General features: G+C 42.8%; 3 protein-coding genes across 4 annotated transcripts in view; 2 read left to right on the top strand and 1 right to left on the bottom strand.

Moving 5' to 3' along the window:
- The window catches only part of LOC147640384 (uncharacterized), a 16,038-nt gene extending 4,004 nt beyond the window's left edge, over positions 1 to 12,034 (bottom strand). Inside the window, exons 1-2 of one of the 2 annotated variants that reach the window (XM_086779971.1) lie at positions 11,888 to 11,960; positions 8,141 to 8,209 (exon numbers count right to left, since the gene is read on the bottom strand). The gene's annotated coding sequence lies outside the window, so the exon portion shown is untranslated. Of the gene's footprint in view, positions 1 to 8,140; positions 8,210 to 11,887 lie in introns of both variants that reach the window. The other variant, XM_086779968.1, reaches the window with a different exon arrangement.
- A 35,560-nt stretch (positions 12,035 to 47,594) lies between these two features.
- Positions 47,595 to 48,768, top strand: LOC147640385 (uncharacterized). The gene is made up of 4 exons (XM_086825241.1): positions 47,595 to 47,725; positions 47,816 to 48,160; positions 48,245 to 48,636; positions 48,744 to 48,768. Exons 2-4 carry the CDS (start codon positions 48,065 to 48,067, stop codon positions 48,766 to 48,768), a joined length of 513 nt encoding a protein of 170 aa, XP_086681367.1. The 5' UTR covers positions 47,595 to 47,725; positions 47,816 to 48,064.
- Positions 48,769 to 55,358: 6,590 nt separating this feature from the next.
- On the top strand, positions 55,359 to 110,676 carry LOC147640386 (uncharacterized). Its single transcript, XM_086779979.1, has 3 exons — positions 55,359 to 55,528; positions 110,000 to 110,133; positions 110,254 to 110,676. The coding sequence occupies exons 1-3, from the start codon at positions 55,453 to 55,455 to the stop codon at positions 110,515 to 110,517; spliced, it is 474 nt and encodes a 157-aa protein (XP_086636105.1). The 5' UTR covers positions 55,359 to 55,452; the 3' UTR covers positions 110,518 to 110,676.
- Positions 110,677 to 144,179: the final 33,503 nt, after the last annotated feature.

Raw genomic sequence — 144,179 nt, forward strand, 5'->3', positions numbered from 1 at the left:
CAATAAGGCAAAAATAAATAAAAACACACACCAAGATTATTCAATCGGATTTTGGGGGACTTCCTGGGCAAAGAACCCACGACAAATGTCACCATTTGGCTGCCCAACCGGACTTTCCCTATTTCGTACCAAGGAACGAGAGGCCAGGGAGCTTCGGGTCACCCATATTGAGGTCAGGATTCGTGTCACATACGGGAGGCCAAGCATCATGTGGCCAAGGCGTGGAACCCAATCTCGATTCTCAAGGATCCTAGTTTAGGCTTCCCACTAAGCCAGTTTCGTGCTCGAGAAGACCTGCTATTTATAGGTTCTAGGATCAAGAGTTATCATACCTAGGCCATCCTAAACGACACTCATTCATCTAGCATTGGTTGGACTCCTTATGAGGCATCATTTGGCTGCTGTTTCTCATCGCTTCTTGCGAGAATGGTGTCACCTTCCAAAGAGGCCAACAAGACCACCAAAACTTTTTCAACGATTTTTGAGTTTGTTAAGGAGCGCCTTGTGTGCATACACCAAGCAAGCCAACAAGTCAAGACGAGATGTCAACTTCAAAGAAGGGGATTGGGTATATCTCCACATAATGAAGCAGAGATTGAAGCAAGTGGGCAAATATGCCGTCACTTCCATCAAGCTGCCGCCTGAGCCGAGTTGAAGGCTACCGCCATCTTGAGAACGCCGACGCCGCTTCATCATACTTGTGCCACCCTTGAGGAGGAAAACCTTGACCTACTATTGCATCATTTCCTCTTGTCCTACCAGCATCTATACCACGGTGTTTTGCTTATCAAGACTCCTTTCAGATTCGGGTACAGAGTTTCTTGTGGGATTTTGTGAGCATCAAGTATTTGATTTATACCTTGGTACTAGCCCGGAGTAAGACTCATGTGGACATCCTCGTAGTGAGCTCTTCATGAGAGATCTAGTGCCTCAACATCGACTCCAGCACCAACCTCGTCATCAAGGATAGCCCAGATGGCTGTATTGGATTTCGCAGTCGGGCGGTCATTACGACCAGATGGCCCAGATGGCTGTATTGGATTTCGCAGTTAGGCGGTCAATGCGCCCAGATGGCCCAGATGACTATGGAAGAATGCTCGCGCGTTCCTAGTGACCAGATGGCCTTGAGGATAGTTTGAGCGAATTCCCTTGGGAATTGGATGGCTCAACACGGTTTCGATGAAACCACACAGGACAATCCATGAACAAAAGAATCATTACTTGTGCACTCCATACTGATGTATGTTTAAATTTCTTTGACTTTGCGTGCTGTTTTTGATGTGTGGACAATGCTTGGATTTATGGCATGTGATAGTCCACTGGGCTCCAGACTACTTGGCCAGTACCTAGAATACCCGGTAGACGCGAATGATGCATACTTGTTTGTTGACTAGCTTGTGTCTAGTTTTTGCAGAAGTGGGTGCATTTATTATATCTAACACATGTGACAGGTTATGAAGAACATGTACCATCAAAAACAAGGACATCGATCAAAGAAAAGGCATAAAGATGTTGCCATATGAACAGAAGGCACCACATATATGAGGAAAGACCAGATGCACAAGAGCACCAGATGAGGCTAGTGCCATGATCATATGGAATATTTGTACCCCACAGTTGAGGACAACTGTGATATAAGAGGAAGGAAATGTAACTATTTGGCCCTCCAAACTCTTTTCACATGATGGAACTCATGCCCGGACACTTGGGCAAGTTGTTGGATACATAGGAACAGGGTTCCTAAAGCTGGCATTGGACAAAGCACCAGTCTTGGTCAAAAAGCAAGAAAAAGCAAAAACTCAAACTATGTTGACCAAAAGCAGAGGACATCATTGGAAAGAGGACATCGAACTGAATCAAAAAGCTAAAAGCAGCTCTCAAGCCAAAAAGCAAGGCCCTGACGCTATAAAAGCACAAATCAAGAACTTTGGCTATTATTAATAATATTTAAAAGAGAAAAAGCAAAAGCAAGAAGATAAAGCAAAAGCAAAGCATGGCCAAAGTAGACACCCCCATCAAGTATATAAGAAGCTTGCACCCTTTGGAGATTCATAGAAGAATTTGTGGAGAACCACCTTGGAGGATCATCTTGTGTGAGCAAGGATCTTCATCATCATCATCTACCTCTACTTCCTTGCACCACCCTGCTCAACCCCTGCAGAGCCAACTTTCGCCGAGTGCCGCCTCTGCAACGCCCATCTCTACCGGCTGAGCCGCTTGTCGCCGCCGCCCGAGAGCCGCCTCCGCAGTGCACGCTCCCGTCGGGCTTACAATATATAGTTTGCTTGTCAGCTTGATTTATATACCTAGATGAATCCAAGAACATGCCCAAATTCACCTTGTAGGAACGGGCATGTTATATACTCATAGTAGTCAACCCACAAGACTATATAACTATCAACTCCACTATGCATAGTATGGACTAGATACTATGACATCCCCACTAACATCATCAGTGCCCAATAGTGGATGTAGAACTTGTGTATCAAGATATGCTCTCACACACGCACTCCACACACACACATAAGAGCATATATTCACACAAAGCCCTTCGTACTGAGTTTCTATCAAACCTCCGAATGAAGCCTAGCACTAAGGGAAGTAGCAAATAGAAAGAATTAGTACAACAAATAATCCACCATAATCCATATGGAAAGAGTGCTGAATACAGGCACATAAAACCAAGTCCATACTTCGAGGATATAATCTATGAATCCATGAGTCCTTAGACCAAGCTATCTACTGCTCATGCTCTTGACACATGACTACTTCCATAAGCTCAATAGCAAAACTGTTGGTCAGTGTAGTCCCCGCTTCTAATCTTTTCTCTTTCTCATTGTTGGAAGAAAGTCTCTTGCTCTCGAGAAAGCCTTTGCTCTGATAAAGATGTCGCGAGTCTTAGAAGCCCGAAACAATAATAGGCCAACCTAGCGAATGAACCACAATTAATACATTAACACCGCTCTGAGCCGGAACGACCGCCCCCCGTAGGAACTTCTTTGATCACATAGAAGCTTTTACAAGATACCAAGGTGTAGGTGCATACAGCAACGGATTTTCCACAAAGCATCAGCACAAATCTTGCCCACATAACTATCCAGTGCCAAGATACTGTTAGAAGTCATCTCCTGTCTTTCTGTAGACACCAAGGCCTTTGTTGTGGGTGTGCCCGCCCTTGTAGGTGTTTTCTCATTTTTCCCCACTCTCCGTATTTTTTCCCCCATTTTTTCCATTTTTCTATGGCTTGGATGGCAATCCTGAGCTGGCAGGAGGCTCTATCTTCTGGCCGACTGTACCTGCAAGTACCTGACTTCAGTTGTGTGCTGGCCGACTCAGGACAGCTTGCCGACTGGTATATGTGGCTGGTCGTGGAGATTCAAAGCCTGTCGGCTGCCTTTGCTGCAGGCCGACTGCTGTATGGGGGTCATATAAAATGGCCCCACAGCCCTTGCCACATCTTGTATCACTTCGGGATCTTCTTTGTGTATATAGAGCAGAGTTACACGCCTCGATCTCTCTCCCTCTCTTGTGCTGTTTTTCTGCATTGCGTTTGCTCTTGTGTTCCCAGATTTGGTCATCATCTCCGCTGCGTATTCTGACATGGTATCAGAGCCCTAGGCTCGTGATAATTCTTGGGATTTGTGTGAACAAGAGGGGGACTGTTGTGTTGCTGATTGGTGGACTATTCGAGACTGTTCGGGAAGAGGAGAAGCAAGAGGACGGCGGGCTGATTTGCTGGACAGCCACTTGCAAGTGTAAGTTCTTCTTTCTTCCCGCCCACCCACCCTTTTTCAGAGTACATCCCCGCAATGGCAAATCTGTTAGAGATGGCCAAGAGGCATGTGAAGATCCCTACACTCCCCACGTTCCCGGTGGACCGTCAGTTGGACGGGAACAACTACGGCATATGGAAGGTTATGAAGAAATCTGTTTTGGAGTCTTACGACCTTGCTGATTTCATCGTTGTTGGGGTTCCACGGCCGGAAGTAGAGGAAGGGGAGTTACCGTAGATCCGAAAGGACCGGGAGGCACAGGCACAGAAGTGGGATCGTGTCAACGCCAGGGTCCGTTCGTTTATCTTCCTCAACTGCACACCGCAAGTAATCAATCATGTAAAGCATATGACGCTGGCCAGAGGTATATGGCAACATTTGGCTTCTCTTTACAACAAGGTATCGCCCATGAAGAGGATTTCCTTGGAAGTACAGATGTGGGTTATGAGCCCTGCAAAGTCGTTGACGATGCGGGAGCATATTATGGAGCAGTAAGAGGCAGTCATCTTTTGCCTTGTCTTCGACAAAGGCAGAGTACCGGGCTGCTTGTGAGGTGGTAAGGTCGCAGAGGTCGCATGGCAGGACTGGGCTTCCACTGGAGGAACCCACGATCATCCAGAGGCACTTTGTTCGTGCTGACGACATCTTGCTAGAGTTTTGTTCGACAGAGGACAGTACGATGGACCTCTTTCACGAAGTCGCTATCTCAGGATTTGCTCACGCAGCACCCCAGCTCCCTGTGGTTGGTTTCACAGCCAAGAGCTGAGAGGGGGTGTTAGAAGTCATCTCCTATCTTTCTGTAGACACCAGGGCCTTTGTTGTGGGTGTGCCCGCCCTTGTAGGTGTTTTCTCATTTTTTCCCACTCTCCGTATTTTTTTTCCCATTTTTTCCATTTTTATGTGGCTTGGATGGCAATCCTTAGCTGGTAGGAGGCTCTATCTTTTGGTCAACTGTACCTGCAAGTACCCGACTTCAGTTGTGTGTTGGCCGACTCAGGACAGCCGGCCGATTGGTATATGTGGGGCTGGTCGCGGAGATTCAGAGCCTGTCGGCTACCTTTGCTGCAGGCCGACTGCTGTATGGGGGCCATATAAAATGGCCCCACAGCCCTCGCCACATCTTGTATCACTTCGGGATGTTCTTTGTGTATATAGAGCAGAGTTACACGCCTCTCTCTCTCCCTCTTGTGCTGTTTTTCTGCATTGCGTTTGCTCGTGTTCCCAGATTTGGTCATCATCTCCACTGCGTATTCTGATAGATACAAACACAGCACCAAAAGCCAACCGAAAAAACTGTCTCAAAATAGTTCCATAATCAACTTTTAAACAATCCATCAATCAGCCCGGTACGGAGCCAAAAACAGTCCCAAATTTCGTGCCAAAACAGCCCCAAAAACTAAGCCTCAAACCAGCCCCAAACGAGCTCTCAAATCAGCCCCAAAAGCAGTCCCATATCTGCCCAAAAATGAGTCGACCAAACCTATCAGGCTCTGGGAGAAAGCGACCAACCATGTGGCTGCCCTGGAAGAAGTCAACCAGCTCTATGGGGGTTCTAGAACAAGCCGACTAACTCTATGGGAGCTCGACCAACTCTATGGGAGCTATGGAAGGAGTCGACCTGCTGAAAACAGCCCAGAAAGTGTTGTACAGCCATCGCAAGAGAGAAGAGAGAGAAAAATTGCAGACGGCCAATAGAGGAGAGAGAGAGAAGGCTCCAAAGAGATGCGCATGCCAAAAAAGAGAAGCCCAACCTCTTTTTTATGAAGTCGACTAGCTATATTTGCAGCACTTTTTCCTTTTTGCCCAAAAATATCAACTTCATGCTTTTTCTTGGCTTATACTCCAAGTTTGCGCCCAAAATATCAACTTTACGCTTTTCTTGGCTTGTACTCCAAGTTTTGCCCAAAATATCAACTTCAGTGCTTTTCCCAAGCTTGTTGGCCAAGTTTCAAGTAGGCGCCTCCTTTTGTCCACCTGTAGATGCCCTAGATGCCCAAAATAATAATGTCCAGCCCGTCTTTAATGATATGTGAACACACCGACTTATAAACATTATAAGTCACTTTGATGAATAAAATCCCATGCTACCCATGCTGTGTGGCCATCTTTCAGGCCAAACTTTGCCGATAGATGCTTCAGCTTTCTTCTGTGAAAAATTTCCGTTCACACCTTGGTGAAACACTGGTCAAGACTAGTTAAGGGACCAAATGGTGACAGAAGACCAGGCCTACGGTTTAGGGTTAGGCAAAAGCTGTTGCTATGGAGGATCAAACTCCATCGTGGGTGAGAGAGAGAGAGAGAGAGAGAGAAATTGCACGACTCAAATCAGCATAGATTAAATTGTAAAACTTGGTTCAAGTACATGCTTTTTGTAGGTTTACAACCTTATGTTTTTTGACTCACACAAACCATAAGTCGGTGACACATGTCACCTGCAGTGACATCTCGGCTTAGGTCACACACACACACACACACACACACACACTTATCTACTCATAAGAGTAGGTTCACACACATATAAGCACACTTACACAAGGGGTGTTCACACCTATACACTAAACACATTGGTGGACACAAGAGATGGACACGCACACATCTAACTCCAAATCCCAACAAACCTCCCTTCAGAGCGAACGTGGAGTGACCTGAGATAACCTTCATCATGCTCTATGATGGCCTCCAGACTACACCATGTCCAATACTAAAAATGTTCTCTATGCCAACTCATAGGCTTAAGTTTGAGCATGATTCAGAGGCTTATCCAAGCACACGAGTGCGTATAAGCATGATCAAAGGCTCCAAGTCTAAGCATGGATGCACAAAAACTCAAAGGTCGAGAGAACCAAGGCATTAACATCCTAGAAATGCCCTTCCAGACACCTGATTTATGGGAGCTCCACCCCTAGACATAGAAGTGACAAACAACGAGCCTTTTATAACATTAAGGCAGAAAAAACTCACATAGAGATTATTACATCTCGTTTTGGGAGAGACCTCGGGCAGGCAAAGATCCCATGACGCACAAATAAACAGAAAATAATAAAGGCGAGAACATACGCGGGAAAGTACAACACAAAAAATTACAAGTTATTTTTGGAAGTTTGGACGCTTTTCGGGTGTGTCCCTGAAGCGGGGTTGCTTCCAGCTACCTCCCCTTCCATGCTGTTATGGAGTCTTCAATGTGTTAACAGCAAGTCCAATTTTGGCCAATTTGTCAAAAAACCCCAAAGTTATGGGTAGTGCAAGGCTTCAATTTGTTGCTTTTCCTGATTTGATATAGATTACTGATTTTGCAAAAAGTCCCAATGAATGTTGGCACCTTTAATTAGGGATTATCACCTCATTAAAGAAAAGCCCCAATTTGGTTTTTGTATTTTTATTTCTGCAGATATAATACTGTTGCTGAAGATGTTGATGATGTTGCAGAGGGTGCAGTCAATTGGGAGCAGACAGAAGAGTTCTGAAGATAAGGCTGCTTGCCTACCAAAGCAAGAGATGTCGAACGGAGCACGATGGCACAGAGGCAAAGGGCAGCAAAGAGGATAAGGCCAGCAGCGATGACTTTAATAAGCCTTAATAACAAGGCTTAAATTTCAAAGGCTTAAGCCTTTAATCCTTAATAAGGTCATGCAAGCCAGCTATATAATTATTTTTTTAAGCGATGACGGGTTCACAAGCGGCAATGATGGCCGTGACGTCAATTGTGCAGAGGTGCAGTGAGCAAAGCTGGCAGGTATAGCATGGGCGAAGATGCATGAAGTTGGTGGAGCTACATAGGTGTGAGCTGGTGAGGTTGATGGAGAGCCTCTCCAGTAGCTAGGCAAATGGTGGGCAGTTGCAAGAGTGATGGCGGGCAGGTACTAAAATGAACAAAAGCAGCTTTGATACCAATTGAAGACCAGGCCTAGGGTTAGGCAACAGTTGTTGCTATGGAGGATGAAACTCCATCGTGAGAGAGAGAGAGAGAGAGCATGAGCGAGAGAGACACACACGCGCGCGCACACACACACACACAGAAATTGCACAACTCAAATCAGCATAGATTAAAATTGTAAAACTTGAATCCAAGTACATGTTTTTTGTAGGTTTAGAACCTTATCTTTTGACTCACACACATCACTGCTTAGGTCACACACACACACACACACTTATCTTATCTACTCATAAGAGTAGGTTCACACACATATAAGCACACTTACACATATAAGAGGTGTTCACACCTATACACTTACACATTGGTGGACTCAAGAGATGGACATGCACACATACGACTTTGAATCCCAACAAATACATCATTCGAGAAGGTTACATCAGTGTGCGGGACAAGCACGATGGGCAAGTGCAAGACCTGCTGAACTGACCCTAACCTTCTTGTGGTGGCACAATTGCTGACACGTCCATGTCCACGACATCCAAGTGCGGGATGCATGTGACACCTAGTCATAGTTACTAGTTAGGTGTTTCAAAAAACATGTTTAAAACATTTATGACGCATTTCATAAAATTTGGGAGGTTTCAAAAACGTTTCATAAAGGGGGGGCACATGTCTTTAAAAATGCCAGATATGCTACTTATATGCATGGATAAACTTGGCAACTATGGTTCAGTGTTTGTATTATACAAATCTGCCAGGTTTCAAATACGTTTTAAACAAGTGGAGTTACATGTCAACGGTCATCCTTGCTCCTGACTCATGATCGTGGCAATAAACTCATATAAAAAGAAAGGCAAAGTTCAAACACATCAAAAATATGTAGATAAATTGACAACATGCTGCAAGGGTGCTCTCAAAATAGCACTGAGAGTCTCAGTCCAATAGACTGAAGTACAAACGTCGTGAGAAAAAAGCTGTCCTAGAAATACGGAAAAAACTAATACAAAAGCTCTGAATCCTGATCTCACCATGTGTACACTTAAATAGGATGCAATGGCATGTGGGGCAAGGAACAAAGGGAATGGAGAAAACAAAGACCAGCGAAGTGGAGAAAAAGCATGCAACCAAGGCCTGCATCTAATGGCGTCCAGTTTTCAACAAATTTGGGCAGGCCAAAAAGGCCCTAACTGGCACCCAACACTGGCCCTAGACTAGGTGGCCAGGCTAGACATTAGCCATTAGGAGGAGAAACTCCCTCTAAAAAGGCATGTCCAGTTACCATTTTATTGTCCCCTCTTCCAAACTCTAAGCTTGTCATGTGCATCAGCAATGCCATGGACCTTCTCAAGGCTAGATCCAGAAGAGGCAGACAGATAAAAGACTAGGAACCAGATAGAGTCAGACTGTGGAGCACAAGATGCAGTAGTGGACAGGTTGGACTTGGAGAAGCACCAGGGAGCAGTCGGCTGAGGACAGAAGCTGTCGGCTGAACCAGGAAGAAGGCGCATGAAGTCGGCTGATTTAATAAGCATTTAATGCTTTTAGAACTGGCCGACCAGCAGTCGGCCAGTTTCCAGCAGTTCCCACATTGTCCAAGACACATATAAAAGGGGCTCAAGTGCTCATGAATTATTCATTCCACCCACTAGGGGTGTGGGTCACTTAGAGGTCCCATAGGGGACAGATTTAGGAGTTAACAACCTTTTTATGAAGGCAGCCCATGGCTGTACAGATTTGTACCTTTTTTGTACATAGTATATACTGAAATTCCAGCACCTCTCACTCTCTCTCTCTACTCTCTCTCTACCTGCGTTTTTGCATCATGGTGCGTTTTTGCATCAGAAGGTCTTCAAGAGTGTTTAGGGCTGAAAGATGACTACCCAGAGCATCCGCGTGTTACATTGGTATCAGAGCATCAGGCTCAGCAAAGCTAAACGCTGATTCAGTCCCAGATGATGGTGTACAGGTCCAAGGTACAGGAAAGTACACGGATTCGAAGCCCAAGGCGAGGAGCACAGAAGCGGGAAGAACTCCCAGGAGGTTTGTTGGTGGTGTTCCACAGTGCCAGATGGGGATGGCAGTTCCGTGAGCCAGATGGGTTCTAAGGGAACGGTCCCAAGGGAGGTTGATCCTCCAAGGGTGATGCGAGAGTGCCAGACTCAGTTCCAGGAACGAAGACCAAGACGGTGTTCAGAGCCAGGGCAGGAATGGATTGTGGACTAGAGGAAGACCAGATGCACAGATCTTCATCAGAGACAGAGTGGTTTGGAGAACAGAACGGATTTTCAAAGAAAAAGGTTTGCCAGGGATGGATGATGACAGAGGGACTTCGGGACAGGATTGGGATGATGACAGTCATCCAAGAGCAGGTTGGATTCCCGTCATCAAGTTTAGCAGAGGGGGATGTCATGTGCATCAGCAATGCCATGGACCTTCTCAAGGCTAGATCCAGAAGAGGCAGACAGATAAAAGACTAGGAACCAGATAGAGTCAGACTGTGGAGCACAAGATGCAGTAGTGGACAGGTTGGACTTGGAGAAGCACCAGGGAGCAGTCGGCTGAGGACAGAAGCTGTCGGCTGAACCAGGAAGAAGGCGCATGAAGTCGGCTGATTTAATAAGCATTTAATGCTTTTAGAACTGGCCGACCAGCAGTCGGCCAGTTTCCAGCAGTTCCCACATTGTCCAAGACACATATAAAAGGGGCTCAAGTGCTCATGAATTATTCATTCCACCCACTAGGGGTGTGGGTCACTTAGAGGTCCCATAGGGGACAGATTTAGGAGTTAACAACCTTTTTATGAAGGCAGCCCATGGCTGTACAGATTTGTACCTTTTTTGTACATAGTATATACTGAAATTCCAGCACCTCTCACTCTCTCTCTCTACTCTCTCTCTACCTGCGTTTTTGCATCATGGTGCGTTTTTGCATCAGAAGGTCTTCAAGAGTGTTTAGGGCTGAAAGATGACTACCCAGAGCATCCGCGCGTTACAAAGCTACACAGCTTACCTACATATAAAACTTCAGAAACGCCTGAACTCAGCAAACCAGGAGACTTTTTCAAATCTCCACAGTTGGAGCAGATTCCAGTATCTTACCAAAGGATTTGCTCCGCTCCCAGCTTCATTTCTAAGAGCACACAACTCTCATGGTGTCTGGCTTATTCCTTGACAGCATAGCATCTATTTCTACACCCACTGGACCCAGCGGCCAAGTTGGAAAGCTGCAAGCCATGGTCCACCTAGTGGGCACTTTGTATACACAGGTGTCGTTCAAATCCCCACCAATGCCTGAAGACACGTCTAGTAAGAAAGACCAGTAACCACACCCATGTGCATGGGCAAAGCTGTAGCTTTACCACAGTCCTAAGAGTGGTGGATTCCCTTGTTCATGTGCATAGCAAACCAACCTCATACCAAGCTCCTTTAGCTGGGTTCAGAAAAAGGCACTGAACACTTCAGTAAACTGACGCAGTGCCTTGATCCATGGAAAAGAGCTTCAGGACATCCGATGCCATTCATATGGAAGCCACCATGCTGCCTCACTGGCACCTTTTGCAGAGGATAGCTTCCAGCTTGGACGGTCCTGGAAGCCCCAGCTGACAAAACTGCTCCTACCAGGTATTGAGCCCGCACAAGCCCACTGAAGTTCAAACCAGAAGACTTACCAGCAATTTGTGAATGCAAGTAGAAAACTTCATAAATATGATTCAGTAGTCTGAACAAAGCAACAGACACTCCCTTGTCAACCCCGCTCACTCCCTCTACAGCAGGCGGTGGCCTTGTTTGGCCCAGCCTTCAGTGTGGTGGCTGAGCAAGAGTATAAAGACTTCTTGCCTTCTTGCCAGCATGGGTGAAACAGAAATATGTGCAAAATGGCAAGGACCAGCTGCTCATTTCACCTTTGACAAAAAATAATAATAATAATAACCCCGTGCCCTCTCAGCAAGGTAAAACCAGGGTCTTATGTATACCTTCTTTTCTTCTTTATTTGAGGACTTTAAAAATAATAGATTGTTTTCACTGCGTTCGGTTTGAGAGGGTTAGGGTTTGGGCTTCATTTACTCACTAAAATCCATATTTTTCCGAATATCTGAACGCAAATAATGGGGGAAAAAGAGCAGAATATTTGGCCTAATTCGATAAAAATCCATGAAATATAGAATCAAAACCAAGCAAAGCCTGCATCGCCTGAAGACAGCATGAGAAGGGGAAGGGGGGGAATGGGGGGGGGGGGTTACCTGCAGATCCGCCATAGCTACCACCTCCGTTGCTTTCCTTGGAAAATAAGCAAACACACATTTCTTCAGTAGAGCTACCTACCCCCCCAAAATTTGATGGTACTTTTCCTTTAACATACATCCATAAAATTTTCAATAATCGTAAAAGATAGCTGAAAAAGAAGGGCATGTACACACACCTTTAGGACTCCTCCCGTTAGAGAGAGAGAGAAGGGGGAGAGCTTTTGTGTGTGCGTGTGTGTGTGAGGGGCATGTGTAATGGTTCCCCCCACTTGGGATGCAATGGATTTTGGATAGGGGAAATGGACATGGTAAATGGGTGAAATTCGCAAGAAATGACTCGTTGATATTTTTTCCTTTTTTTATTCCATTATGTGTGTTAAGATTGTAAGAACTGACTCAGACTTTGTGCCTTTTGTATAGGCACAATAATTCAACGATGAGATTCTCTATATACACCCAAAGAAGATTGCCCAAATTGTGTTGCATGCCCTACTCCACAAAATTTCCACTAGTATCCATTTTGGCTTTTTTTTTTTACAAATGGTGAGCTTTTTCTCTCTCTAGATGTCAAAAGAAAAATCCCATGTCACAAACGCATCTACATACATGCCCATATATGTATTTATTATATAATGTGATAACTTGAGAATTACTAACGCATCTCAATAAATGTACATATATGCATTATTGTATAATGTGATAACTTGAGAATTACTAACGCAAGTACTAAGGTGCAAGGAATGGGGCTTGGACTCTGGATCTCTCACTTAGGAGCTTGATGTGTAAACCATGCACCTCCTCAAGGATGAGGATGATGAGTTGGAAGAACCAACATGTTGCCACTATAGCAGGTTCGAGGACCTTGGTGTAGTAGAGGTCATTAAAGCTCTTCATTAGAAGCCACATCTATGTGGTGGTGAGTAGTGTGAGTGTTTCAATATATGGGAAGTTAGAGATAGGCTCTTTTCCTTCCATGAGCAAGAGCTTGCACCAAGACTACCATCTTTTGATTGGCATGAACCTAGGGTTAAAGAGAACTTCTTTGGGTGGTGCAGCCATGTACTCTCCCCACATTTGGTGATCATTTAGGAGATAGGATGTGCAGCGCCACTCAAGTTGTGGTGGACTCCTATGTGATCTATGGTGAACTGTGTAATTCCTTGGATCGCCTCCTCTAATGTGCCGTGGGGATATTGCATAGAGCCATAAGATCATCTTGAGTGGATTGTGGAATGGGGATCGTGGCTTTTGGAGGCAAATGGTGTGGTTGCTCTTACACCATCGTGTCTTAGCATCTTGGACGCCTGTGTGACTTCCCTAAGACCAACTTACTATTTATGAAGACTCCTATAGTTGACATTTAGGGTTGTCACACAAGAGATGCTACTTCATAAGTTGGGACGAGGCTGGGTGAGACACAAGGGGTGGAAGCTCCTTGTCAATGGCATGACAAAGGATCTTTGTAATCATGTGGATAAAGTGTACTTTGCTTGCTGCATTCTTGCACGAGCATTGAGTTCAATGGTAAAGGTTTTAGCTCAATTTGCCATTTGGCATGAAAGCAGATTGGCTAGGATGGTGAGTGACATGATGTCGTGTCAATCCCAAGGCTTTAGGTGAGTGAGGAAAGTGTGCGCACAAGCCAAGGGCACCGGGCACCAATTCAAAGACTATAATGTCTTCAAAGTTGGCCTTATTAGAATTGAGATCTTCTTTGGTGGCCATGTGCCAAACCTCAACCATGGTTCCTTTCCCAACCGCTGTGGAATTTTGATGAGACAGCTGGGCGGGTTGTTTATTGGTTTTCAAGGTGTTTACTGTATTCTTGGCACCATCAATTTGTCTGCTTCTTCTTCTCAGTTTCTGCCTTTCTACTTATGTGGGCTTCTTCTTGGCTTCACCTTTGTGTATGTCTTTTTTGTTGGGAGCACGTGCTCGTAAATGGTTTGATTTTGCTAGGTTTCCATACTTCTTATTACTTGGCCATGGATGTTCACTTGTTTGTTCAATGCAACCGTTTCCTTATGCTCCTTTTTCCCTGTTGTGTACTCCTTTCAGCGCCATTGTGTATTTTCTTCATCCACGAGTAGATGGGTTGTGTTGCCGATTGTGGTTCCGACCTTCTTTCTTCTCACTTGGCTTACTTGATGGCTTCACCACTTTCTTTCTGGGTGTGTATGTGGGTTTCTTTTTGGCTTCACCTTTGTGTGGGATTTTATCAATAGGGTCTCTCTCTCTCTCTCTCTCTCTCTCTCTCTCTCTCTCTCTCTCTCTCTCTCTCTCTCTCTCACACACACACACACACATTGGTAGCTGGCAGGCAGTTTCATCTTCGAAGTGCGGCTTGTGGATCGAAGGCGAGAGAAGCACCGTACATAATTCTTCACTTTAGACACACGCACACTTGTATGATGATGTCCAAAGATAGTATGTGATCAGTATGTAAGAAGTAGTGGATGCGGGCTATGTAGACAATGGTGGGCGGGGCATGGATTGAAGGTGAGAGGAGCATAACGCACGTGGTGATTGACTTGTTATGGGGTACATCAGGCGCCAAGGCAATTGGGGTGGCTAAAGCTCAATCTACAATAATCTATATGCCACTAGCTCTTCTGTGATAGCAGCGAAGCTTTCCCATGCAAGATATGCTTCAACCGTTTAGGAAATGGTCCCTTTATGTGGCGTTGTAGGCTTCTATTCTTCGTCATCTGATGAATCCACCTCTTATGGAGCTAGTATTGTCATTGGTGGTTGTATCTATTGGGTTGTTTCTTCGTTGAAGGATAGTGTGGACGGAGCCTTCTCCTGCGCCTTATGTGGCCATTCCCAAACACCAAATCATGGATGACAATTTTCTTCTTTGCCTCCGGGTCATATAGTCGGTACTCCTATACCCTAAGAAGATACACTTCCTACACTTGGAATCCCACTTGGTTATAGATGAGTCTCAAACATGCAGAAACAGTCACAACCAAATGTGGTTTCTTACTAGAATAAACCTCTTGAGGTGTCGTGCCCTTGACTATCTTTGTGTAACTCAAGTTAAGGTTATGCACTACAATGTTAATTACCTCGACCCAAAAAGATTTTTTTTATTCCTTTGCCTTTGAGCATACTCCGTGCCATTGCCACAACTGTGCGATTCTTGCGCTCTTTGTAACACCATTTTTTTTTAATGGAGTATGAGCAACTGTCAAATTCTCATGCTTTTGTAGTAGGCATTGAATTCACTTATTAATGTGAATTCTCCTGCTCGATCTGTTCCAAACTTCTTCAGCCTCTTTCATGTCTCATTCTCTACCAAGCTATGCCATATTTTATATTTTCTAAAAGCCTTAGCCTTATCCCCCATATCTTCCTACTAAAGTCATCGATCAGTAATAACAAGAAGTAGGACGAACCGCCCAATATAGTGGTTGGCATTTTACTATAAAAAAGATATGCATATGTACAAGCCTTAAAGGAGTCTTTATATGATTCTTGCTTTCTTATGGAAATGCCTATTGATGTGCTTGGCCATCATACAAGCTTCACACATATCTAACATCTCTGAAAATACTAGTGAATGTGCCACAATCCCAATCCTTTACATCTCTTTTAAGGCTACAAATCTTAGGTACCTAAATCTCTCTTGCTATGCATAGCTTATCCTGACATTGGCTCCAACTATTAAGGCCAACAACTCATACAAGTTATTATGCCAAATTTCTCTCCAACAACATTGACGATGTTGTGAAATGCTATGCCTTTACATAGATTTCTTCTATTGCCATAAATAGCTCCAACTCTGCTTCAACATTATTCTCGGACTCTGTCTTTAAAGGCTTCATATTGCCATTGTTCTCATCTTCTTTCGTTAATCAACATGATTTGACCAGACAACTAGGCTTGTTATAGTAGTAGAAACACTTTGCTTGTGATTTCTTCTTCTTCTTAGAAGCATTGGGGTTACCAGAGCTCTTTCCCTTGCCTTTCTTTGTATTTCCAAAGAATGTAGCACGAGTGCCATCTCTGGCTTTAAAATGCACCTCTTTCTCCACTAACATTGTGCCAAACTCCTCAAAAGTAAGAGGTAGGTTTCACACCTAGTGAGGTCACCAAATTGTCATATTTTAGGGGGAACACTCTGATGCATCTTCATGCTAATTCTTCGTGATCCCCACTGCCGCCATCGAATCTTGTAGATTCTTTATTTGTGATATGAACTATTTTGTTGCTTCTCCATTAGAATGCCTTCATGCTAAAGTTGTTTCTCTTTGAATCCTTGTCTCATACTGATTTTTAATAATTGGCCATGCTTCAAAAGCTATGGTAGTAGGGTTATCATGAAATCAATGATGCTAGTAATGATGGCACATAGCGTATTCGAATTCCTTTACCTCCACACCAAAGCGAGAGCATGATCTAGTGGTATGGAGTGTAGTGGATCCAGAGCAAGACTCAGCTTTGCATCAACCCCTATTGTGGTTTCCCATAACTCATATGAGTCAAGAATAGACCTGACCTTGAACTTCTAAATAGTGTAATTTGTCCCATCCACCTTTCCATCACCTAATAATGGAGGACGGGCATGAGTGGTTGCATTACTTATAGGTTAGGCCATCTCTCTAAATCTACCTTTAAATAGCAAACTACCAAAACAAGCTTTGCCTAGAGCCTATGCTCTGATACCATGTAATAATACACAATAGTGAAAGTAGGATCAGCACAATATAAAGCACTGCATTGTAGAAAGAAGTGGAAAGTAAATAATGTTTTTGTTTGTAACTTTTTTTCTATCACTCGTATGCTCTAGGTAAGGAGCTCTGATAGTGATCTAGACAGACTCTGGATGGAGAATGACTTGCTTACAAGAGTGCTTGAACATAATGAACTTGATGATTAACTAAGGCTACCAAACTAGTCTATATATAGTACCCAAGGTCAACGTGGATGTGGGTCAGCCATGTTGGCCAACTTACAACTTGGTAGACTACAACAAAGTCAGCGTAGAGATTAGGTGTAGCTGTCATGGCCATCTGAGACCGTTTAGGCCCTCAAATTGGTCTCGCAAAACTTGGGAACAATATGTCTAGTTCACTATCCAGCACTCAATAATGCAGTCATATAGCTTGCACAAGCAGGCATCCTACATTACAGAGTGCCAAGTCTACATAAACCGTCTCCTAACCATCTGTTTACACTTGGTCACCAATTAGTTCTAAACTGGGAATTGCCGGGAGCCCAGGTGCTCACTCACCACAATGGCTACTTCTCCTATAAGGGGTCTTACAAAATAGAGCACATCCATCACCCACATTAACAACACAAGGGTGGAGCATTGAGAAAATGTTTTTTCAACACACTGCTTTCCATTCTTGCTTAATCTTTGGGGGTGGCATTGGGCCATGGATTTTGGGTCTTCACACCCACTTAGATTTGATGTTTGAGGGTGTGTTTGTAGAGGATCATGGAACAATTTTATTTGCCCTTAGAACCCAAATGTAGGGGTTCCCTTCATGGAAGCCTTAAGCTTCCAACAAATTCATTGGGATCGATTAAAGTGTTGCATGTTGGGGTGGCATTGGGTATTGTAGCCATTTATATGGTATTGATATATGGACATAGGCTAATAATGGGCCGTAGTACTTTTTTTCTCCTTAGGAGGTTTTTTTCCCCGAGTGTGTGTACACATATGAGTGTGTGTAAGTAACATTATCATATCACTTCACTTGTACTTAACTCATTCTCATCAATCTACTTTGACTTGTACTTAACTCATTCTCATCAATCTACTTTGACTATTATGGTTCTCTCTATCTCTCCTTGCTTGCTATATCATCTCTGTATGTGTTGCTACCTTCGTCCACTCCAACAATTGGTATCAGAGCAGGTTGTCTTGGCTCTTATCATCTTCTCCTCAAGCTCCTCTTTTGATTGTCTCCTCAGATTGAGCTATCCTTTTAGGTTGAGAAGATATACCTTATAGTGTGTACATATGTTAAGAAAGTTTTTGCATGTTTGGAAGCATTTTGAGGCTCTTTTGCATGTTTGTAAGATTTTTGCAGACATCTTGGAGGAGTGTCAATTCAAACTATCTTTGTTTGGTTTTGGATTTTCTACACTACATCAGTTTTGGTGTGTAGACATGGCTGTCGCATCTTCGAGCTCATCACAATACAATAACACCTTCAACAGTATCATCATATTGTCATCAATTTTTTATTCCTATTAGTAACATTTCTACACTCTGCCATTTTTCAGTTCCTTTGTCATCACTGATGTACTAGGTAGCTATCTTTGGTTGCATTCAGTGGTGGGCAGCATTGATGTGTAGGTAGCGGGGATATTTGCATTTTGCGTCATTCATTATTTGTAGGCTAAAATGGCAGGCAGTGATGTATTTGGGATACTTTCTACACTGAGCATAAGCTTGATGGGACCTATCTATTGTGGTCCTATATATGATGTGTCATGTATTCATAGCCAAAGGGCTTTGGAATGTTGTTATAGGCATTTTAAGGCATGCCTTGCTCGCCAACACAGGATAGTACATGTATTTTAAATGGTAACACTAGTTCAGATGTAACTATAGTATCTCCCTCTACACCTCCCACAGTGGAACCAGCCATGTGGGATGACAGGGATGCAAAAGCACATGCATTGGTTGCACTTTCTGTAAAAAGGAGCATTATTCCTCATATTTGCTCATGTAAAACTGCAAAGCAATCTTGGGATACGCTTGTTGCACTTTACCAAGTGTGTAATGAGGCACAAGTTACACAAGCAATTAGAGTCCAAGCATATGAAGATTTAATGATGAGTTCACAAGAATTAAAGATCTCAGGGAGAAGATTGTATGTATTGATGGTGTCTGTTCTCACAACTTTATCATATTCATACTAGGGTATTGTATCCATACTTCGGCTCACGATGATGAAGGGCAATCCCAATGCCCATACGGTTGATGAGTTGGTTACAGTGCTCTTGCAAGAAGAGTAATCTTGACAAAACCAAACTAGTAAGATCAGGCATTCGCTGCCAGTCAAAGAGGTAAATCAAAGCCTTTTCTCAAGGCGACTATAAACCAAAGGCTGAATTAGCCCAATCTTTTGATAAGGATACTGAGAAGGGGGGCGATAAGGCTAAGAATAAAGGTAAATGCAACTATCATCAGAAACTAGACCATTATATTAATGAATGTAGAAAAGTCAAAGAGGTAAATCAAAGCCTTTTCTCAAGGCGACTATAAACCAAAGGCTGAATTAGCCCAATCTTTTGATAAGATACTGAGAAGGGGGGTGATAAGGCTATGAATAAAGGTAAATGCAACTATCATCAGAAACTAGACCATTATATTAATGAATGTAGAAAAAGGTAGGAGAAGGAGAAGAAGAAAGAGTCATGCATGGCTGTGGTGGTTATGCATTAGTGCTGAATGGAGGAGTTAGCAAACTATGCACTAAGCGCCAAGGTAGGATAAAAAACGTGTCCTAAATGATGTAGGATGTTTTGAACTCTCGGACGTTTAAGTATGGTTTTTATTATAAAAAACTATTAGGTTGCAAGTTTTTTTCCAACTAGCATGGTTCAAAACCTTCCAATTATGTTGTTTTTTTTTCAATGTTCCAATCATGGTGTGAACTTCCTAGCCCTAATAGATCAAACATAATAAAAATAGAATGGTCACGTTGGCCCAATTTAGGCCAGATTGTTCATGGTCATATTGGCCCAACTTAGCCTAGAATGAGCACACTAGCCCAAAACAAGCAAGCACAATGAACTAGAATATTCACAATCTCCCATAAAGGATAAAATGCACACTAACCCTAATAAATCAAACACAATGAAACTAGAATGTTCATACTAACCCAGTTTAAACCAGAATGTTTATACTAACCCAGTTTAAACCAGAATGTTTATACTAACCCAGTTTAAACCAGAATGTTCATACTAGCCCAGTTTAGACTAGAATGTTCACATTGGCTTAACTTAGACTAAAATGTGCACACTAGCTCAAAACAAACAGATTAGTGTGAGCAATTAACTGATAGCTTCATGTAGGCATGGATACTCAAAAACTAGCAAATACTCATTAGGCCAATGCCTCAATTTATAGTGTTTACATCCATGATCTACTCCTTGATTTGTGCCACCTCCCCTGCATCTAGGGGGACACCTCATCCTTGATTCACTCCACCTATTTTGCCTGATTCTCTCCACCTCTTCACTTTTCCTAGAATATCTCCACACATCCTAGATCTTCTCATGCTACCCTTTATTCTCTCCCAGTAGATTCCACTCATCTTTTCACTGCTGCTACCCACTCATTTATTACAGACTCTCTTTTACAGCCTCTTGCTAAGGGCTTGTTCCTGCACACACACCCATTCACTTGTATATTTCAACAGGAGTAACTAGAAATGTTCTCGTTTAATTCAATGAGCCCATTTCTAATTCTAGATTCTTAATTTATTTAGTGGAATTGTACTTAGTTCCTTGAAATGCAGCTTTCACTTTATAACTAGAATATGATGCATCTAAGTAAAGTTCTTTCAACGCTTTTTCGGAAATGAAATCATGAGAACTACCATCATCATACAAAATAGAATTTTGTTTTCCTTCAATTATCAACAAAGCATGAATAGGAATCTTTCCTTTATCCAAACAGTCAAGAGTGAAATTACCCTCGTACTTGAATGAATAGGAATCTTTCCTTTATCCAAACAGTCAAGAGTGAAATTACCCTCGTACTTGAATGAATCGTTGTTATCCTCTTCAAGAAACCATGCTAACACGAGTGACAAATGCGGAGTTCTTTTTATTCTCTAGATAGTCTGGTACAAGGTGACCCTTCTTGTGACATTTGAAACACCTGATGGTATGATTCTTCATTTGGCCATTTGGAACACCTGATGGTATGATTCTTCAGCTAGCCATTTGAGGGTTTGTTGTTATTATCTTTACACGAACATCTCCTTTGGCTACATCTTTGCTCTTATACATCCTGGATTTATCAAAATTGCTTGAAAGAAAAGATAGTTTAGAAGACTTTCCATAAGACTTTTCCTACATTCTAGAATCCCAAGGAATAGAAGTTTTGTGTTCAAAATTTAGAGCAAGATCCATAGCAGAACTAAGATTACGAGAATGAAACATATTAACATTGGCCCTAATAGTAGGGTTGAGACCAGTAATAATTTTTTTTTCTTTACTCTCTTTCTTTGATCTTCTCAATCACTTGAACCTACAAATAGAATATCCTAGAATTTATCAATGTAAGCTTGGACACTCTCTTTCTCTACCCGACGTACAGTTGAATGAGCTTTAGTCTCGTATTGCTTTAAAAGTTTATGGAATTCCTTCTATGTCATAGGTCGATGTTTGCCCCATTTGAACAAATTCCACCACAAAGTAGCACTTTCAATCAAATGATTACAAGCACATTTGATTTTGTCCTTGTTTGTGAAATTTTCGCCTAAAAATTTATCATCTAGCTGACTAAGTCATGCAATAAGCACTTGTGCGTCTTTCTTGCCATCATAGTTCAGGAAAGTGAACGCCTTTCGGCTAATCCGTGCATTTTTTCAAAAATTGTGGACATGCAATGTAGCCTTGAAAGCGCACCTAACATAATCACTTGCCTCCTTATTAGAGTTGGAAGAGTCACGCTTCACTTAAAACGCTTCATATGTCTCTTTAGCTCACATTCAGAGCTCATGCTCACTTGCAATTTGATCTTGAAGTGTAAAAATTAGTTCTTGTATAAGAGATTTTTTTATTTTTAAGAATTATTATTTTATAGTTAAACAGAGATATTTCATGTAATGATATTTTATTTATTTTTTAGAGTTATTATTTTTAAAAATTTAAAAATATATTATATCAAAATCCTCTATTTTGGTGCATATTAGCTACTATCGTCATGCAAATGATACACTTAGATGGAGTTACCAGCACCCTCGAGGCTCATATCATTATCAGGGGGAGTACCATTTTTACATTAGTGAGATGATCACTTGCATGATGCACATTTTGTATAGCATTGTTTCTCCCTTCATGATGCATTTATGATGGATCGTAGAGTCACATACCATGAGTAGTGGATTTGGTCTAACGGATGTGGTGGTCACTTTAAGTCTTCAAGGTACTTTTATTAGCTTGACAAGTGACACTCGAAGACTGGAAGACATGTCATTTAGAGCTTTTTTAAGACTGGCCATGGAAAGGGGGAGCATGATGGTGCTCGTGTGTGTGCGTGAATTGTGCTTTACATCATCACTAGCCTCGGCACCATGCAAAGATGTTTAGAGATATAGAGTAGGTGGTGAAATGGTATACAAGACACTTGAGTGGTAGCACAACCTCTTCTTATCCCTCATGTGATGCGAGGATGGTTAGGAGATTTTTTTTGGTGTGTGGATGGTAGCACTGTCGATCGCTTGGTAGCATTCAACTGCTAGATAATTCCAAAGGGTGACTGGGGTGAGTGTGTCATGTCCGCATGGGCACATCCTTGGAGTGATCGAGTGATAACACTTAAGCATTGGCTAGATGCATGTTGTACCTAGTACGACACATGATGCTAGTGCCATGTTTATAGTTGACTATGACAAGCTTACATATTTATTAACCATGGATGATGTCTTTGTTGTCATTGCCCTTGATACATGTTGTACCTAGTATGACACATGATGTTAGTGCCATGTTTATAGTTGACTATGATGAGCTTACATATTTATTGACCATGGATGATGTCGTTGTTGTCATTGTTACCCCTTATGGTAATGACTATGATGAGTTTACAGATTTATTAATCATGGATGATGTCTTTGTTGTCATTGCCCCTAGTACGACACATGATGCTAGATCCATGTTTATAGTTGACTATGACGAGCTTACAGATTTATTGACCATGGATGATGTCTTTGTTGTCATTTCCCCTTATGGCAATGACTACTATTTGTTGAAATGCTCTATGTCAAAGAGCAATCAAAAAATGAGCATACTATGGATGGGTATGTTAGGCTACTATTTATCAACACGTTCTCTAAACTAACCTCGCTATCGAGGAGCCTCTATGACTTGCTAGGTAATAGTAGAATCCTAGCATGGAGACTCCACCCTGGATGTATGTGGTAGTATGCTTGTCCACCCTGCCTCAAGAGCCCTTTAGGTCTCAGTGTCTTGTGATGCCCACAGTCTTGCCTGTCTCTCTAGGCAAAAAAGATTGAAGTCGACATGCACATGTGTCTCCCACTTAACACGTGTAACCTTCTCACAACAGTCATGACTCTATGTCGATAAGTCTCGACTGATGTGCCACTAGGACTAGCACTGCCAACACTCTCAAGTGTCGTGGATCTGCTCTCCTCTAAAAAAGCTTGTAGTTGCTTGAACTCTATCTTGGTCCACTATAACTTTGTTGGCTCCTCAAAGCCTTCTGGCAGGGTCTCAATGTTTGACGCACGAGAAATAGCCAGCAAGTCCTCTCACGTCATGTGAGAGACTAGCCACCCTATTTGTGGATTGATCTTCATTGTCCATGGGAGAAGATTGTCAATACCCAAAACTCGATAGGTAGCTAGGTCGATGTCATATCTACAGACAAGGCATCTAGCTTGTTGCACCATGAGGGAGATGCAAAAGAGGTGGAAGAAGTGACCTCATCCTAACGTGTATGCCCCTATCACATTAAGGGGCTGAAAATAAACCAAGCACTCTTCCTTGTGTAGAATCTACGGGCTTGTGCAACAAATGGTCATTGTGCTAGGATCTCCAATGGAGGCCAAGGATATAGGGCAAGATAAGAGTCACTACACACTCCTCGATTGCAAGATAAGAGGCACTACACACTCCTCGACGATTGCAAGCAATCTATCGAGACTGCTGAAAGTGCTTGGCTATGTGGGCCCTCATGACCTCGTCAATAGAGCCTCTGTCTTTGCTCCCCCATCTGTACTCTCATCTGCTCCATCTCCAACCTCATATTCTCAACCTTTACAGAGTCAGTCTCTACACTACCTCTAATAATGATGGCTCCATAGAAGAATGTGTAGGTGGTGTCTACATGAAAGAGCAAACACGAATAAGATACATAGCAAAAATACACGAGACATTAACATACATGTAAGTAAATAAATCAAAGATAAGTACCAACCTCAGTCTCACTATATTCATTGTGTGTGAAAATAAATGCACATGCTGGATGCTCTCTGTTTGCAAGCTGTACACATCAACCCTAATCTGTGATCCAAGAGCCTCAACACTCAAAAGTCGCACATAGGTCAAGTCTGCCTTAATAACTTGAAGTGCCGAGGGTCATGGCCTACCGTATTTGCCTAAGCAACCCTTGCCCACACCATCGCCAAGATGAGCGGTACTGTAGTGCGCCTCGAGCCCAATGCAAACTCTACATATAATTTCTTTGCAAAGTATAAGGGAATATGGCAATGATGGAGCATCCTCCCATAAGCAGCTACACCATAGCCAGGTGGGAGCACCTAGAGATAAGAAGCACAGGGACGGACTCCTTAGCCATCTCTAAATAGATCTAAAATCGAATCCCTAATGCTAGGGAGCTTGTCCACATTGTGGTAGGTTGATCCATGTGAAACCAACGGCACGTTACATTTGTAGCCATTCATCTAGAGACACGATGCTACCTAGGTTGCATAAGGAGGACAACATCGCCTCTACCCCACGACGTGCAAGGTAGAAGGTGTGTCACCCACACTTGCATGGCCGTTGATAGCTCATGGTGTGAATCACAGCCGACAATGAGGTCCTCAATGGACTCACATGAGTCAATGATGCTAAAGAGGATGATGTGAGGCCACCCTAATAAAAACTCTAACCTAGGTGTGTAAGTGATCAAAATGTCTAATGGAGATTAGGGAAGACCTAATGAAGATTAGGGAGAGGGTGATGTCAGTCCATGAATGCTAAAGAGGATGATGTGAGGCCACCCTAATGAAAACCCTAACTTAGGTATGGAAGTGATCAAAATGTCTAATGGAGGCTAGGTGAATGATTCTGTAAAAGCTAATGTAGATTAGGGAGAGTGGGAGCACTAATCTTGATCGAGTTAGGGGTTCGAGACAAGAAACACATGGCACCCCACAATTGGTTACCGTATAACTCAATCGAGCTTCACAAAATTCGTGAAAAAAATAAAACCTAATTGGACATGTGTCATCAAATGGTTGCCTACATAACTCGGTCAAATTCCGTTAAAAATTTGAATAATTTAAATTCAATCAAGTTCTATTAACAATTTAAATAATTTAAATTCGACAACATTGCACACATGGCAACTATTCAATGGGTATTTACATAACTTGTTCGATTTACGTGAAAAATATTTATTTTTTAAAATACCTACTACGAATTTCAAAAATACATGTCCATCATGGGTTGGGTATCCACATAACTTGGTCGAGTTACGTGGAAAAGTGGTTTTTTATTTTTTTTTCTTTCATTTGCAATGTCATCTCAAGCTGCGCACACGTGTCCATCATCGGTTGGGTATCCACATAACTTGGTCGTCAAGTTATGTGAAAAATTAAAATTTTACTTTTTAAAAGATTTTTTTCTTTCCTTTGCAATGTCATCGAGTTGCACACATGTCCACATCCTTAAGTCGGTCGAGTTACATGTGGAAATTGTTTTAAATTCCTTTACATCATCATTGAGGTTCATGCTTGATGTATATGAATGCCAGGGGTTATGTAAGCAACTCGATCCAGATATACAGTTGACATCCACGTAGGCAGCTTGTATATCAATCAATTTCCATTGTTGATGTCCACCATTCCACCATGTAACTTGATCGATTATGTGGTACCTATGTGGATGTCCACCATGTAACTCGTTCGAGTTACATGGATGTCCACCTCCTACCTCGATTGAACATACGTGGATGTCCACAATGTAACTCGATCAAGGTACATGGTGCCTTGTGAATGTCAACCATGTAACTCGATCAAGTTACGTGGTCATTGGGAGTATCCCAGGTGGCATGTTCAGTAACTTGCGTCCAGTTACATCCCTGAGCATCTAGTTGACTGCCACTTAAGATGATGTGATTGGAAGTATAACTTGATTGAGCTACCTCAAGGGTGTCCCATTCACATGACATGATCCAAAAGCGAGGACCCTTACTGTACAACCACCCTCCATGTAGTTTTATAGCACAAGGAGGTAATTCCCTTTGATAGCGGGGTAAACATGGAATTCTCCCATGAAAATAATTGTGAGTGACCCTCATATGCAAAATAATATTTAAAAAAATGTGGAACCAATTTAGAAATAAGTGAGCCTTATTGATATATGCATAATGAACTATACACATATGACTAGGCAAATGTCTAAACTTTAACATCAAGCTCATGCTAAGAACCATGATGATCACAACGATGAGGATGATGATAATACAATCAGAAAGGAGGCATGTGGTCCTCCAACTTGTGGGATTCTTATATGGTTCATTGATTTGAAGGTTTGTATGCATATGGTGAATTGCAAAATGGGTGAAGAAGATTCTAAAAAAGGTAGATTCTTGGTGGATAAAAGATTCTTTGTGATTGAAATAATTTACGAAAAATGATTAGAGAAATTGGAGGGATCTCAAGTGGGCCTTATTTGAATGTCTTGATATATGCATAATGAACTATACACATATGACTAGGCAAATGTCCAAACTTTAACATCAAGATCATGCTAAGCACCATGATGAGGATGATGAGCATACAATTAAAATGTTGGGTTTTGCATGCTGATGATAGGCATGTGGTTCACTTATGTGTATTTAAGAGAAGGTAGATTGTTTTATGGTTCATTGATTGAAGGTTTGTATGCATATGGTGAATTGCAAAAGGCAAATTGTTCTCCTAGTTTTATTGATTGAGAGGAGGCCTATGGTCCTCCAACTTGTGGGATTCTTATATGGCTCATTGATTGAAGGTTTGTATACATATGGTGAACTGAAGAAGATTCTAAAAAAGGTAGATTCTTGGTGGATAAAATATTCTATATACGATTGAAATAATTTAGAAAATTTGATTAGAGAAATTGGATGAATTTGAAGCAGAGGATTAGTTGATCTAGATGATGTTGAGAGTCCTGCATTCTTTGCTCAATTTTTAGAGTGGATTTTGTTATCAATTTGAGTTTTATTTTTACTATAATTAAGTCCTCTTAAGTACAATAAATGTATTGTTATCTCTCTTAATTAGTAATGAGTTTATTGCTATGTTTTAATCCTCCTTTAATCCTCATTTTCAAGTTTGCTGTTAGAACTTCATTATAAGGAATAATACTCTTGTTAGTGTTACGATTAGGATAGGATGTGATTCATGCTCCATCTTGTTTTATTAGAACTATTGGTATGGCTAAGTTTGTAAAATTACCTAGGTTAATAAGGATTGAGGTATAATGGTATGATGATGATGATGATGATGATGATGATGATGCATGTTTGTGTGTGTGTGTGTGTGTGTGTGTGTGAGAGAGAGAGAGAGAGAGAGAGAGAGAGAGAGAGAGAGAGGAGCATTGCTAGTTAAATCAATCCATATCCACTAATAACTCTCTAGTTTTTGTGAGTAAGCAACATTAGAGAAGGGAAGCATAGCTAGCTTGTCATTAGCTTCAAGAGTAGAAGAGCAACACAACATCCCTAAAGTGACTAGCAAAATGCAAACAACCTCAACACGAAAATTTCAAAAATCCCTCTCCACCTACAACAATAGTTGAGGATAAGTGGTGGGCATCCCCACTTATAGCCTAGTGCATCCCCACAATTGTAATAATTTATTTCTGAGTAGCTCACATCTTTATCTCAACTAAGCTTCAACTTGGTGTATATACAAGTTCAAGTAGAGTACCAACAAGACCATAAGGTGGTGTTGTATTCTGTAATGGATCATGGTGTAGCACCTAACCGAGAGCTTCTTTCTACAAAAGTCACTAAATTGTGCCCTTCATATAACTTAAATAGCATCTTATTGAAAACCCAAATCCACAGCAACAACATATCCTCTACTTTAGCTGTTGTGAAATACAAGCAGCCCCTAGATGCAATAGCCTTCATCATTCCCAATGGGGTGGTGCACGCTCTTTTAATTCAATGTGTGTAGTAGTGGATAGTCTTTACATGATCTCGTTTTGCTAGTGGCATTCTATACTCAACAACAAAGCATATGATCCATTCTTTGGGGTTGTTATTGCCTTGTTTTTTTATTAGCCCAAATCCCTTGAATATCTTGCTTGGGCACATGTGCCAGGAGCTAAAGATATGGCTAGGGTCTTACCAAAACTCGATCTTGAATAGTAATGCATTAATCCAAGGTCTAGCATCTTAAACTCTTGCATCAAACAATTCTTACATTCATGGTATCTTCTCCACATGATTCACCATCACGACTATTCTGGGCTACCACACCTCCAAGAAGGAACTCTATGCATTCACCTTTGGAAGAAGCAATAGAACACAACTGTCGTAGGGAACCTACCAATACTTCGAGCTCATGTCCCTTAAGGTCTCCAAGCTCACTTGAGAAGCTCCAATCCTCCAAGCTTCACCGCCACACTGTCACCATAGAGTTGCTCACACCACCACACAAGGCAATCGCTCTCTCTCACTTCTCCACACAAGCATATAAGCATACAAGAATACGAGTATAGAAGGCACATGTGTTAGAGTACTCTCTCTCACTCTATCTCTCAAGACAAAAGCAAGAACTCTCATAGCACAAAGGGGGATTGTGTCCATGCATTATGAGAAAATACCTTATATACAATTGGCACTTATTCACACTTAGGGTACTCTCTCTCACTCTATCTCTCAAGAACTCTTATAGCACAAAGGTGGATTGTGTCCATGCATTATGAGAAAATACCTTATATACAATTGGCACTTATTCACACTTGGGCGCCCAAAACTTACTAACTAAGCTTAGCCTTGGGTGGCCAATATCTCATAATGTTACAACTTTTATAGTGCCTTTGCATGACGCTTATTAATGTCCTCAATTACAGGAGCATAATTGTTAATCCTAACTGGGATTAACATACCCCCTACCTGATGTAGGTTTTGTCCTCAGAACCTATCACCGAGGTCTAAAGACCTGGTTGCCAAACTCTTGAACGATAGAAGTTCCAGTGTGATTAAAGCTTTTTCAAGGTTCTTTTGAATGCAAAGTGTGATTTCTAGAACCCGGTGTCAACCATATCTTCAAATGTTACATGCATGTATGCGGGTAGACACCTTAGGTGATGATAATATAACATCATGCCTCTATCATCAGTAGGGCCTTGATTCATGTCGAATTGTAGTTGATCAGCATCATATCCATCATATCTCTCTTTAGGTTGATCAATGAGGACCACAATCAATTTCAAAAATCGGACACTGGCAACAATGGCAGGGTCCAGGATATGCGATGCTATGCGTGTATCCAAGTCAGCAATTGCTTCCACTGCTATCCTATATCAGTAATTGTTGTTGGCAAGAATAAAGGAAAGTTATAGCAAACATGTGAATCCCTTTGCTTAGCCTCATGGAATTCCAATGGTGTCCATCTTCTTTTCATTAGCATATACAAAGGGTCCACTTTGTGTTGGCGGGCACACATAACGATGACTATATTCTGGAATAGGCAGATACTCCTTCCTCCATGCTGGTTGTATACCAAAATCTTCTAGTTTGGGGTTGGCATCATCTATGACCATGGTTGTATATCCCCCTCATGTATGGACTGTCTTTGCCTTTCTCCACATGTAGAAGCAGTAACTGGTCATGAATGTAACAATTTTGATGTCAAGTAAATTTGCCAAGTGAGGGTTTGCCAGCTTTGTCTGTCATGCCACATTTGACCATAATGTGCCCTCTCCAGCCAAGGGCAATAATTCTTCTAATTCCAGCTTTGGTGCTTGGAGAGGGTATGGTACATATGGTTGCTTCGTTGGAGTAACATCAGAATATGCCTCTAGCAGGATCCGCTGGGTAGGTTCAAAAGGTGTTATTTGCATTAACATGTTGAACATTAACTTTGGCTTGAGTAGAGGATTCCATGCTCTGATTAATCCCTTGTATTCTATAGCAGACAAAGACTCAAGAATAGTATTATTAGTAAATAGCTCAAGAGTATCTTGGGGTAAAGTGTGAATAACCTCTTGGGTTGGCCATGGTGGAGACGGCAGGTCGGGTGACGGCAACTCCTTAGGGGCGAGAGTGTTAGTGGGAAATTCTAAGGGATGAGCAAGAAGTCTAGAAAATATATAATCTACCTGAGATTTGTAAGTAGGAGGAACACTCGGGTATGGATTAAGTAATTTACTTGCGACAATTGAAAATACAGGATAAGTTGGATTAGATGAGGTACTTATCTTGACTAGCTTGGAGCTACTGAGTAATTTGCAGCATTTCCTATTTGTGTGTGTGCATCAACTTTTGCATCTCCAAGGATTTGGTGTTGATGGTCTCATTCATCAGTGCCCGTACTTTTTTTGCATTGGCTTTATTTATTTGTTCTCTTTCTTATTGAAGTTGGAGCACTCTGTGATCATCCTTAAGGGTTACGGATATTGATTTCAAGTTACTTTGTAGTTCCTCTTCCTTAGCCTGGAATGTATTTTGGAACTCCTATACTTACTGAGCTTGGATGCTCGCTTGTTCCTTGTTATGTGCCACTTCTCTTTGAATCTGTTCTTTTGCCTGCTCCAGTGGTGCTTTGAAGTCTGTATTTTCCTTAATTCTTTGTACCAATGTTTGGTTGAGAATGAGATTATTACTTTCGAGTGTTTGATACCTTACTTATTGCTCTTCGGTAGCCTTTAAGCTTTTTAGGATTACATCTCGGTGAGTTGCTTCTGCTGCTATTAAATGCTCTTGGAGCATCTGAACTTGGTTGGTAGCATCTTGGACCTGATTCCACAATGTTGTATTTCTGTCTTTAAGCATATGATTGGTCAAAAGATGGCATCGCCACACCCTCTACTCTTGTTCCCAAATAGAAGCACTTGTTCCAACCACTCCTTCCATTTCAAAGTGTGGCAACTATAAGAGACTATCCAGGCCTTCCACAATCTCATGAAGGAATTTTTCGTAATCTAGGCTATGTAGGAAATAATTCTCTATAATCCTTTCTGCATCATCCAAACATTGTCGTTTTCTGGGGCTTGGTGTCTCCTCAATTCTCTTTCGCTTTCTTGTATCCAATTGTTCTTTGGGGATTTCTCCTTGTAATGAGGTTGCCTCTTCCTGGCTTTGGTGCTCTTCTTCTGGTATTTTTTCCTGTTGAGTGGCTCTCTCTATATGCAACTCAGCAAAAGAAGGTGTATTTGATATGGTGGAATTCCGAAGAGGGGAAAGGTTTTTGAAAATTAATTGTGTTGGGCCGTCCCCACTCGAGGTGCTGATAAACTGAAACTTGTTGCTTCCCACTACCCCAGTACTTCCTGTAAGATGCTATCTCCTAGGCTAGCTCGGCCTCTAGTCTTTGTGTTTCCTCTGCAACATCAAGCATTATTCCCTCATCTTCCTTTCAGTTTTCTTCTTTCTGCCTTTCTTGAGCTCCTTCATGATTTCCCTTTTGTCCTTCAATAAGGCTTGTCCTTCTTGCAACTCTTCAGAGGTAAGTGATGGTGGTATTAGCTATGTTGCTTGCTGCATCTGTTCTTCTTGTTCTGGATCTGAAAGAGGCCGCTATGCTATATGATTCAACACCTTTGTCATTAAGTACGGATTGTATACCTTTTACTGGTGTGCCTTCAGATAGTTTTCCATTTCCCTATGGATGTACCATGCCCAGTCATCCTCTTTTTCTTCTATTGAGGGGAACCCTGCTGTATCTATCTATTGGCTTCACTTGCATTATGAGGGACATAGCTCTGCATGCTTTTTTTGTCACCTCATCTTTGATGTTGTCATATTCAGCCCCATTGGAGTTGTAAGAGCTTTTCTTCAGCATGGCGTCCAGGGGCATCTTCTCGAAATTGTGAGTGTATTTTGAGAGGTGGTGGTAACTGTAGAGCTTCCCATATCAAGTCCTCTAAGAGTAATACCTGTTCTGTTGTTCCATCTACTTTAGTCACATTTCCTCTCTTAGTGGCCTTGTAATAGGACTTGAGGTACTCCAAACACAATTCTGTATTGATGGTTCGGGGGGACATTCTGCCATTCGTCCTAGGCCAACTTTCTCTAGTTTGTCTTTGACTTCTGCATCCTCCAAGATCCGCAAGCATTTTGGGATGTGGTAGTGCAGAGCTATCTTTCCATAAGTAGTCTGGACTTCCTTGCTTATGATGGAGCCATGGAATGCCTATACATACTGACCCAAATAGCTTAATTTTGGGCCCCTTATGGGTCTTTTCTTCTTGCTAATTGGTGATCCAGTTGCACTGGCTTGTGTTATTGCCGGAGTCCCCTTGGCTTCTGGGTCAAAGGTAGATGAGGTAGACATCTGTAAGAATGAGAAGAAGGTCAGTTTGATGACTAGTGAGAGCATGTGTTTATGCCTCGTTGTTTTCTCTTCTTCTCTTCCTCTTTTTTTTTTGAAGCGTGTGTAAGGTTATATTTGATGAGAAGTGTGTTAGTGGTGTGAGAAAATAAGGAGGTATGAATTTATAGATGACAAGGTGTATACCGTGAGATTGCAGGTTGATGCACCATGAGATGGCAGGGTACGAAACCCGTGAGATGGGCTAAAACCCTGAAATAGTTAAACTCGTGAGATAGGTCAAAACCATGAGATGGGTAAAAACCCTGAGATAGGTTAAAGCCGTGAGATGGGCTAAAACCATGAGATGGGTTAACTTGTGAATTAGTTTTTCCGTGAGATAGGTTAAAGCCATGAGACGGGCTAAAACCGTGAGATGGTTTAACTTGTGAATTAGGTTAAAGCCGTGAGATGGGTTATAGCCGTGAGATAGGCTAAAACCATGAGATGGGTAAAAATCATGAGATGGTTTAACCCATGAATTACTTTTTTCGTGACATAGGTTAGAGTCGTGAGATGCTTTAACCCATGAATTAGGTTAAAGTCGTGAAATGGGCTAAAATCGTGAAAGTACAGGGTGTGAAACCCATGAGTCAGTTTGGAACCGTGAGACTGCAGGGTGTGAAACTCATGAGTCAGTTTGGAACCGTGAGACTAAAGGGTGTGAAACCCATAAGACTGTTAGTGTATGTACCCTTTTTATTTTTATTTTTTGAGAGTTAATTGGTGAGCGTAGGTTTATGTCGTGTTTAAGGCAAAGGAACAAAACACTCGTATGCAGCAATCAGACTTCATGAAAACCATGAGAGTTTGGGAGTACAAATGTGATTGCGGGGTTTTGTGAAATGACGAGAATGTAGGTTTATGCAGACAAGGGAAGCAAACACACACATGCAATTAAATAATCTCGTGTACTTGTATGACTTTACTATCATGCAATTTTGATTATGTTCAAGAAGGAAAGAAATAACAACAACAGAAAAAATGGAAAAACGCAAAGGCAAGGCACAAGCTCCCACCTTAACTCAGATATATAAATTGTGCAGGTAGATGATCAGTGGGAAATCGAGCGCGTGAAGATGCAAGTTCGAGGATATCACACGATGCAGAATGGCGAACGTAGAATACACAAAAAAAAAAAGAATGTGATTTTATTGCGCGGTCGTCGGACTAGGCGGTTGCCTTAATAGAGTATGCTACGTGGCCTCCCATGATTGGTCGAAGAAAAAGTGACCGTTTCATAGCGTGAACCATTTAGAATTGGTTCACGACGTGAACTATTTGGATTGTTTCACGACGTGAACTGTTTGGAGCCAGTTCACGACGTGAACTGTTTTTGTATAGGGTGCGTGCAAGGTTGATACCCTATATTCCTTTTATGCCCAAACACTAGATTATGCAATCAAAAGTTGTTTCAATGAAGTGAATGATTTTGTTTCATTTTAAAACGTTTTTATCTTGTAACCACTTTTGAGTAATGGATACCCTTATACTTCCTTTTGTTTATTGTCATGGGAACCAAGGTGGTACTTTGGCACTTCTAGGCATTTGTTGTTGTGCAATCGTTTTAACTCTGTGTGTGAGAATGCTTGATCTTTCCCTCCATCCAACTAAAGAGTGCCTCTACTAAATCTTGTTGATTGTGATTTGTCTCTGTCTCCATTTGTTGCACCTTTTCTTTTTCCTTCTTAATAACATTGCCTAGCTCCTCTATTTTGGTGGGTGCAATTGGCGGGATTGCTATCTTTAGTTCATCCTGTTGAATTGGCTTCTTTGTCCACACTAATGTTTTTGCATTCCTAGCATTTGTTTTAGCCAGGATTTGGCTTTGATTGCTCTTATTGTCCCTTTCTTTGTTTCTGAAGGTATTTGCAACAACGATGGACTTTGGGTGGGATTTTGGCACCCATATTGTTGTATTGCCCTGGCAATAGCCTTCTGCCACTAGCAATTCCCTTTGAATCCATTGCTTTACGAGTGCCTTGTGGATTGTGGCTTTGTTTGAAATACTACTGGCTAACATTTGAAGGCCATCTCTGTTCCTTGTCTATAATTTGAACTTTTTTCCTTGATTCTTTAATTAGTCCCTTCGCATCATTGTGTAGCTAGTTTCCGAGTTGATCCTTAGGCACCCACCGCTGAGTAACTGTGAGATGACTGGCTGTTTTTTGCATATGGATTGTGGGGTTGATGTCTTCTCTGGTATATGAGCTGCTTACCGTCTTTGGTGTTTCCAGACCATCAATCGTAGCTTTCTTTCCTTTGTTTATCGGGATCCATAAGGGCACGGTAATGACATTGTTGCCCTTGTCCAGTTGTGCCGTTGTCTTTTCCCACTGGATATTACAAAAATTGGCGCAAATCCAAGATCGTCCTAGGACCATTTCTTCCTCCATAGATCCTACAAGCATAACAAACACCTTTCCAACAAAGGGATTATTTCTGATGGAAACATTAACACTTCGAGATCCCTCAGCTTTCATAGTTGATAAGTGCACACTGCATACTTGTGCATTGGTGGCCTCAAGGTGTGGTTTGTCTAGAGCTACCCATGTCTCATAAGAGATCGGATTATGACTTGATCTCATATTTATTAATGCAATGCTCGTCGTATGACTTTTAGTCATAGAGACTCACTATGAGTCGTGCTGGCTCAATGTCTAGTTTATCCTCATCAACGAGGGTTAATGGAGCCATGTTCACATGCAATACTCTCTTTTGGAGTATATGGGCCTCTCCTTGATGAGGATAAACTGGCTCAATGTCCAGTTTATCCTCATCAACGAGGGTTAATGGAGCCATGTTCACATGCAATACTCTCTTTTGGAGTATATGGGCCTCTCCTTGATGAGGATAAACTGGCTCAATGTCCAGTTTATCCTCATCACAAGGAGGGTTAATGGAGCCATGTTCACATGCAATACTCAATCAATTGTTCTTGCACCGCAATTCTCAGGCTTGGAACTAGGTACTCCATAGGCATTACCGCTTCAACCCCATAAGCTAAACGGAAGGGAGTATATCCCGTCACTACCTTATACAATGTTTGATATGCCCATAGAGCTACCATTAGCTTATGTTCCCATTCCGTTCAACTTGCTTCTAATGTTTTTGTCAAGATTATACACAAAATCTTGTTTGTACTCTCTGCTTGACCATTAGCCTGTGGATAATAAGGGGATGACTTTCAGTTGACTACAAGGAATCCAGCAAGTAAATGATCAATCACCTCATTAATGAAGTGTGAACCGTGATCACTGACTCATTCTAATGGGAAGCCGAATCTCGAAATGATTTGTTCATATAAGAACTTAGCTGTTGTTCGTGCATCAACTCGCTTAGAGGCTCTCGTCTCTTCCCATTTCATGAAATAGTATGTGGCCACGATCACATATCAGGCTTGTGAGATGGATGCGCAGCTGGACTAATAGGTCCCAAAAAAATCAATTTCCCATTTCTCAAAAGGTTTTCTTACAATAACAGGGGGGTAAGTGGCATCCCGTCCCTTTGTTGCGAAATAGCAAATTGCTGACACTCTTCGCACCTTTTAATAAACTCCATGGCGTCATCGAATAATGTAGGCCACCATAGTCCTACTTAAAGCACCTTGCGAGTTGTATTTTCCCCAGCGACATGTCCTCCAGCAGCTATCCCTGAGTGTGCTTCATCTAATATTGTGACAAATTTGTCTTCCCACACACATCTCCTTAAGACATTGTCCTTACTTAGCTTGTATAATTCTCCAGCAATTAATTGATAAGGTGCAACCAACTTAACAAGCCGACGCATTTCATCCTTGTTCAAGGGTCGTTTGCGAGAAACCATAGCTAGATAGTTTGATATTTCTTCGCTCCATTCGGGCACCATGTCTAGTTTGAACAAACAAGCGTTTGGGAGGTCATCATATCAACACCAGTTGTTGCCAGTTCCTCATTTGGAATTCTCGACATATGATCAACCAACACATGCTGTGTACCCTTTCTTACCGTGATCGTAAAGTCAAATTCCAATAGTAATAACAACCAACGTGTGATTCTTCCCATGGTGCAAGGCTTATAATAAGGCCTGATGATCCACAAAGAATATAAACTTGTTGGCCAATAGGTGATGTTGATACTTCTTGATAGCATAAACCATGGCCAATCGCTCCCGTTCTATAGTGGAATAATTCACCTCTGCATCATTCAATTGGCCACTAATAAAGCAGATTGGGTAGTCCAGTTTGAACTCTCTAGGCTGTGCCAATACGCATATAATGGAAAAGTTCGAGGCATCGATGTACACATGAAATATAAGATCCCAATTAGGTGGTCTCATAATTGGTGCACTGGTGGGCTAGTGCTTACTTCAATCTATCATATGCTTCCTGGCATTCTTCAATCCATTCAAAGACAACGAGTAGCTTATATAATGTCAATTTCAACATAAAATATTATGAAGCGGCCTTAATACCCAACGTGGCCCATAAATCTTTGCACACCTTTGTAATTAGTGGGTGGGGGCAATTCCAAGATCAACCTGACTTTGCCTTCATCAGTGGATATACCGTTCTTAGAGACAATGTGTCCCAATATCACACCGTGTTTGACCCAAAATTGGCACTTTAAAGGGTTTAAGGATATACAATAATACAATCGACATCGCTCAAACACTTTTCTCAAGCAAGCCAAACGGTCTTTCCATCAAGAGTGTGCACACAGATCATCAATGAATACCTCTAACCACTTTTGCAAGTAGTATTTGAGGGCTATGCACATTAATCATTGGAATGTTGCTGGGGCATTGGTGAGACTAAAAGGCATGATTTTACAAGCAAACATCTCCCACATTGTATTGAAAGCTGTCTTATGGTGGTCTTCGGGCGCTATAGACACCTGATTGTAACCTGAAAATCCATCTAAGAAGCTGTAAGCTTCTTCACCAGGTACTCTCTCCAAAATGTGTTCCGTATAAGGAAAGGGGTAATGGTCCTTCCTAGAAGCTACATTGACCTTTTTGAGATCAACACAGACCCTAAGTTTTCGATTCTTCTTTGGCACTATTTTACGATTGGTGACAACCAATCCGTATGTTCTGTCTTGTAGATAAAGTCCGCAGCAATGAGTGTATCAATTTCCTCCTTTATAATTGCTGCATATTTAGGATTCATCTGGTATGGTTTTTGCTAAGTTGGTCTTGATCCGTCCATGATTGGGATCGTGTGTTGCACTGCTTCAGGTGGTACACCCTTCATCTCTTTGTAGTTCTAGGCGAAACAATCCTAAACTCCTTAAGGAGAGCAACAAGCTCCTTTTCTTCAGTCGGAGTCAAGTCCTTAGCGATATAAACAGGTTTGGTTTTCTCCTCTGGCTCTACAATATCAATTTAGGATTCATCTGGTATGGTTTTTGCTAAGTTGGTCTTGATCCGTGGGATTGTGTGTTGCACTGCTTCAGGTGGTACACCCTTCATCTCTTTGTAGTTCCAAGCGAAACAATCCTTAAACCCTTAAGGAGAGCAACAAGCTCCTTTTCTTTAGTCGGAGCCAAGTCCTTAGCGATATAAACAGGTTTGGTTTTCTCCCCTAGCTCTGTAATATCAATTTCCTTGACTTCAGGTGGGCCATCGTATGATGTGGATAACCCATCTTCCTTAACCCTTTTGGCCATCAATTGGACCAATTTTTGTTCGTCCATTATGTATGTCTTGAAATGGTATGGTACTGAAAGCAGGTCTGGTTTATCCTCATCCTCACTTTTTGTTTTAGCCATCACCTTCTTAGCCTCACGCTCGGCTTCTGCCAAGGCTTTGTTTCATTTTTGGTGCCCAACTTTCGTAAGCTTAGGCGTTTCCGGTTCTTGAAGAGTGACTTCCTTCTTATGTTTCCCTTCATGGGATATCTTGCTCAATTCCTCACCCCAATTCTTAGAAAACTCGTCGTGTACCTTAGTAGCTTTGAGGTATCTTAGCCACTGGGCATCCGCCGTGGGTTTTCTTTGTAGCAGAGCATTTCGTCAAGTAATATACCATTTCTGCTTCCGCCATCTTCTAAGGCATTGGGCACTGGTACGGCCTTATGATCCGTCTCTTTTATGCTTGAAACTTCCTCTTCCGAATCCTCTTCAATGGGTTGCCAATTGACCATATAGACATAGGTAGTGGGAACAGCCCCAGATTCAATGCATTGGGTTCCTTGGGATTGCATCACATCTATAGTGGTTAGCACATGCATCCAATTTTCACTGAAATCCAGAGGAGGAAGTGATGCATACATTTTCGCTTCCTCTTCATCTTTTGAAGCTTCCACCGTGGGATGGCATATTTGTATGGATGTGGTTTGCTCGGTTGTGACCGAATCATTACCAAACAGTTGCCCTTCCATGGGGTGTGCTTTCCATGTTCGCAGATCTATCTTTAGAATTTGTGAGTCTCTTCAAACATACACATGGTCTAATGCCCAATCGTGCACTAATTTGGATTCCCTCATGAAGGGTCTCCCGAAGATTATGTCATATGTCTGGTTGGTGCAGAAAGTCCATTACCACAAATGTATGATGGTATTGGAACGTAAAGAGTTTAAGTCGCACATTCTCTAAAAGCCCAATGGGTCTTGAAGATGTTCCGTCTGCCATTTAAACGATAAGATCTGCTCTTTTTAGATCGGGTTTTTCCCAATTTTCCCAACCTCGTTTTTGTGATGATGCTGACTCCCACCCCACCATCTAGGATAGACAGTGCTTGGTGTCCGTATGATGAATTGGGATTGTAGCATTAGTGTCGTCACTTTTGTAAATAACGCCCCAATTAATTAACCTGTATTTTGACGAATCTAGGCATTCTTTCCCTTTCGTGTTTTAAGTTTCTTTCTGCTAGAGGTGACTGAATATCCTCTATAGTGTCTGCGAGTGCGTCAATAAAGCGAGCCGAGAGCAAAAATCACACAGAATACAAAAATAAGAGCAAAAATCACACAGAATACAAAAATAGATTATCCCCTTCAAGCGAGCAGATTTGTGCTTGTGCTGCTCTCTAAAACATTGACATAACACTGAACTTAATTATTAAATGACTGAAAACATTGACATAACACTGAACTTAATTATTAAATGACTGAAAACATTGACATAACACTGAACTTAATTAAATCAATCAATATAAGTGTGTTATTTATATAGCGCACAGAGTACAAAAAGTTTAATTGATATTCTCAAAATATTCTCAAAACATTATAAGTATATCCTATAATTGTTGTGGGTGGCTCCTCTGAGATCTTGTGAGCATCTCTTTCAAAATATAATTAGGAATCTTTGGCTGATGGATATGCATATTATTGTTCACATCCTGTCCAAGAATCATCAGGAAAACAAAGTAGATATGTTTGCAGGCAAGATATGGTTTTCTTTTGACCAACCTATCATTGAATTCTGCACACGAACATATTGGGTGGTTTTGAATGGTTACTTCAATGGGTAGGGCTTCTTTGTTCTGGATTTCCCTCACTTTAAATATTTCCTTCTGCCCTTCCATTTGAACATGTCCTCCCATAATTTCTACATTCATATCTAACGCAGCACTGATCTGTGCATATGCAGCTTTCGATATACCTTTTCGATAGGGGTATTTTTGCTTATCTTCCTCAAGAATTTTTTGCTTGTTTTGTTCACTCTCTTGAAGCAAACTATTTGGAATCTGTACACCAATCTCAAATCCAGCTTTTACTAAATCATGAGCTTCCCTGACTTTCAAGTGTGTACCTGTTGCTATTGGCCAAACATTAGGAACACTTGCAGGTGGATGTAAGATTGTCTTTGTAGGCTTCCAAGTGTGTCGAACATCATTATTACAAAAATAGCAGTACTTTTCTTTCCTCCAAGAAGATAATTGACAATCACTCCAAAAGCATGGTGCCACTTCTCCGCCTCGTAGCTTTCTGCTACATTTTTTTCCTCCTACCCAATGGTTACATTCTACTCTATTGAAGATCGGAATCCTACGCAATGCCCACTTTGTCTGATGAATATCTTGCTCTAATGATTGAAGTGCTACGTCACCTTCTTCTGGATTTATTGATGCTTGCCCTTTTTCATGCTTATCCACTGTCACATAAACAAACTCTGGTCGGTGGCTAGAGCTCCCTACATTCCCCTCATGGACCTCATGAAGTGGACGTTTAGCTCGAATAGTCTTTTTCTCACCCTTGAAATTTATCCTGTTTGTAAACATTGGAGTGCCCATCACTGCATCATCAATTGCCCTTGAAGTAGCAGCTGGAGAAGGGCTTGAAGTTTGTCTGGAAAGAGCTCTCTCAATTAATATCTCTAGGTCAGGCCCTCCACCTATATATTTTCCTTCCATAAAAGCCATTTGACGAGCACACTGGAAGTAAGCATTGATGAGATCTGAAACACATGCATCGTACAAACTAATTTTATGTTTGTATCCTTCTCCTGCTAGCCAACTAGCATGCTTGGCTTTAGAGAGGTTCGTCCGTGGTACCAGAGCATTTACAATAGGCTCACCATCCTGTTCATTGAAAACCCATTGCACAAAGATAAACCCAAACCAGTAGGTTTTTTAATTACTGCTATTGAATTAAGTTCATAGAAAAAAAAACATACATAACATACCTTAATAATAAAATGACCCCAACGACTTGCTCTATAGTGCCACCAACTAAGCCAACTATCTAGCTTGGGAATGTTTCTGTCTGCTGCCTTTCCTGTTGCCCACCATGCACGTATCTTACGGAATTGCACTAAAGCATCCTCTTTGGTTGGTGCAGTCCTCCACCTCTCACACATTTCATTGTGTTTTTCCATATGTTGAGCATATATATACTTTTGTGTATGCACTCGAAGATTGTCCTTCCAATGAAAAAGGCAAGATCTCTCCTTTCCTACCATCTCATCTCCATTGTTATATACTGACCTAATAGCATTCCAATTTGCACCTGCTTCGTCGGCCATGAAGCCAAAAAAGTTTGCTGATTTCCCAGTATGGTCGATCATAACTGCATTCAAATTTTCCCAAAACATTATCTGTGCTGTCTCATCCTCCTCTCTAAACTCACAAGTTGCAATTGTGAGTAGCTCTCCAATCCTGCAAGAAGAGTATTTGGAAGATTATTGTATTGTAACAACTCAGTCGAACAGTCATTTCATTTTGAAAAGAGAATAAAAATTAAAACATACGTGTGATCATACACATGTGCACCCATTGTGTGCCAATCATTCTCCACTCGGTGTACATGATCAAAACAAACCCATGAATGTCGAAGGTCTCGATCCCCCGCAGCATCCATTCTATTGACAATATCAACGCCAGAGCCAGGGCCAGTTGTGGACATCTTGAAAAGATAGCACCTCTCATCACGTTTGGTTGCTTGCAAGGGAAACCTTGATCCGTGGAAGAACTGAAAGTGGCATTTTCTTTTTAACTCTAGGATAGCCTCAAATCCATCACCTAGTGCTCGACTTGTCTTTCGACTTTGCATTACCATCTGCTTCACCCTACATTTACCAAGTTGGTTAAGAAATTACATATATATATATATATATATATATTCAATAGAGAAGAACTTACTTTTTGAGATTTATTAAAGATATTAGCTCTTGAGACATCTCCTGGAGTTCCCTCTCTGACATAAACTCTCCAATCACTTTATCATCGTCAGTGAAAGCCTTCAAAACCAACTCCCTGGCAACAATCATTTGTACCTTTCGTGGACCCGCATTATGGTCCATCTGAACAACACGAGCTACTAAGGCTTTAATGTTTCGCATAGATGCTCGACACATGCCTCTAGCAATTGTGTGTGTATGTTTCCCATAGTGAAGGAACAATCTACTATGGGAGTGATCTTTAGGCATAAAATAGTAGGCAGACACTGAACATGTTTTTATGCACATTGGAACATGCTTACAAAAGAAACACTCTAAGTTTCCATAACTTCCCAAAGCCAAACATCCTTCATTTGGGGATTTCAATAATTGGCCATTCCAATGGAGCCTATTCAGTGATTTGTTTCGAAATCGATAAGTGCATCTTTCATTCATACACTGGAAGGTACCCCCACAAAAACTCTTTCTCAAAATAAAAGATTTATTAGTTCTTGTTTGTGTCTGGGGTTTTGTCCATGCATTTCCTTCATATTTGTGCTCCATACCCTCCATGCCCTTCCCATCTAAAAGCTCATAAATGCAATTTTCTTCATACTTCTTAGGGAGCTCCTTGACTTTTCCTTTGAATGTGCATTCATTTATAATATTATGGAATATGTCATTGGGCGGCAAAGTACGAACAATTTGGAAGGCAGATACTGTAGTGTCAAATGCAGGATCACCTTCCTCAATGTCAATTAAATTATCTGCATGCACCACCTTTTCCATGTCCTCTTCATCCAAGTCACTAGGAAAAAAATCAACAATCCAAAGTCAACAATTGAAACAAGAAAGATAACCTCACTATATTTTACCATGTTTCAAAAGTTGAAATGTCACTCACATAGGTGAGGTCTTGCTGCCAGATCCAGAAGGAATATCCCCAGGGGTAGGGAGTGGTGTTGATGTAATGGCTACTTTTGCAACATAAAATGATGACAGGGTATTATCTAAGATATAATACCCATGTTCACCAATCCCATGGTACAAGGGAATTGTCCCTATGCTCTCAAAACCATCATCAGTTTGCAATAGACCTTCAATAAAAATTTCATGTTCTGCACCTAGTTTTTCTTTCATTAATTCGGCTGATAATAAACATTTCCCATGTGAAAATGACAGTCTAAAAAGAGGGCCTCCAACTTTGTGTAGAAAAATCTGAACATCTGACTCAGAATCCCTACATTTCAGGAATACATTCCAAAAGAAAGTATAATGTGAGCACACATATCCATTAATATTCAAAACAAAGTAATACTATATACATTACACTAAAGCTAATAAAACGACTACGTGAGAAAAAGGCATAGGCTTCCTTTGGAATGAAAGTCTAATGAAAGGACAAGCTGGAAAAGCTATTTTTTAGTATATTTACTCACTAGTTTGAAAGACTACTAAAACAGACTATTTCTAGACTATCAACCCATCACAAAAAAAAATATAGATGTTGCAATCAATCAACTCGTGGTAAAACTCCTTCTTCTCTTTATATGTTATTTCTCATGCACTGTTTTGCCATTGCTTCTTATTAGGTTGCCATTGCTTCTTATTAGTTCACCCTCAAGCTGCTCTCAGACCACCCTCCTCTTAAGATACAATGGAGCTGCTCTGTCTTTCTATTTATATATTACTATCTCTAGTTTTCTCAACAACATTGAAGATGAAGATGTCTGCTGCGCTCATGTTGCAACTCTCACCCTCACGACAAAGGGCATCACCTGCCCGAGCATCACCTGCCCGAAAGAGAGTATGTTCTTTTACGTTTTTTAAATGTGCGTTTTTTCCTTGCGTTTGTATTTTGTGTGTGGGGCCAAGACCATAAATGTCTACTGGCTCCTCCTCTTCATTGTATAGCTAAAGATGGCCACGTACTGGCACAAGATGGTCATTGTAGAGCTTTAAGGATCAAGTGCGCTGAGCGCACTTGATCTAGGAGGCCCCTACACAGGCATGTCTTGTCTATCCATGGAGGCATCTACATTAGCAAAAGATGTCTATGTTTTTATTAAAAATAAGGGCTCAACATGCCCATCAAAAAGTTTAGACCTCAACATGGCCACTGTAGAGCTAAACATTGGCTTATGCTTTATCTGCAGAGCTAACATGGTTATTGTAGAGCTTCCTGGATCAAGTGCGCTCAGCGCACTTGATCCTGGAGGCCCTACACAGGCATGTCTTGTCTATCCATGGAGGCATCCACATTAGCAAAAGATGTCTATGTTTTTATTAAAAATAAGTGCTCAACATGCCCATCAAAAAATTTAGACCTCAACATGGCCACTGTAGAGCTAAACATTGGCTTATGCTTTATCTGCAGAGCTAACATGGTTATTGTAGAGCTTCCTGGATCAAGTGCGCTCAGCGCACTTGATCCTGGAGGCCCTACATAGACATGTCTTGATCCAGTAAAAAAATTTACACCTTACATAGACACCTCAACATGGCTACTTACTGTAGAGCTAAACATGGCCACTGCAAAGCTATCTGGAGGCTTCATCTGCAGAGCCATTGTAGAGCTTCCAGGATCAAGTGCGCTCAGCGCACTTGATCCTAGAGGCCTTACATAGACAGACCTACATAAACATGGACCTACATAAACATGTCAACATGGACCTACATAAACATGTCTTGATCCAGCAGAAAATTTACACCTCAATATGGCCACTGTAGAGCTAAACATGGCCACTGCAAAGCTATCTCGAGACTTGCATGTGCAGAGCCATGACTATGCCATCCTTGTCATTGTAGAGCTTCCAGGATCAAGTGCGCTCAATATGGCCACTGTAGAGCTAAACATGGCCACTGCAAAGCTATCTCGAGACTTGCATGTGCAGAGCCATGACTATGCCATCCTTGTCATTGTAGAGATTCCAGGATCAAGTGCGCTCAGCGCACTTGATCCTGGAGGCCCTACATAGACATGTTTTGATCCTCAATATGGCCACTGTAGAGCTAAACATGGCCACTACAGAGCTATCTCGAGACTTCATCTGCAGAACCATGACTATGCCATCATAGTCATTGTAGAGAAGGAGTTTTTACATTGGCCATTAAATAAAAAAATCCAGATTGTAATCAATAGCAGTACATTATTGCAAGCACAGAGAGATAGAGAGAGGGGGACTTACATGCTTGCAAACACGCAGAGGATATTTGCAGGTGATAATTGTAGAAGAGGATAGTTGTAGACGACAGCTGCAGAGAATAGAGTAGAAGATAGTTGTAGAAGATAGTTGTAGAAGACGATAGCTGCAGAGGATAGTCGTAGAAAATGGTTGTAGAAGATAGTTGCACGAGTGTACCTTTCCTTCCAGCCGTTGCAGAGGAATGAAATCCTTTTTGGGAAAAGGTTTTTTCGAGCACTTTGTTATTAATGATTAGGAATTTACAGCCTTGAATAATCCGTATACTTTGTGCCAACCCGAGATTATTTTCAACCTTGAATAATCCGTATATTTTGCGCCAACCCTGCCAACCCATGATTATACAACCTTAAATAATCCGTATACTTTGTGCCAACCCATGCCAACCCATGATTATACTACCTAGAATAATTCGTGTAGTTTACTTTACTTTTTGTGGGAAGAGTTATATCTTTGAAAATGGACACCAACTCCCAACGTTATGTGACTAGATCTTCTTGTTCTCAAAAAGATTGTTGTTTTGCTAGTATGGATTCCTTACTACCTCCTTCTAAACGCTCCAAAAAATTACAGGCAAGAACAACCGAGAGGGTGTCTCGAGGATTGTTTGATGAGGAAGTTCAGAGTCAAGGCCAAGTGTTGATGGAGAATGATAGACATGAGAATGAGAGAGACAGGGATGACATACAAGAAGAGGATGAGAGACAGAATGATAGAGAGGATGAGAGACAAGAGGATGAGAGAGAGGATGATGATAGAGAGGAAGATAGACAGGAGGATGAGAGAGAGGATGATGACAGAGAGGATGATAGAGAGGATGATAGAGAGGAGGATGAGAGAGAGCATGATGATAGAGAGGATGATAGACAGGAGGATGAGAGAGAGGGTGATGATAGACAAGAAGATGGGAATGATAGAGAGGATGATAATGAAGAAGAAGAAGGTGGAGACACATTGACAACTGAGACAAGAAAAACAGAGAGCATCAAAGCAGAAATTTTCGGAAAGATCCTTAAAACCTCTACTCCAACTGCATTCATCGATCGAATTAGAGTTAGATTCAGCACCCCCCCCCCAAGATCCCCTTGTGTAGGCTTCTTCCAACAGAGGCCATAAGGAGACTATGCCCCAGTACTGATAAGAACCTTGGTCGAGCATTCAAGAACCTTGGTGGGTATCTTGAAAGCAAGGGGGCGTTCACGGTGTCCATGTTTGATTTGGATGGAGAGGAGACTCCTCTGACTGAAGAAACAACATTGTCATGGAGTTCAACATGGAGGGATGTGAATGGAACTTTTGAAGAGTCTCTCAGAAATATGCCAGAATGGGGACCGTTCATCCAGGGTAAAATGATACATGTACTGGATGGAAACAACCGCTATAAATCTTGGATGGATTTGATTGCTCAAGGTGAGGGTGATTTGAAATGTTTTTATCTATTTATACAATTTTATGTATGCATCTAATATAATTTTATCATCTTCTTTCCTTTTACTCAGAATTTCCAAATGACATCTCTAAGCATTGTCTGGTGGCCTGTGACTTTCTACAATTCGAGAAGGCTGACGTTGGAGAGCTGATGTTTTCTCTTTCTAGATTGAATAAGTATATGTTTTATTATTTTTCTCTTTTTTGCTCTTGGCATTGATTGCATGATGTTGCTTCAACTCTCTGCATTGGTTGTACTAGGATGCATGACTATGCCTTTGTACCAACAACTTTTGGGGATAGGCTCTTCCAAATAAGGAGAATTGGTGAGTCCGATAAGACTACCCTCCTTGCAGAGCTCGATGATGAGGACAAGGCTTGGATGGAGAATGAAATGAAAAAGTGCCCCACTCGTGGCAAAAAAAGCTGGTTTTCTGTTCCAATAAATATATTGGCATGGCTTGTGTTTAAGGTATGCAAGATATTAAAGGTGTGCAAGATCTACTTAATTATGCGAAATATGTTTAATGTATGCAAGAGTAATTTTGTAATTAAATGGACTCTGTAGGACGATATGGAGATGAAAATCGAGGACAAGGCTAAGGGCATGGATGTAGATGGAAGGGCTAAGGTGATAAGAGAGGTAGAAATTCTGTATAAGAATAGGGTGGGAAAGTTTGCCCGCATAGCAGACCCTGCCAATGGAGAATACTTTTGGCGTGCTGTTTTGTCACTTCCTTGGCATGCAGCAGGGACCCATATTGCGACAGAAGAGAAACTGAACATGATTGGGGCTGCACAAGTTAGGGATGAAGATAAGGCATTCTTAGTTCGAATGTTGGATAATTCACAAGCTAGCATTCGAGAGATAGAGTACTTGCCTAAAGACAAAGCAAAAGCTAGAGAGTGGCTACATTCATTTGTGTTCTGGCTACAAATAAGTTCTTATGGCTCCAAGCTTCTGGAGGAGATTGAAAATTGTGATAGAATCTCCTTACCTTCCATTAATTCCTTTATAAACTATGTCGTCTTTCATCGACGAAAGTATTTCAAAAAAGCTTTCAGAGTTCATCAGGGGGATATAAAATTTAGCAATGATATGGACACACAAAAAGGGCTACGCTCTGCAACACATCGAGTTGTTTATAGGTAAAAAAAAACTTGGTCAATTTTATTTCTTCTCCTTATGCTTCTTATATAGCCTATTGACTTTAGTTTTCCTTTCCATTTGGAATTTAGATGGCTGCTGAAAGAGGTGGATAGTGGTGTAGTACAGGCCATACCACCTCTTGTGTTGTTATGGATTTGCGAGGATACTCCACGATATATATATGCGGATCTGCACCTTGGGAGAGTAAGTGTTTTCTGTAATCATGGTCATGATGATAAAATGTATGTATGATGATAAAACGTATGTTATCTATTTTTGAAATGCATGGTTAGCCTCTATCAAGTGTTGAAAAGACAAGATGCCCCTGGTGGCTAGACATGGAGAGGTTTGTTGTGCCAGATGAAGAAATTCAATTACATGATCAACACTTAGCTATATTGGCTAAGATGACCATAGTGGAGGGTTCTGATGAGGTAACCATAAGTTGTCTCTGATTTTTGCACGATGATAAAGTTTTTTGATGAGGTAATTTATAACCATAAGTTGTCTTTGTGCAGAGTATACCATTGACTGCAGTACGTGGCTGCTCTACGAGCTCTCATGCCACATCTATAGCCTCTACATCTAGAATGCACCCTCTACCAGTTAACCTAGGGAGGGATATAGTGAGTCAAGCATTGGATGCAAATAGGAGACAAAGAGAAGTACATCAAACAACAAGTACTTCGGGCAATGTACATGTAGCCTCGTCTATGATCCAACCAGCACCTTTGAAAGGTGATATCATGCCGTTAACAGTAGTGTATGTTTATTGGGGTGATAAATATTTTTCTCTTACCAATCAATCTTCTTCTGTGTTTCTTCTTGCATTGTGGGAATTCGCAGGCATGGTATATGCATTCAATACCTCCATCGAGGACCTTGCAAGGGACTGTAAGAACATAGAAGGGCCATCCCCTCTATTCAAACATGTTTTGGAAGCCATGAATGTGCTTTGTAATAAAGGAAAAGTCCATGGGAAGAGGACTGACTATTGTGTGGAGATGGTGTTTGTAGACTTCCCCTCAAACCTCGTTGTTGAGGGTTGTTTGGGACACAGAGTGCCACCTTGGAATGTGGTTAGCGAAAGTCTATATGAGGCAACTTTTCAATTTGTAGACTTTTGTCTTAATGATCATGGCTTCATAACATGCCTTTATACAATGGAAGAAGGAGTGAAGATAGAGCATGAGGCAACATCTAGAGGATTTGTGGTCTTTCATCGACAAGTGGTCAAATGCACTCCACCAGTGGGAAAGAAGATGGGACAACTTGTAACAAAGGTAGCTGCACACTTCTCTTCTACAAAAATTCTTATGTCTATGTCTATTTCAACTTATAGCCTAAGGAATTCACTACTATTTGAATGGATTTCATTACAGGTTGCATGTCTTATTCTATCTGTTTTTGTACGCTCAAGTACACCAAGGCAGTATTTACGGATGTATGGAGATAAGGTGGAAGAGCAAAATCTTGGGAGTGAATTAGATCTGGAACAAGACCTCATTCAAGATATGTAAGGGATCGACTCTGGATCTGTGATTAAAAACAATGTCTATGTATTTAGGGTTTAGGTTTTTGGGTCTCTCATCTCTGTGTTTATGTAGTGTTCCTGAAGAGGATATGGTAAAACGAAAGGGAAAGCCTTGGAGAGGTGGTTGCCAAAGAGGGCAGAGGCTATGCAAGTACATAGTATCTCTCTTTTCAAAGACAGGGGATACTATTGTTGACTTGTTTGTTGGGACTGGAACTCTTGGACTTATTGCAGCGGTCATGGAACGTAATGTTATTATCTTTGAAAAGGACCATCGCATATATAATAAGCTATTGGAGCCATATTCTACAAAGGTAATTCCCAAATTAATAAGACAAGGCACTGTTAATACCCCATAATCCTCTATAAATGCAATGTTCATTAATTTCTTACTTTTTTGCAGTTTGAAGAAGACTAAAGACATTTTGGATCTTAGCATTTTTTGTGAAGACAGAAGACATTTTGGATATTAGCATTTTTGGTGGATGTAGCGTGATATTTGAACTTTTTTTTAAAGACATTTAAAGACAGTTTCGATGTAGCATTTTTGGTGGATACAGAAGACATTTTATATATTAGCATTTTTGGTGGATGTAGCGTGATATTTGAACTTTTATTTAAAGACAGTTTGGATGTAGCATTTTTGGTGGATGTAGTAAGCCTGCTTTTATTTTGTGTCTTGAATACATTGTCTTGAAGGTGGTATGTCTTGAAGGTGGTATGGCATGTCATGTAGTAAGCCTGCTTTTTTTTTTGGTATGTCATGTGTCATTCTTGCTCACTTTCAATGGATACATGACAAGAAACTGCTCGCATCTCGTATTGATTTGAAAATAATTTGCAAATTGGCTCGCTGCAATGGGCTCGCTCCGTGGCCACCCTCAGTGTCTGCTGGCTTTAGTCCACCCTCTATCCATTCTTTTATGTCTGCCCACAATGTTGGTGAACTGCGTAGCACTTGTCCCAATGAAATTTGCACGGAAGTGAATGGTATAACTACGAGATTGTCTATGTCTCTGGGCTCTCTTGCAAGTGAGGGTTCCTTCCATGTGTGCGTCTCATATCCATCCCAAGGGAATGAATGAATGGACTCATCCTGCACAAAATCCTCAAACATTCTTGACATAAGGTTTCCTTGAGATCCCTCTGCCGACTCTTCTGGAATTGGAGTAGGTACATCCAATTCTCTTTCCTTGTCAGTTCATTTCTTGGATACATTGTCATTAGGTGGTGCAATCAATTGTTGAGTTTGATGCATATGAACCATATTCTTGTTGGGACATTCAGCTATTTGATGAGGTCCACCGCAACCAAAACATTGTAGTGGGCCCCTCCTCATATTTGCGTTTATGTCCTTACCTTTCCACTGTACTGTGGTTTGAAACACAGGTACTAGCGTGTTATTTTGTAAGACATAAAATTATGGTGCAATCTCCACAGCTTCCTCATAGTAATCACCATTGATTTCTGTCTCACACACCATTTTAATATCCTTTGATGGCACCTCAATCAGTACTTGGTTGATTTTAGCATGTGGTGGTTGAACATGTGGCGCAACAGAGGTGACGTGTCCTGTATTGGAAACATGCCCCTAGGTAAATAGGAAGGGTTTGGCTGTCCTGCAGCAGCTGCTGCTGCAGTAGTGATTTTGCACGGGAGGTGCTGGTAAAGCTAGTGGTGCTCTGGGTGCCAGCAGCAGCTGTGCTACGGTTTGGAACCTCGGATACTTGCACATGGAGGTGTTATATAGAGTAATGGCCTTGCTCTTAACTGTGGGCATTTAGTGGTAGTGTGATTCAACCTGCACATAAAACACCATACCAAATCTCTATGAGGGTAAAGATGGGTATGCCCATGCCCAAATGTTTCTCTTCCATCCTTCACCTTCAATTTGTCTAGTATGGCATTAGTGAGTTCGTCCACAATCATGTTCCTAACTTGTTTACTCTCTGAGTTCCTATTTCTTGATGACTCAAAACTTGCGAAGTCGTTGCCAAAGATATTTTGACATCTTCAGGTTGTGGCAATTCCATCATATTGTCTTCATATTCGATTGCCAACTTATAGCATGCATTCAGAGTAGCCGGTCGAGCTAATACTAGATAATCATGCATTTTATGGTCTCAGACTCCTCTCCAGAAGCATGGCAATAACTGATCACATTAGTTAGCCTCTCCTGTAGTTTACATCTTGAATTCAAGTGCTTTAGTCAGGACACATAGTCTCACATAGACTCAATTTCTTTTTGTTTGATGTTATGCAACTGTACCACATGATTCCATCTGTCTGCCACTTCGGGCAAAGCTTGGCACAAATACATTCTTGAGCCGAGTGAAATTAATCTTATCTTCTGGCGCTTGAGGGTTCAAAACCATCGATGAGCTTTTCCTTCTAGGGTCAATGAGAAGGCATGAATAATGGTCACATCGCTAATTGGCCCGTAAGTTTCATATGTGGACATCGGGTCCCCATCCCCAGAGAACTTTTGTATGAGCTTTGAAATGATGTGTGACTTCATTTGGGATGGTCTAGATTGTAGAGCAGTGCCTAGTTTCTTGACCATTCCTTGGCCCATTTTCACAGCCATATTCAACAAATCCATCCTTGTGGCTACATTAAGATCTACATTTGGATTCGTCGCCCTTGGTCTTTGAGGAGCTACTCCCCCCTACCTAGACCTCGTCCTCTTCCAACATTGGTTGTTCTCGGCATTTTTGGTCTATAGGTTAGTCCGGCCACTTCATTTTGGACTGGCTCATCATTAGCAATCTCTGTACGCCTTTGTAGATTCAAGAGCTCCATGTCCTGTACACGAACATAGGATGATTGTTCATTTGCTCAATGTCCTTCTTAGTGTACAGGCGGTCCTCTACTTTACCAGTTTCCCTCGGTAGGTTATCCCCTTCATCCTGGGTCATGAACCCTTCCTCCACTCTTGGCTCTTTGTTAATGGGCTCTAAATTTGGCATTTCTCCCTTAGTCATGCCCATAACTATTTATGGTTCATTGCCACATGATTCAAATAGATTCACATTTCCCAATTCCTTTTGTTGAGCCCTAGCCCTTTGAGTATCAAGCTCTTGTTTTCGTAAGCTCAATTCTCACAATTGCCATTCTACTTCAATTCTTTTTAAAACTAATTCCACTTCCTTTGAGGTTGGGAAGAATACTTGACCTGTCCTGGATGTGCTTTCCAAGTCTCTTCTCATTCTGGGGGTGCTAGTGTTAGACAGCCTAGAACTTGAAGGTTGGGTTGGTAATTCTTGCCTTGGACCAAGACCAGCGCTGGTTAACGGCGGACCCATGTCCATAGATTGCGCGTCCTCATCATTGCTGGTTTGGAGATCGAAAAATCCCCTGGCTATATCAATGATACCACTAGATCTTGTAGGGGAGGGTGGTTTCTCCTCTTCCCCAAACCCGGAGAATTGTAGCCCTTCTTACATGGACTCTTCACTACTTGTCTCGACTGTGGTTTGATTCCTTAAGACACTTGAGTGGCCTGAATGAACACTCTTTTGATAGGAAGATCCTCGGTGATTTGATGCATTGTCATCGGGAGTAAGGTTGTCTCCAACGAGCTTTCCAAACCTCAAGTGCATGTGAATATGATTTGATAAGCTAATTGATGTTAGAGAATCGTTCACGTCGTGAGATCCAAATCGTTCATGTCGTGAAATGGTAAGTAGTTCACGTCGTGAACTGATTTCTATATTCTCACATGCTCCAATAATTGCTTCAGTCTCACAAATCAACATTACCTTGTTCTAAAATTACCGGTCTCAATGTGCTCAATTAAGGCACTTCCCTAACCTTAATCTAACAATACTAGGTTTGTGAACTAGATCTGGTTACATCGTGAAACTGCAGAAACAATTCACGTTGTGAATTGGAAACCGTTCACGTCGTGAAAAGCTACATTGTTCACGTAGTGAGATATAATTGGTTCACACCGTGAGATGTCCAAGAACTGTTCACGTCGTGAAATCTAAATCGTTCACGTTGTGAACTATATAGTGTTTCACGATACGAAGCATTCTCTGCTAGTTCATGAATTACAATTTTGTCGGACCCATGGTGCCAGAGATGTCAGGATAAGACAACCTATATTTACCAAGGTAATCCCATGATTTGCGGCACTAATTACGATGCTGCTTACACGAGCGGTTCATGTTGTGAGATATAGCAGGAAGTAGTTCACGTCGTGAACTGTTTTCCTGCACTTTCACGGTGAAGTTCCCGTGTTGACAGAGAGGAGTTTGGGTGCAAATTACCTATCTAGATGCTCCAAAATGATTGTGCTAAACATAAGAAATGTAATGCGAGTTCAAAACACAACCAATGGCTCCTGATTTTTATGGATTTTTTTAAAGAAACAAAACAGAGTATCACCTTGCTCGTTCATGTTCACAAATTTGGTGATACAAATATCAAAATTGAAAGGAAAAAACAATGGCTCCAGCTTTCACTCTAGTACACACCCACACAATAAAAACGACCAATTTCTCACAAACCTTCACTTCCACTCAACCCTTATCCATTCATTCCATACACAATGCACTACCAGAATGTAAAGGCAATGATGAAACTTGTGTAATGGGAGCTAAAACTCCAAGAGGATGGAAGAAACAAAGGTGTTTCCTTGGTAGCAGCGCCAAAAATGTTATGGGCTACCAAGGAACTCTATGCATTCACCTTTGGAAGAAGCAATAGAACACAACTGTCGTAGGCAAAACTTACTAACTAAAGCCTTGGGTGGCCAATATCTCATAATGTTACAACTTTTATAGTGCCCTTGCATGACACTTATTAATGTCCTTAATTGGAGGAGCATAGTTGTGAATCCTAGTTGGGATTAACGATGAGTGCTTAAAATCTAGCTAGAGGTAGGGTTAAATTAAAGCACCAAGATTAACATAATGATAGCTAATGGACGACGATAATTTTAACCATCAACACTAAGAAACCTCTCTACTAATGAGAACAAAAGCATACATCAATTTTGTAGCTCAAGAGAGCATCTCATGCATAGTTCCCAAGTAACACCTAGCATGCCACTTATACCTCCAATATTGCTAACCCATGTTACATCAATTTAAATACATCATCCATGACATAGGGAATATATAACCTTTTTTAACGTTTCTCACCAACTACTTGATAAAGAACCTTTGAATATAGGTCATTTAGACCTTCAAACACATGTAACCAAACTTTAGGACTATGCTCCCCATTAATCATACAATATCCATCATCATAAATTTCAATAATGACATCATCCACATATAAAACCATGACCATACACTATACCCCATAATAATAAGGCAATGTAGGGAATTTGAGTCAAATTGTTGCTAATAAAGAAAGCATTAATCACGTGGTATCGTGCTCTTATGGCTTGTTTTATTCACAGTTTGCAAACTTTGCCCTTTGAAGTAAAGAACTTGAACCCTAGGAGCTTTGCCACATGCACTTCCTTCTTCAGGATCACATACACTTCCTTATTTAGGATTCAATTGAGAAAAGTAAGCATCACATCAATCTAACCCTAGGAGCTGTGCCACATACACTTCCTTCTTTAGGATTCCATTGAGAAAAGTAGACTTCACATCAATCTAACGCACCACCCTTGTTTCCATTGATTCCAAGGGTAGAACTACTTGGATTGTGTCAACCTTATAGGAGACAACATCTCTTAGAAGTCAAAACCTTCTAGTAAAGCAAAGCCTGCTCTGCTACAAGTTATAGGTTGTACTCATTAAAGCGTTATCAACTTGCACTTGTTTTTATACACCCACTTGGTCCCACTAACCTTGTGTTTCTTTGGATGGTCTAGACGGTCCCACTAAAATCTTGTGTTTGTTTGGATGTCTAGACGGTCCAAAGTGTGGTTATAAAGAATTGAGTCTTATGCCTCGACTCTGTTACACCTTCTAAAGAATTGACTTACTCATGAGAGCCTAATTAATAACATATGTTCTTTAGAGGTGCATTATGCTCGTGTAACCTCCTAAATCTACAAAGATAAATGTGGCTTCTTGCCGTCCGTTGGCTTCTCGTGGTCTTTATTAGTCCTCCGAGGCTAAAAATTGTATGCATTTTAAAAATTGATCTAACCTAAGCGAAAATTGCTTCATATCATCATATCATAAGTAAATGAGAACATGCTGAATAAAGGGACATGCGACGGGTATGGCAGGAGCAGCGTTTTCTCGGAGCAGGTTCTCCCTTGCGGGCCTCATTGGAAAACTGCCTTCCCTTGCACCTGGTGAGTTTCCTCTTCTATTTCTTTTTAATCTGCAAAGTGCGCGCGCGCACACACACAGAGAGAGAGAGAGAGAGAGAGAGAGAGAGAGAGAGAGAGTTAGAGAGTCAGGACGTCCACCCAAGTTGCATCATCTATCATTACTCCTGTGGCTGGCCTTGGAGCTGCTAGTGAAGAAAATCTCTCGTGAAGGTATCTTGGGAACTTCTTGTGAAAGTCTGTCGTCCCAAGGTGAGTTCTTTTCCACTCTGCTTTCTATTGGTGTATGACAGACAATATTCCATAGCCATTGTCATCGCTTAGCCTTTCCCAATGAGCTCCATTTGTTTCTACAATCAGAAGGGAGCTCGAAGTTAAGTAGGAGGGTGGCTTCCCTAAGGTTTCTGAAGCTGAGCAAGAAGGGAGTTTCGCAAGGAAAAATGAGACACATTGGGAAGATAAGTGTCATGGTCACATAGAAGGTGAGCATGTTGTAGTCTTGTTTGATTGCGGCAAAAGAGAGGATGTTATCTTCGAGCGAGTTGCTCAGCAAGTGATCCATAGCTGGTTTTGGCACATGTATGAGTCAGTAGCACGTAGTGCCAAGTAGTCACACCTTTGACATTTGTACACATGATTTTAGGCATGGGGTGGTTTCCGAGGATTTAGCACATGATCTATTGGAACAAGCATATGCTGATTATATGGATGAATATCCTTGACACCTAATGGGCGGGCACACCCACAACAAAGGCCCTCAGTGAGATAATGTAGAGACAGGAGATGACTGTTAATAGCGACTAGCTTTTGGAAAGCAAAAGATTAAAAACTTTTTTAAAACTAAAAACATAAGAGCTTTTATTATTAAAAAGATGCTTTTTGGACTATAAGTGAGTTTTAAAGCGCTTTTCTCAAGTGCTTTTGGCCAAGAACTATAAATTCAGCTATTCTCTCATTGTTGAGACATGTAAAAAGACAAGAGAGCTCTGTAGCTCTAAGTACTCAAGACTCCTCCAAGGAGTTTTATCTAATATAACTCGGAGGGGGGAGGGAGGAGGGTCGGCCCAAGGCTATTTCGACCCCTAGTGTGGTGTCTTCTCTCTCTACTCTTTCTCTCTCTCTCTCTTGTTTATTTTCAGATTTTCTCAAGGTTTTATGCATGAAATTGTTGTTTTCTTAAAGATAAGCTAAGTACCCGTGCCACAACCCTTACGAAATTGTTGTTTTCTTGAAGATAAGCTAAGTACCCGTGCCACAACCCTTACGAAGGCCTGTTTCATATTGGTCTAGCTTCGTGAGGGTTTGGGAGTTCTTTTTTGTTTTGCAAGCTTTCTTGTCCATGTTGTGGAACCTCCATTAGAAACTTCCATGCGAACATATTTTGTGCAAACAGATTCTTGTGAAAGAGAGGAGATCAAGACAAGGAGGGCAAGCTAGCAGTTAAGTCTCTACCATACCAGAAGCGAGTTGGAAATTTTTCCTAACAAACTTAGATCAAAGATTGATTGCTTTTTGTATCTTTGTGGGGAAAGCTCCATTAAATAAGAACAATGACCTCATGGTAACTAGGACCAGTTTTGGTGGAGGGGAGGAATTTCTAGCCAAAAGGCACGGAGAAAACTGGCATGAGGGCTCAATTGTGCAGTGGACTTGTGCTAGAGTTGTAATTGGTGAGACTCATTTTATTCCTTGTATCCAATACCAATCTTTGAGTTAGGATGGAATTGGATCGGTAAGCAAGTTACCTTATAGAGATTCTATCATTCCAGTAGCAAGGATCTACTACAAGGGTTACACACTGGCTTAGGTAAGGGCCAAGAAACTTGTATAGATGCCATGGTAGGATAGAAGAATTCACAGTTGGGCTTACGGAATATTATCTCCTACTCGGATTCATGTGGACGTGAATCTAAAAAGAAGGGGGAGATAATGTTACATCCCTTAACTCGGCCTAGGGTTAGGGTTAACCAAGGGTTAGGATAACCCAGGGTTACGGGGATGTGCTAACCCAAGATTAGGATTAGGGCTCAACCGAGCATGGGAACTGTAGGACCTATCCAAGGGCTAGGGCTAGCAAGGAAAAGGTCTAAATTGGCCTAGAGTCAATCAAAAGCTAACTAGAGGCTAACTATGGCTAAGGGCTTAATAATAGAAGCAATGAACCAAATATAGCCTGATTATTACTATATAAGTGAGTTTGAGCTCACTCATGATCATTATGAGGCATCCACATGGATAAGGTTGTCTCCAACGCAAGTATGACCTCAAGGCTAGAGTAGCTGCAAGGAGGCAAGCGATGTTGTGATATGGGATGCTAGGGCGCGTTGTCAAGGCTTGGATGACTCGTGGCAATCTGACCTTAGGCTTGAGTGTGGTTCCAGAATGGAACCTATGGCTTGGAGGGGAGTCACTAGCCACAATTTATCACGGCCATCGATCTAGATTTGATGCTGGTTATTCCTAACCCTGATAGGGTTTCCAAGTATGTGGTCTTAACATGCCTAAAGGGTGACTATAGATTCTATCTATGGGCAAATTGGGGCAATTTTGGTAGCCTAATAGGCGCCCAAAAGTGCCCACGACATGCACCAATGGTTGGGGCATATATTTGGCACAATATAAAGATGTTTGATGAAATTTTTTATCATATTTGGAGCCTGAAAAGGGCTGGCTATGACCTACCATCAAATCCCTATAAAAAGGAGGACGAGGATCGTTCTTCATTCATTCAAGCATGGGAAAGGCAAGCTCATACATGGATCAGCAATAAGCACCCCAACACAGCAAGTTTCAACCATGTAAAACTTTGAAGCAACAAGTAGAAGCACGTCCAGTTAGCATTATGCATTGTAACATTAAAACATTAGTCATGAATTCCAAACCTAGTGTCAGATTTGAATTTACAATATTGTACATATTCCTTCTGGTAATATACAGTAGGAGTAGGTTAGGTAAATAAAAAGTCTCTTTCTACTTCTCTCTACTTTCTGTGTCATCATTGCACATGTGATTAGTGTTAAACTATGTAGCTTGGTATTAATCATCATTAATTATACTTAGCATGTTACAATTTGAAATGGTTGAAACGCACATAAGCTCTTGTGTTCCCTTGTTGCCAAGTGTACCTACTCAAGGTTGCAAGGAAAACTACTATGTTTACTTGTCATTGGGATCTAACAGCCAATTGTTGCCTTCAATGCTTATGAGTTGATGTTGTGTAGAACACTTGCACCTATGTGCTAGGGTTTGCCAAAGATAGAAAGCAGAGGGCGGCAAAATCACACATACAGCACACACAAGAGTCCTATACTATTGCTCTGCATTATGTACAAGAAAGAAGTAATACAACTGAAATTCAAGTACAAGGTGTGGTTGAGAATGGAAACATCAAGCCACACCCCTATGACGGAAATTTGATTTTGACACAAAATCGTCAAAAAGATCGGCATCGGTACCTTCCGTAGCCGGCAAGCCTTCGCGTTCCACAAGGGGCTCCAACTCTAATTCTTGGGTCGACATCGTGAAGAGGGTACGTGGAGAGAAAATTCGATCTTTGCACAAGGAAAGTGCAAGGGAACTTGAGAGCTTGAGAGCTTGAAAACTTGAGAGATGTGTGGCAAGAAGCCCACTTGAGGGGGTTTATAAAGATAACCCCAAAAGCAAAAAATCTCCAAAAGCTAGGCTTAGCTTTTGCTTTGCTTTTGTGTTTTATATATATATATATATATATATATATATATATATATATATATATATATATATATATATATATAATCTTTAAAAAAAAATAAAACACCTTTGAAACCTTTGAGGAGTCGTCTTTTAAAACTTTTAAAAAAATTAAACTCAAAAAAAGAAAGCTCTAAAAAAAACGTAAGCTTTCCTTGTTTTTTTTTTCCTTCCTCCTGGAATAGCCCGCCGGCGTGCTGGCTGTCGTCACCTTCGGCGTCGTCAGCTGTCCTGCCGGCATCGCCTAAAGTTGGAGGCCACGGCTGTGTGCGCCACTCGTTACCTGCGCTGGGCCGCCTGCCAACATAGAGCTGGCCGCCTACAGGGGCCTGGCTGGGGCGCCTGCGTGGGCCTGGCCTGGCCTGGGCGCTGCCCGCCTGGCGTAGGCAACCTTGGGCGCCCGCCAGCAGGGCCTCTTTCGACCAGCATGCACACCGGCCAGCAACACGTCAACCAGCACTACTCGCGCTCTCTCTCTCTCTTACGCGTTCAACCAAAAAAGCATTGTGCTTTTCTGTTTTCTCTCCCTGCGGTTCATGCGACTGCACAAACAAGTCTCTTCTCTTCTTTGCAACGCAAACGACCCTACCATCTACCATCCCCATCAACATGGGTCTCTTTGATGAAGAAAAAACACATACTATTCTGAAAACACCAGTATGCACAGAAAAAACAGCAAACTTTTTAACACATACCTTTCTTCGACCTCATCTTCTCTACCTACCGACTTGCTCGTTCACGAGGTATGCTCTGATACCACTGTCAAATCCCCACGGATCTCCTCGTGATCATTCTTGGTTCGAGACTCGAATCCTACAAACAAACGAACAAACAAACAAGGGGGTGCAGGCCTGACTCACCTCCCAACCATGACAGCCGTGGGCAAGCCCACAGTCTTGGCTGTCCCCACCGAGCCACGAGCTGAGCTAACTAGGATGACGTATTGACGAATCTCCTCCTCGCGACGTCCCACACCGCCACGAAGCTACCCTCGCGGGCCTCGACTGCGTAAAGCAGGTGCACATCTACACTAGATCCAGGCTCCAAGACCATAGAACTCTCACAAACTCGCGAGACTCTCTATATCCCAATAACTAACCTTGGCCACCCTTTTATAGGCTCTTGGCCGGTCATCGGGCGTCCACACTTGGGCACCCGCCCGTCCATACTTGGGTGCCCGCCCGTTAGTATATCCCTAACTCAGCTCGTCAATCAGCCTGCCTAGTTGCAAGCTTCCCCAAGCCTCAAAACTAGTCTTGCATGCGTGTAGCACACGGTAGATACACATTGTGTTGAAGTCCAGATAGATTGGTCTAGTCATATTTTTTCTTTTCAGCATAAGGACACCAAGTATAGTATTTTAGGTGATTGTATTCATCCCTCTCAGGGACCTCTTGTAAATACAATTGATTTTGGAAATATAATGGATTCTTATTTGTATACCGCTTTTCATTGTGTATTGATTCCACTTTCTTCCTTTCTCATCCCTTCCTTGGATGTAAATGAATTAAGTGTGTTTGAAAGCAAAGAATTACAAAAGATACTTGATTCGTTTCAAGATGTATTTCCTAAGGGGCAGTAGATCATCGTATTGACTTGATCCCTGGTGCTCATCCTGTCAGTATTCCACCTTATAGGATGAGCCAAGCCGAGGAAGATGAGTTGGCTAAACAACTCGAAGATTACTTGAGGATGGGCCAGATCCGTCCAACCAAATCACCTCGGGGTGCACCTGTGTTGCTTAGGAGAAAGAAGGATGTGTGGGAGAGAGAATTAGGGTTAGGTTAGAGTTCATGTGGGAGACATACATAGAGAGAACAAGGGAGAGTGAGAGAGAGAGAGTTGTGGGGATAAGTCAACTCATGGGAATGAGTGTGTGACACCCCTATCACACATGTATATTGCACTAGAACACATAGTGCACTTAGTACATTAAAAGTACTAAGTGTACTATGTACTATAACTTATGGGCTTGTACACACTATAAGGGTGGGCATAATGCCTTTATCCCAACAACCTCCCACTTAAAGGCAAAGTGCCCTTAAGGAAAGGAAAAGAAAAAATCAGCATGTACATAATAATATACAAGGCCATATCAAGGCTGAAACTGGCCTCATCCAATGCCCATCAAGTGTCTGCAATGAGCAAACCGCTCCGGAGGCAAACTCTTTGTCAACAGATCAGCCGGGTTGTCATCCGTATGAATCTTAACAAGCTGAATTTGCTTGTTCTCTATCACCTCTCTGATGAAGTGATACTTCACATCCACATGCTTCGTCTTTGCATGAAAGACAGGGTTCTTTGCCAACTGGATGGCACTCTGACTGTCACAATGCAACAATGGAATATCCTCTGTATAACCCAAATCAACCACTAACCGAGATAGCCATAATGCCTCCTTGTAAGCCTCTATGGCTGCAATATACTCGGCCTCTGTAGTAGATAAGGCTGTGCACTTCTGCATCCTGGATATCCATGACACAGCACCTCCTGCAGTTAAGGCCTCCGAACCTCCGCTGTGAGGAGGGTTCGTGAAACGTTCCTCCTGGTCCAAGACCATGGGCACAAGCTCCTCCTAGGTAATGGTGCTGAGTTTACCACTCGTAATCAAAGAGGAGTAGAAAGCGGAATACTGAGCAGGCAAGTGGGACAGCAAAGTAATGGCCATGTCTTCAGATGATATCTCCTTCCTAGCCTGGAGGACTTCCTGCTGAAGGGCCTGCAGCTTGTTAATTAGCTCCCGCATTGTCGATGACTTTGCAGGTTCATAACCCACATTTGCACTTCCAAGGAGATCCTCTTCATGGGTGATACCCTGTTATAAAGAGAAGCCAAGTGCTGCCATATGCCTCTGGCCAGCATCATGTGCTTTACGTGATTGATTACTTGTGGTGTGCAATTGAGGAAAATAAATGACAGGACCCTGGCGTTGACACGATCCCACATCTGTGCCTGTGCCTCGCGGTCCTTCTTCATTGACAGTAACTCCCCTTCCTCTGCTTCCGGCCTAGGAACCCTGATAACGATGAAATCAGCAAGGTCATATGACTCCAGCACAGACTCCATCATAACCTTCCAGATGCCGTAATTGTTCCCGTCCAACTGACGGTCCACGGGGAACGTGGGGAGAGTTGGGATCTTCACATGCTTCTCAGCCATCTCTAACAAATCTGCCATCGCAAGGATGTAACTGAAAAGGATGGGTGGGTGGGAAAAAAAAACTTTAAACCTGCAAGTGATTGTCCAGCACCTTAGCCCGCCTTCCTCTTGCAACTTCTCTTCCCAAACAGTCCAAACAGTCCACCAATCAGCAACGTAACTATCCCCCTCTTGCTCAGAAAACTCCCAAGATCTTTCAAGAGCCTAGGGCTCTGATACCATGTCAAAATACGCAGCAGAAATGATAACCAAATCTGAGACCACAAGAGCAAGTAGAGTGCAGAAAATAGACAAATCTCGAGGAAAACTGAATGAATACAATGTGGGAATTATGGGCCCTATTTCTATGGCCCCATGAGTGCAGTCGGCCAACGCATAATGTCCCACCAGGCCTGCACGACTGGGCACAGCCAGTCGGCCAGTAGAGAAAAACACCACAACCCCTCTTGATCAAGTCGACCAGCTCCAGGTACACGAGTGCAGTCGGCCAGCATCAGAGGCTCCTGCCAGCATGTGGCATCCACCCACACCATGGAAAAAATGGAAAAAAATGGAGAAAAATATGGGGAGTGAGGAAAAATGATAAAACACCTATACAGGGCGGGCACACCCACAACAAAGGCCCTGGTGTCTGATTAAGACAGGAGATGACTTCTAACAGAACTACACCTTTTGAGGGGAAGCATACAACTGATCTCTCTCTTCTGCGTTTGCTCTTCTCCACACAGTTCAACGTTTTCTAGGCTGGTGGTTCTCTCTTGCGTTTGCTGATCTTCATCTTCATTGTTGGTGTCTTGCTACGTTGTGCTCTTAGCAGTTTGTCTCGTATCCGTTGCGTATTCCAACATGGTATAAGGGCCCCAGGTGGCTTGAAGGTTGGAGACATTGGAGAGCTTGCAGGACTGTTTCTTGAAGACCTTGGAGCTTGCGGAGCTTGGAGGACTGCTGGTTTTTTGGTGCTAATTGGAGATCTCTTGGGTTGTTCGGGACTTGGAGATTGGGTAGAAGGCGGCTATCACCGTTGGACAGCCGCCTTGCATATTAGTTGCAGTCTCTTCTTCATTTTTTTTCCAGCCCACCCTCCACAAGACCAAAGTAAACCCTCCAAGATGGCAGACTTGCTTGAGATGGCTGAGAAGCACGTGAAGATCCCTACTCTCCCCACGTTTCTGGTGGATCGACAGTTGAATGGGACCAACTATGGCATCTGGAAGGTTATGATGGAGTCTTATGACTTAGCTTGCAAGACTGCTGGTTTTTTGGTGCTAATTGGAGATCTCTTGGGTTGTTCGGGACTTGGAGATTGGGTAGAAGGCGGCTATCACTGTTGGACAGCCGCCTTGCATATTAGTTGCAGTCTCTTCTTCATTTTTTTTCCAGCCCACCCTCCACAAGACCAAAGTAAACCCTCCAAGATGGCAGACTTGCTTGAGATGGCTGAGAAGCACGTGAAGATCCCTACTCTCCCCACGTTTCTGGTGGATTGACAGTTGGACGGGACCAACTATGGCATCTGGAAGGTTATGATGGAGTCTTATGACTTAGCTGATTTCATTATTGTTGGTGTTCCACGGCCAGAGATGGAAGACGGGGAGTTGTTACCCTCTGCTCGAAAAGAATGGGAGGTTTTGTCACCAGCCTGGATATTTCCCAGTATGAAAGGGGTTTGGTGGACTCCAGGATGTCTAAATATTTGGAAAGTACAAGCTTTGGGAATGGGGGATTATCCTAGAATACAAAAAACCACACTCCTAAAATTTAGGAGAGTTGCTATTTTTGGCCTGACTCGATGGAAATTCTGTTCGCGTCACATCTCCTCGAATTGAGCGGATACCAAGAGTTGGCAAAGTGCCTATGACAGAATGTCTACCGGTTGGGATATTTTTAGAGATAAAGTTTATGGAAGAACCCATCTCTTAGATTGGGACATGTGGCAAGAAAGTGGACCAAAGTGAGACAAGTGGCCTGACACTTGTTAGAAAGTGGATCAAAGTGAGACAAGTGGCCTCACACTTGTCACTTCAGCTATTGTGTGGCTCTCCACTTGTCATTGTAGCCTTCTCTTGCCATTGTAGCTCGTGGGAGGCCCAAATCTATAAATTGGAGTCCTCTCTCTTCATTAATAGAGGCTCTCTTGCTGCACACTAGCCTCTACCACCGTTACAGGCTGCCCTAATGATGGCTACTCTCTCTCTCTCTCTCTCTCTCTCTCTCTCTCTCTCTCTTAGGCTGCCCATGAAGAATACTGGCTGTTGGGGATTGCTACTCTTTCTCTCTCTCTTTCTCTCTCAGGCTGCCCATGAAGAATACTGGCTGTTGGGGACTGTTTTGGACGCTTCCATTGCGAAGAACTACTGAAGGCAAGGGTATTTAATCATTTATTATGATTTCTAGCCATTGTACTTGTTGTACCAGCATTTTTACTTGCTGTACCTACTGTACCAGCCACCATATCGGCTGTACCAGCTTCTATGCTTGTTGTACTAGCCACTGTACCTACTGTACTAGTCACTGTATGTGCTGTACCAGCATTTGTACTTATTGTACCGGCTGTACCAGCCACCGTACCGGCTGTACCAGCCACCGTACCGGCTGTACCGACTGAATGGAGAGTTGTACTTGCTGTACCAGCTCTATTGCATGAAGACCCGTGGTTTTTGGGGAAGAATCATTACCCACATGGAGGTATATGGATTATGTTGTTGGCTCGGCATTTCTACAGCCTATGTTCCGGCTTGGTTGCCTCGTGTTGGGCTGTGTTATGGCATTTGTACATGGATAATCCGGCATCTCCCGTGGGGAGAGTAAGGCCCTCAAAGCTTGTACATGATATTATTCTCCTTGGGTAATAAAATACTCCAAGGGGGGGGTCGGCCCATTCCGGCCTCTATGCAGTGTCACACGTGCAAGCTCCACTTTCAGCATTTGTGGATGTTTTGTCTAGCTTTTATGTTTCATGCAAAGTAATGATGATGGATATATGTTAAGGCTGTGGCCATATTTAAATGTTTTAATATGCATTGATGGTATCAACAAGTGTCAAAGGCCCTAGTCCCCTAGGCACCGCAGCTAGTTACATCGAGTTACATTGGTATCAGAGCATAGGCTTTCTTGGAAGCGGAGGCTTACATTGGTATCAGAGCATAGGCTTTCTTGGAAGCGGAGGCTTCCTTTTATCAATAAGGAAGAGAAAAGATCTCAAGTGGGGACCACACTTACCATCATTGCTGTGAAGCATGGCCAGACACTTCATAGCCTATGAAGCAAGAGCATGAGCATGAGCATGAGCATGAGCATGAGCAGTAGACAGCTTGTTGATCTAAGGATATATGAATTCACAAAATTTTATCGTGGAAGTGTGAAGTTGGCTTTATGTGCACACGTTTTAGCACTCTTTCTATTACGACCTTGTGTTTTTCCCTCTGGACAACAAGCAGGTGGGCACAAGCACGGGCACGGGCACGGGCACGAGATGGACAAGTGTGAACAAGCATCAAGTTTGGGTATGGAAAGGAAAACTAATATGTGGCTAGCTCTAGTGTGAAAGGGAACAAAAGGGATATTGATGTTATAAGGTTTTTAAAACCTTAGATGATTTAAAGTAATATTATTCTTTGAAAAGCATGCGTTTTTAAAAACCTTTGCTTTTTGGCGTTTAAAAAAAAAATGAAAAACGCATCTTTCTTTATATAAGGAAAGGTGGTGGAGATTCGAAGGGCGGCGAGTTGAAGAAGGGTGGTGAAGCCGTGGGTGATCTCCGTGTGGGAAGGTGGTCGCCAGGTACAAGAGCTGCCGCCGCCGGGTACTGGCACTGCCGCCGGGTATAGAGCTGCTGCGCTGTCACCGGGAACTGGAGTCGCCACCGCTTCTAGGTACCGCCGCCGCCGTTGCCAGGTGCCGTTGTCGCCGGGTGCCAGGTACGATCGTCGCCGCCGCCGTCGTCAGGTACCACCGTCGGGTTGGGAGCCGTCGCAGCGCCGTTGGGTATTGCCGTTGCCGTCGCTGCATTCAAGTACCGCCATCGCGTTGCTGCTGCAGTCGGGTACAGCCGTGCCCCCGTAGCCAGCTATACTGCCACACGTTGTCGCTGCAGTTGGGTACAGCCGTGCCGCCTGGTACAGAGCCGTGCCGCCGCCATGTACAGTGCTGCCGTCGCTGGGTACAGCCGCCCTTGCCGCCAGGTACCGCTGCCGTTGGGTACAGAGCCGCCGCCGCCGCCAAGTGCCGTCGTCGTCGTCGCCGCCAGGTACCGCTCTGTCGCCGTCGCTGAGTGCTGCTGCTTGTTATCGTTGCCATGCATGGATTACAACCGGGCAGCAATGGGCAGTATAGGGCAGCCAAGCAGGCAACCAGAGGGGCAACCAGTGATGGGTAGCCAGGCAGGCGCCAGGCAAGAGTTTTTCTGCAGACAATATGGCAGTCAGACGAGGGTCATATGGGAAGCTCTCTACGCCAGGAGGCTGCATGTGTGGAAGCAGTCAGCGTGGGTCTCTCTCTCTCTATCTCTCTTGGAAGAAGGTGAGCTGAAGGAGGCACCGAGGGGCTAACAGCCAAGGGGTTTCTCTCTCTCTCTCTCTCTCTCTCTCTCTCTTCGCAAGTAGGCTTTGTTTACGAGATTTGGATACAGAGGATCGAGTTAAGATGCACAGGATGATGTTCTTGGAAGAGATGTGTGTTGCTCTTCATCTTGGACTTATGTGTATTCAGGGATGGCTTGACACATCCTCTATCTTTCTCTCTCTAGGTTTTTGGCATCGTGATTGATGGTGCATTTGTGGATTTATTTGTCATGGAAACATGACATTGGTCTTTCGAGAAGAAACAGGACTTTGGTATCGAGGATACAGGCCTATGGTTTATGGATACAGGTCTATGGTTTATCGGATACAGGTCTCTGGTTTCGAGTGGAAAGCATGTCTCTGGACTCATGTGAACAGGTTATAGTTTTCTCGAGGTTACATGCAAGCTGTGACTATAGGAAGGTCATATGGTTTGGTTCAGCCCTACTGTTGTTTGAGAAAGGGTTGTGAGATCCATGGTAGAGATGGAGAAGACTTTTCAAGCAGGGAGGTGTCGTACAGGTGTGCCTTCTCTATAGAATGCTTTGCTGTACGAAGCGAGAGTTCTTATTTGGAAAGTCCTGGGTGAAAAGCGTCGAGGGATCCTATTGGTAAAGGGTTCTACGAGTTGTAATATGTACTCAAATTTTGTTCAAGTAAAGAAATACCGCAAGGGGCGCCACTGCGTTTTGGGGCCAATCGGTGTCCTTGTATTTTTTTTTGCAGGAGCACTCTAACTCCCTTTGTTTGTTTTCCTTTTCCAGGTTCTCATGGGTGATGAAGTGTTTTGTGAGGGAGTGTTTGTTCCACCGCCCGTCAGATTTTTGAAGGCCGGTTTCATGGTTTCATTGCCGGGAAATCGTCAACTTTGTCAAGGAGGCGAGCCCGTGATTGTCACATCAAAAGCTTCTACATGAGGAAAGTGGAAAGAAAGTACAGGAGGCAGTACATGATTGTGTGTCTTTGCCTATATGAGGTGAAGAGCAAAAGCTGAGGATGAAGCTTAGGAGAAAAGACACCAAGGACGGGAAGTAGTCAGCTAGGAACAAGAAGCAGCTGAAGTGTTATGGTGCAAAACATGGGTTAAAGGCTATGGCTTTTGACATTTTGTCACTAGTGGTATCTTCACGGAGGCTTCATGGGGTTCGGAAGGCAACTTCTTTCTATGTTTATCAGTGGTGATCTACTATGCTTCATTGGGACTTGTGCTTACCACTTGGCACTTGGGTGGAGTGCAAGCAGGTTTTGAGTGCCTGTGGATGTATTAGATGAGGCTCAGATGGAAGCAGAGGAACTTGATGAGGTTCTTATTCCCGAGCAGATATTGGCACACCAGGAAAGAAAGGTACGAGGTAAAGTTTCCCATCGCTATCTTGTGAAGTTTAAAGAACTATTCACCGATGGATGCGAAGTGGATGGAGGAGGGTGACTTAGCAGATTCACCTAAGGTATTGCAGCTTTATCTTGATGCCTTTGAGTTCGAGCCGACTCTTGCGACGGCTCATTCAGGTTGAGCAGAGCATGGGTGTGGAGCATTGCTTGATGCTCAAGAGGGGGGTAGCACCTCCGCTCCCTTGTTATAGACAGGCTCAATTTTTAATCTAGAAGTCGCTTGGTGACATCTTTGTATTCACCCGAGGTACTGAGGCTGATAGTACATCTGCATATGGGACTTCTATGATATTGTGTACTAGTCACATGAGATGGTAAAGTTGGGTATGGTTCACAGTCGGCCGCACCTTGAACTATAACTGCAACTATGGAAAACTCTGTCTACACTTATGGTTAACAGAGATGGTTTTTGCCTTTGGAACTAGGGTATGACTGAGGAAGATTGATCTTTGTCATATGGTTCTGGCTGTTCTTGACCACAGGATCAGTCAATTGGATTTTGAGATGATGCTCTTTGTGGAGTTGGTCTCCTTTGGAATGGTATGGGTTGGTTGAGCTCAAAGTTTGCAGCAACCTGAGCTAACACTTCGAGACTCTATGAAGGGCATAAGTCTTGCGAGCAGTCCTAGAGTTGGTTTGGTTCATTGATATATGGATTGAACTCTATTTGTGCATGTATTGATACACTTTCCGAGGTATTATGGTATTCTGGTGCCATTGGATTCTGTTACCCTTGAGAATACATTGGGCAATACTTTGGATGTGTCAGGATGAGATGCATGTATGTTGGTATGATACATCAGGTACTTTACCATGTTCATGGTGTATCACTGAGTGTGGCTCTTGCGGGATGGCCATGTGTAGAGTGTGTAAAGCATCAAGAGGGACATATGTGGGAAGTACTTCATGGATGTATAGTTTAGATGCATTGAGTGCTTTCATATGCTCATGTTGTACCATCAGTTGTGGGTCCTGTGGGATATCCATGGGTGTAAGGCTTGCGAGCAAGCCTCAGACTGTTATATTGGAGTGGGTAGAGCATCTTGAGGAGCATATTGTTTGCGAATGCATATATGTCATGCATATGTTTGTCATATGTAGAATGATGCATGGTTTTGTTTATGGCTAACACAGGTTACGTGTTTTCACTTGGTTTTAGACTTTTGCTGCAGGTTCTGAAGGAACAAGCAAGAGTTGTTTGTCACTTTGATGTGACGGTTTGGCCTTATTGTTCAGGATGATTGTTTCATCACCCAGATGCACTGGAGGGGCATTACTTTGGTCATATGGGGAATCTTTCTTTATTGGATGCTTACTGTGTTATTGAGTGCAATCGAGGACGCTTGCTATTTTTCAAGAGGGGGGTATGTTACGACCCCGTGTTTTTCCCTTTGGACAACAAGCATGTGGGCACGGGCACGGGCATGGGCATGGGCACGAGATCGACAAGTGTGAACAAGCATCAAGTTTGGGTATGAAAAGGAAAACCAATATGTGGCCAGTCCAAGTGTGAAAGGGGACAAAAGGGATATTGATGTTATAAGGTTTTTAAAACCTTACATGATTTAAAAAAAATAATATTATTCTTTGAAAAGCATGCGTTTTTAAAATCCTTTGCTTTTTGGCGTTTTTATATATATGAAAAACGCATCTTTCTTTATATAAGGGAAGGTGGTGGAGATTCGAAGGGTGGTGAAGCCGTGGGTGATCTACGTGTGGGAAGGTGGTTGCCAGGTGCAGAGCTGCTGCGCTGTCGCCGAGAGCTGGAGCCGCTGCCGCTTCTAGGTATCGTCGCCGCCGCTGCCAGGTGTCGCCGTCGCCAGGTGCCAGGTACTATCGCCGCCGTCGTCAGGTACCACTGTCGGGGGTTGGGAGCCGTCGTAGCCACCGTTGGGTATTGCCGCCGCTGCAGTTGGGTACCGCCATCGCGCCACCGTTGCTGTCGGGTATAGCCGTGCCGCCGTTGCGAGTTACTGCCGCGCGCCGTCGCTGCAGTCGGGTATAGCCGTGCCGCCGCCGCTGCCGCCACCGGGTACAACAGAGCCGCGCTGCCGCTGTAATGGGAGGCGGACGCGTGTATTGGAATCGTATAAATGTGAACAAGATTCTGAGCACTTAACACTAGAGCAGTACAACCACAAAGCTGAAAATGACAGTACACCACATAAAGGGGCCGATGATAGGCTGACCATGAAACGGGAAGCGGACGTGTGTATTGGAATCGTATAAATGTGAACAAGATTGTGAGCACTTAACACTTGAGCATTACAACCACAAAGCTGAAAATGACAGTACACCACATAAAGGGGCCGATGATAGGCTAACCCCCCCCCGCCCCTGTCAGAATATGCAGCGGAGATGATGACCAAATCTGGGAACACACGAGCAAAAACGCAGGCAGAAAAAACAGCACAAAAAGAGAGAGATGTAGGCGTGTAACTCTGCTCTGATATACACAAGAAGATCCCGAATATGATACAAATGAGGTATGGGGGCTAAGGACCTATATATACTCCCCTAGAGGGCAGTCGGCCAGCATCAGGAAAGCCCACGACTGAGAAAAATGTCCACGACTGCTGAAAATAGCAGTCGGCCAGCTACAGATGCCTCCGCCTAGTCAGAACAAGTCGGCCAGCACTCTGACAGCCCACGACTGATGTAGATCCAGTCGGCCAGCTTCAGAGTGCTCCTGGCATCACCTGGCAGCCCTCCCAAGCCTCAGAAAAATGGGAAAAAATAGGGGAAAAATACGGAGTGTGGGGAAAAATGGGAAAACACCTCATAAGGGCGGGCACACCCACAACAAGGGCCCTGGTGTATAAAACTAGACAGGAGATGACTTCTAACACCCCCTCTCAGCTCCTGGCTGTGTAACCAACCACTGGGAGCTGGGGTGCCGCCTGAGCAAATCCTGAGAGCGACTTCGTGAAGAGGTCCACCGTACTGTCCTCCGTCGAACAGAACTCCAGCAAGATGTCATCAGCAACAATCTGTTCACGAACAAAGTGCCTCTGGATGACCAAGGGTTCCTCCAGTGGAAGCCCAAACCTGCAATGTAACCTCCTCATGCTCCGTAAAACTGCTCCTCGGGCATAAGTAGATCTCCTCGTGTCCGGATCTCCTCCCCAAACCGAGTCACTCCAACCGTGAAGTCGGACTCCATCCAACAATCCCCCTTCTGTGTACAAGAGTCCATGATCCTTCGCATGCCGCAGAAACCACAGGAAACGCAATCCTGCCTCACAAAGAGACATCTGCAACCAAGAGCTCAACTGCCTCATCAGGAAGCTCCCGTCCAATCCGGTGTCCATCAACCAGATCAATGAACCATACAGCTTCTGAGTCACAGAGACATCACACTGCTCACAAGGATCAACACCTGTTACGGTGCACAAGCAAGTCCTGGAAACCTGATGAAACCTGTCAACCACCCCCTCTGAATCCGGAACCACAAAGCCTGGAGAAACCACCTCCTTCTGCAAGTAAGCACCTGCCACCTGCCTGGCTTTCCGAAAGGTCCCCGTGGAAAGAACATCCTCAACTACTGGAAGTTCTATGTCCCGAACACGACGAGACATCAGAGCATAAGTGACCTGTTCAGCTTCCTCTGACTCACGAACACAAGAACTACCAACGTCAGTACTGGAAAGTTCCTGCCAACTGCTGCCATCTACTGGTAAGCTATTCACCACCTGGTCTCGGAAAGCCCGTACCTGCAGCGTATCCACACTTGAGTAGCCATTACCAAACTGCCACTCATCACAATCCTGAGGACCTGGGAGAGAGAGTGCTGAAAGCCTGTAAACTCCATTCTCCACTCCACCTTCCCAAACCACTTGGCCTGTTGCTTTGTCCCGGAGAGCAACAAAATGCTCATCAAACTCCACCCGTACGCCAGTCTTGCACACTTGATGCACTGACAACAGATGAAAACCAAGTGCCGGAACATACAACACCTGGGAGGAATGCTTCCCCCCTCTGCCATCGGGAACTATCTCCATCCTGCCCTCACTGTGAACTGGGATAGTGGACGTATCCCCAGTAAGAATATGACCAGAAAGCCTGCAGAGATCCTGTAAACCGGAACGGGAAGGAGTCATGTGCCTGGAAGCACCACTATCGAGAATCCATTCCCGAGTATCAGTTGCGGAGAGTCCTCCAATCTCCTCCCTGCCTGAAGAAAATGAAACATCGGTGTCCATCACCTCCAGGTGCACAAAAGCCGGAGTCTTCATGATTGCTGAGGAGTCTTCACCCTTCTCGGTCTTCCGCTTGGGACACTGCCTCCAGTAGTGGCCTTTCTCGCCACAATCATTACAGGTCCTCTCTGCCTTCAGTTTCTCGCGGTCAGCGTCGGACATCTTCTCAGAAGACTTCTCCGATGAAGCCTTCCCCTTGCCCGAGTTACGGCCTTTCGACCGTTGGCTAGTAAAGGCCTCCGAACCTCCACCCTGAGGAGGGTTCGTGAATCGTTCCTCTTGGTCCAAGACCATGGGCACAAGCTCCTCCCACGTGATGGTGCTGAGCCTGCCACTGGTAATCAACGACGAGTAAAATGCTGAGTACGAAGAGGGCAAATGTGACAGCAACGTTATGGCCATGTCCTCTGACGATATCTCCTTCCCAGCCTGAAGAACTTCCTGCTAAAGAGCCTGCAGCTTGTTAATATGCTCCCGCATCGTCGATGACTTTGCAGGGCTCATAACCCGCATCTGTACTTCCAAGGAAATCCTCTTCATGGGCGATACCCTGTTGTAAAGTGAGGCCAAATGCTGCCATATACCTCTGGCCAGCGTCATATGCTTTACATGATTGATTACTTGCGGTGTGCTGTTGAGGAAAATAAACGAACGGACCCTGGCGTTGACACGATCCCACATCTGTGTCTGGGCCTCCCGGTCCTTCCGGATCGACGATAACTCCCCTTCCTCTACTTCCGGCCGTGGAACACCAACAACGACGAAATTGGCGAGATCGTAGGACTCCAGAACGGATTCCATCATCACCTTCCATATGCCGTAGTTGCTCCCGTCCAACTGACGGTCCACCGGGAACGTGGGGAGTGTCGGGATCTTCACATGTCTCTCGGCCATCTCAAACAGATCTGCCATAGCGGGGATGTACTCTGAAAAGGGTGGGTGGGTGGGAACAAAGAAGAACTAAAACCTGCAAGTGGCTGTCCAGCAAATCAGCCCGCCTTCCTCTTGCACCTTCTCTTCCCGATCAGCCCAAAACAGTCCACCAATCAGCCACAAAACAGTCCCCCTCTTGCTCACACAAATCCCAAGACCTATCTAGAGCCTAGGGCTCTGATACCATGTCAGAATATGCAGCGGAGATGATGACCAAATCTGGGAACACAAGAGCAAAAACGCAGGCAGAAAAAACAGCACAAAAAGAGAGAGATGTAGGCGTGTAACTCTGCTCTGATATACACAAGAAGATCCCGAATATGATACAAATGAGGTATGGGGGCTAAGGACCTATATATACTCCCCTAGAGGGCAGTCGGCCAGCATCAGGAAAGCCCACGACTGAGAAAAATGTCCACGATTGCTGAAAATAGCAGTCGGCCAGCTACAGATGCCTCCGCCTAGTCAGAACAAGTCGGCCAGCACTTTGACAGCCCACGACTGATGTAGATCCAGTCGGCCAGCTTCAGAGTGCTCCTGGCATCACCTGGCAGCCCTCCCAAGCCTCAGAAAAATGGGAAAAAATAGGGGAAAAATACGGAGTGTGGGGAAAAATGGGAAAACACCTCATAAGGGCGGGCACACCCACAACAAGGGCCCTGGTGTATAAAACTAGACAGGAGATGACTTCTAACAGCCCCCCCCTTTAGGTTATATTACCAAAAGAGTCTGCAAAGTACAAGATTACGGGTGCCTGGGGATTCACCACCAGCCTGCACCTGATTCTTCCAAATACATTAAGAATGAATACATTTCAAACAAGAGAATCTGTAGGTACATCCGCCCTACACACAGGTACATCCGCCTTGCACAAGCCTCTTCACAGGTACATCCGCCCTGCACAAGAGTATCACAATCCTCACAGGTACTCTGCCCTGCACAAGATGTAAATGGATCTTTAGGCCCTGTTTCCACGCGAGAAACCGATCCAGAAACCTGTGTTCTCCGCGAGCAAGTGTCCCCAATGCTTGCCCTAAGCACCTGCTATACCAGGAATCCTTGAGACACATCCATGCTCACATATTCCATTGCTGTCCGGCCTGTTTTGTGCAATAACCAGTCCAAAACAGCAACTTTGTGTCACGAGAAATCCACCTGTAAAGGGTCCTACAGCCGTGTGGAGGTCCCTAGAGCTGTCCTGTATTGTCCAAGTTGACTTTGGACATCTGTAACCAGCCCAAAACTTGCAATAACCAGAAATTGCAGGTCTGAAATTTACCAACCAGCCCTTTAGAAGAGTGTGGGGATCGTTGTCCAAGCTTGTGTGAGTCCGGAAAGCAAGCAACCAGCCCTGTAGCAACTCCCAAAGCTCCAACCAGCTCTCCAATATGTTGAATAATGAGTAAAACAGCCCAAAAGGGCCTCTTGAGGGAGGCGCCTTTTTCAGGTGCCACCTCAGGGGCCTGGTGGATACACATGCTGGCTGACATGTGTCCCCATAAGGTGTCCAGGTAGGTGTCCAGCCCATAGTGCTCCATTTGTCCTGTTTCTATAAGTTTAGGTCCAACCAAATGGGAAATGGCCATAAGCTGTCTGGACTTCATTAATTTTGGTCCAACCAAATGCGAACGCATTATAAGTTGTCCGGCCACTTATTAATGAGTGTGGACCTGCAAACCAATAAACCTTAGTAGTAAATGAAGTAAGCTGTAAATTGAGTGTGGACGCACTTACCACCTGCAAAACCCATAAGCCCACAGTTTTAGGCCCAAACAGGAGTGCACACACGTGTCCACAAGGTGCCCGAGCGTCCCCGGTCCCTCGGACTTCACAAGCCAAAATAACAAGCATTGTCCAGGCAGCAAGACAATGTCACACAAAGTAAAATAAAGTTATGGCATGCATCATTTATGCATTGTGCACATGTAAACTTGGAGAACCACCTATCATCATTCTTGTACTTGAAAATATTTCGCCTGCCATCATAACACACCATGTGTGCATGGCCGGAATCCACACGGGCACCGCCCGAAAGTCCACAAATGTCCTGCCATGTCCTTGGACTCATATGCATCCACTCATATGATCCATACACATGCCCAGGTATAATACATACATGCATCCGCATGTTTCTAGGCCTGACATGCATCCGCATGTCCCTAGAATATAGGGGTTTGTGACATTCCCCCCGGCTTCTAATCAGTTGACCGCAACTGAAAAGCCTACAGATAGGCCTTCAAAAGATCTGGGTAATCCCCGAAGTAGGCCTCATCCATCCATTTCGCATCCAAAGCTGAATAATTCTTGAACTTCACAAGGTACCTACGAACAAGTTTGCCTCCCGCAAGCTTTCGTTCCTTGTGAAAAACAATCTGTTCAGGTTGAAGAATCTCTTCCAGCTCATCCACCTCAGGTGGGTCTTCCAAAACCGGCTCAAACGGTGTTGGTCCCACATAAGGCCTCAATAGGCTCACATGAAAAGCATTATGCATGTTCCAATGATTTGGGAGTACAAGCCGAAATGCAACATCATTGATCTTCTCCAAGATCTGAAAAGGTCCATAGTACCTGTTGGAAAGCTTAGGGTACTTTTCCTCTTTTTCGTGGCCTCTTCCGAAGGCGTGCCTTTTCAAATTTCAGCAAGACCCAATCACCTTGTTTGAATTGTACATTCCTTCTATGCTTATCAGCTGCCTTTTTATTCTTGGTTTGAGACCTCTCTATGGCTGTCCGTACATGTGCAAATGCAGTATCCAAGTCTCTGACATACTCATCTGCCGCAAAAATCTCATTCTTTGTACGAAGGATGGGTGGTAGTACCACCTTGCCATAGATAATCTCAAAGGGCGCCTTGCCTGTAGAAGTATGTACCGTATTGTTGTAGGCAAACTTCACAAGTGGTAAATACTTCTCCCAATCCGATTTGCGGTCGGATACATAAGATTTCAGCAAGTCGAGGACGGCTGAATTTGCTATTTCACTTTGCCCATCTGTCTGTGGATGGTAAGCTGATGAGAAGTTCAGCTTTGTACCCATATTGTCAAACAATGCGCGCCAAAATAAGCTTGTGGTTCTAGGATCTCTATCCCCCACAATAGATTTAGGCATGCCATGGTGTTTGAATATCTGTGCCAAAAACATCCTAGCCATATGATCTGGCTTTATTGTCTTGCGCACGGGAATGAAATGTGCCTGCTTGCTAAACCTGTCAATGATGGTCCAAATAGCATCATTTCCCTGTGGCGTCCTTGGCAAATCCATAATGAAATCCATAGCAATGCTTTCCCATGGTTCATTTGGTATAGGCAAAGGCTGAAGCAATCCAGGTGCTTTATGTCGGTTAAACTTGACCTTTTGACATACCATACATTCACGTACATATGCTTCAATATCCTTGCGAATATCTGGCCAGAAGAAATACCTCTCCAAAGCTTGTGCTGTGGCCAAAATGCCTCTATGACTTGCATATGGAGGAGCATGGCACTCATCCATAACCTTATGGCGAAGGTTCTTTACCACACACATACGATTTTGCATCATGAGATATCCATCTCTTATGACATAAGATGGGACAGCAATACCCTCTTGCAAATCAGCCCATACATGTGCAAAATCCTCATCTGGATGATAAGTATTACGCATATTCGATAAGTCCTCATGGTATGCAACTGTAATAGCATGAACCTGTGGTCGTCTAGATAAGGCATCTGCCACCACATTCTTTTTCCTTGGAGTGTGTAAAATCTGAAAATGGAACATTGAGAGGAAATTTGCCCATCTCATATGCTTCTCTGAGAGCTTACTTTGAGTCAAAAAGTATCTCAAACTTTGATGATCAGTTTTGACCATAAAATCAGTCCCTAAAAGATAAGTGTTTCCAAATAGTAAGGGCATGAATCACAGCCAACAACTCCTTCTCATAAACCTGTAAGTGAAGCTCTGCATGTTGCAAGCGTCTGCTCTCATAGGCAATGGCATGTCCTTGGTTCAAAACAGCCCCTATGCAGTCCCCACATGCATCACATTCCACCACAAAAGGTTTGTGCAAATCCGGAATAATGAGTACCGGTCCCGAGATGATTGCACTCTTCAACTTTTGAAAGGCATCTCTCTCTTCTTGTGTCCATTTAAAGATTGCTTTCTTCTTCGTTAACTCATGTAACGGAGCGGCAATGAAAGCAAAATGCTTGACGAACCTCCTGTAGTAAGCACATAAACCAAGGAAGCTCCTCACTTCATGGACTGATTTCAGCTCTGGCCATTCTTGCATGGCTTTTATCTTTGCGGGATCCATGCGCACACCATCCTTTGATACAATGTGACCAAGATAGTGAATCTCTGGGAGGAAGAATTCACTCTTTTTTGCATTTATGTAGAGCTGATTTTCCTTAAGCTCTTTAAACACAATAGCCAGGTGCTCACGATGTTGGGCTTCATTCTTTGAGAATACAATATTGTCATCAAAGAATATACCCGTGAACTTTCTATGCTTTTTGAACACCCTGTCCATCATCCTGTTGAAGGTAGCGGGTGCATTTGTAAGGCCAAAAGGCACCACCAGAAACTCATAAAGACCAAAGGCTGTCCTAAATGCAGTCTTGTGTACATCTTGAGGTGCCACTCTCACTTGATGATACCCACTCTTGAGGTCTATTCGGCTGAAACATGCCGAACCTTCAAGCTTGTCCAAGATGTCATCAATGCGCAGAATCGGAAACCGACTCTTGATGGTTATCTTATTGAGGGCACGGTAATCAACACACATCCTGTAAGTACCATCCTTCTTTTGAACAAGAAGTACCGGCGAGCAATATGACGAGGAACTAGGCCGAATCAAACCCTTTTCCAAAAGTTCATTCACCTGTGCCATAATCTCTTCTTGTTGACTAGCACTCACCTTGTATGGTGGCCTATTAGGTGGAGAGCTACCGGGAATTAGATCTATGCAATGATCTTCCGGCCTCTCGGGTGGCAACCTTGCTGGCAAAGCATTCGCAAAACAATCTTTGAACTCATTCAAAAAGTTAAGCTTGTCTTGATCTAATGTACTAACACGGAGCTTACCAATGACCGGAGTTACATCAACCTGTTTGCCCTCAAAGGCGGCATCTGCATTCATTTGCATTCCCATGTCTTCCACATTGAGACCTATGGCGGCAGCCATCTGTACGGATATAAAGTTATCTGTGGAAGCATCATCAAAAAGAAACAAAGCGGGCTGATCGTTCAATTTGCCCCAAGCCTTGCATATGACTCTACTCTTACTCTTGGGCTCATGCCCTGTATTACCCTGCACATCGGGTACAACATTCACAAGAGGCTTTTCCACATTAGGCTCAGCATTCTTAGGATTCTATGGGCATTTAGGATATATATGATCTTTACTACCACACTTAAAGCATTTTCCAGCCTTCCTGTACTCTTCCAATTGCTGTTTTGAGAGCCCAAAATTGTGGCGTTTACCCCCCGGCTTCTTTTCAGAGTCATCCTTTGCATCTCGGCCATCTTTGGGAGCATTCTTAGGTGGCTGTCCACCCTTTTTCTGGTCATAACCAGCCCTGAATTTGCTCTTGTTTTGACCTGCAAATGGCTTATTTGTGGGTGCTTTCATGTGCAAGTTCTCCGCAATCATGGCTGAGTGTATAAGCTCTTGTATGGTCTTATTTGGGTACACTCCCAAGCTTTGTTGGATGATGTGATGGAGCCCCGATTCAAACTTTCTCTTCTTCTCGTCCTCTCCAATCTTCATGAAGGGAGTAACCTTGAGAAGGACTTTCCAAAACTTTGCTATGTATGAAGCAACGGACTCTCCCTCATCTTGGGACAGCCAATCCCACTCCTTGCGTCATCCTTTGCAAAGTTTGGTGGTAAGAATTGATCGTAAAACTGAATTTTGAAAGAAGACCAAGTTGGGGCAGCACTTCTATCAAGTATTTTTGCAAGCCACCAATCACTTGCCGTATCCTTGAGATGCATTCCCACATGCCTGAGCATAGACTTTTCCGAAAAGTCTTCATTGCAAAAAGCTATCTCAAACTGACTAATGAATGCAAGTGCTTTGGTAGAGTCCATCCGTTCCTGAAAGTTTTCAAACTTTACATCCTTGTCACCGGACTTGAACTCTCGAGGCTTCTTCCTTCTATGTGCATCCCTATGTACATCCTGTTCATCTCCATGGTGATGATGCCGCGATGAAGATTCACGATCCCTCTTCGTTCTCTCTTGAGCCACACTCTCCGAATGAGTGGAAAGCTCAACACGAGAACGGATATGTCTTCTTGGAGCAAAGCGGGAATGAGGAGAGGATCCCTCATCCTTACCCTTCTCTTGACCTGCATCAAGCCTAGCACCAGGGACTCTTGTCCTTTCAGCATTTGTGCTCTTCCTGCTTGTTGTGCATCATGTGCACCACCATGGGCAGCCATGAGGGGTGGCTTCTTGAAAGCCAATCTACCATTTGCTTTGGTGTATATGTCACCAATTGGCCGACCATTTGGTCCATCTCCAGTTTTTGCGTCTCGTTCACTTGAGGCCAGGCCGGTGTCTCGTGTGAAGAGGCCAATATTTTGCTGACATGGACGGGAGCCAGACTGGTGCCACCCGTGTGTTAGCAGGATGGTGTCGTATGGACGGGAGCGAGACCAGTGCCACCCGTGTATGACCTGGACTGTGTTCGACCCATGGGACTGTCACGCCATGGAAGAGCCAGTATTCGTGCCGTGTTTTGCCTATGGGACTGTCACACCATAGGGAAACTCGTGCCTGGAACTGTGTCTTACCTATGGGACTGTCACTCCATAGGAAGACCAGGTTTTTATGTTTTATGTCGTGCCAGTTTTGTGCCGACAGATATTTTGTACTTGTTCCATGAACGGGAGATATGTCCATGTTACTATTTGCACATGCACACATATTTTGCATGTTTGAAACTGTTTTCGCATGACATGTATTTGTGTGTTTGCCTGCTTGACGTGTTACTTACTGAGCGGGGACGCCTGCCAGTGAGTCGTGAAGTCTGCTCTGTATTCTGACGAGTTTTAGTGCATGTGAACAGGTGGTAAGTATGTTGCACATGTAGCTTTTAATATTTTATTCTAACCCCTTTGTTTTATAAGGTTAGGCGTTCACATTCACTTAAATGTGGGCACCCCCTTTGGGCATCCACTTAGGGGCCAAGGTGGGGAGCCCCACTTTTAAGTGAGTGTGGGGGTGGGCATGGTCACCTACCCCCACTAGTTCCCCCACATGCATGCGTGGGTATCACCAAAGTAAAACTCCACATTAATTTATTAAAAAGGACTCCTTCCATCAAGCGTAAAAAAACATCATCGCTTCTATCTGGCGTGGATTCATCAACCGGCGACCATCTCTCCCTCTGGCGCATGTTCTTCCTGAAGGCGACTGCTGCAGTACCCTCTGCTGCTGCTGGCTGCGCCTGCCTCTACAAGTGGCTGAGTGTTGTTGCAGGCGGCTGTTTACTCCACGCTGCTCTCTCTCCCAGGCGGCTGGCTGTACCTGTACTACAGGCGGCTGCTCACCTCCCATACAGGCGACTACACCTTGACTGCTGGCGGCTGCTTCTCCTCCCCCAGCCAGGCGCCCATCCCTACACAGAGTCGGCTGCTACCATCTGAAGGCCACGCCTCAACTCAGCTGCTCCTCCAATAGGCGGCTGCCTTCCCTGCACAACGACTGCTGCAGTGCCCTCTGCTGCTGGCTGCGCCTGCCTCTCTACAGGTGGCTGAGCATTGATACAGGCGGCTGTCACCTCCACAAGCACTGCTGTGGCTGCTCTCACAGGCGGCTACTGACAGGCTGCCCTATCTTCTACACTACAGGCTGCAGCCAAAATCCTTTTTACATGCTCCTACAGGCGGCAGCATATTGGCAATAGGTGCTGCCTGTTTTCTCATACAGGTAGTCGTGGGTCCTCTCCAGCAACCTGCGCTTGTTTCTCTAGCAAGCTACCCAAGTAACTGTCTACAGCTATCTCTTGGTTTTTCTACTTTGGAAGAGGTGGTACATCCTCTCCACTGGTGTTCTACAAGGAGACTTCGCATCACCTGGGTGACTTCATCATCCTATGAGTATTGGTTTTCTATCAACCATCTACAAGTAAGTGATTTTCAGATTTGAGTAAAGTATTATATGTCTAAATCTGATAAAGGATTCATCCCGCTCGGCCAACACCCGTTCGGTGCCGGGTTGTCCAAGCTATATTGGCGAACCTCGGTCCAAAGGTGCTGAGATCGGGAGAGCCAGGCGTTAGTACGAGAGCGCCTGTTTGTGCGTGGTCTCGGAACACCAGTGAGGCGCTCTCCGCGGAGTCCAGTGAAAGCACAGGACCGTAGAGATTGGACCACACTAGTGGTCGTTCTGCTTCGAGCTTCTACATCGAAATTCGAGCCTATTTGTTTGGTACTGTTTTCATATGTACATGGACATTATCTGGTTCTTGGAACCCATGGAGCATTGTATTTATTAAATACTCCCAATAAATATATCATATATTGAGGGGGGGGGGGTCGGCCCGTTCCAGCCCCAGTGCTGGTGTCCATCTTTCCATTTCATTTCATTTAAATTTCAAGTTGTTTTAAGTTGTCCATTTCAAATTTGTGGTTTTAAAGTTGTGCTATTAAGCGTGTGGGTGTCCAACGGAGTCTTTCCCACTTGATGGGATCGGTTTCATTGGTATCAGAGCACGGTTGTTTCCCTCTTCCTAGTGGGGAAACGAACCTGTGTACTGGACATCCTGCTTTTAGCAAACTTAAAACACAATGGACAGCCAAGGCAACCCTTTGGAAGTGCCTAATTCGAGGGGTCCATCTAGTGCCTCTCGTGGGTCTGATGCCCTGCGAGGAAGACACAAGCCCCTTGAAAGGGTTATGGATAGTGAATCCAAGGGTCAACTGTCTCCAGGAAAGACAGTTATGCTTGAACAAGAGCCTGATGCTATGAGGGCTGAAATGGAACATATGAGAAAACTTTTGCAGGCTCAAGAGCAAGAGTTAAAGTTTTTGCATGAAGATCCCCATCTGCAAAGTGCTATTGAAGCCAGGAAGGCTGATGCTATGGTTGATGTAACTTTTGAATCAATGGCTCGTGAAGTGGGCAAGAAACCAAGGGAGTTGGCACTTGCCTATCTCCTTCGCAAAGGTGATATCAAAGAGGGGGATGACGGAGAGCTGAAATTCAGAAATCCACCTCGTTTGAAGCATGGAGATCCTGCATCCCAGAGGCTGAAATCTTTTATGCAAAAGCAAGAGGTGACTGTCACCTCTCGACATGCATCCTCTCCACAAGGCACAAAGCCTGATAGATATATGTATGCCAGTGCTCATGGAGGGCATGAAAGTCACATGCATGCAAGACATGTATCTCATGGTGACAGGTCTATTTCCAGAAAAATTTTGCCTTCTGAGTTGTCTCATGGAGAGACCATGCCATATGCAGGTAAGTCACATGCATCTGAGTTTCGAGTTCGTGGAGCACATGCCACCGTGGCCCATGAAGCTTCTATGACGGCCCATGGAGCCCATGCAGACAGGGCTACCCCGTTGGAAAAGGGGAAAAGAAAAAGAGAAGACCATGAGCCTTATGCTAGGAAGCTCAAGGAATTCAAAGCAGGTGATAAATCTGTCAAATTTGATGTCTTTCATGGTGAACATGATGCCTCTAAGGTGTTAGCGTTTGTGGCACAGTTCGACATTGCTTTTAGCGATGAGGACTTTACGGAAAAGTCAAAGGTGCGCCATGCTAGCATGTTTTTGAAAGGGACTGCTGCCCATTGGTGGATCACTGAAAAGATCACCAAGGATCCCATCTCTACTTGGAAGGAATTCAAAGATAGATTTTATGCTCAGTTCTTGCCACCCAATGCGGAGCAAACTCTCACTCAAAAGTGGGACAGGCTGGAACAAAGAGACAATGAAAGTGTGCAACAGTATGTTAACAAATTTTGGAAAGTGTTGCTGGAAGTGACTCCCTTCATGCAAATCACAGAGGATGAAAGAAAGAGGAAGTTTCGTTCTGGACTGCAACCAGCATATAGATCGGGTATTGAATTGCACCCGAAACATACGTTGCAACAACTCACAGCTTCTGCTCTTGCTACAGGCTCAAGATTAAGCAGGATCAAGGAGGTTCCAAGGGGAAGGACAAGGCTGTCCCAAATCAGCAAAAGGGTGGACAGCCACCTAAAAAGAACTTCCGGGAGTCCTACAAGGGTGGTAAAGCTGAAAATAACACATCAAAAGATCAGGGCCCGAGAAAGAACAAATTCGGATTAACCCCGGAGCAAAGAGAGCAATATGCCAAGGATGGAAAATGCTTTTCTTGTGGTAGCAAAGACCACATGTTCCGACAATGCCCAGATCGCAAACCAAAGCACGAAGACAAGCACACCAAAGCAAATGTTCATGTAGTTCCTGATGTGCAAGGTAATACAGGTCATGATGCAAAAGAGCGTATGGTTTGCAAGGCTTGGGGGCAAATCAAGGATCAGCCCGCACTCTTCATGTTTGATGACTGTGCAACTGACAATTTCATCTCTATGCAAATGGCAGCTGCATTGGGTATTGAGGTTGAAAACATGGGACCTTAGATTGAAGCTGAAGCTGCATTTATTGGTAAAGAGGTGCAGGTTACCTCTTTGATAGGGAAGTTGCGCATTCATATCCAGGGCTACCTTGACAATGAGCATTTCCTAGTTGCTCCTCTGAACGGATGTGATGTATTGTTGGGCAAGCTGTGGCACCATAGGCTTGAGCCCCGCAAAGACTACAAGTCTAATATGATTTCTTTTATGCATAAAGGCCGCATGCACTTTATTGATGCTGGCAAAGAAGGGGATTCCATCCCACTTGTATCACACATCCAAATTAATAAAGCAATGAAAAAGAGTCTTTCAGCGTACTTGGTTTTTGTGCGTGATAGTCTTGTGCCAAATCATCAAAATGTGGATGCTATGTCTAATGATAGGCTGAATTTTCTTAATGCATTCAACGACTGTTTTGCTGACTCATTGCCAGGTGAATTACCTCCCCAAAGGCCCGAAGATCACCGCATAGATCTTGTGCCAGGTAGTTCTCCACCTAACAAACCCGCATACCGAGTGAGTGCCGCATAACAAGAAGAAATCATGAAGCAGGTAAACGAGCTTTTAGAGAAAGGTTTGGTTCAGCCCAGTTCCTCACCTTACTGCTCTCCTGTGCTTCTTGTTCAAAAGAAGGACGGATCATTCCGTATGTGTGTGGACTATAGAGCTTTGAACAAGCTTACCATCAAGAACAGATTTCCTATTCCACGTATTGATGATATCTTGGATAAGCTTGATGGTTCGGCTTGCTTTAGCAGACTTGATTTGAAGAGTGGTTATCACCAGATACGCGTGGTGCCACAAGATGTCCATAAGACTGCATTCAGGACAGCCTTCGGATTATATGAATTCTTGGTAATGCCTTTTGGTCTTACCAATGCTCCTGCTACTTTTAATCGTATGATGGATAGGATATTCCGATCCCATCGCAAGTTTACAGGAGTCTTCTTTGATGATATCTTGGTTTTCTCCAAGAATGAGCAGGAACACAGAACTCATTTGGTCACAGTGTTCGAAGAGTTGCGGAAGCATAAACTTTCGTCAATGCCAAGAAAAGTGAGTTTTTCCTTTCAGAGATTCATTATCTGGGACATATTGTATCCAAGGATGGAGTTACAATGGATCCTGCAAAGATAGAGACCATTCGGAATTGGCCCGAATTGCAAAACGTACATCAAGTACGTAGTTTTCTGGGATTATGTTCGTACTAAGGCGTTTCATAAGGCATTTTGCTATGATTGCCACTCCTCTACATGATCTCACGAAGAAGAAAACTGCTTTCAAATGGACTTCAAAGGAACATGATGCTTTCTTGCAGCTCAAGCATGCGATCATATGTGGTCCAGTATTGATTGTTCCTGACTTGCACAAGTTATTCGTGGTTGAATGTGATGCTTGTGGTGATTGCATAGGAGCTGTCCTAAATCAAGAAGGGCATGCAGTTGCATACGAGAGCCGTCGTTTGCATGATGCTGAGCTTCATATGGATATCTATGAAAAAGAGCTCTTGGCTGTAATTCACGCTTTAAAGATTTGGAAACACTACCTTCTTGGGGCTGAATTTGTAGTCAAGACAGATCATCAAAGCTTGAGATACTTTCTATCTCAAACCAAGCTTTCAGAAAAGCAGATGAGGCCTTATGTTGCTGCAGTCTCAGTGGCCTCTCATGGAGACCTATCTGCTATGAGAAATTTGTATCATTTGGATGCTGATTTTTGCCATATATGGACTGATTTGATGGCTGGTCATTCACATGCCTCTTATGTTATCAACGAGGGTTATCTTATGAAGGATAATTGCCTATGTGTGGTGAAGGATTTGCGTCCAAAGGTTATGGACGAATGTCACGCTCCACCTTATGCTGGTCATAGAGGTATTATGCCTACTACTCGCATGATTCAGAGGTATTTCTTTTGGCCGAGCATGCGTAAAGACATTGAGGCTTATGTGCGTGCATGTATTACTTGCCAAAAGGTGAAATTTGATAGGCAAAAGCCTCCAGGTTTGCTTCAGCCATTGCCTATTCCCTCGCAACCTTGGGAAAGTATCACGATGGATTTTATTATGGATTTGCCTAGATCCCAGCATGGGAATGATGCTATTTGGACTATTGTGGACAGGTTTAGCAAGCAAGCTCATTTCTTGCCCGTCAAGAAAACCATCAAAGCTGATCATATGGTAAAGCTTTTTCTTGCTAATATTTTCAAGCATCATGGTATGCCTAAATCCATTGTTGGGGATAGAGATCCCAGGACTACAAGCCTATTTTGGAGGGCTTTGTTTGATAATATGGGTACTAAGCTTGAGTTTTCATCAGCTTATCATCCCCAAACGGATGGCCAAAGTGAAGCTGCAAATTCAGCCGTGTTGGATTTATTGAAATGTTATGTGGCAAATCAAAAGACTGCATGGGAGAAGTATCTTCCACTTGTTGAGTTTGCCTACAACAATACAATCCATGCTTCCACAGGAAAGGCTCCTTTTGAGATTATTTATGGCAGAGTGGTATTGCCACCTATCCTTCGAACAAAGGATGAGATTTTTGCAGCTGATGAATATGTTCGTGACTTGGATGTTGCCTTTGGTCAGGTGCGGACAGCCATTGCAAGATCTCAGGATAAGCATAAAATGGCTGCTGACAAGCATAGAAGGGACATGGAAGTCAAAGAAGGTGATTGGGTATTGCTGAAATTTGAGAAGGCTAGGCTTCGGAAGAGGTCAGGACGAGAAGGATCATATCCTAAGCTTTCTCCTCGCTATTATGGATCCTTCAAAGTGATTCACAAGATCAATGAAGTGTCCTACAGGCTTGCTTTACCTAGTCATTGGAAGATTCACAATGCTTTTCATGTGAGTCTATTTCGGAAATATGTGGGGCCAGATCCTGATGAGCCTGTCACAGAAGATCCGCCAAATTGAAGAGCTTGAGGAGATCCTCCAGCCAGAACAGATTGTTTTTCACAAGGAGAGAAAGCTACCTGCAGGAAAGCTTTCCAGGAGATACCTTGTGAAGTTTAAGAATTATTTGCCTATTGATGCCAAGTGGGTAAATGAGGATTATTTTGCAGATTATCCGCAATTGTTGCAGGCATATCTTGAGGCTTTTCAGTTGAGGTCAACTCTTTAGAAGCTCGGGGGGATGTCACCAATTGGCCGACCATTTGGTCCATCTCCAGTTTTTGCGTCTCGTTCACTTGAGGCCAGGCCGGTGTCTCGTGTGAAGAGGCCAGTATTTTGCTGACATGGACGGGAGCCAGACTGGTGCCACCCGTGTGTTAGCAGGATGGTGTCGTATGGACGGGAGCGAGACCAGTGCCACCCGTGTATGACCTGGACTGTGTTCGACCCATGGGACTGTCACGCCATGGAAGAGCCAGTATTCGTGCCGTGTTTTGCCTATGGGACTGTCACACCATAGGGAAACTCGTGCCTGGAACTGTGTCTTACCTATGGGACTGTCACTCCATAGGAAGACCAGGTTTTTATGTTTTATGTCGTGCCAGTTTTGTGCCGACAGATATTTTGTACTTGTTCCATGAACGGGAGATATGTCCATGTTACTATTTGCACATGCACACATATTTTGCATGTTTGAAACTGTTTTCGCATGACATGTATTTGTGTGTTTGCCTGCTTGATGTGTTACTTACTGAGCGGGGACGCCTGCCAGTGAGTCGTGAAGTCTGCTCTGTATTCTGACGAGTTTTAGTGCATGTGAACAGGTGGTAAGTATGTTGCACATGTAGCTTTTAATATTTTATTCTAACCCCTTTGTTTTATAAGGTTAGGCGTTCACATTCACTTAAATGTGGGCACCCCCTTTGGGCACCCACTTAGGGGCCAAGGTGGGGAGCCCCACTTTTAAGTGAGTGTGGGGGTGGGCATGGTCACCTACCCCCACTAGTTCCCCCACATGCATGCGTGGGTATCACCAAAGTAAAACTCCACATTAATTTATTAAAAAGGACTCCTTCCATCAAGCGTAAAAAAACATCATCGCTTCTATCTGGCGTGGATTCATCAACCGGCGACCATCTCTCCCTCTGGCGCATGTTCTTCCTGAAGGCGACTGCTGCAGTACCCTCTGCTGCTGGCTGCGCCTGCCTCTACAGGTGGCTGAGTGTTGTTGCAGGCGGCTGTTTACTCCACGCTGCTCTCTCTCCCAGGCGGCTGGCTGTACCTGTACTACAGGCGGCTGCTCACCTCCCATACAGGCGACTACACCTTGACTGCTGGCGGCTGCTTCTCCTCCCCCAGCCAGGCGCCCATCACATGCTCTGCCTACACAGAGTCGGCTGCTACCATTTGAAGGCCACGCCTCAACTCAGCTGCTCCTCCAATAGGCGGCTGCCTTCCCTGCACAACGACTGCTGCAGTGCCCTCTGCTGCTGGCTGCGCCTGCCTCTCTACAGGTGGCTGAGCATTGATACAGGCGGCTGTCACCTCCACAAGCACTGCTGTGGCTGCTCTCACAGGCGGCTACTGACAGGCTGCCCTATCTTCTACACTACAGGCTGCAGCCAAAATCCTTTTTACATGCTCCTACAAGCGGCAGCATATTGGCAATAGGTGCTGCCTGTTTTCTCATACAGGTAGTCGTGGGTCCTCTCCAGCAACCTGCGCTTGTTTCTCTAGCAAGCTACCCAAGTAACTGTCTACAGCTATCTCTTGGTTTTTCTACTTTGGAAGAGGTGGTACATCCTCTCCACTGGTGTTCTACAAGGAGACTTCGCATCACCTGGGTGACTTCATCATCCTATGAGTATTGGTTTTCTATCAACCATCTACAAGTAAGTGATTTTCAGATTTGAGTAAAGTATTATATGTCTAAATCTGATAAAGGATTCATCCCGCTCGGCCAACACCCGTTCGGTGCCGGGTTGTCCAAGCTATATTGGCGAACCTCGGTCCAAAGGTGCTGAGATCGGGAGAGCCAGGCGTTAGTACGAGAGCGCCTGTTTGTGCGTGGTCTCGGAACACCAGTGAGGCGCTCTCCGCGGAGTCCAGTGAAAGCACAGGACCGTAGAGATTGGACCACACTAGTGGTCGTTCTGCTTCGAGCTTCTACATCGAAATTCGAGCCTATTTGTTTGGTACTGTTTTCATATGTACATGGACATTATCTGGTTCTTGGAACCCATGGAGCATTGTATTTATTAAATACTCCCAATAAATATATCATATATTGAGGGGGGGGTCGGCCCGTTCCGGCCCCAGTGCTGGTGTCCATCTTTCCATTTCATTTCATTTAAATTTCAAGTTGTTTTAAGTTGTCCATTTCAAATTTGTGGTTTTAAAGTTGTGCTATTAAGCGTGTGGGTGTCCAACGGAGTCTTTCCCACTTGACGGGATCGGTTTCAGTATACATCACCCTTAACCATTAGGTATGCAAGTGCAAGCTCTCGGGGTTTCTCAACATCCATTTCCTTTGCAATTGCTTCAAAAGTGACTTCATGGACCGAAACCTTTGCCTTCGCAACCAACACCCTTTGTACATCCGGGTCATTTTTCAATGACCTGAGCTCTTCGGTTTCATCCCTATAGCGTCGCACTTGACGCCTCAAAGATTCCAAATCAGAATGCATAGTGTCATGAGTACCTGCATCTCCATAGACATCATTGCCTGCAGCATCTCTTGCATCCCTTGTACCATGAAATTTACGGTCCTGTGTGTTCTCCACACTGTCAGAAATGTGGCTGTCCATGACACTCAAATTAGGTCACCAGTTATGATTCCAAGCCTCAGACCGTTTTCCAATGAGGGGAAAAAAACTGAGCTCTGATACCAATGTAACGGGAGGCGGACGCGTGTATTGGAATCGTATAAATGTGAACAAGATTCTGAGCACTTAACACTTGAGCATTACAACCACAAAGCTGAAAATGACAGTACACCACATAAAGGGGCCGATGATAGGCTGACCATGAAACGGGAAGCGGACGCGTGTATTGGAATCGTTAAATGTGAACAAGATTCTGAGCACTTAACACTTGAGCATTACAACCACAAAGCTGAAAATGACAGTACACCACATAAAGGGGCCGATGATAGGCTCACCCCCCCCCGCCTTTAGGTCCCCCCCCCCGCCTTTAGGTTATATTACCAAAAGAGTCTGCAAAGTACAAGATTACGGGTGCTTGGGGATTCACCACCAGCCTGCACCTGATTCTTCCAAATACATTAAGAATGAATACATTTCAAACAAGAGAATCTGTAGGTACATCCGCCCTACACACAGGTACATCCGCCTTGCACAAGCCTCTTCAGAGATACATCTGCCCTGCACACAAGAGTATCACAATCCTCATAGGTACTCCGCCCTGCACAAGATGTAAATGGATCTTTAGGCCCTGTTTCCACGCGACAAATTGATCCAGAAACCTGTGTTCTTCGCGAGCAAGTGTCCCCAATGCTTGCCCTAAGCACTTGCTATACCAGGAATCCTTGAGACACATCCATGCTCACATATTCCATTGCTGTCCGGCCTGTTTTGTGCAATAACCAGTCCAAAACAGCAACTTTCTGTCGCGAGAAATCCACCTATAAAGGGTCCTACAGCCGTGTGGAGGTCCCTAGAGCTGTCCTGCACTGTCCAAGTTGACTTTGGACATCTGTAACCAGCCCAAAACTCGCAATAACCAGAAATTGCAGGTCTGAAATTTGCCAACCAGCCCTTTAGAAGAGTGTGGGGATCGTTGTCCAGGCTTGTGTGAGTCCGGGAAGCAAGCAACCAGCCCTGTAGCAATTCCCAAAGCTCCAACCAGCTCTCCAATATGTTGAATAATGAGTAAAACAGCCCAAAAGGGCCTCTTGAGAGAGGCGCCTTTTTCAGGTGCCACCTCAGGGGGGCTCAGGCTAGATATCGGTTCGCCTGCTGATTTGGTGCCTACGTGGCATATCAGCCACGCTGGCAGTCAAGAGCCGGCGAACCCTTTTACGGTGGAGTGAGCTCGGCGACTCCTGCATCATCAATGCCGCCGCCTATCCAGCTGTGGGTGTCCAGCGGTGGGTGCTGCTCAGAAGCGCGGTCAACGTCAGGCGCGCTCAACAGGAAGCGTTTTCTAGCTCTGTCCGATTCTGCTGAACCGATATCTAGCCTGAGCCCCCCATCGCGACGCCCTTCCCTTCGGTTCTATCTCCGCCCAGAACCGCGTGGAGCCTACTGATAACACTGGCTATTCCTTCGTCTACTGCGTCGTGACAGGCTCGGGCACCATCTACCTCGGCAGAGCGTGGGGCGCGTACTCCAGAGTCGTCTACGCCTACTTTCTAGCTCTGTCCGATTCTGCTGAACCGATATCTAGCTTGAGCCCCCCATCGCGACGCCCTTCCCTTCGGTTCCATCTCCGCCCAGAACCGCGTGGAGCCTACTGATAACACTGGCTATTCCTTCGTCTACTGCGTCGTGACAGGCTCGGGCACCATCTACCTCGGCAGAGCGTGGGGCGCGTACTCCAGAGTCGTCTACGCCTACAGCTACTTCGACAACATCATCGTCCCGCAAGGCTGGAACGACGTTGGCATCCCCGCCAACCAAGGGTACGACCGCCATAGGCTAGACTTACACTAAAATTACACTAGTGGCAGCGTAATTAGGTCTAATTACGTGTACCGTAATCATCTAATTAGGACGTGACTCGTGAGCCTCATCGTCGTATAATGATGAATCTCTCTCTCCTCTGGACCTTAATGTTTATTGCGCAGGAAAGTGTTCTGTGGTGAGTACAACTGCTTCGGCCCAGGAGCCGACCGCGAAGGTCGCGTGGAGTGGATCCTAGGTGTGGCGCAGCCTCCATCCGCCGCCGCCCGCCAGTTCCTCGTCGTTGACCATCTCCTGGACGTGAAAGGCGCCTTGCACTGATCTGGCGATCTCAAGTTGGTGCGTTTGTGAATATTTGCTTGCGTTTATTCTGTTTTCCCCTTTATACTGCAGTGCCTAGATTCTTTTATATATATATATATATATATATATATATATATATATATATATATATATATACACACACACACACACTTCGTTTTTCTATTTATCATTTGATTATATTTCTTCTTATTATTATCACATCATGTCTTGATGATCTTTGCCATGGCTAGCATCTACTATCAAGCCCTTAACACCTTAAGGTGTGATTATTTCGTTGCGTTCGTGGAGTTCGTTCATTCCTAGTGAGTTTACCTTTTTCTATTTGCCATGTTCGTGGTGTTGTTTTGTTCTTAGACTTCTATTACTTCTCTTATAATGATTTTGGTTAATTTTTAGGCTCTTGCTTCCACCTTCTATTTTTACTTTGATTTCTTTTCTCTTTTTCTCCCACTCTTCCTTACTTAATTGTTATATCTTTGCACTACCTTTGGTTCAGCAAGTTCAGGTTTGCTAAAGGGTTAATCATGTCTCTCCGAAACTGAAGCTTAGAGAATGCCATGAGTTCTCAAATGCCCCCCATCGGTGTCTTCGATTCGACAGCATTGTGTTGGGTGCACTCATATGACAATCGTTCAAAATACAAATTTGTACGCGAAGCTAACATCCCTTGGAACCGTGTTGCCGATTTTGTAAAAGGAGAAACCGACAATGCAAAGTTTCCGACTTCTTTCAAAAAATATAGCCACCATCACCGAGATGCCTCCAATCTTACAAAGATTGCACATGAATCATGGATTGAGAAGATAGTGTAAGTGTGTATTTGTTTTAGTTTGTCTAATCCATGAATTAATCATCACACACACACATACAATTAAATGTTTATCGTTACTTCTTTGTTTTGTTTAGCTTTTGGTGTGGTTTTGGTCCTGCTGTGGCACTAAAGCACCAATGCAATCTAACATTGCGGATGGCAAAGATGTCGAAACTACCCAGCTCAATGAATGCAAGGACACTAGTAGCGAAGATGATGTTGAGGTGGAGGAGAATAGTGGTGACGAGTCGAATCGTGAAGATGGTGAGATGGAAGAGCGTAGTGAAATAAAAGAGTTGCCACAGCCAAGTGCAAAGAAGCCATGTAAGAAAAGGCGCCCTCCCATCTCAAAGGGCAAGCGAAAGCGTGGATGCAAATGTGATTTTAGTGTCAAGAGGCTTGCACAAGATCCAGGGGTGGCCATAATCTCTTATATACATCCATACCACACAAATGCAAATGATGAGGTTTGTCATGGTATAAGATTTGTTGATCCCTCTTTGAAGTTCTCTCCATGGATCTCAATGCAAAAGAAACTATGGGTTTCAAGCATGCTATATCGTGGTTTCTCTCCACAACATCAAGTGTTGGAAATGCATGCCCAAGCATTGCATTCAAGCCAAAGTCATGACCCTACAATTACTATGGTTAGGGATGACTTTTTGTCTATTCGTGACATCATGAATATATCTAGCAAGCTGGCTATTGATCAGTACCAGCTACACACAGATGATGCGGAAAGCACCAAGAGATGGTGTCATGAGAATCAATCAAGCACCTTTATCTACCAGGAGCAAGATGTGGAACATTCCAAGGAATTTATCCTTGGAATACAATCACCATGGCAAAGGGAGATGTGCAAGAAGTTCGGAAATGGGAACCTTCTTGCGATGGATGCTACCTACAAACAAATATAAGGTATGTGGTGTAATGAATTATCATTTTTACTCTTGTTCAAATTCTCTTAAGTTATAATAAATGTTCATTTTTTACTTCTTGTTCACATTCTCACTTTCCTTTAAAACACATGAACAGTTTCATTTGTATACAATCCTTGTTTTTGATGGTCATCGCAATGGTGTGTCCATTGCTTGGGTGCTTACATCTTCAGCTACATTTGAGTGTACTTGCACTTGGTTAAGCAAGTTTAGAGATAATATGCTTGACTTTCATAAATCATGGGAGCCCGGAGCCTTTATGGTTGATGATGCCGAAACGGAGATTAATGCGCTCAGGTTAGGACCATATGTTCATATGTGTTGAGTGCAAACTAATGAGAACCGTGTGTTTGAGTTCTATGTGACGTGTCCTTTCTATTTTTCGTAGGGTGGTGTTCAATCAACCCATTTTTCTATGCTTGTGGCATGTCAAACGTTGTTGGCTCCGACACCTTATTAAGAAGGTGAAGGAATGGCCCAAAAGAGCTTTTATGTTTTGGTCTTTGGGAAATATCATGAACATGCAAGGGTCAGCAAATTCTACAGACCATATAATCAAAGAGGATGCGAAGGCTATGATCTCAACCTTCTACTCCAACTTTAGAGATGAGGGGAGTTTTATTGAGTATTTCAAAACCTATTGGGAGGCTAAACTAGGTAAGGTTGAATTTTAAACTTTATACATACTCTTCTTATAGGTAAAATAATGCGCACTTGCTCTCCTTTTTGTTCGTACTTCATTTCTTGCTCTTCTAACTTCATTTGTTTTATGTGCAGAAATGTGGGTGCGTGCTTTCCGATTGCTTCCACATTCAGGACAAGACACTAATGGAGCAATAGAGTCATATCATGGGCAGCTCAAATATAAGTTTTTGGGCTCTTCCAAAATGATGAGTTCGAGGCGGGTGGATTGGCTCTTATACAAGTTAACATCATCATGCTTGCCATATTATTGGTATGTTCAGCAGTTGAAGGACAATGGTTTCTCATCCCAAAAACTTATATTTGAGCTGCCCATGATATGACTCTATTGCTCCATTAGTGTCTTGTCCTGAATGTGGAAGCAATCGGGAAGCACGCACCCACATTTCTGCACATAAAACAAATGAAGTTAGAAGAGCAAGAAATGAAGTACGAACAAAAAGGAGAGCAAGTGCGCATTATTTTACCTATAAGAAGAGTATGTATAAAGTTTAAAATTCAACCTTACCTAGTTTAGCCTCCCAATAGGTTTTGAAATACTCAATAAAACTCCCCTCATCTCTAAAGTTGGAGTAGAAGGTTGAGATCATAGCCTTCGCATCCTCTTTGATTATATGGTCTGTAGAATTTGCTGACCCTTGCATGTTCATGATATTTCCCAAAGACCAAAACATAAAAGCTCTTTTGGGCCATTCCTTCACCTTCTTAATAAGGTGTCGGAGCCAACAACGTTTGACATGCCACAAGCATAGAAAAATGGGTTGATTGAACACCACCCTACGAAAAATAGAAAGGACACGTCACATAGAACTCAAACACACGGTTCTCATTAGTTTGCACTCAACACATATGAACATATGGTCCTAACCTGAGCGCATTAATCTCCGTTTCGGCATCATCAACCATAAAGGCTCCGGGCTCCCATGATTTATGAAAGTCAAGCATATTATCTCTAAACTTGCTTAACCAAGTGCAAGTACACTCAAATGTAGCTGAAGATGTAAGCACCCAAGCAATGGGCACACCATTGCGATGACCATCAAAAACAAGGATTGTATACAAATGAAACTGTTCATGTGTTTTAAAGGAAAGTGAGAATGTGAACAAGAAGTAAAAAATGAACATTTATTATAACTTAAGAGAATGTGAACAAGAGTAAAAATGATAATTCATTACACCACATACCTTATATTTGTTTGTAGGTAGCATCCATCGCAAGAAGGTTCCCATTTCCGAACTTCTTGCACATCTCCCTTTGCCATGGTGATTGTATTCCAAGGATAAATTCCTTGGAATGTTCCACATCTTGCTCCTGGTAGATAAAGGTGCTTGATTGATTCTCATGACACCATCTCTTGGTGCTTTCCGCATCATCTGTGTGTAGCTGGTACTGATCAATAGCCAGCTTGCTAGATATATTCATGATGTCACGAATAGACAAAAAGTCATCCCTAACCATAGTAATTGTAGGGTCATGACTTTGGCTTGAATGCAATGCTTGGGCATGCATTTCCAACACTTGATGTTGTGGAGAGAAACCACGATATAGCATGCTTGAAACCCATAGTTTCTTTTGCATTGAGATCCATGGAGAGAACTTCAAAGAGGGATCAACAAATCTTATACCATGACAAACCTCATCATTTGCATTTGTGTGGTATGGATGTATATAAGAGATTATGGCCACCCCTGGATCTTGTGCAAGCCTCTTGACACTAAAATCACATTTGCATCCACGCTTTCGCTTGCCCTTTGAGATGGGAGGGCGCCTTTTCTTACATGGCTTCTTTGCACTTGGCTGTGGCAACTCTTTTATTTCACTACGCTCTTCCATCTCACCATCTTCACGATTCGACTCGTCACCACTATTCTCCTCCACCTCAACATCATCTTCGCTACTAGTGTCCTTGCATTCATTGAGCTGGGTAGTTTCGACATCTTTGCCATCCGCAATGTTAGATTGCATTGGTGCTTTAGTGCCACAGCAGGACCAAAACCACACCAAAAGCTAAACAAAACAAAGAAGTAACGATAAACATTTAATTGTATGTGTGTGTGTGATGATTAATTCATGGATTAGACAAACTAAAACAAATACACACTTACACTATCTTCTCAATCCATGATTCATGTGCAATCTTTGTAAGATTGGAGGCATCTCGGTGATGGTGGCTATATTTTTTGAAAGAAGTCGGAAACTTTGCATTGTCGGTTTCTCCTTTTACAAAATCGGCAACACGGTTCCAAGGGATGTTAGCTTCGCGTACAAATTTGTATTTTGAACGATTGTCATATGAGTGCACCCAACACAATGCTGTCGAATCGAAGACACCGATGGGGGGCATTTGAGAACTCATGGCATTCTCTAAGCTTCAGTTTCGGAGAGACATGATTAACCCTTTAGCAAACCTGAACTTGCTGAACCAAAGGTAGTGCAAAGATATAACAATTAAGTAAGGAAGAGTGGGAGAAAAAGAGAAAAGAAATCAAAGTAAAAATAGAAGGTGGAAGCAAGAGCCTAAAAATTAACCAAAATCATTATAAGAGAAGTAATAGAAGTCTAAGAACAAAACAACACCACGAACATGGCAAATAGAAAAAGGTAAACTCACTAGGAATGAACGAACTCCACGAACGCAACGAAATAATCACACCTTAAGGTGTTAAGGGCTTGATAGTAGATGCTAGCCATGGCAAAGATCATCAAGACATGATGTGATAATAATAAGAAGAAATATAATCAAATGATAAATAGAAAAACGAAGTGTGTGTGTATATATATATATATATATAAGAATCTAGGCACTGCAGTACAAAAGAGAAAACAGAATAAACGCAAGCAAATATTCACAAACGCACCAGCTTGAGATCGCCAGATCAGTGCAAGGCGCCTTTCACATCCAGGAGATGGTCAACGACGAGGAACTGGCGGGCGGCGGCGGATGGAGGCTGCGCCACACCTAGGATCCACTCCACGCGGCCTTCGCGGTCGGCTCCTGGGCCGAAGCAGTTGTACTCACCACAGAACACTTTCCTGCGCAATAAACATTAAGGTCCAGAGGAGAGTGAGATTCATCATTATACGACGATGAGGCTCACGAGTCACGTCCTAATTAGATGATTACGGTACACGTAATTAGACCTAATTACGCTGCCACTAGTGTAATTTTAGTGTAAGTCTAGCCTATGGCGGTCGTACCCTTGGTTGGCGGGGATGCCAAAGTCGTTCCAGCCTTGCGGGACGATGATGTCGTCGAAGTAGTTGTAGGCGTAGACGACTCTGGAGTACGCGCCCCACGCTCTGCCGAGGTAGATGGTGCCCGAGCCTGTCACGACGCAGTAGACGAAGGAATAGCCAGTGTTATCAGTAGGCTCCACGTGGTTCTGGGCGGAGATGGAACCGAAGGGAAGGGCGTCGCGATGGGGGGCTCAGGCTAGATATCGGTTCAGCAGAATCGGACAGAGCTAGAAAGTAGGCGTAGACGACTCTGGAGTACGCGCCCCACGCTCTGCCGAGGTAGATGGTGCCCGAGCCTGTCACGACGCAGTAGACGAAGGAATAGCCAGTGTTATCAGTAGGCTCCACACGGTTCTGGGCGGAGATGGAACCGAAGGGAAGGGCGTCGCGATGGGGGCTCAGGCTAGATATCGGTTCAGCAGAATCGGACAGAGCTAGAAAACGCTTCCTGTTGAGCGCGCCAGACGTTGAGCGCGCTTCTGAGCAGCACCCACCGCTGGACATCCACAGCTGGATAGGCGGCGGCATTGATGATGCAGGAGTCGCCGAGCTCACTCCACCGTAAAAGGGTTCGCCGGCTGTTGACCGCCAGCGTGGCTGATATGCCACGCAGGCGCCAAATCAGCAGGCGAACCGATATCTAGCCTGAGCCCCTCAGGGGCCTGGTGGGTACACATGCTGGTTGACATGTGTCCCCATAAGGTGTCCAGGTAGGTGTCCAGCCCATAGTGCTCCATTTGTCCTGTTTTTATAAGTTTAGGTCCAACCAAATGGGAAATGGCCATAAGCTGTCTGGACTTCATTAATTTTGGTCCAACCAAATGCGAACGCATTATAAGTTGTCCAGCCACTTATTAATGAGTGTGGACTTGCAAACCAATAAACCTATGAGGAGGCGGCGGAGGAAGAAGAAGCTCACCACCCCCCTTGAAGATGCAGGAGTCTCGTCGAACACCACATCACGGCTCACAACAACTTTGCCGGCCTGCTGATCATAAAGACGATATGCCTTGGACACAGTGCTGTATCCGAGAAAAGTCATGCGTTGAGACTTCGAGTTCAACTTGGAGCGATGCTCCTTAGGCACATGTACATACGCCGAACAACCAATACACGAAAATGAACAACAGAGGGCTTCTCACCATGGAAAGCCTCATATGGAGTTTTATCTAGAAGCACAACAGTAGGAGACTTGTTCTGAATGTAGACAGCAGCGGAAGCCGCCTTAGACTAGAAACGTCGAGGTAATGAAGAATGCTCAAGCATAGCACAGGCCATCTCCATAATGGTCCTATTCTTCCTCTCTGCAACTCCATTCTGTGATGGAGTATATGCTGTAGTAAGCTGTCTCTGAATGCCATGGGTCTTGCAATATTGTTGAAACTCTTGGGATGTAAACTCACCCCCTCTGTCGGTCCTGAGAGCCTTGACCGAGAAACCAGTCTCTTTTTCCACCTCAACTCTCCAATCACAAAAGTGCTGAAAAGCCTCATCCTTGGACTTCAGAAAGAAGACCCAAGTACATTCGGAGAAGTCATCCACCATCACGAGCATGTACAACGCCTTACTCAAAGACGCGGTACTCATAGGACCACATAAGTCTGCATGAACAAGAGCAAGTGATGTCGAAGATCTGTGTCGCCTTCTTCGGAAAGGCGGCTCGGTGTTGCTTCCCTTGTAAACAAGAGGAACAAGCAAAAGATGGGGCCTTGATGGTCCGTAAACCCTCAACCAACCCATCCTTTGAAGCTCGCTGTAGAAGCTGATAGCTCAAATGGCCAAACCGAGCATGCCAAAGAGCAGAAGAAGAACCAGAAGAAAGCAGGGCGGTCAACTTGTACAGACCACTATCTTAGACTCCCTGAGCCAAGATGCTACCAGTCTCCTTATCACGAATGGTAATCTCATAACGAGAGAAGATCATCTCCGCACCTTGAGCTGTAAGAGCACTCATTGTCAAAAGGTTAAATGCCAAATCTGGAATGTATAGAACGTCAAAGAAGTACTTCTTGTCCTCGGAATAGCCATATCCTCTGTAGAGATATCCTTGCCGCAAACAGCAAGCTCGTCTCGGAGATCTTTCATCTTCGAGATGAAAGCAGATAAAGATGGAAAGGCAGAAACTGACAAGTTCATAAGCTGCTTTTCCAACGCCAAAATCCGACCCGGAGACTTAATCTCGTAGAGATCTGCAAATGCCTTCCAAACTTCATGTGCAGAATCTGTTGTACGCACATGAGAGAGAACAGAAACCTGACAATTCAAATCAGAAAGGAGAAAACACGACGACCATTCGCCTGCCAAATATCAATTTGTGCGTGAGTCACACCACCGGAAGCAAGGGTGGGAGGGGTGGCATTGGCAAGCCAATCCCGGAGATCCACGCCATGCAAGGCTGATTTCACCTTCACCTTCCACAAAGTGTAGTTGGAACCATCCAACTTTGTAGACTCAGAGAACATATGAAGTGTAGTCGGGGCAGCCACAAAAGCTTGGGCTCAATCTCAGAAATATGCACAATCTCGGAAGGAGTGTCCACCACAGGTACCAAGGTTGCCACCAAAGCAAGAACCACCACAAGACCCCCTCTTCAAAAGGGAATGTCCATTGGAGAGAAAACGCAGCCAAAGAGGGGCTGCAGTCCTGAAAAAACAGGCCGCCTAGTTCCAAACTCCAAGAAGGAAGAAAACGCTGATGAAAATATACCTTCAGGCTGTAAGCGATGAAGCCAAAGTGAAGGGAAAGCAATCAGCAGCAACTGTCCAGAATACGCAGCATCCAGAGGGCTGCAAATCTGAGAAAAACGCAGAGGTGAAGGGACAGTAGATAGGGCACAATCTGGGGCAGCAGAGGGAATCGCTGAACCGGGAGTGATGATACCATGAATGAGTGCACAGAGCGGAAGCAAATAAGTAGTAGTGTGCTAAGCAGAGAGTGCAAGAGAGAGAGACATGGAGCAACCATGCTGAAAATACTGAAGTGATACAGTCCCAAGCAAGAGACAGAAAGTGCCTCATAAGTGAGGGAGCAAAAGAAATACTAGGCAAGTTGGAAAAGTGAGAGGCCAGCCCACCTATTTATAGGTAAGAGGGGCTGGTCGATTGGACGTGATAAACTGGCCGACTGGACATGATGTAGCTGGCCGACTGGGGAAAATACATCCAGGCTAGGAAAAATCCCAGAAAAATATTTAAAAAAGGGGTGGCCAATCCACAATCAAGGGCCATGAAAAGGGACCAAAAGGGACACCAAATATGGGTAGAAACTGGGGATGAATGTGCTAACAGGGATGTTGCTAAGAGGTATCCATCGGAGAGGAAGGTTGCTGGGGAAGGCTCAACGAAGTGAGGGTGGGGTCAACTTGCCCCACTGGGCACTGAAGGCTAGAGGAGAAGTCGCGACGAGGAATCGGCCGCCACCTCGAGGGGGGGGGGGGGATCCTCTCTGTGACTGGAGGGGGCCCACCGTCTGCAGGCGGGTGCTTTGATAAGTGCTTGAAATGGTTCTCCGATAGAACCAAATCCTCCTGCATGTTGCCGGCCTGGCGCGCACGGCGGCGACGCTTAGCTTTGGTGCTCGGCTGGCGATCGGGGTGTGGGCCAACCGTCTGCCACTCTCTGGCTGATGGGTCATCCATGGTCGGAACCTGGTGCTCTGCGGCTTGGAACCTGCTCCTCCCTCGGCCCCTTGATGAGGATCTGAGTGGGAAGTAGGAGGGGGAACCACTGGGGGCGGTCGCCTAGTCTGATGCTGAGGGCAAACTCTGGCCAGATGACCCATCTATCTACGAATAAAGCATTGGCCTGAAGGTCGGAATACTCCACTCGTTGCATGATGGGATTGCCTCGAAGACTAGGAATAGATATCATGTGAGGCATAGAATCCGGCGAGCATAGTTGTTTCTCGTACTTGTACGAACCCATTCGTACCATACGGTTCGTACGGTACGATACCGTACGATATCGTATGGTATGAGTTTTTTTTTTTGGGGCTAAAAAAAAATAGAAGTCTTGCTTAACGAAGATCCCAAATGCTTGCAGTACTTTGCAACTTTCGTGTCCATTGAGTATTCCATATGGGGTTGCTGAGAGACCTAAAACATCTGGCAAGGTAGACTGGTAGTGTACACATGATTGGTAGGATGAGAGAATCTTGCTACATCACTTGGAGATCCCTGGTATAGGTAGGCTAGACAGTCAGATCCTCAAGTTATGTACGAGGGAGAAGATTTGGACATGGCCATTTTGATCTAGAGAGGAGTCCCTAAACCTATCACCCTAGATGCACTGCTCGTATTTGTGCAAGGACGGTCCCTTAGTCATAAACGCTACAGTGGGAGACCTTTGGTATTGCATTACCCATGCAGGTTCTTTTTTGGAGATAATTGGGAGATCCAACTGGGAGAGACACATCTCCATGTTCTGGTTCCTCAAGCACTGTAGACTTCTCCAAACCCCCTCCCCCCCCTCCCCCCCAACCTTCCCTCACATTCAAGCTTCAAGCTCCATAGTTTGTAAGTGTAAAAAAAAAACCGTATTTTATTGTACGGGATCCGAAAATTTCATATCGTACCAGAAATTCCTGTACGGTATCGTATTTTCGTACCGTGACAACTATACCGGCGAGGCAATACAAATGCGGAGAGATGGAATCCCCGTTGCTTGTGTAGGGCCGAGGCAGCGGTGGGGGGGGATTCCATCACTCTCCTGATGGCACCACCAATCATTGGGAGAAGAGGAAGGTATTCCTTCTTGAGGCCTGGAAAGCAGACTGTCATGGGAAAGCCTGAAACTCCAGCTAATGGGTCAGATGGTGGGTCGAAGCTGTGCTGCCACCGTGCAAAGAAGGCATGGGCTGTACGCAATGCAATGGGGCTCAGCTGCATGACAAGATTAGACGCCGCTAGTGAGCCGAACTCAACTTGGTAGTAGCCGCGTCCCAAAGGATGAATATTTGCGATCTTTGCTGGCAGACCTAGGAGGATAGCCTGAAGATGATCTCTGAGTAGGCCACGCATGGGGTGGCTACTGACAATCTTGCATACTAGAGTGGAGGCCTCTAGGGATGCGACAATGGTAGCAAGAAGCTACAGGTCCACTTCGGAAAACGAAAGGCAGGTAATAATAGCCTTGGTCGGGGGAGACGGAGCGGCTGCCATGGAGTCCTCTTGGGGGCGAAGACCAAAAGAGGCCAAAACTTGCCGAAACAATGAAGAAATACCCACAACCTGAGGGCGCTGCCAGAGGAACAAGGACGGGCTAGAGATGGCGGAGAAGAGAGGAAAGGGAGGGGCGGAGGGTGCATAAAGGAAAAGAAAAGAAAGAGAAAAAAGAAAAAAGAAAAAAGGAAAAAGAGAAAAGAAAAGAGAAGAAAAGGAGGAGGAGGAAAGAAACAGAAGATAAAAAAGAAAAAGAAAAGAAAAGAAAGAAAGAAAGAGAGAAAGGAAAAAAGAAAAAAGAAAAAAGAAAAAAGAAAGAAATAGAGAGAGAGAGAGAGAGAGAGAGAGAGAGAGAGAGAGAGAGAAATGTAATGAAATTTTATTATTGTCTTCGAAGGACCATGACGGGTCCATGAGACACATGTCGAACATACATGAATACATAAGTCGATGCGCTCGGGAGCCTCATCGGAAAGCATAATGAAACTGAAATGTGTGAAACTAGAACTGAAACTGAAATGAAAATCAAAAAGCTATGCAGCATGCTATAAGTGTACATCATGAGAAGCATGTCATGCCATATAGGTACTCATGAGGGCTGGGCCTCCTCGTCAGGTGCACCATAATAGTAGAAGAAGTCGTGCCTCTCCACCTCTCCTCCCTGGATCAAGTGGATAATATGGTCCCTCGAGAGCCCGCGATCCGTAGGCGACAATGGAGGGTCCCCCCCGAGGTGTCTCTGTCTGAATGCCCGTAATGTCCTCTGGTGTCTTGAGGCTAGTCTCCTGTAGTGGCCTCTATGTAGGTGCTCTATGTGTCTCTGCTCAATCATCTCATATGTGCATCCTCCTGGGTACAACAGTGGTCTCTGCAGCCATGTCGGGTCCGGAATCTGTGGATCCTCCCTGTGAGCCTCAGTGTGGTCTGGTGGGCTGTCTGGCTCCCGGGTCTCTCGTGCATCCTGAGTCTGGTGGCCCTGCATCTGTCTAAGTCTCCTGTCTCTGAGAGTGAAAGCCTCTCTAACGAATAGAGCGATCCTCATAGTCAATGACCCTGGAAATAGGGCCAAAGCCATCTCTAAAGAGATAGTGAAACCTCTCCTGGATCTCATAGTACGCTGGGCATCTGCATAAGAAGTGCTCCTCTGTCTCAACCTTGCCCATGTCACATATGGAGCATGTCCGGTCCTGTCTGCTGACTCTCCTGCCTCTCCTCGTCCGTCTCATCCTGCCTACCTCAATCTCCAATCTGTGGGGGATGAAACTCTAAGCTGTCCAAGAGAGATCCTGAGTGCATGCGAGAGATGCATCCCCATGTACCCTAGAGGCTCAATGAAACCCTCGTCCGAGATCCTGAGAAAATGATTGCGGTATGCAGCCATCTTCACAGCAAACGTGTGGGGAGGATCCATGTACGGAATGTGTAGAGCTGGAGCAGGTCCGCACGAATGACCTGACTGATCTGGTGTCGTGATAAGTATAAGTGAGGAGCGTCGAGACTGTATCTGAATGGCGGAAGCCTGTCTAGGTCTAGGCCAAGCAAGTGAAACCATGTACGGAGAGAGAGAGAGAGAGAGAGAGAGAGAGAAGAAGAAGAAGAAGAAAGAGAAGAGAGAAAAAAAAAGAAAAAAAGGAAAAAAGAAAAAAGAAAAAACAGCGAAGGGCAAGGGGGCAGAAAAAGAAAAAGCGGCGAAGGGCCAAGGGGCGGGGTGGATTACGCATACACGGAGAGGGGGAGGTAAGGGTAAGCGAAATGAAACTACGGAAAGGAGAAAAGAAGAAGGGGGGGGGGCAGGTGCAGCTGCGAAGAAGGAAGGGGGGGCAAGAGCAGCAGGCAAAGGGGGTGGGGGGGGGGAGAGCAAGTCGTGCTACCAGGTAACCCTAGAGTTTAGTGGACTATGACCTATATATATATATTTCCCCCCCTATTTTCCCTTGTATTTTCCCTTGTTTTCGGTGGTCGTGGGGCAGTAGATGCTGGCCACCTATTTTCTGGTCTGGCCGACTATGTTCAGTGCTGGCTGACTTGGTTTTTTCCTGGCTGACTGCTGTTTTTGGGTCGTGAGCATATGGGGCTGCTGTCGGCCTGTTTTGGGCTGGCCGACCAGCAGCCTGGACCATATATATAGTGGGCCTGGCCCCTCACACCTATTGTATTGGGTATGTGTAGTACCGGATCTTGTATATAGAGCATAGTTCATACAGCTTCTCTCTCTCTCTTCTGCGTTTGCTCTTCTCCACACAGTTCAGTGTTTTCTAGGCTGGTGGTTCTCTCTTGCATTTGCTCATCTTCATTGTTGGTGTCTTGCTACGTTGTGCTCTTAGCAGTTTGTCTCATATCTGCTGTGTATTCTGACAGTCGCATCATTCCAAGCATGTAAGGTGACCTTGTGCTTCTTTCTTGCCACATGTTAGTGCAACGTCACCATTGCCATGCCATTTTTTTTTCAAAACTTTTTTTTTTGGGTGTGCGTGTGTTGCATTTTGCATATCAGCAACCTGTATTTGATGCTTTGGCGACTAATATCTAAAATTTGCTCCATCCTACCTGTGCTCATGGTTGGTAGAAGAGGATTTTTCGTTGAAGCAACTTGCTTGTAGAGAACGAACAATCTCCCAGGTTACCTTTAAATCTTGGCCTAAAAGGCCTGTGTCCTTGAGTCATCTTGCATTCCTAGCCAATCCATAATGAAGGTAGTAAGCACTTCTGGATTTTGCTTGCTCTCCAAATGCAAACGGTAAGTAGCGTGTCTCAACCAACTGTCATTGACAAATCAGTTCAAGTTACTCTTTACCTCATTATATTGGGTGTGAACTCAAGGCAAGTTTTACACAATAGCTACCTCATGTTAGTGGTTACTGGAATCTCAACAATGCTCGGATACTCGCCAAGACAATAGAACAAGTCTTGGAAACAGAGAGATCCTATCAACCAGTTCTTACAATTGTCCTATTAAGACACAACTGATTGAATCTCTGGGACTTCATAAGACCCTTCTCATCCACAAACGATTTCATGAGATAAGTTTAATTTCTTACAAGAGAAGAAATTTGATTAACTAAAGGTTTAACGTTCAACCAAACCTTGGAGAAAGTAATCAACTCCACTTCTAGACCACTATTTGTCCATTCCAATGTCCACTCGCGTGTCCCTGAAGATAGACACACAACCTCCTCAACAAGATGTTCACTACCAATCACTAGGATATGAATCTCACCATCTCTATGTGCCACACAGGTGGATTTCTCGTTGATTACAAGAATCAAGGGATTGAGTGCCTCCATGGAATCTCTTCCACCTATGGAGCACTAAATGCCTCTGGGAACTATGCTCACCTATGGAGCACTAGATTCCTCCGTGGAGGAACTATGCTCACCTTGGAGCATCTTTGATCTTTGTGGCATCCTCATGCAAAATTGTCACAAAGTTAGTAAATCACTATTGTCCAACAAAAATCTTCTCATCCCTCTCATGCACAATTGAGTATCTAATCGAGAAGTTCTCAATCTTCTCATCCCTCTCATGCACAATTAAGGCAGCTTTTACATTGGTTTGGTCATCACGAGTATGTGATGAAGCACAAGCTAGCTCTAGAATCACCTTGACTAGAATTCTCAGAGGTTCACACAACTCTTGAAAATTGCCATGCTCAAGACACCCAAGAAGATCCATTACCTTGTTGTCCTAGATTGGCATTGCATCCTGCAGGGTTATTCGAGGTTGCCTATCCATAAAGGCATATAGAGCATCCCAATCTAAAGGCTTAGAAGCATCCGGAGACCTTGGTCTTGGCATCGCACATCACCAGGACATGGTCAAACTTGTGGAAAAACCTAGCATCAGGCGAGTCCAGCCTATATATAATGAGAGATGAAAGATACCACCATGTTCACTATCCAAGTTTCTTGTCATGGCCATCATCAAGCCACTGGTAAACTGTCTAGCTGCTATAAGTTCCCTTACGACCTTAGCTTCTGGAACTAGCTCAGCATCCGGCTAGCCTCCCGTAAGAGGTCTACAACATAGTCACACGAAACGGGGGAAATGGCGCCCGGAAACGAGGAAACGCCGTTTCTCCATGCCGACTGCTTGGAAACGGGCTGTAATGGGGTGAAACGGGCAGATGGCCACGTGGCATAAAAAGTGGAAAAAAAAAGCAGAGTTGCTTGGCCCGTTGTTTGCTGGGCACGTGGCATAAAAAAAACAAAAAAATGCAACATTAGTTGGCCTGCTACAAAAAACGTTCGTTGGCATTAAAAACCTGTTCGCTGGCCTGTTGAAAAAACGCCATGTTGCGTTGCAGTCAGCCCACACACACCTTCGCTTTCTGCCCATTGCGCTACTTGCAGTACTCGTTGCCTCCAGAACGGCTAGGTTGGGCCTTGGCATCCACAACGGCTACTAGTTTTTGGTTTTGTAATTTAATTTATCAAGTATATGTGCCGTTTTCGTTTCCCAGCGGTTTCTGTTTCCGTTTTCGAGGGGGTGCCGTTTCTGTTTCCATTTGCTGTTTCTGGTGACCATGGTCTACAGTCCTCAACCTTCTGGGTCTAGGCCTCCATAGCCACCCATAAGCTGCATGGGTCATATTGTGGATACAATGGTCTTGGTATCATCTCTCCACCCCTTTAGAGGGTTCGATAGTGTGCCCACATCACCCCTCGGGGAAAATCACGGCATATGGACAAACCACGATATGTGAGTGAGCAATACCTAAGTATAACACTTCTACACATTGTCATGAATATTCAACCCACTGTCATGAATATTCAATTCACGACGTAGAAGGCATTGAACATGTGACATATTTTTTTTAAAACAAATAACTATGCAAAACAAAACTGGATTCACCTACAAGGCAATAAGAAGACCTCATGAGGAGAACGTCATATTATAAGTTTGGACTCCGGGGACGAGATTTTTCTGCTGCCTTCTTTAGTGTATGCATAGGGTCTAGGCGGTACAATGGCCCCGTCTATCTTATTGGGAGCTAGGCTTTCACTTTTTTAATGTGGTCTTGACATCCAATTTACTTTTGGATCTGGATCACAAGTAACAGCTTTTTGGTCTCATAGATCCTTCGGGTCTTTCGTAGAAGTTAATGCAATCTTTCTTGCTTTTCCTTCTTTCTCTCTCAAGATGCCATCAAGTTCTTGGTCCCCAAAGTTGGGAAATGTGTTGGGAAAAAACTTGAAGGTGCCTTCACAAAATTGGGGGAAGCAAAATCAGAAATCACCTTTGGTATCGCAGTGAGAGAGAATCTCCTGATGTTTAAAGAGATCTTTCAAACATACAAACAAAGATCACAAATATGGAAGCTGATATAACAGCTTTGCAAGAGGAAAAATTGGTATTACAGAAAAGACTAGAGAAAGTGCAACTGATTGTAGCACATTCAAAAACAAACATTTCATTGCAAGAGCAAGATGATGAGCACGTCCTCAGTGGGGGTGGAAATGAAGCATACATACTTTCAAAAAGCAATCAACAGGCTGAGTTTGATAGAGTAGTAGCGCAGTTCAAAGAAGAGCTCAATGTGTTGGAGGAAGAGCAGTCCAAGTACATTGGAGGGCTGGCGTAGGAGGTAGTAAAGGTTGCATAATCTAAGTGAAGTGATGTTGTGAAAGAGCGGAAAGAGAAAACTGAGGAGGAACAGACCAAAGTTATCAACCAGCAAATTCCTGCACCCACCAACATGAGGGTAAAAGGAAAAGAGGAGAAAGAAGAAAGCTTTCAACAGGATAAGAGGAATACAAGCCTCAAGCCTCAAGGACCTTCTCCCATGGAAGATATGAGGTTCTAGAACAAAAGATGGGAATCACATTTCATGATGTGGAGAGTGCTTGAAGAAAGCTTTCAACAGGATAAGAGGAATGCAAGCCTCAAGGACCTTCTCCCATGGAAGATATAAAAGTTCTAGAACAAAAGATGGGAATCACATTTCATGATGTGGAGAGCTCTTGGAGAGTGGGTAGAGACCCCACAAAGGAAAAGCTCCTCATCATCATTGCACGAGTCAAGACTACTGGTGCAATGGGTGTGAATGGAGAGGTGAAATACGGAAGACTTGCAAAATGTACTATCTTTTTTTCTGGGAAAAAAACGCACTATCTCTTTACAGGTATCCTACTCTAAACTTCTGTTAACAATTACATTGATTTGTTTGTACAACTAAAGTAATCTATTAGCAGAAGGTGATCAACAACCGATCTTAGCCCAAGTTGCAGATGACCATTTCCAAGAGCAAGCGACGGTGGTTTTTCCTCGGAAAGAAGAGGGCTTTTTTGAGGCAGCGGGTGGAATACTTTATTGGTGTTCTTCTCAGCAATAATTCAAGCGAAAGGTTGGAGGACCCTTGATAAATGGCATCTTCTGACACTTATCACAGACCCCCATGTATGGAGTCAATATATGGAGGCACTCCCAAAATTTCCCAACCAGCCATCACTAGATCTCTCACACATACCAAGACCTACAGTCTCTTTATTTATCATATGTGAGAGACCATTTTTTGACACTTCATAACGGAAGAGCTCAACACCATGAGCAAACAGAGTTTTTTGCTTATGGGTGGAAGATAATCGCTCCTATCTCAGCTCATCGTTTTAATGAGGAGGTGTGCTAGGATTATCCTCTAGCTTGGTCTATCAATTCCATAATGCCTATTCACAAGGCTGGAGTTTACTTGGAACCAAGCGACTACAGAACCATCATGGTGAGCCATACTATGACTAAGACCCATGCCTTAGAGCTCTTTTGCAGAGATGGAGGGAGAGAGCCAAAGGGCTGTGGCTAGTTTTAGACGTAGCTACTCCACTTTGGACTTTATATTCACTTTGAGGGCAATTATTGAGCAGCTCAAGGTAGACGTGAGTTAGTGTATTTATGTTTTGTGGACCTTCCAAGGCTTTTGATATAGTTCCACACAAAAGTTCTTTGATTGTCTTCAGGAGCTTGACTTTGACTTGGGTTACAATGACCCTCTAAGAGTAGGTTAGAGGGTTTGTCAAAATATTAGAAGGAATGTCATAAAAGATTTTTTGGGCACTTATACACCCCCTAAAGGTACGAAATGCTTGGCAAATATGACCGGGAGCTGCCTGTACATCAACTTCTAACACTTGAGCTACTATCAGAGGCCATGTTGAAGATCCTTCAAGTGCTTTAAGCTTTAAATGTGCTGAAGCATTTACTCTCAATTTCTGGTTGAGCAGATGTAGCGGAAGGGAATGCTGGAGGTTTCGGTGTATTGTTCAGAAGGTGGGCTACGAAAAAAGCAGGAGGTTCTACAAACAATGGACGGGACTCCAAGCCGAAAAACCTCGGGGTGAAGAAGTTTGGGGGCCAGGTAAGATGATTTAATGTTGGTTTGCAGCTTGGTGCTTGTAACGTTGCATCTTATTTTTGTGTTTTCATTTGGTACTAGAGCTACCTTAACACATGATGTGTTAATTTTTTACCCCTACAGAAGGTCATCCCAGGAAATATTATAGTGCGACAACGTGGAACACGATTTCATCCTGGGAATTATGTTGGCATTGGCAGAGACCACACGCTTTTTGCCATGGTTTCAGGACTTGTCCGGTTTGAGAAAAATAGAAAAAGTGGTCGAAAATGGGTGCACGTGGACCCTCATGATGGCCCAAAGATTCATCCGGTGTATCAGCATCTCTCGCCAGATGTTTTGTTCAAGAACTGTCAAAGTTCGACACCTGCCAAAGTGGAGACTTAGTGCATTAGGATGCAATGTCTTGGAGGTTTATGAGCTGCAGGTTACTGGGATGAAGGGGTATGAACATAGGTGGTGATTTTTTATGGGAATTTACAAAACCCAATTATTATTTTACTTGAGTTGGTGTTTCAATGCATAGTTGTTGGCTTTCCAATGCAATTTTGTGTCATGTTTTACTACGTGTAAAGGTGGTGGTGTTTTTAGGACATTTGATCACAAGATGCATGATGGGCCTTTGCTTAATTACAGTTCTAGTGACATGTGGGGCATAATAAAGAACAAGCACATTATGACCACTCTGAATTCAGTAGCAAGGACCTTTATACTCCCTCTTCTCTCTTGATACTGCATTTCCTTAATAGAGCTTACCCACTGCTTACACATGCTTGTTTTCCTTCGGTTGGTTCCTGTTTTGGTAATTCGCTCGTTGTCGCATTTCAATAAAGGGGTTTCCCACTTTTGTTTAAATGTTACCTTGAGATTACTTTCTTGAAGGTTTAGGACTCGGACCAACTATGACTAAGCATTGGCCTTGGCCTTGGCCTACACGGAAAAACTGCTGGACTAAGCATTGGCCTCTTGTCCTGCACGGAAAAATTGTTGGTCTAAGGAGAATTGGTTGCATAAGATAAGTTTTTTTCCTCTAAGGAGAATTGGTTGCATAAGAAAAGTTTTTTTTCCTTACTTTCTTTTCTTGGTTTGAAAATTAGCCATGCATTTTAGTAGTACTAGGTCAAGGTGATTTCCTTTTGGAAGTGACGAGTTCTTTTTCTGTATCCCCTGCCCCCCACCTCCACACCTAGCCACTGAGTGTTTGACCTCTTTTGCAGATATACAGGCAAGATTTAAGATTTAGACTCACTAAGGAAGGGATAATCAGCTGTCTATCTAGCCCTACCATTTTGAGAGAGAGTGCATGCCCCTAGTAGGTAAAATCTTATTAACTACTCTGCACTCTCCTCGCTTTAACCTTGATTTTTGTTGAAATGATGTTATTGGGATTTATAGCTATTTCTTTTTTATTAGAGGTGGTGTGTTATTTTTTGTCTTGTTTGGTAATATTTAAATATTTGACATCATGATATTTTTGTATGTTTTTATCTCGATATATGTGAACCTTGTTTGATGGGCATGGTTGTGGAGAGGGGTCCCATCCACATCCTTGTAAAGTCTCATCGCCATTGGACGAGGTTGGGGCGCTTATCAATAGGACTTGACACTATTTTTTAAAGTCTCATGTGCCTTGAGAGCTCTCATAAAATTGGACTCTTCCCTATGTTGTCATATTCGAACCTTGTTTGATAGCGAGACTTTGCACGTGTGTGAGGGAACCCCTTACATACCCTTGCAAAGTTTCGTCGATCATCAAATGAGGTTTGTGGGCACGGGCATCATTTTGTAGAATCTCGTATGCCTTGAGAGCTCTCATAAAATTGGACGTCTTCCCATGCCACCATACCCGAACCTCATCTAATGGCGTCACTACTTTGCATGGGTGTTGTGGGGATCCTCTCCACACCTCTGCAAGGTCTTGTTGCTATCGGATGAGGTTGGGACATTCAACAAGGTCTCGGTGCCATTTTCTAGAGTCCCATGTGCCCTGAGAACTCTATAAAATTGCGCTCTTTCCTATGTCATCATATCTTTTTCGATAGTAACACGGTTTTGCAGGGGTGTGGGGGATGCCTTTCACGCCCTTGCACAAAGTCTCATTGCTATTAGCTGAGGTTGGGGTGTTCAATAGGCCTCGTGCTATTTTCTAGAGTCTCATGTGCTTGAAGAGCTCTCGTGAAATGGGACTCTTCCTCATGCTATCATATCCGAACCTCATTGGATGGTGACAACTTTGTATGGGTGTTTGGTGGGATCCCTTCCACACTCCTCCAAAGTCTTGTTGCTAGGGGCTCGGGTGCCATTTTCTCGAGTCCCATGTGCCTTGAGAGCTCATGTGTGCCATTTTCTAGTCTCATTTTCTTGAGTCTCATGTGCATTGAGAGCTCTCGTAAAACTGGACTCTTCCATGTGCCATCATACTTGAACCTCATTGGGGTGATGAGACTTTGCACGGGTGTGGGGGAGGACCCCCTCTACACGTCTTGTTGCTGTGGATGACATTCCAATATTCAACAGGGCTCGGGCATTAGTTTCTAGAGTTTCATGTGCGTTGAGAGCTCTCATGTGCCATTTTCTAGAGTCTCATGTGCCTTGAGAATTCTTGTAAAATTGGACTCTTCCATATGCCATCATACGTGAACCTTATCGAGGTGATGAGGCCTTGCACAAGTGTGGAGCCTCACCCCCTCTACATCCCCTACAAAGTCTCGTTACTATTAGATGACGTTCCGGTATTCAACAGGGCCAGAGCTCTTGTAAAATTGGGCTCTTCCACATGCCATCATATTTGAACTTCATTAGGATGATGAGCCTTTGTACGGGTGTGGGGGAGGACCCTCTCTACACCCTTGCAAAGTCTTGTTGCTGTTGGATGATGTTTCAGTATTCAACAAGACCCATGCGCCATTTTCTAAAGTCTCAGATGCCTTGAGAACTCTCGTAAAATTGGACTCTTTACCATGCCATCATACCCGAAACCTCTTTGTCTCATGCTACAGAGTTAATAACGTCAAAGAGCACGTTTCACACATGCATCATGCTCACCCTTCCCATGCCTAATCTCAAAGAAGCTCTAAATGACCCGGATGTCGGTCTGCAAATAGACCCAATAAAATTGACATGCGGACTTAAATTGTGCACTACATACCGTAGACCAAGCTCATCATTGTCGCCATGAGACCTTGTGCTCCCTGAAAAATTCATCACGGGTATAGAAGCAATGCTGCACAAAAATGTGCGCGAGCATCACTAATGTAGAAACGGTACTTCTTAATGACACGGGCCTCGGGGGATCCATCCATGTGTAACTTCACATGTGGATAACTAATATGCCCCATGATTGCAATATCTGATTTTTTTGAGGGGGGGATATAAATTAGCTTACATTTATCGAATAAATGAAATGACTATACAATATAAATTTAGAGAAGTAATACTATGATTGAATCTCATGGTAAGGCACAAATGTGTAATTCTACAAAGGTAACCACACCAGTAGGGAGCTCTACCAAGCATACTCAAAATTGATGATCCAACCACTTAATGTATCATGAGTGTGCCGTATGTAATGGGCACAACTCCTCCTTGAAAGTGTGTGTGAACTCTGCATGTGAGGTATGATGCTCCACAAGCTGCAAACTCATGGACCGCCAACTGCCTTGGAGCTAATGGGTAACATACTTGTATGATGCTCCATAAGGTGCAACTTCCTAGACCGCCACCACTCTCGAGGTGATGGACCACATATTCATAGCACTGCTAACTCACTATCTCTACCTCACATATGTCTTGGTCTACCCTATGTAGCCTTACAAGAGATCCACATGATGTGCATGTACCCTCCACACAATAGTGACTTTGGTAAATGGCATCCTCCATGCGTAGGCACAATAGGGAAAGGATGACATCACAAGGGCTAGGAGGCAACTCTCTATGGCCAATAAGAGACTGTAAAACATCTAGATGAGCTAGAACTGCACATTGTATCCACAAAAACAAGTGTCGTGTTGTTGAGTACCGCACGAACCATGACTTATATCTCTCAAATGAACTTTGCCTAATCCTAATGTGTGGAAATGTTACCACAAACTGAGAATACAAGCCTGTTTGGCTCATCTCAAGAAATCAAGCACCATGCTCCATGAATACACCTGACTCTCTTGCATAAAGCTTTCTTGAAAACCGGTGAGGCTCAACAGTTCTCCTCCCAAAACCTTTCTATCGAAGATTTAGTGGTTTTCTCTACTAGATGATCATGCCTAGGTGCATGCCCACTACTCGTCTACAATGCTCCCACATCATTGGCATCCAAACTTTATCTTTGATTACTTTCCACTCTAAGTGTGCATGTTGCTAATGGAAAGATGCAAGATGTGGCAGCACGGGATGTACTCCCCATTTAGCAACTACTTGTGGCTGCCCCATAAGAGCTCATCGAACAACCAAGGTATCCACACCATTCTTCCTCTTAATTGTTGCATATGAACAACGTACACTATTGTGCACCTCCATGTGGGCTCTCCTCTCTCTTTGACCTCCGATACCATAAACCACCCCGCACTATTCCATGTTAGGATGCTCAATCAACATTGAGGTGTGAGATTTTGTAAATGGTGTTGGAAGATTGCATTTGCATGTTTATGTGCCCCGAACATGAATAGTTATTTTATATCCACACATGTGCTCGTACAAGGAGGAGGGGGTGGGAGAGGGTTCTTGTGGAGGAAGTGGTTCTTGTGGATGTAGAGAGGGAAAGGGTGAGGGGCAGGACCACGGGGAGGGGGGGGGGTATTGTTCAAGTAATCAGGAGGAGAGGATGAGAGGAGCTTCTAAAGGAAGAGGGGGGGCGGGGAATTAGGCTCATCAATGGCATGTTGACGTGGTCTCCACTCTCTCTTTCGTTCAGATGCTATTCTCTTTCTTTCTTCCTCAGGAACATCAAGGATGGAAGGTTTTCATTTCCTATCACACACTTTTGGGTTCTACGACTTTGAGAACCCATTCTAAAGAGTTAAGCTAAGAGTTTAGAAGAGTTAAGAAGAGAAACAATGCTAAAAGTTTATGAGTTAAGATGCTAAGAAGAGAGTTAAGCTAAGAGTTTAGAAGAGTTAAGAGAGTTTAAGAAGAGAATTAGAGTTAAGAGATGTAAGAAGAGAGTAAAGACCTAAGAGAGAGAAGAAGAGAGTTAAGATACTCTTCCTAGATTGCTTTGCTGGAATGAGCCTAGAATTATAAGCCTAGAGTTGTGTGTTAATATAGTAGGAGTTTTCTTGGTGGAGCAAGGAAGCTTGCTTTGCATTTTGTTGGATATCATCTAGAAGATTCTATTATCTAGAATCTTTGCTTGGTGAGGAAGGAAGCTTGCTTCCATTTTATTGGATATCATCTAGAAGATTCTATATTAAGAAATGCATGAGTTTATAAACATAATTAAATTTTTAGTTTAATTTTTAAAAATTTGATAGATATAGTATTTTTAGAGCCAAAATTTACTTAATATTATGTAGCTATATAAAATAATTTATTTTCTTTTAATTTTAAAAATATTAATATATATAAAGTGATTTTTTAATATTTATATTTTTAATATAAAAATAGCATTTTTTGGAAAAAGATTGTAAAGATAAAATTAAAAAGAGACAATGATCTACATCAAGCTTTTTATCAAGAATATTTAAAAATATTTTTAAAATTCTTATAAATAATTTTGATTTAAGAATATTACTATTTTTAAAATTTTATTTTTAAAATTATGATTATTTTATTTTAAATAAAAATACTATTTTTAAATACTAAAAATTAATATTTTATTATATTTTTCCATAAATATATAAATTAAACATATTATTTATAAAATTAATTATTTTTTATTTTTATTTGGTTGTGAAATTTTTTACTTTTTAAATATTAAATAGATAAATTTTAAATATCATAAAAATATAATTTAAAAAATATTTTTATGGAATGGATATATGTATGTATAGAGCTATGGTGGGTGTAGACATGGTAGGTGTGTGGTGACATGGCATGTCCACATGTGCATGCATGGTTTGACATGGGGATGGACATATTACATACAATTTGGAGGGATGACATGGAGTGTGCATAACAAAGCATCACGTGACGTGGAGTATGCATGACATAGCATCACGTGAGGTGGCACGCTATGTAAACATCTACGAGGAGAGAAGAATGGTCTGACATTAATGATGACTAGGATGATGAGATGGCATGATATGACATTAATGATGATTAGGATGATGAGGTGGCAAGGCAATTAGGCAGACCAAGCTGACGTGGATAATCGAGGTGGCGAGTCAACTAAGCAAACCAAGCTGACGTGGATAATTGAGGTGGCAAGGTGAGGTGACATGATGCTTATGTGGACTCTTCCCAACAAGTGGAAGTGGATAATAAAGGTGGCAAGGTGAGGTGGCATGAAGCTGACGTAGACTCTTCCCAAGTTGACATGGACACAAGGTGGCATGGATATGTAGAAGGTCTATCCACCAAACCTAGATTACAAAAGCTAACTAGGCTCACATATGGCAAGATCTTTAAGCTTGGTAGAGTACCAAGCCTAGATTACTAAAGCTAACTAGGCTTGGTTTCACACTTGAAAGAAAATAGTGGACATAAATGCTTGACAAATCAAGTTAAGCTCTTTGTTATGTGATTTTGTGATGTTCAAAGTGGGAAGTTCATATGAGTTAAGATGCAAAAGTTATTACCATTTTAAGGGCATATTGTCTTGCAGTCCAAATCCGAGACACATTTTAGCCCCACATTTTACTCACCTTCCCTTATCTTCTAGTCATTCGATCCATAAAATTGAGCAATTTAAGATGTAGATCTCATGTGTACAAAAACAAATATATTTTTAAACACTTGCAAGACTTGGAAATATTTATAAAAAATAGGAAAAATCATCATAAATGCTTGATAAATATTTATAGAAAATAGAAAAACTCGTTAAAAATGCTTGAAATATTTATAGAAAATAAGAAAACTCATTAAAAATGCTTGACAAATCAAGTAAAGATCTTTGTTATGTGATTTTGCGATGTTCAAAGTGGGAAGTTCATATGAGTTAAGATGCAAAAGTTATTAGCATTTTAAGGGCAGGTTGTCTTGTAGTCCAAATCCGAGACACACATTTTAGCCCCACATTTTACTAACCTTCCCCTATCTTCTAGTCATTAGATCTATAAAATTGAATAGTTTAAGTGGTAGATCTCATGTGTACAAAAACTAATATATTTTAAAACCTATTGGATTTGTAATTTCACCTTAGCCCCCCACATAGTTTACTAACCTTCCCCTATCTTCTCGTCATTTGATCCATAAAGTTGAGCAGTTTAAGTGGTAGATCTAATGTACAAAAATTAAACTATTTTTAAACACTTGCAAGGCCTTGAAATATTTAAAGAAAATAGGAAAACTTGTTAAAAATGCTTGACAAATCAAGTTAAGCTCTTTGTTATGTGATTTTGTGATGTTCAAAGTAGGAAGTTCATATGAGTTAAGATGCAAAAGTTATTGTAATTTTTTTAAGGGCATATTGCCTTGTAGTCCAAATCAGAGAAACATTGACTATGCAAGCAATTATCCAATATTCGAGTTGATTATATCATTAGGTTCCCAACTTTGCATGTGATGTTTCATTTAGAAGACGTTGGCTAGAAAAGATTAACTACTAAAAGTGGAGAAACGTGTGTTTTCAGGCTAACTCGAGGGTGCCTAAGTAACCAAAAACTAGGCACCCTAACCTTGCAACCACCCTTTTCCATTGAAGTTAGAGAGAGAGAGAGAGAGAGAGAGAGAGAGAGAGAGAGAGAGAGAGAGAGAGAGAGAGAGAGAGAGAGAGAGAGAGAGATTGAGATTTTCTCAATAAGTGTGGAAGAGAGGAAGCAAGATGTTGTGTAGGAGCTCTCAATGCATCTTAAATTGGTGTTTAACTATAGCAAGAATCAAGAACAATAATGGAGCCCTAACCTTACAACATCTGATCATAAACACTAGAGAAGTGCAGAGCTACCCCACATCAAGAACAAAAATAGAGCCATGATCTTGTAACATCTCATCATAAGCAATAAAGAGAAGAGCAGAGCTACCCCCACATTGTGGCTATGCTGTGAAGCAGCATTCACCAATTATTACACAGAAAGCTCGCATTTATTTCAAGAGTAGCTACACATGTTTTTTCACCTTGGTAATCTACCAGCATACAACAATGTTGATCTCTCCCTAGTTGCACAGATGGCTTAGGTAACATTCTTTCGCTCCATTAACGGCTCTACCTTAGCAGCTCAAGCACAACATGGGGCGATAAATATCTAGTGACGACCTCCGTTCTTTTCTCTCGTGGATTATTTCTCTTATAAACAATTTATTGCTCTAGGAAAGCTTTTAAAGCTTGTAATACTTTAAAAATATGCCCTTATCATTGTCTTTTTATTTGGCTAAATTTCAAAAAAATAAAATAAAATTTAAAGGGAATATTCTTGGGAATTTTGGTTGCCCACAAAGTCTATGCCCTAATTTATTAAGTTGTCCCACTGATGCCAGAATGGGCTTTACCCAAGAACAGTAACCGAATCATCCTCATGAACACATTTCCCCATGATGCCATCTTGACACTATCAAATGATAGGGGGTGCCCTTCTTGATAAGGCATCTGTCCCTATCCTTTTTGATGGGTTATTGATGGGACCATGTCTTTTGGGAATCCATTGGCCACAAGAAGTGGGCAATGTCTTCACTCCATTCCGATAAGTGGTCAAAGTGAAATAAAGGAGCATCAAGAAGATCACCTTTCACACCTAGAGGGGATTCTCAATTCGGAATTCTAGAGAGATGATCTGTTGGAAATGTGGTGCTGCACAAAGTTTGTGTACCAAGGGGGGGGTGTGAAGAGAAGCAAAAGCATGTGAATCCACTCTTAGATGGTGGAGATGATATATTAATGTGTGTGGTGGATAAAGGCGATGATGTGTCAATCTCTTGGCCATTAGCTATGTACTCAAATGCCTTTATATTGAGCCTATTGGGTACGGGCAATGAATCAAATCCATTATCTTCTTCAAGTCATGCTTTGAGTATTGTCACATCTCTCATCTCTCTCTCTCTCATCTCTCTCTCTCTCTCTCTCTCTCTCACCATGGAGTTTCATCCACCATAGCTCCCCTTCTTTTTCAATCATATCTCCCTAACTCTCTTCTTGGTATCAGAGCCTACGTACTTACGGATGCGGAGGTTCTTTGACATCTTTATCTTCATAGCCCATCCCAAGCCATTGAGATCGCACACCAACCCTACCTCCTGCCGGTGGGAGTTCTCATCAAGGGACAGGAGCATTCTGGCATTGTTGTGAATACGACTAAGAGCATATTACACTCTCCAAATCTTGCGCTTGTTGCTGCAGAGGCCATACCCTCAAACCAACCCCTCGCTCTTGCTGCCTGGCACTTCTGCAAGCTCAGTTCCCTGCTCTGACCGCCACAATGATGATGTGCTTGAAATCTTGTCTAATAACTCTAACTTAACCTTGAATAATGTACAAGCTTGATTGCTTGAACATGAGCAAAAGATGAAAAGAAAGTATGAAAATGGAGCATCCTCATCAAGGGACTTTGCTCTATGCTAGTAAAAGGGAATTTAAGCCTAGATGCAATCATTGTGGCAAGTTGGGTCACACAATCAACACATGCAAGTTCAAGAACAAACCAAAGCTTGAATGCAACGTGTGTGGGAAGCTGGGACACATGGAGAGTAACTGTCAAAGAATCAACCTCAACAAGAGAATGTGGTAGTAGCCTCCTACCCAAGGGAGGATACTGAACAAATTTTTTGAAGCTATGGAATTTCACCTATCCCTTGTACTAGGTGTATTGTCTCTACTCGTGGCACCGATGATGTAGCCATGGTAGATTGTTGTAAGGCCAAGATGCCTAGTTAATGTGTAAGGTCAATATGCCTAGTTGTGTGTGAGGCCAAGATTCCTGCTTAGGCCTAGATGCCTATGTGTTGTACCTCTCACCCAAGTGTCCAAGATGGCACCAAGGGAACGTGTTGGAAATGTGGTTGCCTAGATGCACAAGGTTTGTGTACCAAGGGAGGGTGTGACGAGAAGAAAAATCATGTGAATCCACTCTTAGATGGTGGAGATGAGATATTAATGTGTGGTGGATAAAGGCGATGATGTGTCAATATCTTGGCCATTAGCTATGTGCTCAAATGCCTTTATATTGAGCCTATTGGGCTACGAGCAATGAATCAAATCCATTATCTTCTTCAAGTCGTGCTTTGAGTATTGTCACATCTCTCATCTCTCTCTCTCTCTCTCTCTCTCTCTCTCTCTCTCTCTCTCTCTCACGCCATGGAGTTTCACCCACCATAGCTCCCCTTCTTTTTCAATCATATCTCCCTAACGCTCTTCTATCGGCATGAAAATGCATGGACCCCTTTCTCACCACTATGATGGTGAAGTTGAACTCTAAAAGAATGAGCAACCTGGTAATGCACCATGTGTGGTGCAAGGCTTGTTTACAAAATATAGCAAGGATTGAAGGTTGAAAAATAAAAAAAATATGGTAGTCAAGAGATAATGTATATACTTCTTTACATCATACATCCACGGCTAAACCCCCATCTCTCTCTCTCTCTCTCTCTCTCTCTCTCTCTCTCTCTCTCTCTCTCTCTCTCTCTCTCTCTCTCTCTCTCTCTCTCTCTCGCTATGTAATTACGTTTAGTGTCACTGATTACCGTCCGTGACATACCCCATGAATCTCTGCATCCCATTGGTGATAGCAGTTTCAAGATCACGTGGATCTATGGAGATGTGCCAATCTTCGAAACAATATGTCCAAGGATGACTCCATGCTTAACTTAATATTGGCATTTGAGTGGGTTCAACGAGACGGTGCGGTAGTGTTACGAATAATAAAATTGACTATTTATCTTGGGTGATCCAATTGTGATTTAAGAATTAGTTGTAAGATTGAATCTGATTAATTCTTGAGAGGGTGACCCAAGTGTGGTATAAGAGTTAAGAGCGAATTTGATTAATTCTTTAGAGGGTGACCCTAGTTGGTTTATGAGTGAATCCAACCAACTGTGACATGTGTGACACATGTAAGGAATGTGTGAGTTTGGTTGTAAGTGAATTCGATAAACTTTGCGACACGTGCGATGTATGTGAAGACATTGTGAGTGAATCCAATGTGGGAGTGAATCGGATTAATTATGTGTGAAGCATGGTAGTGAATGATTTCCATTTATCAGTATTATTTTTGTGAGTGATTCCAAAGTAATAGTGATCTAACATTGTGGACTATTTTTGAGTATAGATCATAAGTTCGGGACAACAAAGGTGGACATTGAACATAATTATTTAGACATGCACATGTGTGCAAAATAATTAATTTTGTATGGTTTGGCCCATTGTACATATATTGGGCAAGCTTTATTTTTGATGAGATAGTTTAAAAACGTTGGACTATGGTTCAATTTTGTAAAAGCTATGCTATTTATGGCTCCAAGGGTTAAATTTATGAAATATGATTTAAATACTGCATGTGGGAGTGGAGCCACACACGTCAGGGGGGAGGATTGCACCCAATCTTGTGTTCTTTGATCTTCATGCTTTTGAAGTTATGCTATGGTGTCTATGGTTTATTTCTTTACTATTCAATTTATAGAATATCTAAATCTCCATGTACCAAAACTGTAAACAGTGGTATCAAAGCACGAAAAATTCAAGTGTTGAATTTGGGTCATGGAGACTTGAAGAAAAATCAAGAAATTGATTTTTTCTCAAAGGAGCAAATTTGAAGGCTTTTCTAACAAATTCAAAATACTTGCACGGGAAGAGGAGAATCTATAAAAAGCCTGCCAGAAAGGGTACAAGGGCTTTGGACAAAGACAAGGGCTTTTCTAACAAATTCAAAATACTTGCACGGGAAGAGGAGAATCTACAAAAAGCCTGCCAGAAAGGGTACAAGGGCTTTGGACAAAGACAAGGGCTTTGGACAAAGACATGATTCATTCAAAAATCTAAAGCGCAAAGCAAGCAAGATTAAAGAGACCTTTGGGAAAAGATTCAATGGTTTATGGAAAATTTTTGGGCTGTCCGATCAAGATTTGGATCAAGGGTTGAGATTTAAAGCCACCTTCATGCATAAATCCACTTTTCTTGAAGTGAAACCACCCTTATTCTCCCAAAAACCACCTTCCTCAATTCTGGTCCTCTCCATAATCCATCTGTATGGATGAAATCATCTCATTGAGGTGATCTTTGGTCTAACTTCAGAATTGCTAGCTTACGCTTAGCTCAATTTGTATAATGGAGGGCTCTTAACTTTTCTTCTCCCCTTCTCTAAAAACCCTACATTGGTGGTTTCTTTTTTTTGAAGAACAAAGAAAATCCTTTTTCATTATAATTTTCCAATTTAAAATTTCCTTCCCACCTTTCCCTCCACAATTCGGTGGAGCGGCAACGTAGGCTTACTGATTTTTTTTTTCTTTCTTCTCCATGGTGGCGCAACAATGCCAACAGGCCGGGTTCTTCTTTTTTTGACTATGCACTTTGCGACTTCCTTTGCTGAAGGGAATCATCTTTAGTTAAAAAATTTGTAAGCTTTATTAAAAGCTTAATACTATAAGCTTTACATTACGAGCTTATAACCATTATAAGCTTATACAAGCCTTATATTTCTTAAGCTCAAAAGCTTTCAAAGATCTCAAAGAAGAAAGGGAGCAGCTATTGGGAAAAATTGATATTTTTAGGTTTGCAGAGAATTTGCATAAAATACAGAAAGAGCTTCATTTCTTTTTCGAAAAATTGGAAGCCTCTTGCAACAAAAATTTTGGGCATTATTTTTTGACAAATTTTTCTGAAGTGGTTTTGAACGGGCTTCTTTCTGAATTGTCATCAAGGTGATAGTTGGATTATTATTTTTATTCTTTGTTGGGGGATGCCATCAACTTCAAGCGCTTCAACAAGCCTTCTTTCGAAATAGAGAGAGTTAGGTAAACTTGTTACTTTTTCTATTTTATTTCTATACTTCCATATTATTTTGCTTGGTACTTCCACAATGACAACCTATCCTCTATTGCCAGCTATCCAAGATCAATTAAATGCATTTCAAGATTATCTCATTAGTGAGTGTGAACAAAGAAGAGAAGAAATTGAGAGAAGAATTTCACGCAAGAAAAGAATAGTGTGTGCCGGGGCAGCCGAGGCTGGCAGCAGTCTCGAGGCTCGCGAGGCTGCTGCCGGCCTCGGCTGCATAAAGCAGGTGCACGTCTGCACTAGATCCAGGCTCCAAGACCATAGAGCTCTCACAAACTCGCGAGACTCTCTATATCACTAATGACTAACCTTGGCCCCCCTTTTATAGGCTCTTGGCGGTGGCCGGTCATCAGGCGTCCACACTTGGGTGCCCGCCCGTCCATACTTGGGTGCCTGCTCGTTAGTCTATCACTAACTCAGCTTGTCAAACAGCCTACCTAGCTCCAAGCTTCCCCAAACCTCGAAGCTAGTCTTGCGTGCATGTCGCACACAATAGATACACACTGTGCACATGACATAATACTGTCAAATCCCCTCCGGATCTCCTCGTGATCGTTCCTGGTACGAGACTCGAAACCTGCACACAAACAAACAAACAACAAGGGGGTGCAGGCCGCCTGACTCACCTCCCAACCATGACAGCTGTGGGTAAGCCCACAGACTTGGCTGTCCCCACCGAGCCACGAGCTGAGCTAACTAGGTTAATGTATCGACCAGCCTCTACCTCATGACGTCCCATACCGCCACGAAGCTACCCTCGTGGGCCTCGAGACTACTGTCGACCTCGGTTGCATAAAGCAGGTGCACGTCTGCACTAGATCTAGGCTCCAAGACCATAGAGCTCTCACAAACTCGTGAGACTCTCTATATCACTAATGACTTACCTTGGCCACCCTTTTAGGCTTGGCCGGTCATCTCAGGCGTCCACACTTGGGCGCTCGCCCGTCCATACTTGGGTGCCCTCCCGTTAGTCTATCACTAACTCAGCTCGCCAATTAGCCTCAAGCTTTCCCAAACCTCGAAGCCAGTCTTGCGTGCGTGTCACACACGATAGATACACATTGTGCACATGAGATACTCCCCTTCCTCCTAAGAGCTCACTCCTGAGCTCACTAAAAAGCCAGGGTAATCTCTCTGAAGAGTAGTTAATGTCTCCCATGTAGCGTCCTCCTCAACACAATCCTTCCACTTGATCTTGTATTCCGTGATAAGCGTATTATGCAATCTTCTTTCACGAAAGCCAAGAATCTTTTCAGGTTCATGCGGAACAAATGTCATGTCCTCGACATCTATAATTTCTTGAGGAGTAACTAACTGATCTGTTCCACCCAGTACTTCCTTAAGTCTACTCACATGAAATACGGGATGAACTTTCACATGAGAAGGCAAATCCAATTCATATGCAACTGAACCAATCCTTCGTGTAATATGAAATGGTCCACATTATCTAGGGGATAATTTTGGAGATCAACCTTGCATAGCCTGACTTTTGAAGCATACACTTCCCCAAACCATCTCTGAAACTACTCATCCGTGGGGGGCTTCCCCATGAAGTAGAAGAAAACCCCACATGCAAGAGCAGCTCATCCATGGTTTTACCAAGAGACAATTCCTTACCCACACGAAAAATTTTCTTACCTTCTTCAACCTTGGCCAACAGCCTCTTAATCTCTTGGGAGATTTCTTGTTGAAGATACGCATCGTTGAATCATTGAAGGACACATGCTGGACTTTCCGGGCATAGGTTTCATGTTGTACAATTTCCATGTGTACAAGAAATTCCCGCACTGGTTCTAACTTGGCTTGTCTTTTAAGGGGTCTGACCCCATTGTCCTCCTCCCATAGAGAGTCCAATCCCTAGCCCATGTCCTGCGCACGTAAGGAAAACCCTAATTCTCCGTCTCCTCCCCTTTTTTTTTCGAGCCTCTACTCCTCCCAGCTGTACTGCCTTGCTTTTCTAGATCTATCATTTGTGAGTGTATCTACTTGCTTAATTGATTTGACTCCTCTTCTCGAGTGTAGTATCTTTTCAAGCTTCTCCCATTAAGTACAAAAATCAAGTGGCCTATGAAAATTGCTTATTCATAAGTTTCTTATATTGATACCTCCGATATGACGTTAGATGTCAATGGCAATGCTTTTTTAAAGTCAAAGCACCAAAGTTTAAAGGATGTAACAAGAATTCTAAATCAAGACAGAACTATAAAATGTCGATTTTTTCTAAGAATTCTAAATCAAGACAAAACTGTAAAATGCTGATTTTTTCTTACATTGAAATAGTTTGCTTTCTCACATATATACAAGAAAGGGGTCTATTTTTTAATTAACATGGCTCTACTTTGTCATGCAACTTGTAGACACACGTGAGCATGTGATATATTATTATAGCAACATCATATTACATTGTGAAATTTAAACAAAAGAGATGATTTTTTTTATTATATACACTATGTATTACATTGTAATACTTATTAATATTTTGAATATAATTTTTACAATAGAAGACAACATTTAATAAAAATCTAGTATATGTAAACTCTTGCAAGTGATACAATTATGCATATCAAAGACCTTATGATTACATGTGTGTGTGTGTGTGTGTGAGAGAGAGAGAGAGAGAGAGAGAGAGAGAGAGAGAGAGAGAGAGAGAGAGAGAGAGAGAGAGAGAGAGAGAGAGAGCGCTTTATAGAGATGGGTTTTTAGAAAGAAACACACACACACACACACACACACACACAATATGTAAGAATAAATTAGATCTCCTCCTAATTTAAAGGGAGGAAACAAATGGCAATGTGTAAAATGTATGTATTTAAAGTAGATACAAACATTATTTATTGCTTGGAGACTCCATTTTTCCAAAAAGAGGAAAATTAGCTAACAATTATAAGGCCTAGCAAAATAACATGTATTGGCTATAAAAAACACTTTGCACAAGCTTAGAATAATGATGGAAAAGAGGACATTATTTTCTCTCTCAACTACTCCACACAATCTTGAGTGGTGTACATGATGATACCAAATTGATATGAATAATGATGAGAAAACGAATATGATATTATTCTCTCTCTACTAATCCAACACACTCTGTTGACGTCATTGGTTTGATCACCAAAAGTGGAGCAATGAAACACAACTCCTTTCATGTGGATCAATTCCTAATCGTTAAGAAAGGGACTTTGGATGTAACGTGTGCCCTTCAACAACAATACATAGTCCTAGCCTTCAATAGTACTGCATAGTTCTTGGTTTTCTTTCAACATGTGCTTGTATGGAGTCGGTTGCAAATTTCAAGTGCAACTTTTTTGGGCTATGTAGTTTGAACACTTCCATGTGTGGGGTAAAGAGTTCACATTCTAGAACTAGAAGAGTCCATGGACTAGATCTATTCCACAATCCATGCAAGTATATATAGATATATATTTTTTTTGTGAGATGAGATGACTTTTATTGCATTCTAAAGGAAGGACCCTTGGGGGAGTGGGGGGAGGTATGGGGGTAGGGTAAAAGTATTATTCTAAGGTTTATACATAAATCAAAAGATGGGATAGCTCAGGGTTGAAGGTTTGGAAAAAGCATTAAAATTGCTATGATGGGAAACCGCCGACTGGCCACATGGGCGTTACATTGGGCGAAGCATGTACGGTGTGAACGTGGCCGAGTCATTTTAAAAATTTGGGTCAGAAAAAGAGGGAAAAAAAGTAGAAAAGGGGTGCTGCACTTGCTGAAAGGCTGGGTGGTTTTACGATTAAAATAATAATAATAATTTTAATTATAATTGCTTCTTCATTTGGCAATAGTAATAATAATTTCATTTTTTAAATAACGCGGAATGATTGTGATGGGGTGGTGCACATGAATCTTGTGGCCCGTGTAACTACGGACATGGCCATCATGTGAGACCCCTAATGTGAGCTGTGGATTTTTTTTTAAAATTAAGACTCGCATTACCTAAAATAATTTAATCTAGATTAGATAGTGCCTTGCTTAATATCGAATATCAAATAGGAGGACCTTTGAATTTGCTTAGGCCCTTTGGATTATATAAATTTTTGCTCAAGGTTGACGACTTTTTAGCAGGAGATCAATCACCTTTGATTCGACCCATGTAACAGTGTTGAGGAGTAAAGGTGGGTTTAATTATTTTGAGTGTGGGCCTACAGCCTTGATGTGCTCTTGGAGCTTATCTAGACATTGAAATTTTGATTATTTAACCCATGTGGATGCTAAATATTTCTTCATTTTGATGTGAATATTATAATGGATTAGGGGAGGGCATCACAACGATGGAACCTTACCGTACAAAATAAAGTGAGATTTTGAGGAATTAAATCCATTGTTGAGAATAAATTGACCTAGCTATTACGCAATTATTATTAGAAGCATCAAAATGAAGTATGGGCTATCAGACAGAATCTTTCATCTAGTCTAGTTATGAGGTACCTATTAATAAGGTCCAAATTGTATTTCCCCCCTTCTTTTATTTACAAAAAACAAAAAAACTTGTATTTTTTTTAAAAAAACTTACAAAGTGGTTAGCCTTTAGCCTTTATTTGTTAGTTTTTCTTGGTGTTTTGGGTTTTAATTGCTCATGTTTCCCTCATGTGTTTACATTCCCCCCCCCCCAAATTTTCAAAGCAAGAGTTAGCTGTGAATCTTTTTAATTCTAATTTCAATTTCAATTTCAATTCTAATTTCCCCCCTTAATTTCAAACCAAGAGTTATATGAGTAAAGTGATATTTTTAATTCTAATTTTACATAATTTTTGAAGTCTTTGGAAAGAATGATAGTGTCTATTTTTTTAAATGAAATATATGTAGCGATCTTAGTTTATTAATTGAGGAAAGAAGGTTGGTCAAAAGACTATCCGACAGAACACACACGCCACACACACACACACTCTCTCTCTCTCTCTCTCTCTTTCTCACACACACACACACACACTGTCTGTGTGCCCTCCTCTCTCTGTCTCTCCCTCTCTTTGTGGCAATGGAAGAGGCCTCTCCCACTCCTACCCACACCATCTTCATTCTGCTGATTGTGCTCACAATTTTGGCTATACCATTGATGCTGCCAGAGGAATCTGAGTCCTTCTTGCCTTCGTTTGAGGATCTACACCCCCTTGTGATGCTGTCTCCGGTGCTGCTGCTGCTCTTAGTGAGGTTCCTGGCGTCGGCGCAGGCTACTGACCTCGGCCTCCAAACAGACGCCTCCACTATCCACAGGGTCAGCGGATCCTCGGTTGGCCTGCTTGTCGTCCTCGCCATTGTGGTGGCCATGATCTCCTTCCAATCGGTCATTCAAGAATCATGGGGTGTGGAAAGCGAGTAATTACAATGCAGTCAATGCTTCTCTCTCTCTCTCTCACACACACACACACATCAGATCTCTTTTCTCTCTGTGCTATTAGCTAATCTAGCAGAAACCCCCCGCCGCCCCCCCCCCCCCCCCCCACACACACACTCTCTCTCTCTCTCTCTCTCTCTCTCACACACACACACACACACACACACACAAATCAGATATCCCACACGCATGGAAATTCTATCCCTGTGTTACTTTCAAAGTTGATTTAACAGCTCTCTCTCTCTCTCTCTCACACACACACACACACACACACACTCTCTCTCTCTCTCACAGACACACACATACACTCTCTCTCTCTCTCTCTCTCTCTCTCTCACACACACATGCACTCTCTCTCGCTCTCACAGACACACATACACTCTCTCTCTCTCTCTCACAGACACACACATACACTCTCTCTCTCTCTCCCTCACACACATACACTCTCTCTCTCTCTCTCTCTCTCTCTCTCACGCACTCATTTAGAGGTCATCAATGCAATTCAAGGAGAGGAAGAGTCTCTCTCTCTCTCTCTCTCTCTCTCTCTCATAGATCAATGCAACTTAAGTGGAAGGGAGCAGTGAACCGGAAGGAAAGGGCCATCGTGTGCTATGTTACAATCAAGCTTTCCTTCAACTCCAAGTCTAAAAGAAGAAGAAGCCATTTCTCCTAATCTTCTCTAATCCGTGCTATTATCCAAACTACAAAGTCTGTCATATATGTATATATAGAGCATGCATGTCCATATGGGCCATTCATACATGTACTTCAATGCCTACAGATGAATTATATGTATTGACGGCATATGGACCAAATATGTACTATAGTGCATTAAGCAATGGGTCTGATATGTTCTTTATCACCCTCATGTGGACCACATGTACTTCGGTGCAAGTCTTACGGGCCTTATAGCCATGATATGCAATCCATGGTCATATTCTGTGTCTCTCTTTGAATGCATGTGACCCCACCCTTGTGGATCTTAATCAAATTATCTATAAAGTCACATTTTGCAGCAGAAACCTTTGTACTGCGAATTACCCACATTAACTATTATTTATTTTTTACGGACCTATTTATAAGTACTATCTTTGCTTGTCATTGTATTTCTCACTAATGGAGGAATATTAATGAAAATGTGGGTGCACTTAATGTGGTTAGTTGAAGAGAATATTTATTTCCTAAAAAAAAGAAAGTGCCTTATAGGAACCTTGTGTAGAGAGGACGTGTGTCGCGTGTGAGAGCAATCATGGATATTAGTTGGGGAGTGGCGAGTTAATTTGATGCGTGTGGGTACGCATGTCCCTGTACGTTGAGGGGATTTGAGATTGCTTGTGTGTGCATGCACACCCAAGATGGTGGATTCTTGGATGTGTGGTGTTGAGGAGCATGGCGAGGGTTGGGGAGATTGGGGTATTGAGGAGACGGAGGACATGAAGAGGTGTCATGAAGAAGAAGCTGGTGAGAGGGAGAGAGAAAAATGTGTCCAACTGGTTGAACGAAAGACTTTAAGTCCATGTCTAGATTCAAGAAAGGAAGGTCTGCTTGAGGGTGAATCTTGAGCTTATCAAGCATTAAATTAATATGTTTTCGCATTGTAGTGTAATTTTATTCTGTCTTGGTAAACCTCCTGCTAAGTCTGAGGTAGGTAGGTGGTTGTAAAGAAGAGGTTTTGCATGATCGTGTAGTGGTCCAATGCGTTTTACCTAGGGAAAGGTTTTTTTAATGTGTTGTTCATCAAAGCGCAATCTATTACAAAGTTGTTTCTGAAGCCTCTGCATTTTATAGCCGCATAGATTGGTGCATGTCTTCCCTTTTGATCCTATGTTTGATGTGAGTAGAAGCCTCTAGGAAGCTTGCCTTGTTTTGGTGGAAATCTTTGATCTTCCTCCTCCCTGGCTTAGACTTGCTTTATGAGATGTTACTAGAGTGTTGGTTTTTGTGCTATATTTACTTGGTGATGACGCAGGCGGTAGGTAGGCCAACAGTGTTTGTACATCGTGGAACACCAGGATTGAGACTTTGAAATCAATAGAAATTGATTTGGGAGAGCTGGGCAAGTTGGAATTAGGTTTTAAGGTTGGTCCTTTCTTGGGTGCCTGTTTTAAGTGTGGGGGTTTTGGTCACATTGCTAGAAACTCTGTTGAAGCGATGATTGAAAAACTTGAAGGTGAGGGAAAGACGAATGGAGAGGTAGGAGGTGAAAATAGTGTTAGAGAGATTCAGCCTATTGTTGGTCAAGTGGAGAAGGGGAAAGGTAAAGAGAAAGCTTCTGTGTGAAGATGAGAAGGGGTATTCGGGGGGGAATTGGGTTAAGCCAAAAGAAAAATTGAATGTGAAACAAACTAAGGATGAAGCTAGAAAGAAAGGGAGTCAATTAGGTAAGGTTGACAGAGGGGACAAATCCTAGGGTAGCTTAAGTCCTTTACTATACTCAAATCCATATGGTCCATTGGGAGAGGATGATAGTGGCACTTCTTCAATTCATAAATTTAATTGGCAAGTAGAAGAAGCCTAGAAGGGGTTACAGAGAGAGGGACAGGTTTAGGGGGAAGGAGAGGAGGTGGAGATGGTTCTTGAAACAGCTCTCTGACATGATTCACCACAAAGACCTCTCAGGCTATACTTGGAATGTTAAAAGCATTAAATACAAGAAGAAAAAATGCTTTGTTTTGGGGAGTAGTTAAAGAATGGAGGTTATCTATTTATGCAATTCAAGAACATAATCTTTTTGGAGCTAAAGTTTTGAGGAAGGATAGGTTTAAGGAATGGTTGGTCTTGTATGGGGGGGGGTGAATTTGGGTTATAGCGGTGTGATGTTTGTTATTAGGAGAGATTTGAATTCGACTATTATAGCTAACCATCCTAATGGTAGGATGTTGGTGATGGAAATTATGATCAATGGGGAGAAAGTTTGGCTAGTCAACATATATGGAGCTCATAATTACAAAATTAGGAGTGGTATGTGGGAATGGATTAGTAACATGAATATTTTGCATGTGTATTATCTTGGGTGACTTTAATATGGTAGAGAATCTTGTAGATAAGAGTGGAGGGAGTTCCATTCTAATGGGCCATGGGAAAAGTAAATGGGATGAGCTGAGAGGCAAAATGGGATTGGTGGTCCTTTGGGGGAGGGATTCTCTTGGGCGCACATATTTTAGCCTTCAATATTTGAGTTCCTCTAGACTTTTCTTCAATCAACAAGCTTCCTAGGTTCCACACACTTTAAGGGTGGCAATTGACTTCAGCTCTCAATGATGTCTGATCGTATGTCTCTAAAGTGGAGTTGGAATTATGAGGATTTGGGAAAGGGTAAGATGGATCAATATCCAACTAGAAAGTTGAGAGTTAATAACCTCTTGCTAAAGGATAATCTTTTTATTGAATACACCGAGCAAGCCATTAACAGGTTAAAAGTCAGAGGAATGAATGCAAGGTCATGGAGAAGGTTTGCTAATGAGATGCAAGGAGTCATTAGGGTTATAGGGAAATTAAGAGTTGAGAGAAGAGACAGGAAAGGAGAAATTAGACAAGACAGCTGGAATATCATCAAAAGAAAAGACAGGTTGATGGTAGAGGAAATCATTGAATGTTTTAAGTGTTAGAATGCTTTGAAACAAGAGGATGAGTTGGATGTTAGGAAGGAAGTAAATTGGATTAGGAGGAAAACATTTAACAATAGCATGAAGCCTGAAAACTTTCTGTTTAAGCCAGTAGGGGGAAGAGTAGCAGTGAAGTTATAGGGGGGATTTTAGATGAGAAAGGGCAAAAGATAGAGGGCATTGGTCTTATTGAAAAAAAATGGGTAGAGTTTTTGGGCTCCACTCTTAGTCTTAAAGAGGACCATTCTAATAGGAGTATTCAAGTTGAGAATAAGCTAATTGTAGTGTGGAGGTTGATAAAGCCAGATGGCTTGAGAGAGATGTGGACATTAAGGAGTGTTGGCTAGCACTTTTGAAATTGGCAAGGGAGAAAGCTCTTGGATGGGATGGTTTGATTGTTGAGTTTTTATTTTGTTGAGAAAGCTCTTGCATGGGATGGTTTGATTGTTGAGTTTTTATTTCTTTCTAGCCCTCTTTGAAGGATATTGTGTGGGAAGTTTGTAACAAGGCCATCAAGATAGAGTGTCTGGATAAATACTTTAAGGAAGGGCTGGTGAAATTGATACCTAAGCAAGTGGCTTGCAATAGGTTTGGGCATTGGAGACCAATCACTTTCATAACAGTGATATACAAAATCCTAGCCAAAGTCATTGCCATTAGAATCACTCCTGTGCTGCAGAATGTGATATCTAAAAGGCAACATGGGTTCATCAAAGGGAGATCAATATATGATAATATTTTTGCTGCCATGCTAGGTAGAGATATTGCTTTAAAAACCCAACAAAAATGTGTTATGTTATAGCTGGATTTGGAAAAAGCCTATGATAGAGTGCATTGGTCTTTTGTAGCTAGAGTGATGGAGAAGTTAGGTTTTGGATCCAAAATGGCCAATTGCATTTAGACTCTCACTTGGGGAAGCTAATCTAATGTTCTGTTGAATGGTAGAGTAATTGGAGGCTTTGTCATTAACATATCTATAAGGCAAGGATGCCCTCTTGCCCCTCTGCTGTTTGCCATTGCTTCTCACCCATTGATTGTTGCCTTGGAAGATGCTTGTTCAAAAGGCATTGTTGTTGGATTAAGATTGAGGTATAGGGAGCAGCTAGTCATTCAATGCTTTGCTGACGACCCATTGCTATTTCTCAAGGCTGACAATGAAAATATGAGACATGATTTAAACATTATTCAGGAATTTGCAAATGCCTCTTGTTCAAGGTGGTGCAATATCCAAAAATCTAGGATTATCAGCTTGTTAGAGGATAATGATTTTGATTTGCAAAGGTGGGGATGCGAGGTTGTTAAAAGAGGGCAAATTGTAAGACACCTTATTAATCCAATTCTAGGGTTAACAAGATCTACCACTATAATCTTACATCAAGGAGTCACGAATAAATACACCAAAGGGTCATATATTCAAGATATAAAGCAATAGTGTCCAAAGCTATAGCTTGGACGGGCGCTCGTAATGGTGTGATAGAGTATTTATGGCGATTCCCACTTTAAGAGAATGTGGTAGCAAGTTAGGATGAAGTCCTAAGTGATGTACTTCATGGATATATTATGAGAGTAGTAATTATAATAGCATTAGTTCTCTTATGAGCCTAAAGTGCCCAGCTGACCATAGTTTACGTGAGTGTGAACACTTGTGGCCATGTATATAAGTGAATATCTCTCACAATACAATATACTCTCCCATTGTGCAATTGACTCTTGCTCTTGCTAATCTCCCTCTCTAATGCATGCTATTAAGTGTGTGTGAGAGTGAAGTGGGATGAGAGGAGGGATGAGTACCCGTAGTGCAACGCGGCGGTGTGACAACGCGATCCTCATGACAGTTGCGGCTTACTAGGTAATCTCTTATTGGATGTGTTTCAAGGAGGGTTAGGGTGAGCCTTAATATTTTTGGCGCCATTGCCGGAGAGCCATCTCTTGGCTTTTTTCATCATTTTTCCTCTAATCTACGCATTACCCATTTCCCATTATCTTGATTAATGGTTTCCCATCAAAAAGATGTGGATTTGATGGTGATTTGTGTGTGATTTGGTGTAGAATAGCTCTCTTTTTTGTTTTTGAAAAGAATACCATTTGCTTAAGTTTTAGCTTAATTTGTTGTTTTTATTGTTGTTATTGTGATTTTTCATGTTCTTAAGGCTTGCACATAGTTTGTATTAGGCTTAGTTTGCATCCATTACATCAAACAATGCAATAGAATGTAATTTTTAGTGAATGTTAGCTCTCTTTAGTGTTAGTTATAGAACCAAAATAATTAATTTTAGCTTAATTGTGTGTTTGTTTGTTGAAATTGTTTGCATTAGAGTGTTAGCAAGCATAAGGAGTTACTTAATATTTCAAAAAAGTTTAAAAACCATAAAAATCCTTAATTGATTAATTTTTTTAATGGATTGATTTTTGTCATTAAGGGTAATTAATCTTGTTCTAGAGATAAAAAAAATTAGAAAATGCATTAATTGGGGTCTAAATTGATCATATGAGTAGGCAAAATTAGTGTTTTTGAGTGTTTTGAGTGCATCTAGATGCATCAAAACACCTAATTACATCAATTGGAGGAATTTGACTCTCTTTGCTTAATTTTACCTTAAAAGAGGAGACCAAAATTAAGAGTCTAATTAATCTCCTATTTTAGATTAATTTACACATTTGTTGAAGCATATAGATTATCATTTCCTTGCTCTATTCAATGATGTGCTCAATTGTGTAAATTAATTAGAGATTAGTTGTTAATTAGAATCCTTGATTAGTATAAAAGAGAGAAAGATTAGTGAAAAGATTAATCTTTGATTAATTCTTAATCATTTTTTAAACATAACTCATTAAGGCTAATGAGTATTCAATGAGTAGATGCTCATAAGTTGTCAAATTGTCAATTTTGGGAGGTCATTTATAAAGGGTGTAAGGAGTGTCATAAAAAGGTTGACTTTTTTTATTCCCACTTACCTTTTTGGGAAAATGCCATTATCTCCTTAAATTTAAATTCAAAAAGTATCCTCCCCTAAACAAGAAAATTTGTATTTCCTCTTAGACTCCAAAAAAAAAATCAAAAATTTGGGAAAAAAATCAAAAATTCGAAGAAAAAAATTAAAAATTTAAAAAAATAATAAGAATTCATTTTTTTGAAAATTAAAAAAAAAACTTTTCACGGCCAAGAGTTTCACGATTCCAAGCCATTTCATGGAATTACCCTTCATGGAATTGCTCTTCACAGAATTCCATTTCACGGAATTACATTTCACTGAATAGGGTTTAGAAGATCTCTTTGAAAGGGTGCAAGAAAAAGGATGGATTGGTATTTCTAGAGGCTATTCCATTTCATGGAATTGCTTTTCCACAAAATTACATTTCATGGAATTAACTTCACATAATTTCATTTCACGAAATTACTCTTCATGGAATTCCATTTCACGAAATTACCCTTCACGGAATTATACTTCATGGAATCCCATTTCACAAAATTACCCTTCACGGAATTCCATTTCACAGAATTACTCTTCAATGGAATTGCTCTTCACAGAATTCCATTTCACAGAATTACCCTTCACGAAATTCCATTTCACGGAATTACCCTTCAAAAAATTCAATTTCACGGAATACGAAATTCCATTTCACAGAATCACATTTCACGGAATACGAAATTCCATTTCACAGAATTACCCTTCACAGAATTCCATTCCACAGAATTCCTCTTCATGGAATTCCATTTCACAAAATTACCCTTCACAGAATTCCACTTCACGGAATTACCTTTCACGGAATTACCCTTCACGGAATTCCATTTCACAAATTACCTTTCACGGAATTCCATTTCACGGAATTGCTCCACAGAAATCCATTTTATGAAATTACTCTTCACAGAATCCCATTTCACGAAAAGCGTTTCACGGCCAAGCGTTTCACGGCCAAGCCTTTCATGGATTAAGGGTCTCACGCCTTAAGACCTCATGCCATTTATTAAAAAAAAACACACCCCTGTTTGGAGGCTAGTATTTCCTAAACCGTATATCTGATGAAGGCGATCTAGGGCTCATCGGAAAGCTGACATCTATCTCTTCAACTTTGGACTCGGTCGTCCGAAGTCAAAATCGATCATTTTGGCCTCTGATCAGCAGTCTCAAAATTCAACCCGAAAATCGAGGCAAAAAATAGCCCAAAACCACGAAAAATCATAGTGTGAAAATGACGACGAACGATATTCGGGCTACTTTTTGAGGGTCTAAATGACAAAATCACGAACAACTCAAGGAAATAAAGTTGTAGTACTCCAAAAATACTACAACTTTCTCAGACAGAGTTTTCCACCCAAAAAATTTTGGAACTCTCGAAAACATGCTGCAAAATAGGGAAAAAAAGTTGACTTTTTTTCCATCTTGAGACAGTGATGGAAAATAGGTTTTAGAACATCCTCTTCCATCTAGGAAGTTATTAGCATACGCTTTTTCTGAAAAATTATCTCTAAGGTCGTTCGTGTACGTATACTGCCTAAGCTAATTAGGGCGAATGGATACCCGTTTAGCCCAACAAAGAGAACGCCAGGCCTCTTGAGGTTGTAACGGGCTGTGAGAGAATATTTAGAAAAAAATACGTGTTTGCTCTTTAAAATATGTGTTTGCTCTTTAAGAGCATTTACGCAATCAGACATCGGAACAATAGAGGGATTGCCAGGGATCACATGACTAAACCCAATGGTCGACATCTTCAAGCCATTGAGATTTATGCCGCAAATGCAACTCCCAATATGCCTATAACAAGCGTGTCATCGGGTTTTACACCCCTTGTCACTTCGACCCCACCGGGCTTTGGTGCCTTACCTAACATCTCCACGAATCCTATAGGTACCAACCCTTTTCTGGATGCCCACACCTTGGACATACTGACTAGTATAGGGAGGGGGTAGCCCAAGGACTCAGTGAGTCTCCCAACAACAAGAGTACTCACATACGGCCTTAGTGACTCATACAGAAATACGACCGTATAGATTTCCAAAATGATGGGCAAATACGACGGAACAACAGATTGTGTTCAATTTATTCAAATATTTGAATAGAGATGTGAAGCCTTTGGAAATCCCAACTTTCCCACCAAGGTACATGCGTTGAACTCCACCAAGGTACATGTGTTGAACTCCACCAAGGTACATGTGTTGAACTATGCTTAGAGGGAAAGCTAGTCGATGGTTCATCACATTGATGCCAGCGATTAAGACCAACTTTAGAACCTTGAAAACAGCCTTTATCTATGGTTTTTCAAGACAAGGTGATCGGCGGAGTGCAGCAAAAGAACTCTATTCAATTGAGCGTCAACCAAATGAATCCATTAGAGACTTTATCCTTCGGATAAAACTCTTGGACTCACGATGATGTGTCATGGAAAAAATTAAACGATATTCAATTGAAGAGATGTTTCACATGAAGGGCTTAAAAAATAACAGCTTACACAACTTGATCATTGTATCTAATCCGAAAACATTCAATCAATTTTGTAACGAAACAATACGCTTAGATGACAACATGTTGGAAGATGATCATGCTACGAGGTGTTCCTCATTTAAACCAAGTGAAGCAATGGCAAAAGAAAGACCGATCTCGGAATAGACATTCCCTGAATTCTATGCAGCCTTGCTTAAAATCTTTCAATTGACATCTCTAAGAGAAGATGAACTCCTTCAAAACCAAACATCCTTAATGCCTCTACAAGTGAGGAAGAAAATTCCTTGTGTTGAGTGCAATCACTACGACCATCCCAATCCCCATTATGCATACAAGGCACCTATTTTTCTATACTGCATATATTGTGAAACCTTTTACCATGATACTAAAAAGTGCTCCACTTCATTCACAATTGACTTAAAACCTCCATTTTTCATGCACCAAACAAAAACAGTCCAAAGGGTAGAAACTACTCAGGAAGCAATTAATTGAACACTTCAGTGTTTCTATTGTTGTGGACCTCACAAGGTGGGGCAGACTGCATAGTTTGGAATACTTTCATGCCCATAGTCACTGACACTTTGACCTTGGAGAAGTTGGAACTTTCAACATATCTTATTGAAAAGATCCCTAGGATTTTGGTTGGATTGAAAATTTTAAATAAAATCACCACAACGCAAGCACAACTTAATCCAACATGAGAACACAATCTCATGACCCTCAAGCTATGGGATTTGTTAGGTCAACCAACACTCACGACACATCCTGAAAGAATTCCCTTTACACAAGACTTAAACATGCCATGTTTGGGGTTCTTTGAACATACAATGTATATTGAAACTAACCCCCTTACTTGGAAGTTTTTTGTGGTTGAGTATGTGTTGGAAGTAGATTTGATCTTGGGGCATAAATGGACTATTTCTACCCAAGCACCACTGTGCTTTGCTAGCGATAGAGTCATCATGATGGTCAATGACAAAAAGTTGACAATACCATACTGCAAGAAAGAGGATCCAACTTTACTGGATTTCTGTGATATTGAACACAAAAAGTTACAAGGCTCTTCCACAAGAAGCCCCTCTACACAATGACCTACCATCTGCGCATCAACAATTGACTCTGTTAGAGCATCTACTCCTTCAACCCCATCCTCACCGACAAAATTTGATGCCAAAACCTCCTAAATTAACAGTTATTCCTTAAGAAGTTCCCATAGCTCAACCATCTATCTCTAACAAGGAACTCAAAGGAAAAGCCCCAGAGCCTCTTCATCGACAAACCTCACCATCTATCTCTAACAAGGAACTCAAAGGAAAATCCCTAGAGCCTATGCCTCTTCATCGACAAACCTCACCAAAGGAGACAACGGCATGCTTGAAAGCCTCATTATCGACATCCACTCCACACAAGAGACTCTAGCCTCATCATCGTCAACAATGCCCATGAGTCTTAAACCTATGGCCTCCGTACCAACCAAAGTCAAGGAGGGCCCTAAACCTTCCACATCAACCCAAAAGAAAACTCCACCAAGATGACCACAATCAAGGTATCTTAATAGTATCAAGATGTGGGTGGCAAAGCAGCTACTTGTAGCTCAAGGCTACTATGAAGGTGCCAATCAAATTTGGGTGCCTCGATAGTCAATGCCTCTTCCTCAACCTAGTACTCAGAGGCCAAAGAAAAAGAAAAGTACTCCACAACATCGTCCACAAAAGCCTATGCAAGTTCCTAAAAGAACTCCACCAAGTCAGCAAGTGTGGGTACCAAAAAGATTACTGCAATCACAAGGGTACCACCAAAATACCAAAGCTTAGATCCCCAAGCGCATCACAAAGTCCCCTATGCTTGCACACAGAGAAGGAAACCTTAGCACCAAGCACATCCACCACCTGTTTATAATGTTTATAAAAGATGGGTGCCTGTGCATGTGCTTCAACAACAAGAATATTATGATGGTAATCCCATCATATGGTTGCTAGAATTGAGCAATGTGAAGAAAGCCTCACCATCGACTTCAACCCCAACAGCTTCACCTAAATTCGACAAGAATGGAGACCCAAGCAATAACAAGCAAATCACTCAACCACTTGCGTGCATTCAGCACCAACACAAGAGCTTGTGTATTCAAGCAAACAATCAGCGGTCTTACCTACTACCTTGACAACATTTGAGCAATAAATTCAAGAATCAATACCCATTTCAACGGGGACTTATGAGCACATCAAGGACAAACTAACAATGCTCTTGTCAATGCTCTTGTCACCCCTCTGAATGTGAGAAATAAGTGCACAAGAACCTGTTACTTGCAAGTCATGACCTAGCTAACCCATAAAATCAATTAAAATAAAAAAACCATCGAGGTCATTGAAAACCTAGAAATTCACGGGACCAAAACCTGCAATTTCACAGAATTCCATCTCACGTAATTACACTTCACGGAATTCCATCTCATGCAATTACCCTTCATGAAATTCCAGTTTACGGCTTGCACTTTCACGGAATTCCATCTCATGGAATTACCTCTCATCGAATTCCTTTTCTTGGAATTCCGTTTCACGGAATTCTAGTTCACGACTTGCACTTTCACGGAAACACCATTTCACAGGATTAACTTTCACGGGTTTAGGTCATTTCATGGAATATCCCTTCACGGCCAAAAAACTTGCAACCTTATGGGATTAGACCATTTCACAGAATATCCCTTCATGGCCAAAAAACATGCAATCTCACGAGTTCAGGTTTCTCACGAATTATAGTCTCACGGCGGCTTAAGAACCTGCACTTTCATGATTTCAGCCATATCACGGATTAAGCCATCTCACACATTAACACCTTCCAGATGATCTTCACTAGATATTATATATTTATTAAGCTTATAGCTTACTATTCTTTGGCTATGTTAATGTAGTAGCTGATCCACAAGGACATATCCATACTCATGCAGTGGAGAACATTTGCACTAAAGCCTCACCATCGATAACTTCCAGGTACATCTCTAGATGGGGGGGCCATGGTGGGTGAAAGCCTAGTCAATGGTATAACCCATCGCCTAGAATTTTCCTTCAAATTACAAACCTCTCCAAATGACGCTACCATCTTCACAAATCAATGATCTTCAATCCTTAGTGAAGATATCTATGAGCCTCACAAGTCGACGCAATTCTTTCAATCCTTGCCTATAAGAAGTGGTTACTTCAACATAGAGCAGTTCAATAAGAGTCTATATGACTTAATTCTTATACTTCATGTATATCTGCTTCATAAGAGCGCTTAAATATACATTAAAACATAAAAAGCACATGGGCAAAAGAAAACAGGAACATGTCCTACTCAACAACATTTAACAAGAATCCTGCCACATAAAGGGACATCATCGAAGGCCAATTTCTTTAAATGATGAATGTCGCTTCAATGAATCAATTGATGAACTGAGAATCACCATCTCGTTCTGATGATTAAGTCTACGTTCCTCTGGATCCTTCCCTCTCTTCTCTCCCATTATTAACATCTCTTATAGCATCCCCACTAACACAAATCACATGTAACATTGCTGCGTATGATTGCCAAAAACAAAATGAGCAAAAAAAAAATCTCACACAAATATAAAACTACTATCATTCGTCACAAAATACCCCACCCCTCACCCCATTAGGAATTCCCAATAAACCATAACCTTTTCATTCACTAACTAGCTTTTCTTATTCCTTTCGGAGGGACAAAGACCATTGAACGTCAATCAAAATCAAAGCCATTGATGACAAAGCTTGTCCATTATCCCCACACAAAGGTCTTCACAACGCGATCACGAGGACGCGATCGCCATCAGGAAGGGGGGGATGTTAACCCAATTCCCCACACAAAGGTCTTCACAACGCGATCACGAGGACGCGATCGCCATCAGGAAGGGGGGGATGTTAACCCAATTCTAGGGTTAACAAGATCTACCACCATTATCTTACATCAAAAGGAGTCACGATGAATACACCAAAGGGTCATACATTCAAGATATGAAGCAATAGTGTCTAAAGCTACAACTTGGACGGGCGCCTGTAATGGTGTGACGGAGTATTTATGGCGATTCCCACTTCAAGAGCATGTGGTAGAACATTAGAATGAAGTCCTAAGTGATGTACTTCATGGATATATTATGAGAGTAGTCATTGTAATAGCATTAGGCCTCTTATGAGCCTAAAGTGCCCGGTCGGCCATAGTTTAAGTGAGTGTGAATACTTATGGCCATGTATATAAGTGAATATCTCTCATAATGCAACATTCTCTCCCATTGTGCAATTGAGTCTTTCTCTTGCCAATCCTCTTGCTAATCTCTCCCTAATACATGCTAGTGAGTGTGTGTGAGTGAAGTGAGGTGATCGGAGAAGGGACGAGTACCCATAGTGTAATGCGACGGTGTGACAACACTGTCGAGAGGTGCGTGGAATTGCTTCTCAAGGAGTTGTAGAGCTTAGAGACCTGAAGGGTTATGAGCTCGGCCATTGGAAAGATCCTTCTCATGACACTTGTGGTTCACCAGGTAATATCTTATTGGATGTGTTTCAAGGAGGGTTAGGGTGAGCCTTAACACACTTGGGAGTCCCTTTTGGGGTGGATGTCTCAAATAAACAACTGGTGGATTGGGCCTTAGATAGATGTTAGTAAAAATAAAGAAATGGGAAGGGGTTATAATTCCTTTCCATGATAGAGTTGTGATTTGTAGTATAATGCTGAATGCAGATATAATGTTTCTATGCCCTATGGTGGTAAGAGTTTGGTAAAAGTCATTGGAAGAGACTCTTGGGTTCTATAAGGGATTTTTTGTGGAGAAATGGCAAAGGTATTGGGAGGGTTATAATTTGGTTGGCTTGGGATCAATTGTCTATGCCAAAGAGTGAAGGGGGATTGGTATTGTGCACTTACCCACTCAAACTTTAACCAGGGTGGCTCAATTTCTTCCAAAATGTTTGTCTTAAGAAGAAATGGACTGCTATGGTCTGATAATTGGTGGAGGCCTCTCTGGTCTTATCTAAAGGGAGTTGGTAGAGTTTGGGATGGAGGGAAAAACTATTTTCTTATGCTCCTTTGAAAGTGACTACTTCCTCCTTTTGCAAGAGGCTTAGTAGCAATTGGAAAGATGTGCCGACTTTGATGGTTTGGGATGGGGGGTATAGGGCTTCAGGGAATTCATTGCTCAGCCTAAGTATATGGTGGTCTCATGAATACAACCCACCACTAGGCCTGTTGGACACTTATTGTGCAACAAGGAGGTTGAATAATAGGGGTTTAAGAAGGCTAGTTGACTGTTGGGATGAGACAGTGGTGGGGTGGAAAGAACTTTATCAATTGCATCAGAAATATGATTTATCTACAAGGGAAAGGGATCTAATGAGACAAGTGTTGATTCAAATCCAGGGGAGGTGGTGCTCTACTTCCTTTGATGAATCTTGTTGGATCAAGGATTGGGCTTGGGTGAATGGGGTCAAATTGATGAAAGGTACAACTAGGGCATTGTATGGAGAACTAAGGAAAGGGAATTTGAATGTGGATTACTATAGCAGAATATGGAAGGCAAGATGGAGTCCTGGATAATGGAAAAAGAAATGGAAAGAATTGTGGGAGTTTCCTATTCCTGTTAAATTTCAGATGTTCTTGTGGAGAATCTGCATGTGGGCTCTTCTTGTTGGAGTGAAACTTATGCAGAAGAACTTTACTAGTGGGTGTTGTCCTAGATGTAGATCTGCTCTAGAGGATGGCAAACATGCCTTTTGGAATTGCCTAGCTAACAGGTTATAGATTGATGGTTTGGATTTGATGTTACAAAGATTGCAGAATGGCATCAATCGACTATTGATCTGACTTGGATCCCCTCTTGCATACTAGGGAAACCTAATTTGTGGTTGAATTGATGTAGGTCTCTTTGGATGTGATGCCTAAACAAGTGAAGCTTGGTCCTAAGACTAAAATATGGTACTTGAAAGAAAAGCAGATATACCATACATTTGTGGCTTTCATAGAGAACCCAATGGGAACAAGTCCCACTATCAAGATCTTGTCAAGGAAGGGAGATGTGCTAGAAAAATAGACCCCTGGAGGGTGTACCACCGAAGCTTAATGGAGGCTTCTATTTTGTTGAATTATCATGTGTCTTGGGAACAATCCTCTTTTTATTGGAGGATAGATGGAACATATTATGTGAATTGCTAAACAAAAGTGAATAGAGATGTGGGAGTAGGGATAAGATGTGGACACCTAGTGCCATTTTGATGTAAAAAGCTTTTTGCTAAGTTATATATATATATATGTATATAATTATTGGTCCCAAAAAAAGAATATTTATTTCCTTATATTCTTTTGTATCTCCTATAGTATTTTGGCCAATAGCATTTTTTTGGGAGTATTATCGCGGGTAGGCGTTGTTTTGATCCTTTTTAATCAAACAATTTAGGCCTCAATAGAATTCAGTCAATGTCACACAAAGAAAAAACATATTATTAACAATCTTGCTCATTCTCTTCACCCTTAGAAGCACATTCTACCATGTAAGGTAGGGGGCGCTCTATTCCAACAACAAATTTCACCTTAACCCCTTT

The sequence above is a fragment of the Cibotium barometz genome, chromosome 3 (genome assembly GCF_041138505.1).
Source record: "Cibotium barometz isolate CiBa-2024 chromosome 3, ASM4113850v1, whole genome shotgun sequence".
Taxonomy (NCBI): Eukaryota; Viridiplantae; Streptophyta; class Polypodiopsida; order Cyatheales; family Cibotiaceae; genus Cibotium; species Cibotium barometz.

Bases quoted from the DNA above. Each gene is read 5' to 3' on its own strand.
- LOC147640385 (XM_086825241.1), top strand. From the start codon at position 48,065: ATGGAGAGGTTTGTTGTGCCAGATGAAGAAATTCAATTACATGATCAA. The intron at 48,161-48,244 runs GTAACCATAAGT...GTCTTTGTGCAG, and splicing joins TAGTGGAGGGTTCTGATGAG to AGTATACCATTGACTGCAGT. The intron at 48,637-48,743 runs GCCATCCCCTCT...TGGTGTTTGTAG, and splicing joins GACTGTAAGAACATAGAAGG to ACTTCCCCTCAAACCTCGTT.
- LOC147640386 (XM_086779979.1), top strand. From the start codon at position 55,453: ATGGCAGGAGCAGCGTTTTCTCGGAGCAGGTTCTCCCTTGCGGGCCTC. The intron at 55,529-109,999 runs GTGAGTTTCCTC...CTGGTTGAGCAG, and splicing joins ACTGCCTTCCCTTGCACCTG to ATGTAGCGGAAGGGAATGCT. The intron at 110,134-110,253 runs GTAAGATGATTT...TTACCCCTACAG, and splicing joins TGAAGAAGTTTGGGGGCCAG to AAGGTCATCCCAGGAAATAT.